General features: G+C 35.7%; 2 protein-coding genes across 2 annotated transcripts; both read right to left on the bottom strand.

The window, feature by feature from the left end:
• Nucleotides 1–30,503: 30,503 nt before the first annotated feature.
• On the bottom strand, nucleotides 30,504–34,815 carry LOC131038011 (bidirectional sugar transporter SWEET3b-like). Its single transcript, XM_057970274.1, has 6 exons — nucleotides 34,764–34,815; nucleotides 31,680–31,716; nucleotides 31,274–31,496; nucleotides 31,023–31,181; nucleotides 30,815–30,934; nucleotides 30,504–30,725 (listed from the first exon to the last, which is right to left on the bottom strand). The coding sequence occupies exons 1-6, from the start codon at nucleotides 34,813–34,815 to the stop codon at nucleotides 30,504–30,506; spliced, it is 813 nt and encodes a 270-aa protein (XP_057826257.1).
• Nucleotides 34,816–42,309: 7,494 nt separating this feature from the next.
• On the bottom strand, nucleotides 42,310–110,448 carry LOC131038013 (bidirectional sugar transporter SWEET3b-like). The gene is made up of 8 exons (XM_059221981.1): nucleotides 110,211–110,448; nucleotides 48,262–48,419; nucleotides 48,081–48,171; nucleotides 44,227–44,314; nucleotides 43,296–43,518; nucleotides 43,047–43,205; nucleotides 42,839–42,958; nucleotides 42,310–42,749 (listed from the first exon to the last, which is right to left on the bottom strand). The coding sequence occupies exons 1-8, from the start codon at nucleotides 110,446–110,448 to the stop codon at nucleotides 42,540–42,542; spliced, it is 1,287 nt and encodes a 428-aa protein (XP_059077964.1). The 3' UTR covers nucleotides 42,310–42,539.
• Nucleotides 110,449–144,179: the final 33,731 nt, after the last annotated feature.

Genomic DNA, 144,179 nt, shown 5'->3' with positions numbered 1-144,179 from the left:
AAGGAGGCCTAGCCCCCTCATATAAAAAAAATATGGATGGATCTCTCAATTACACTATAGAAAATTAAATTCTGGTGAGAAAGAAATCAAGTATTCATCAAGCATTGAAGGAGAGGTCAAATCAAGTTCAAGCATTCAAGATGATATCTATGATCAACCTTCCATGAAGGAATTCTACATGATATCCTAAACCCTTGGCATGAGGATTCAAACAAGCTTCATAAAGGTATCAACTTCAATTACAAGCATTTGAATTCATATATAGCCTTTCCCTCAAGAGGAAAGTATTATGCTATAATTCAATTCCATTTCCATTTCTCTTATCATGTCAAAATCAAGGTTAATTCTGAAAATAGGGTAGTTAATTATGAAAATAGGGTTTGACCAAAGTAAAACCTTTTCCATAACCATTTTATCTCTCTCTCTCTCTCTCTCTCTCTCTCTCTCTCTCTCTCTCTCTCTCTCTCTCTCTCTGTAGTAAATTGATTAAGGTGTTGCGATTGAAGATTATGACAGAACAGATGACAAAAATCAAGTTCAACTTTTATAGGTGTGAAAAGCAAAGGACAAAGGTATTCACATTGCCCTAGTCCTAACAATTTTCTGAAAGTGGATTCTATGTGTCTCTTTGATGTAGAAAACATCTTTCTTTTTTGCTCAAAAGTGGAGGACAAGGTCACCCTACTCTCTTGGTCTTGGCAATTTAGCCTAGATTTTTAGCTATAGGTTCAGATCCACTTTCTCTTCTTAGATATCTGTTTGTGGCTCTATGTGAAGTGTGGAACATTTGGTTATCACTATTTTTCTTTAATTTCTCATTATTTTCCCTAAATACAACTTTACAATTCAAATACAACTTCAATTCCAAAAGAGGAATCAAACGCACAAATTCCAATCAGCATCTCAACCCTTTCTTTAACTGAATTGTCCCTAGATCTATTGGATCCCAATCCTTTTTTAAATGTGAAGGCGATTTTGGGAAATTAGTGGTTTTACCTACATTTTGATGAAGCCCTAACTTTCCACCCTTCACAAATACATCATGTTGTCCTTCATATATAGGTTTTGTTATTTATTGAACTAAACATTTGAATTGACACTTATTTGATTCACTAGTATTTGCTTATAAATCATATAATGTTGACATTATATTTATATTTTCCTATCTAACTTTAGTTGTGTTCATATGTAATCGTACAATGTTTATCAACATCAAAAGTAAAACCATTCTTGTGAACTACCTAACTTAATAATATATAGTGCACTTTGGTTCACCCACAAGTCATTTTGGCCACCAAATCCTTGTACGTGTAGAAATTTTCATCTACAAGTACACTTGGCTTCTCCTTGTTAAATATTATTATTTTGATACAATTTCTATTACCATTTAATGTTTACTTTGTTTCACACATGTGGGAATAGTTGATCCCATGTGGCTAATCTCTTATCATATCTTGGCATATGGTCGACTGTCACTCCCCATATTGCCAACTTTATTCTCAATTACATAGGGATTTTAAAAAAAATCATGATGTGTATTCCGCACAGGTTAAGTGATTTAAACTTAAATATCTCATTTCTTCGTGCTCATTCCTCTACATTTGCCTCTTCTTTGGGGCTTCATGTTTTGGTGATAGTAGGTGATCTCGTTCCTTCAACTACCTCATCTTTTGGTGGTCTCATCTGTAATTGTTTTCTTTAGTACTCAAAACACACATAATAATCTGGGGTTGTCATGGTAAGTTCAAATTTAATAGAGAATTAAAGATGTGTGTAGATTACAACTACAAGGTGAAGTTTCTAGTTCACTGTTGAGAAATTCTAAATTCCACAATATTTTCCTCAGCCCATCTCGCCAAAATCTTCAATTTCAAGAACACTTTAATGGAGGATGTAATCAGAGAATTGATAAGTGATCATATCCTTTCTCCTCAATCTCCTCATGAAATTTTCCCCTCACAACTAATCTACATCTTTGTTTCGAATCATTTTGATCCCTGTCAAGATTATGGAATGTTGTCACATATAGTTCAAGAATTTGTGATTGGTGAATGTACTGTTAAGTATGCTTTTGAGATGGTGGTTAGAGGCCATGAATTTTATGAGGGGGAGAGAAATATTGGATATTTACTTCTTAGGGAAGAACTCCAAAGAAATCCATAAATTTCTTCTTTGTATGATGCTTTCAAAACAACTATAGAAGATGACAATGAGGAAATTATGGGCAAAGCTCTATTTGCATATGTATATAATATTGGAATAGTAAAATGTGAAGCTATTCAGAATAGATTTAGGGTTCTTACTCCTCATCAACCATGAGGGTTCTATTTCTTCATCAAAGAAAAACAAAAAGCATGCTTTTCATCACATAACTCGTATGGGGGTTCATCAGTGCCATTCTAGATTCCATCATTGCCAAGGATAGTTGTAGTTGAATGAATTTGTTTTGAATAATGATTTTATTCAATCACAAGGTTTTGAAGTTTTTGATGGTGGTATGTGAAAAAGAACTAGGCTAGAATAGGAAATATGGTCTAAATTTTCTTAATTAGCTCTATATAGTTAGACTTTGTATGATGGGAAGGTTTCATACAAACCTTTGATATGTGGATAATCATATGTTATGTAAGTTTTTATTTTTAAATTCTTGGGATTTTTTTTCTTTTTTTTTTAGTTGGTTGTGTGATAACTTCTTTTTGTAATTTCTCATACTCTATGTTGTACTTAAATTTCTTAATATATAATATATATACACTCTGTTTTTCCGAAATAACAATAATAATATTTATTTGAATCTAATCATAAAACACATACATTTTAATTTGAATTATATTTACAACCTCAAGACTGACTTTAAGTCTATTACCATTTATTCTATTATATCAATTATTTAAAATTTAAATTAATATAAATATGTTTGATTTTCATTCATTTTGATGAATGTAAAATGAATTGAATAAAGAAAATCTTTTTTTTTTTTTGCATTAAACATACACATACACACATATTTGCTAGGATTAAGGTGTCATCTACCTTTTAAATCCTATGACATGGTTCCAATGTCCTTGGTAAGTGTCCTAATGCACATGGGATGAATTGGGAAAATAATTTGTAATATTTAATTCTCATCATTATTTATAATACATTCATAAGGCATGATAGGTTACACTAACAACGGTAAAAGTGGATTGTGAACACAAATAAAATTTAATATTATTTTATCCACTTATGGATGTATAAAATAAGATATATAATAACTTAATTTTTAGAGTCACTCATGGACTCAATCTCCCAAGATCACTTGCAAAAACAAAATGAACCTTCTACATGAGAGCAATAGAGAGGATGCAATGTTAGAATAATGATATTATCACACTCCAAATGATACAATATGGATCAACACTCCCTTTTACTGACTGAGATGATATGTGTTCATTTGAATTAGTTTTGAATGAGATCATAAGGGAGAGGTTGTCGTGTTGATTATATACAAAAATATGAGCATTTAATTCCAAGAGGGATAATAACTCCCAAATAACCAAACAAGGTGGGAGTTGTGCCTACTTAGAAAATGCCAAACATGTGGCAAACCAACTCAGGTAGGGACAAACAAATGGTTATGGGGAGGTGACAAATGAGTCCAAAAGAGGGTGTGACATTCAACCACCCAAATGTTGTTGTGAATGACACATTGAAATGTAGGACTATGTCATGTGTCCTCATATAAACCATCCTAATATAACCTAAGTATGCTTAATAATGTGTAGGAAAAGTAAATTTAGAAAACCTACATTAACATTAATAATATAGAAAAAATATGCCCTATGGGCTTCTCCAAGTGAGAGCATGGAAGAGGCAACATGTGTCTCTTGGTTTCTGTTCATTTATAATATTTAGTGTAATGTTTATCTTTCAAGAATAGGTGTCCATGTTGGAGGGAAGGTATTGGAGGCTAAATTTATGTATTTTAAAGTTTTATGGAATCATTTCAAGAGTTGTGGTAGTGAGTAACGAAGAGTCTTCTTTGGGAACCTTTATTGGTAGATTGGAGCTCTTACCATTCTATAAATTCAGCCTTTGGGTGTAGATTTTATGCAGACCAAAATGTGGAATAGTTGAATGTAGTTTTATCTCTAGGAATGAAGGACAAATGGGAGGCATTAGGATGTTGTTGACATGTGCATAGGTGCTACTATGGGTGGAGTCAAAGAAGAGAATGGAAGTGATTGTCTTGTAATCACTTTTATTGTTGTTAATACAAGCTTGTTCTCTCTTCTTGGTGGAGTTTTTTACTGCAAGGTTTTTGCCATGTAAGTTCTATGTTATGTGTGGATGTTATGTTTTTGATTTATGCCTTATTTCTCCTATCTTATTCTAATGTTAATCATTATTTATTTTTGTTATAAGCTCACACAATATAGATTTATTAAGCATTATTAAGAGGTTGATTTTTGGCATCATAAAGATGAAGGATCTAATCATGGATTTTTCACAATTAAGGCCACGTAATTTTAAGATTTGCACATGAGACTCAGATTTTAATGTTTCTATTATCATCCTTGACACACACATACGCATACATATACACATAGAGATTGATCTTCACAACCTTTGGTATTGAATTTTTTTATTTCCCATACACATACACATACACATACACATACCCATATGCATACACATACACATACACATACACATACACATATACACATACACATACACATATACACATATGCATACACATACACATACACTTACACTTACACATACACATACACATACACATACACATACACATACACATACAAGCACACATACAAACACACATATAAATATACAATTAATTGTTAAATTGGTGACTATAAAGAATTAGTATTTTACCACTTTAATTTGGTTCGTCAAGGTTGAGCTTAATTGACACTCTAAGAATTTGGCTAATCAAGTGGTGAAATTATGTGGGGTCCACTCAACACATCCCCTCCTATTTTAATAACATTTTATTAACCTAAACCTTTTCAAATCTCCATTGTTGTAGTATTCCAAGGTTGAAGAGATTTAACATTTTTCATTACTATTCAAATATTGATTCACAATTTCCATTTGAATTGTTCAAAGGATTTTGCTATTTGCATAACAATGAACAAACAAAATATGAATTTGGTTGACTTCCTTTTCATTACTAAATATTTTAATTTTAGACCCACATTTGTAAAGAATAAATATTCAGGTGAGTAGCTATTTATATTAATAGACCCATTGGGCAAGTTGAGTAGGTTCACATGATAAAGTAGGAAAAACTAGAGCTGCTATAAAATAATAATTGTTAAAAGATTCATGTCTAAAATTAATATTGTTTTTTAATATTTATAACTTAAATGCTTCCTAATATTATTACTACTATTTAAAATTTTCTAATCATTATAATAATAACATATTTGTTATATTAATTTTTTTCGACTGAGTATTATTCATATTCAATAAAACTTATTTTTGTTGATCAGGTTGAAAGCACCAGAATATTGAGAGGGGGGAGGGGGGCTGAATCAATATTCCCACATATTCAAAAACAATAAACTTTTCACCAATTATAACTATTTTGGATTAAGGCAAAAACAGGTTTTGAAGGGGCCCTGAAACCCTATATAAAGAAGATTCCAAAAGGCTTAGAATCAATAAAACCATACAAATACCAAAACTAGACAGGTTGCAGAGGATAAAGAAATACATTGACCAACCAACGAGCCAACAAAAACCCAAACGAACTATAAAAATCCAACAGAGACCCACAAACCAGCAAAACAGAAAAAATAGAGAACAAGAATTACATGAGGCTCTTAATGGTCTCAGCGACCTCAGCCTCTAGAAGACTCATTTTGTCAGCACCAGACCTAAGTTTTTGTAGTCCAAAGTTTGAGTAGCATATTTCTTCTTCAGGTTCCCTCTAGTTCGCTTGTAAGGACCAAACTCCACCTGAGTGTTATCTTTGTCCTCATCCACACTGACCAACACCTTGTCCTAACCATCAAGATTATTGACCATTATGTTCTTGGAATCCACAATCTGTTTGACAATTCTATGACTATTGGCCATAATGGTCATGAGAGTAGCTTGGATTTTCATGTAGTTCTCCTCAACAATAGATAATTGATCCTCAAATCCTTTTTTCATGTGATCAATACCAACAACAACTCTATTAATATAGTCCACCACAAATTTCTTCTCTTCCTTAGTCCACTGACCATCACCATGTTATTTGTCTTAATAAGTAGGAATAGGCATAGCTTCCAGCTTTCTCCCAAAAGCCCTTTGGTTAAGTGTGACCTCTTTGAGTTCATGGAAGAGACACTTGAAAAGGCTGAAAGAATCAATAGCATGATCTCTAGCCAAGCCTAGGATATTCACATAGTCATCCCTCTTATCACTCAACTTAGCGCTCTTAGGATGAAGGTCCTTCTGAGCAACATCCCCCATAGTATTAGCCTCCAAATTACGAGACGAGGGGAGAATTTCAAAGTTTTGGCTATCTGGACCTGGGATGATTCTCTATTTGGCATTAATATCCTCAAAATTCCCTCCACGACCATCAAAAGAAGAGGCATCATTGTGTGTGTGAAAAGTGGTATGAGAATCTGTATCTGCAAGACACAACACTTCAATTAAGTCATTACATGCATGGTTAATTAGATATAATCAATGAATAAATAAACCATAACAAATTGACCCATTGCCTTCTAAAAGATGCGAGTATAAGATTGCTCTCAGATTATAAGCAATACCAGTGACTAGACAACATCAAGACGAAGGATTTTATCTATATGAACATGATGAATGCTCGATGGATGCAATATTAATCTAACAACATTTTTGCAATATTAAACTAAATGATTTAATTAATATGAAATAATTAATATGCAATATATCAATGAAATCCTAGAGAAAAAATAGTATAATAACAATATATTCTCCAGCCTCTCTTTGAATGAGAGATGAGCCTGAATTTATAGAAAATTCAGAAAGAAACCAACGGCTAAGATCAAATGATGATGAGCGGTCAAGATTTTCCAAGAGGAAGCACAATCCAGGTGAATTGATGTGATTGGATGCTTTTCTTAGTTTTAAAGGAAATTGAACTAAAAATAAGATTAAATCAAGAAAAAACTGATTTAAAGGAAATTGAACTAAAATTAAGATTAAAATCAGGAAAAAACTGATTTAAAGGAAATTGAACTAAAATTAAGATTAAAATCAGGAAAAAACTGATTTATTCTCTATTTCATTCAATTTTAATATTTAATTGTTTTAATTCTTTTCTTTGAGATTATCTATCAATTTTTAATTTGTTTTTTTCAAGATTATCTCCAATTGATTTCTTTTCTCAAATTTTAATTCTTTTTTGTCAATTAATTCCTTTTTTTGATTTATTTCCATTTTTGAAGATTTGTGCTCAATTGATTTATTTAATTGAATTAATTCCTCTTTCTTGATTTGTTTCCTTTTTTGAAGATTTATGGCAATTTGATTTATTTAATTAAATATGCTAAGATATTTAATTAAAATAAATAAGATAATTGTTTAAAATGATTTACTTGGAATGATTTAATTAATTAAATAAATATTTAATTAATATTGAGTGATTGATTTGCCATGTGACATTTGATGATTTTAGGAATTAATTGTGTGCTCAAGATTGATTTAATTGCCTTTGGTTAGAACCTTGGTGACATTTTCGAGATTAGGGGCCTATGGTTTAGATGACCAGTTTTAGGGTATTACATTTGCCTCTCTTTGAATTAATGTGCGAGCAGCGCATTGGTTCAAAGAAAATTTGATGTCTAGGAGATGTCAGTTCTGAACTTGATTGATCACGAACTACATAAAAAAGTGAGGTGTTTAGTTTGATTCGAAGCGACAAAGCTGAATAAAGTTTGATTAACGTGATACCATTCCGAAACTTGATTGAACTTGGGAACAATAGGAAACAAAAGATACCGAACTTAAACTTGATTGATCAAGAAGCAGATCTTACTGATCTAGAACTTGATTGAACTTAGATACAGTGAGTGATGATAAAAATCGATCTTCAACTTGATTGATCAAGATACGATGAAGATAAATTGTTTAGCTTGATCAAGAAACGAATAAAATGTAACACCTGTTTAGATTTAGCATGATAGAAGATACTCTTTAAACCCTTAATTGAGTTTAAACAAAAAATCAGCTTGATGAAAAGCTATGGAACTGATTAACCTAAAGAGTTTGATTCAGATAAAAGACAAATATCAGGTTGATATGAAGCGATGAAACTGATATGCCCCTAGAGATTGATTTGGATGAGATGATTGAGAAATCTCAACTTGATATAAAGTGATGAAGTTGAGATGCCCCTAGTGATGAGGTCTTATTTGATTTTCTTTAGTTGAAAAGATTTTTGCTCGACTTTCGATGAAGATTTAAAAATTTTCTCGACATTGAAGAATGTGAGGTCATAAGGTCATGAGTATGCCCCCTCGAGAGCGAAATCAAAAGATAGCGAGGGTTCATGATGATTATAGGCAATTTTGAGCGATGATAAGTTGTTTTGAGCACAAATGATTCAGAGGAATTTTTGAAATTTTAGCGAGAAATTGAGCGCAAAGCTGATTTGTAGAAATTAAATTGAGATTCAGCATTGATTAACGAGAAATTGAGCGCAATTAGAAGAGAGAATGAACTTTTGATGAAAAGCATTAAGTGGTCCAAATTTTGAAATTGACTAGCAAAATGATCTCAATTTTTGATTTCGATCCTGAAAATGGACTCAGGACAACCGATTTACAAGCTCGTGATTTGATTTCATCGTACTTGTGTTGATGGATTATGAGATGTTGTTCTATATGCTTTATTCTATATGTATGCATTTCTTTTCAGCATGAATGTATGCAATGCAAATGATCATGGATGTCTATTTTTGTTTCTTTTCATATGCAAATAAATGATAATGCAAATGATTAAGGAGAATGAGTAATGCAAATTTTTTCATCTTTCTATGCAATAAGATGAATGCAAATGAATGATAGTGAATGTATGAATCTATATAATATGCTTATGTATGCAGCTAAACATCTCAAAACACAAGTACTCGATCAGAGAAATGATGAAAAGAGACCACTTAGTGAAGAAATGATGATGCTCCAACTCTCATTCAGCAGACAAAGAGGAAGCATTGTTACTATACCGAAATCACTCCAAATTCACAAAATGCAGAATGAAATGCAAGATGAGATGCAAAATGAGATGCAACCTAAACCTAGTCACTGGACTTTGAAAAGCTTAATTGTCATCATTGAGCGTTTTACAATTATAGTAAGTAGAATAGAGTTCATTTCTTTTCATGTGCAATATTAATTATCTTGTCCGCAATGACCCTTTTTTCGTTCATATCCTTGGACAAATTACACATGGACCGGGATTGCACAATGAAGAAATTCCCTCAAAATGAACAAAGGAATGATGGGAACCTCCCTGTAGCATTCAAATAAGCGGAGTCGAGGTATGTGAAGCGATTCCACCTTGATGTGAAGGCTCTTATCACAGACACCCAGCTAATTTAGATGTTTCCAGATCATTGGGATCATTCCTTCAAGCAACAAACAAGAAAAATATTATGCCCCCAATCCTTGCTCCTCTTAGTCAAGATAGACTTCCTCGAGTTACTCAGAGGGATAATAATCAAAAACCAATATAAAAGACAGCACACAAATACAATTTTCATGCATAGCTCAAATAGTTTAGTGATTGTTTTCCGTTATGTTGTTTTGCTTGTTAATTCAGTGATAAAACTCTTTAGTAGTCAGGAGATAGGTAATTGAATCAGAGTGGACGACCAGGTTTCACTAACGTAAGGTTGACTTGGTTGATACTGCTTAGGACATATAATGTGCTTTGTGGATTACCTAAGACTAGGACATTGATCGATTTCAAGCCATGAGGGTTCCAACGAACCAGGATGTCACAAAAGTGACTGAAATATGTACAAGGGAAAGAAAATCTACAGGAAAGCAAGAATGCCAACGTTGCGTTGATAGATGGAGCGCTTGAGTACAAGAGGCGCCTATTTACCAGGTTTTCACCTGCTTGGCAGAGATTTTTTTTTTTTTTTTTTACCAAGGTGCCTGTTTACCAGGTTTTCACCAGGACATTTTCTCTCTTTTTTCCTTTTTTTTTTTCTATTTTTTTTTCTTTTTTTTTTCTGTTTTTCTTTTTCTTTTCTTTTTGAATTTCTTCAGGACTTTTTCTGATTTTTATGATTTCTTCAGGACATTTTCTGATTTTTAGGATTTCTTCAGGACATTTTTTTGATTTTTAGGATTTCTTCAGGACATTTTCTAATTTTTAGGATTTCTTTAGGACATTTTCTGATTTTTAGGATTTCTTCAGGACATTTTCCGCTGTAAAAGCTACTGGAATAGAGAATATCTAGGTGAAGAATTTCTTCAGATGGATGGTGTTAATCGGTTCACGGAACTGTTCTCCTTCTGATGTTGAGAGTTGATAGGCACCAGATGCGAAAGCTGCAGTGATGATATAGGGACCCAACCAGTTGGGTTCAAACTTCCCTTTGTTATCTCAAAACTGTTAATTTTTAGGATTCTCTCTGAGAACTAAGTCACCAACCTGAAATTTTGGATGTCAAAATTTCTTGTTATATCCTCTGGACATTCTCTTTTGATACACTCTGAGATGATCAAATGCCACTTGCCAACGCTCATCCAACAATTCAAGCTCTTGCGATCTAGATATTCTATAGTCTTCATCAGTAACAAGACCTTGCAAGGAAACTCTTAGAGATGGTATTTCTACTTCAATGGGTAATACTGCTTCGGACCCATACACCAAAGAAAAAGGTGTAGCCCCAGTAGGTGTTCTGATACTTGTTCTATAAGCCCATAGTGCAGGATTGAGCTGCAGATGCCAATCTTTCCCAAATTTGTTCACTGTTCTATGCAAGATAGTCAGTAGGTTTTTGTTAGATGCCTCTGCTTGTCCATTACCTTGAGGGTAATATACTGAGGACCAATGTTGTTTGATTTTAAACTTCTCACAAAGTTCATCTAGATCTTTGTTCTTAAACTGTCCTCCATTTTCTGTTATAATTGATGAAGGTATACCATACCTGTAGATGATATAGTTAAGAATAAATAGAGCTACTTGTTTTCCTGTTGCCTTGATGAGTGGAACTGCTTCTACCCACTTAGTGAAGTGCTCAGTGGCAGTGATAATAAATTTATGTCCATTAGATGATGCAGGATATATTTGGCCTATTAGATCGAACGCCCACTGTTGGAAGGGCCAGTGCGTTACAAATGGTATAAGATCCCTTGCAGGAGCGTGGATAAGGTGCCCATGTAACTGACACTTTTCACAGGTTTTAGCAAATTTTATGGCTTCCTTCTCCATGTCTGGCCAGTAGTATCCAGCCCTTAGTAGTTTTCACGCTAAATTTAGACGGTTTGAATGAGATCCACAAACACCTTCATGAACTTCGGATAATGCGCGTTGGGACTCCTCAGTTTCTAGACATCTAAGCAAAGTATTATCTAAACCTTGCTTGAATAAGTCGTTAGCAATGATGACGTACTGGGACGCATTTCGGATTAGGTTTCTTTTTTCACTTCGGGAAAGATTGGTAGGGACAACTTGGTCACGTAGGTAAGAGTAAATGTGACTATAACGAGATGAGTCATGTCCAATAATAGAACAGACTACCTGGGACTCGGGAGAATCATAGGTAGGGTAATGTAACTCTTCCACTAGGAATTCAAAGTGAAAATTAGACTCTTGTAGCTGTGGTATAGATGCCAAAGTGGCCATTGCATCTGTCGCTCTATTTGCTGTTCTGGGTATCTGCTAAAATGATATGGAGGTGAAATATTTCTTGAGGTCATCCACCATCCTCTTGTAAGGCATCAGTTTCTCATCTTTCATCTGATATAGGTCATTAATCTGGTTGATAATGAGTTGAGAATCTCCATAGATGTGTAATTCCATGATCTTCCACTCGATGGCCAACTTGATCCCATTTACCAAAGCTTCATACTCTGCAATATTGTTTGTGCAAGGGAAGAGAAGTTTGTAAGCTTTTGGAATTGAGTATTTCTGGGGAGTAACAAATAGTATCCCAGCATCAGAGCCATGTTGAGTAAAAGACCCATCAAAGAACATCTTCCATGATTGTTCAGTAAGGTGCATGATTGATTCATCTGGGAATTCTATATGCAGGGGTTGATCATCTTCAAGTGGAGCTTCAACAAGTTGGTTTGCGATAACCTGTCCTTTGATAGCTGTACGTTCTACATATTCAATGTCAAATTCTGTAAGGACCATGACCCATTTAACCAGTCTTCGTGTAAGCGTTGCTTTACTGAGAAGGTACTTAAGTGGATCAATCTTGGCTACCAGCTTAATAGAATGTGCCAACATATAGTGCCTTAATTTTTGTGATGCAAAGACTAATGCTAAGCATGCTTTTTCTATTATAGTGTAATTCATTTCATATGACACCAATGTTCGGCTGATGTAATAGATAGCTCGTTCCTTTTTATTGTCATTCTGTTGTGCCAGAAGTGCCCCCAGTGAAGTATCTGTAGCTGATATGTACAGGATCAGTGGCTTACCTTGAATCGGTGGCATTAATATGGGTGGATTAGAAAGATATTCTTTGATTTGTTGTAAATGTAGTTCACAATCTTTATCCCAGTTGTATTGAATCCCTTTCCTTAATACCTTCGTGAAGGGTTGAGCCTTGTCAGCTAGCTGAGATATAAAACACCTTATGGACTGAAGACGACCTTGTAGACTTCTCATCTGACTGATATTCTTGGGTGGAGGCATGTCCATTATAGCTTGGACCTTTTCAGGATCAACCTCAATTCCCTTTTTTGAAATTATGTAACCAAGTAATTTTCCTGATGTGACTCCAAATGCACACTTTTTTGGATTTAAGCGGAGCTTGAATCTTTCCATTCGATCTAATATGAGGCCTAGCTCTTGAATGTGTGTAGATCTCTTCATAGTTTTTACCAGGGTGTCATCTACATAATCTTCCATGTTTTTATGCATCATATCATGGAAAATAGTGGTTACTGCTCTTTGGTAGGTTGCTCCTGCATTCTTTAGACCAAACGGCATAACATTCCAGCAGAAGGTTCCCCATGCACATGTGAAGGTTGTCTTCTCTTGATCTTCAGGTGCTATCTTGATCTGATTGTAACCAGAGAATCCATCCATTAATGAATACATCTCATATCCAGTAGTCATATCTACTATCATGTCAATGTTGGGCAATGGAAAATCATCTTTTGGACATGCCTTGTTGAGATCCCTGAAATCTGTGCAAACTCTAATAGATTTGTCTTCTTTTGATACAGGTACTATGTTGGATATCCATTCCGCGTAGTCTATAGCTCTGATAAATCCAGCTTTTAGCAATTTCTCTAGTTCAGCCTTGACTAGTAGTGCCACATGAGGATTCATTTTTCGGAGTTTTTGTTTGACTGGTTTAACTCCTGGTATAATAGAGAGATGATGCATGATGAGATCAGGATCTAGTCCTGGCATATCTGAGTATGTCCATGCAAAGTTAATCTTCTTTTCTAAAAATAGATTGGTGAAATCTTTTAACTCTTCTGCTGACAGTGATTGGGCTAAATGAATGACATGCGGTATCTCTTGACTCCCAATGTTCACTGGTTGAGTTGGTTCAATCAATATGGAAGATCTCTCCTGGAAGTGGCTCGGCAGTATATCAAGTACCTCACCTTTAGGTGCCTCATAGAGGTTTTCACCTTTGGGTACGTCCTTTATTTTCTCTTTTTTAGAGTCTGACATCGCCACAATGTGGTTTTCGCTATTAGATCTTTTATTCTTATTTTTCTTATTTTTGCGACTAAGATATTTGATATTCGCTTCAGTCATGTTTTCATTTTGTTCGCTGGTGGAAGAGTACATGGGTTCAATTGCATGGAGATAGTAGGCTAGTGTATAGTCATTGGCAAAAATAGGCACGTTCAAGGGTTGGTTATAAAGAGTATTATCAATCAGTTTTGGATGTATTAAGGATAAGGTTGGTACAGGCTCAAGGGAGTTCACGGTACTATCATCATTGTTTCGAACTGACCAGTCGAGTTCCAGAATACTACCTTGCGTATGTGTCTCGAGACCAGGAAGAGTTATGACATGATTATCATCATTCATGTTAGTATTTATTGGACCTAACTCAACCGACCTACTTCTAGCATCGTCGTGTACTTCATACTGGGCTACATACCGTGGTATAACAGTAGACAATATTTCATTATTCATGATAGAGTAGTCATAATGTGTTGTTGAATAGTTGTTGTCATAGATAGAGCTCCTGTCTGAGCCATCAGAGTCATAGTATGGAGTTGCTGACTCATCTTCAAGTGGTTTAGTGAAGGTATATATAGTATCAACACCCACATCCTTGATGTTGCAAGTTCCTTCTTGATTTGGTTCAGTGATTGATTGCATTTGACACACTTGTGGATATGACTTTGACGATTCTGTTAACCCCTGTCGTCTGTTCCATTCAACTTCTTTTGGACTGATGACTGGTTCTCTTGCTCTAGCTTCTAGTTCTTCTTGTGTGATTCCGTACTTTATTTGTCCTGTCTCATTAGGATAATTGGTAAGTGAAGGACTTGCTTGTGTCCTTTCTTTCTTCAGTTGTCGGTCATAGTCTTCTTGTCATTTTAATCTGATTTCTTCTATTTCCTTTTGCATTCTTAGGCATATCATCTCTTGTGCATCATCTACGGTATCCCTGAGTTCTTCAAGTGTTTCTGTAGTAGATGTATCTGAGATGTGATCTAGACCCCATTCATACTCATTTGAATCAGTTTCTGAGTCATATACCTGTTGTCTGCTAGTATATGTGACCGGAATGTTCAGTGGTGCAAACAATTCTCTGATTCTGTATATTTCATCTCTCATATTCTCTGGAGCGTCTACTTCATGTGGTATCATAGTTGATACAACTGGAACTTGATTACCATCTATTTCCTTTCCCTGGGTGGGTAATTATTTTTGTTCACCATCACATTCCTCCTGAGTTTGTTGAGTATTAATTTCTTGTGTTGTTAGAGGTAGTACCTTTTTCTTCCACTTACGTTGATGGCAAGGTGTGTGCTTCTGATCTAATGAATTTCTTGGATCATATCCCAGTCCAGCTTTATCATTGGTTGACTTAGTTTGTAGCTGAATAGGTTCAACAATACCTTTTTGACATTTGCTGAGAGGACAAGTACCTGAATATCCCATGTGTTGAAGCATCTTATAACCTGGACCATATTGTGTTGGAGAAATCTCACAATGTCGTATTTCTTTATCTGCACTGTCTTCTTTGAAGAGTGATTTAAGGACATCATCCCCTTCTATTTCATCTGCAAGAGAAGTAGAGGAGTGTATAAAGCTGCCATCATAAATGACTTTTGGAGTTGAAGTTTGTGGCCTCATGCCCTCTGATGGTTTTCCTAACTGTCTTGGTGATGGAGGAAGAGACATGAGTGAGAGTATAGGCTCTATCTTGTAACCATCCATGCCAGTGTTTGTGATTTTCAGTTTCTTTTCCAAATCTTTTAGCAGAGATTCTAAACTTTCAGCTGCGGAAGCTGCTCTATTATTAGGAACAAAAGCATCAGCACCTTGCGTTAATGCATTGCAGGCATAGCTTGTATCAGCAAGAATACTGACCTCTACTCCATTATAAGGAAACTTCAGACATTGATGGTATGTAGATGGTACTTCTTTCATTTCATGAATCCATGGCCTACCCAGTAAGATGTTGTATGAAAGATGAAGATCCAGGACTTGAAAAATGATATCTCTCTCCACAGGTCCTACTCTTATTGGTAATGATACCAGTCCCTTAGAAGTTCTTTCTTCTTCATCATAAGCCTTGATTGTTATCTTCTTTGTTGGATCAATAACATTTTCAGAGAATCCCAGCTGTGTTAATAGATTGTAAGAACAAATATTCAACCCAGTGCCTCCATCTATCAAAACATGTTTAACGCGGTGTTTATGGATCATGGCTTCAATGTGTAATGGCTAGTTATGTGGATGACTCAGTGAGTTATCATCTTCTTCAGAAAATGTGAGGTAATGAGGGGAGATCAAGTGACCTACCATAGATTGAAACCGATCTACGTCTAAATCTTTTGGAACACTAGTGGTAAGTAGAGCCTTGTCTAGGACTTCTTTATGAGTAGAAGAGATCTTAAGCAGTTCTAGAATGGAGATCTGAGCATTGGTTCTCTTTAATTGTTCAACAATACTATAGCCAGGAGAAGACGATGGAACTAGTTGCTTTGATTTGGCCATGATCGTGTCTGTTTGTTTATTTGGCAGTTTTGATGTTGTTTGATCAAAAGTGGAGGAACTATCTCCTAGGAGAGAAATGTTCCTTTGAGCATGAGTCACGGCATTAGCAGCTTGTGCTTGATTTTGATGATCCTAGACTATGATCACATTGCAATATTCAGGTTGAACAGATTCAATCATGTTGATCACATTATCATTGTTAGTGTAAGTATAATTGACTCTAGCTCCTCCCTTGGATTTTGAGGAATCTCCTTGTTCATAAGTGGGTAAGGGATCTTTAAAGGCCTTATGATCAGCATTAGTTGCGTGATTTCCCACAACGATCTTGCCTGCATCAATGAGATCTTGTATTTCATGTCGGAGTTTCATGCAGTGGTTTATGTTATGTCCCTTGTTCCGATGGTAGTCAGAGTACTCATTTTCTCTCCACCATTTGGGTCTAACTTCTGGGTCATAGGGTCGGGAATTGTCTGGCAGTGTTATCAGATTATTTGCCAATAAAGTTTTAAAAGCCGATTCATATGACTCATCTAGAGGAGTAAACTCACACTTAGGCTTTGAGACCCAAGGTTTGTCTTTAAACCACTCTCTTGTTTTCTTTGGGGGATTCTCTGTTGTAGTTTCAGCTGCCTTGAGTGCTTGTGTGCCACTGGCTAAGTTAAATATTGTGGATTTTGTTTTTGCTTGAATAGTATCTACCACTCCATCGCTAACAACGTTCTTGTTGTTGTCTTTGCTATATTTCCAGTATTTACTCTTTTCTTTAGAGCTAGAACCTTGCAATGTTTCTTTCCAAAGTGATATATCTCCCTTTTTTATAAGTACATCTTCCATTCTGAGGGCGTTATCTACCATTTTGTTGAATGAAGGGTGCACTTGCATCTGGACACTGTATTTCAAGTCAGGGACTAAGTTGTTGACGAAGATGTCCATTTTCTCAAGATCTGGGATAGTCCGTGAATATCTAGAGAACATCTTTCTCCATCGTTGGAGGAAAGTGAGAAAGGGTTCTCCTGTCTTTTTCTGGTATTGCAAAGCTCTATCATAGTGACTGGATGACGAATGTTGTATGAGTATTGTTGTAAAAATAGTTGGATTAGTTCTTCAAACATTTTTATCCCTTTGGATAGACTTGCGAACCATTCCATTGCTTGACCTCCTAAACTCCTTGGGAAAAGGCGCATGAGGTACGTTTGATCATGCATGAACTCCATACAAGCGGCACAAAAATCTCTGACATGGTCTTGAGGATCTGAGGTACCATCATACTTGTCAAATTTTGGTATCTCAACTCGTGAAGGAAATGGAAACATGTAAAGGTTTTTGTCAAATGGGAATGGGCATATTGTGTCCAAAGAATATTGTTTTGGCATTTTATCTTTGTTTTCTATTCTTGTGACTGCAGTTTGTAATGCTTGCATTTGTTTGCTCATTTTTCCCCATGGTGTCTCTTCCTCTTTAGCAACAAGGGCCTCCACATTATAACCAGTAGGGAGTTTGGCACCTTGTTTTGCTAATTCTAGGAAATAGTCTTCTTTTTCCCTAGCCATGATGACCTTCATCATTTTTCGGAATTTTTTATTATTCTGACATCTATGTACTTCATCTTCAGGAGATTCAGAAAGATCAGACTTAGTTGATGAATCACTGTCAGTGGCATGATTGCTGAAGTTGTCGTGAGTGTTTTGTTTATTAGCTTCTCTTTCTTGTCTTTCCCCAAACATGGTGGGAGATAGGGGCTGATCGAAGATTGGTATATCATAAACTGGTATCTGTGATGAGGACGGTATCTGTGACAAGGACAGTTTATTGTAAAAGGGGTTTTCTTTGAAGAATGGATTGTCTTTGGTCGAAAAGGGGGTTTCTTTTTCTTTGTCCTTTTTATTGCGAGAACTTCTAGTTTGAACATGCATTTCCAACCGACAGGACCGAGAGTGAGATGTGTTGCAGAAGTCAAGATCAAATTGTAGCTAGTAGTTCATTTAACGTAGTAATTAAGAGAAGTAACTTAAGATCTGGTCTGGTTTCAGGAACGATCTATCCTGTGTAAGACGTTATCTAAGTTGACTTAGGTTTGATAAAATGTTCGTTTGAGCTAGCTTAAAGATGATCGACAAAATCGTGCAACGCAACGACAGAGGTACACTATCAAGGTTGTTTATACTCAAGAGGATGATAACCAGTTTTAGGCTTGCTGTAGACTGATCTAGGAAACTTTGACTATTTTGACTGACAGGATCAGGAATTCATATGACAGAGGATTGGACAGAGACGAGATTCTGACAGACAGAGTTTCAATGACTGACGACTACTAGTTTTTGATAAGGATTGATGTTTCAATGACTAACAGAGACCAGTTTGGACACAGACAGAGTTTATCACTGACTTTGCTTGTTGTTTTCTCCAGTTTTAGTTTTAGGGATGAAAACATAGAAAACACACAAGATATATAATAATTCAATCACAGCACGCTAACCCTATGGAAGTTGGCTTAGAGAAGAAAACCTTTGCTTGCTGACTTAGGTACACACCCAATAGCTAATTAGAATACGGCCGCTGAGTCTCATGCAATGGATTCTCAATGCCGTATTAGCCGACTCCAAACGCTAATGGGGGCACGATATGGCAAGTGTCTTGGGAGAGTTACTATCTCTCTTGCACAAAGATTATCAACCTTTCGGAGGTGAATTAGGTAGTTTCTATCTTATGGTTCTTAGTTAGGAATTCCGTTTGAAATTACCTCTTGAAGTCAAGCAAGCATGATTGAGGCCTATAGCCCAACAAGGTACCGAAACAAGATGTAGTCACGTAAACGTGATTGAGATCGCGAGGCCCTACAAAATGCTCGATATGAGAGATCTCAAAGAGAAAACTCAAATAATCCCATCCTCTGAGACTTTAATCACCAGAGGCCTATTTATTATAGTGAGTTGGAATGCTCAGGTCCAGCTATACTCACTTGGGTCGTTTTCACAGGGTGATTACTTTTTCCCACTGTGACAAGCCCGCTAAAGGTACACAAATCTCAAAACTTAGAAAAAAACTTCGAGGGTCTAGATTTTTGATTGTCTATAAAAGACAAGAGCATACTCTCCTACCTTTTAGATTTTTCTGAAAACACGAAAGACAGATTTGTTCTTTAACCAGATAGCAATTTAAGTGCCTAAGAAAATACTAAATGAATACACAATGTTTAGTCGATTCTCCTTAGGCAACCTGCAAAACCAATATGTCAGTAGTCATTTTCTTCTTGATTCTTTGGCATGCGTATGTTTGATTGATAGATTCTTTGACAAGCGTCCTGAAAACATTAAAATATCAAAATTAGTTTCCAAGATAACATAAAAAAATCATCAAAAGAAAATTCTATCATGTAAACTTTAAACTAATCTAACAAGAATTTCCATTTTATGACTATCCTAGTTATGACAATTTTTGATAGTACTGCACTCTGTCGCTTATAACTTTTGAACCAGAATTAATTTAGCAAATCTATTCGGTGAAAATATGGAAAACTTGGGTTTACAAAACATATTAAAATTTCGGTTAGATCCAACGGTTAAATAAAAAGTTATTCCCTCAAAACCGAGACCATTTTCGACTGCTACAGAAGAATAGGTAAAATGACAGTCCTGCACTCTGTCAATCATAACTTTTAAACAAAATATTTTGTCAAATCCGTTTGGTGAACATGTAGAAAACTTCATTTTCAACAACATATCAAAAATCTATTGAGATCCAACGGTTCAATAAAAACTTATGCTCTTCCAACCAAGACCATTTTTGACTGTCATAGAAGAATGAGTAAAATGATAGTCCTGCACTCTGTCAATAATAACTTTCAAATCCAAAATATTTAGGAAAATCCCTTTAGTGATCCTGTAGAAAACTTGATTTTACAAAACATATCACAAATTAGTTAAGATCCAATGGTTCAATAAAAATTTATACTCTCCAAACCGAGACCATTGTTTACTGTCATAGAAGAACAATAAAAAAGAAAGATTTTTATTTGCAAATTTAACACATGTTTATTAGTTATAAAAATCAAACATTAAATTTGTTCAAGAAACATTATAAATCTTGTAGTTGTGGGTTTGAGCCCCACGGTGGGTGCCAAAAATGTGTGTGTGAAAAGTGGTATGAGAATCTGTATCTGCAAGACACAACACTTCAATTAAGTCATTACATGCATGGTTAATCAGATATAATCAATGAATAAATAAACCATAACAAATCGACCCATTGCCTTCTACAAGATGCGAGTATAAGATTGCTCTCAGATTATAAGCAATACCAGTGACTAGACAACATCAAGACGAAGGATTTTATCTATATGAACATGATGAATGCTAGATGGATGCAATATTAATCTAACAACATTTTTGCAATATTAAACTAAATGATTTAATTAATATGAAATAATTAATATGCAATATATCAATGAAATCCTAGAGAAAAAATAGTATAATAACAATATATTCTCCAGCCTCTCTTTGAATGAGAGATGAGCCTGAATTTATAGAAAATTCAGAAAGAAACCAACGGCTAAGATCAAATGATGATGAGCGGTCAAGATTTTCCAAGAGGAAGCACAATCCAGGTGAATTGATGTGATTGGATGCTTTTCTCAGTTTTAAAGGAAATTGAAATAAAAATAAGATTAAATCAAGAAAAAACTGATTTAAAGGAAATTGAACTAAAATTAAGATTAAAATCAGGAAAAAACTGATTTAAAGGAAATTGAACTAAAATTAAGATTAAAATCAGGAAAAAACTGATTTATTCTCTATTTCATTCAATTTTAATATTTAATTGTTTTAATTCTTTTTTGTCAATTAATTCCTTTTTTTTATTTATTTCCATTTTTGAAGATTTGTGCTCAATTGATTTATTTAATTGAATTAATTCCTCTTTCTTGATTTGTTTCCTTTTTTGAAGATTTATGGCAATTTGATTTATTTAATTAAATATGCTAAGATATTTAATTAAAATAAATAAGATAATTGTTTAAATTGATTTACTTGGAATGATTTAATTAATTAAATAAATATTTAATTAATATTGAGTGATTGATTTGCCATGTGACATTTGATGATTTTAGGAATTAATTGTGTGCTCAAGATTGATTTAATTGCCTTTGGTTAGGACCTTGGTGACGTTGTCGAGATTAGGGGCCTATGGTTTAGATGACCATTTTTCTAGCATGATCTCTAGCCAAGCCTAGGATATTCGCATAGTCATCCCTCTTATCACTCAACTCAACGCTCTTAGGATGAAGGTCCTTCTGAGCAACATCCCCCATAGTATTAGCCTCCAAATTACGAGACGAGGGGAGAATTTCAAAGTTTTGGCTATCTGGACCTGGGATGACTCTCTGTTTGGCATTAATATCCTCAAAATTCCCTCCACGACCATCAGAAGAAGAGGCATCATTACCGACAAAGATAGAGGAAGAGGAAATAACAACCTGTCTCAAACCCTTCTTGCCCTTTCCCTTAACAAATTTAGCTTTAGGGGAAATCTCAATATTAGCTTTTTTAGGAGGAGATAAAGTCTCATCCTCCGACTCTGAGGAGTCCTCATCCTCAGAATCCCCACCATTGGTATTATCATCAGATGAAGTAGGGATATAGGAAGAAGGGGTAGTAAGGGCTCGATCATACTTATCAATTAACACAAACAACCCTTTATGAAGAATAGGGTATTTAACAGGGTTCTTCCTATGATCTCTAAAGCTAACCCGAAGGGAAGACATCAAATAAAATGGAAAAGAAACCCTAATATTATGGAAAAAGTGATTTAGAAATACAAAAACCCTTGTGAAACACCTATCAAGAGTAAAGTACTCCATAATTACCTTAAGGAGTTGGGCCCAGATGTCCTTGAGAACACTAATATCATAAAAATTGGTCGTCTTCTTCACCAACTTACCCTTTTCCTTGTTCGACTTTGAGAAATTATGCACTGCAATATCAGTATAAGTCATGTCTCTATAATATTTCATGCCCTCAGAGGAAAGGCCAGTGACCTCAGTGATCAAATTCTCATCCACAATGATTTTCTGCCCATGTAAAACAATGATACCATCCTTCCACTACTTATCAAAATAAGCAGTAACATCCTTGTTAACCCCCTGCAGCTTCTCAATGTAAGAGGTGACATTCCCTTTCACCAGAAGCTTCCATATTTTATGGTTCTTCTTCAACTTCTCACAGCTTGGAGGATCAACCTTCTTCCTAGCTCCCCCCATGATGCTTAGTGAAAAAACATAAAACACTACAATAACCCTGAAGGAAAATAAAATGCATAAGGCAAAACCACCCACAAAGCATGCAAAATAATAGCATCGTAATTACATCACCAACACAACTCATAATGATAACAAAGGTGATCTTTCTAGAGTCACTACAAGTAATAAAAGCAATCTTACTCATTGTCCTTACTGCCTCGAGTTCTATCATCAAGAATTAGCATGTAGAGTTCAGTCTCCACCCTCTACTCATTGGTCCACATGACTTGGCGTTCACTACTAACCCCTTTGTTAGCAAGGTAGTCAACAACAACATTAGACTTCCTATAGATATGGGATATAATGCAATTATCAAAAGAGTTAATAATATCCCTCACTTTATTAATCCATAATTCCACATTCCAAGAGGGCTTAGGTATACCTTTAAGATATTGTATTATATTTTTACAATCACCCTCAATCCATACATTCTTGAAATTATGTCGCTTGGCAAGATTAAGGCCTTGAAAATCCCTAATGGCTTCAACTAGGTGGTTAGATTGAGTTCCCAAGGGGAGTGCCACCACTGATATAAGCATGCCATTATGATCTCTCAACACTCCCCCACATCCAGTTGGCCTAGGGTTACCCTTAGCCACCCCATCAAAGTTAATTTAGATCCAGCCTTGCGGGGGCCTTCTCCAATAGTGAATGATATTTTTCTTAGGATTAGTCTTAAGAGTCAAAGAAATATCAAACTGCAAATCCCAAGCCTTAGAAACCCTAAGACCATAATCATTATAGACCAACCTATTAAGAGGATTTGGCTTAGGATTCAAAATAGAGAGGTTATCATGAATAGCCCGATTGATTTTTTTGAAAATAATATTTGGCTGAAGGTAGACCTCCCCGAAAATGCAATTGTTACGCTCCTATATTCCCCAAGAAACATGAGAGAAAATAAAAAACCAAATAGGCTGTAAGACATGGTTCTTAGTTGTCACCTTCCATTGATCAATAAAATCCTTGACCGATTCAAGAAAAATATAGCTTAATTCCCATCTTCGAAGCACATGACTCCAAATCTTAGCAGAGAAGGGGCAGTGCAAAAAGAGATGATCAATAGATTCAGCTTCCTACATACAGAGATAACACCTGTTGGGAATAGAAAAACCTCTCTTACAGAGATTGTCAGTAGTAAGGATCTTGTTCAAGACAAGGAGCCAAAAGAAAATGTTGATTTTCGGAATCAGATGTTTCAACCAGACTTTAGACCACAAAGGGGATGGAGGAGAATTAACAGTTAACCACATAACATAGGCCACATAGTAGTTCCCACAAGAAGAACATCTCTAGACCAAATCATCCTCAAAATTCACATTCCCCAAAGAAAAGGAGTTCAAGGAAGACTGTAGAGGCCCAAGAATATGATTGATCAATGAAAGGTTAACCCATCATCCATCAACCCAATAATCTGCCACTTTCAAACCAAAATAAGCAATACAATATTATTTAAAAGCACCAAACATGGGATAAGAAGCCAATGGAGCTTTACCAATCCAACAATCATCCCATAACATAATGCTTCTTCCATTTCCCAACTTCCAACGGGAACCAACAAGAGTAATATCCCTCACCTTGATAATATTATTCCAAAGATGAGATCCATTAGGGAGGTTTGGGGAGTTGAGAAACATCCAAAAGTTATGGCAATCAAAAAGGTATTTATTGTACCATAGAGTGTTCCATTCTCTTCTATATCTAAAAGTCCTCCAGACTTGCTTAGCAAGAAGAACAACATTGAAAAATTTAATGCTCTAGAGCCCCAAACCTCCAAATCTCCTGGGTTTACACACATTCTCCCAAGCCACCAAAGGAATTATTTTCCATTCCTCCACCGTAGACCACACGAAGCATTTTTGGATTTTCTCAATAATATCAGCATACTTAGCATGGATCTTGAATAAAATCAAAGCATACACTGGCAAATTTTGAAGAGCGGACTTAAGAAGTTGAACTTTCCCATCCTGGTTCAACAAGGCTCCTTTCTAGCTCACCAAATTCCTATTGAACCTGTCAATCAGAGAAAGACAAAAGGAATCAGGAGGCTTATGCCCCAAAGGTATACCCAAGTAGGTTGAAGGGAGCTAACCAACCCGACAACCAAGGATATCAACAATCATTTTTGTCTAGCGTCTAGGGGTATTGATAAAAAATATAGAGATTTCAGTTCTATTAACCATCTGACCTAAAGTAAGTTCATAGAGATTGAAGGTAGGCTTAATACTTCTAGCTTCACTGACTATCGAGCTCCCCATTAAAATAGTGTCATCAACAAATTGCTGATGGGAGCATATCAGACCTCCAGAAGAAGGTTTCAAACCCTTTAAGGATCCATTACCCACCTATTTCTGAATAAATCTTCCCAAGCTCTCTGCCATGATAGTGAATAGGATTGGAGATATGGTCACCTTGTCTTAAACCACGAGAAGTTTTGAAAAAATGGGAGGGTGACCCATTGACAATAATAGCCATGGAGACAGTAGAAATAAACTTCCATGTGAGCCTAATGACCCTGTCAGAGAAGCCAAAAGCCACAAGGAATTTCAAAAGGAATCCCGAGTCAGCCCTATCATAAGCCTTAGCAATATCAAGTTTAAAAAGAAACCCTTGAGACTTAGATACATTCAAAGAGTGAATATTCTTATGGACAGTGATGATGGAGTCCATGATCTGTCTCCTAGGAACAAAACCATTTTGTAGAAGAGATATAAAAAATGATAGAATTCCTAGTAATCTAGTAGTCAACACTTTAGAAATGATTTTGTAGAAAGAATTACACAATTTGATAGGGTGAAAAGCCTCCAGAGAAATGGCTTCCTTCTTTTTAGGAACAAGAACAATAAAGGTATAATTAAATTCCTTAAGCAAGGATCGGGCCCTAAAAAATTCCTTGACAACACTAGAAACATCATTCTCCACAACATCCCAAAAGCTCTAAAAGAAGAACATGAGAAAATCATCCGGTCTAGGAGCCTTGTTTCCATCAAAGGAGAAAACAACCTTCTTAATCTCTTCATTAGATGGAATAGAAGCCAACATTTTATTCTGATCAGCATTCAAAATGTCTGAGATAGAGTCAACAAGACTATTCTGAGCCTCCAAGTCTAGCACATGATCAACCTTTAAAAGGTTAGTAAAATCCTTCATAGTAGCTTTACTAATATCTTTATCATGCTCAAGTTGGGCCCCATCTTTAATAATATGATCAATTTTGTTGGCAGCTCTATGCTTCAAAGTAGTAATATGAAAAAATCTAGTATTTTTATCTCCAACATTTAACCAAAGAGACCTAGAGTGTTGCTTCCAAAATAACTCCTCTCTAGAAATGATATTATGATATCTGGACAAAATGTCAATTTCCATAGAGAAGTGATTCCCTACTTATCCTTCTCTTTTAATTTTCTCCTGGATAAGGCTCAACTCAAATTGGATAGTCGATTTCATCATAAAGATGTCACCAAAGGTCTCCTTATTCCACTTTCTAATCTTCTCCTTAATAATTCTAAGTTTTTTAGTAATGTGAAACAACGTAGTACCATCAATCTCAACATTCCACTAATTATTTATGAAATCATACAAACTTGGGTGAGTAAGCCACATCTTTTTAAATCTGAAAGGGAATCTCCTTCTCCCAACTTTAGGTTCTGCCACAAAACTGATGTGATAGTGATCAGATCCAACTCTATGCATTGCCTTCAAATAAAAAAGATAATGAAGCAGCCGATCTATGGAAATAAGGGACCTATCCAGCCTAACTTGGATAAGCTCACCACCTACCCTTTCGTTGGTCCAAGTATAGTTGGCTCCCGAAAGGTCCAAATCTATAAGGCACTGATTATTAATAAAGTCAGCCAAATCCTGTTTGCTATCCAGTAGGATTTGGGATCCCCCAAAATTTTCTTATTCTTGCACGGGGGTATTAAAGTCTCCCATGATAAGCCAGAGAAGATCAAAATAGTTTCTTCGAAAAGAGGAAAGCATCACCCAAAATCTCCATCTAGAAACCTTATTATTGGGGGCGTAAATATTAGAAAAAATCCAAGAAAACCCATCTCTAATATGCTTGAACAGAGTAGCAACATGATTGCCATCATCACATAAGGATATACCTTGAACAAACTGAGAAATCCATAAGGTGACAACTCCACCAGAAGCACCACCAAAACTACTACCTTGAGATTTGCAAAACTTGAAAAAATTCAATTTTTCCACTCTATCCTTAGGCATCTTAGTTTCTTGAATGAGAAGGATATATGGTCTATGATCCCTAGAAATTTTTTGAAGAACATCCTGTTTATGGGAACTATTAAGCCCCCTTATATTCCAAGATAAAAGTTTCATTTCTTACGAGGGGATTGGAAGAGACTTTCATGGATCATCTTCTATGACCCATCTGCATTGTTCTAGAGACACTCTTGCTCTCTTTTCCATTTTGAATATTTCCTACCCGCACTTCGTTGGGGACCACAATCTGCCCTAGTTTTGTTTTTGGTGGAAACTCCTGCTCTAGAGAGCTGTTGTGTTTTCTTCTTCCTCCTATCAAATTTTGTATAGGACATTTACTCATCGAATTCAATAATTCTAATATATAGGCAACACACATGCCATAGAGTGTTTCCTTGTTTTAGTAGATAGCTAAGTAGTCCACTTAGCCATTGTGCGTATCCAAATGGCATCAAGTCTATAAAATGTATTTGTTTTATTATGCCACAATAATCTTTCTTAAGTAATTTTCCAATGCTATGTGAGCTAATATTTAAATAGATGGTGATTTTATTTCTATAAGTTTTTTATGTTTGTCTATTTTCACTCAAATTCATGAATATTTCCAATTATTTAAATCCTTATACTAATAAAATTGCAATTACTCTTCTAAATGGTATATAAAAAAATTGAGTCTAGGTGATAACCTCTCATTTAGAGTTTTACATGAAAGTTTCCACCACAAGAGAGTTAATCTATTAAGATACACTTATACTATCAAACTCATAAATGCTCATTTTTTATAAGCTTACTTTTGGACATTGAAAAGTTATATAAGTATTTTGGTAGTTTTGTCGGCACTCTAATTCTCATAATATTTCTCATTTAACAATATCATTTAAAGATATTGCAAATGAGTAAATAAGCTAACCTCCATAAGATGTACCATTGTTGTACATACTAGTGAAAATTTTCTCTTAGTGATGGAGAATAAAGATTATCCTTAAATTTAATATTTTCATGATAGTCTTTTAATCTTAAAAACAACATGGCTTGGATATGTTTTTAGTTTGAAGTGTAATTTGTTTCTTTTAAATTGAGGAAGGATAGTATCTAATATTAATTATAACCATAATGTTCTAGAATATAGACTAACTAAATTTGATGTTCAATTTTGACCAAAATTTGACCATTAAATTATGGACTTTTAAATTAAAAATTATAAATATCTAACCTTACCTATTTTGAAGATGTTTCATAGGATATTAAAAAAATTGTGGTCTCTAGAGTAGAATAACAATATATTTTGACTCTGCTCAAAATGAACCCTGAGGTTGTGCTACTCAAAATGAACCCTGATAAGAGGAAATTAGAAACCCCCAAAAACTATGCCCTGTAAAAGTTAGAAAGCCTATGAAAGACTCTGCCAAGAAAAGAATTACCATTGACCTTGACCTGCAAGACTCTGAGAAAGAAGATTAGAGGTCGAATGATAGGTAGAAGAAGGAAAGAAGTTCAGGAGAAAGAAGGTCTACTCAACTCTTGGCTAAGGATAAAATTGTTCAAATTGAACTAAAAGTGACCACTTATGAATTGCCAGTAGAATTTAACCTAGAAGATGGTGATGAATCCTCAAATGAGGATACAAAGGACAATTATTTTCAAGCTAAAGAGGAAGAACAAGAGGAACACTATAAAGAGTAGATGGAAGTGGGGAGTAATTCCTCAAAAGATATGGAGGATTCTAATCCAGTCTCACTGCCTCTTAACTCCCATGATGATGTTGACATGGTGCCCTATTCTCAAAACTTGCCTCTAGATAAGGACAACAACAAGAACCTGCAAAATCAGATTTTTGAGCTGCAAGTGAGGATTATGAATGTGGAGATGAAAATTAAAGAATACAGGCAGCGTTACGACCAAATGGGTGACTCCTTCTGTTCTCTATGTTCCATCACTGATGGCATTATGAGAAAGGTGACCATGGGGTTCATTTCTAGGTAGAGTTGGATGAAAAAGAAGGCTAGGAAGTTACTGAAGGAGGGGAGAATGGGCGAGGAGACCACTCCCATGGAGATTTGGACTAACCAAGTGCATAGGCTAGAGTGTAGTTGGAATTTGATTAAGAATGAATAAGCAGTTCAATTTTTGTTTATGTTTTTTTATTATCTAGATAGTATATCCAATATTAGGTATTTTAAGCATTACTTAAGGAAGCCATAAGCATCAAACTCTTAATTTTGTTTGATACTCTATTAAGTTTCTTAACTCATTATATCATGTTACTACTAGCAATATGTTAGGTAGATGGTCGTTAGTTCAAAATAGCATGTTTAGTTAGAGGGACATGATGATTTTTGACTATTTTTTAGAGTGGATGGTAGTGGTGCTTATGCTGGTTGTATGATGCCAGACCTTTTGTTACTGCTCTCTGATTTTGTTGCTCTGTAGGATTCAGGGCCTTCTTCTTGCTAACTTAATCGAAAACAAAATATTTTGACTTAATTTTGGCCACTAAATAATGAAATATATTTTTCCCTTTTGGATCCAATCTAATTTTTCATAAGCTTTTCAAAAGTACAAAATATTATTTTGTTTTGAAATTTGTCTTGTAGAGTCGAATAATGAAAATACATAAAATTAAACTAAATCATATAAAATTTATTATATTATATAAGTCATTTTTTATTTGAATATGTAATGGTTGTATGCCTCAAAACCCTAAAAAATTCATGTCATATAAGTTATTATGAAATTGAATAATTTGGTCTAAATTATAACTCTATACTATTTATTATCATGTTCCTTGAAAATAAATGTATAAATCAATAGAATAGTATTTCAATAATTGTAAAAATATTATACATTAAATATTAGAAGTTATGATGATTTAAGAGACTTATGATATATGTAATTGGTTAAAACATTGGGTTTTCATTGTGGAGATTCAAGTTCAATTCTCAAAAGGGACATTTGAAGTGGAATAGATCCAGTCAAAAGCTATTCAAGCTTACTTTTTTTTTGGATGCTCAAATACTTTATTTCTTTGTGGTATATCCTAAAATCACAAGAATAAACCAAGATTTACAAGAGACATTATAACTCATTTTTACTGTATTATGGTATATCATTTAATAAACCAATATTTACGTAAGACATTTTAATTCATTTAAAGGTAAAATATAACGTTGAACTGTTTTTACCATTCTAATTATGCTCCTCATGATACTTTCTCCAAAGCCAAATGAAAAGACTCAATCAATGTAGCAAAGAAAACTGCTGGAGATGAATTTGAGCAAGGAGGACACAATCTTCATTCATTTCTATGTTAAAACACGGGTACGCTCTAGCCTTTACATCTTATCAAATATAAGCTACAAACAAGGGAATACCCTTTCTTTCATGAATCACTTTGATCTGATCAGGCAGCTAGTTTGTACAGCTATAAACTAAAATAGGAAAGCAGGGAAAGGCGCTATTTTTTCGCCATGGGATGGTAACACGAACGATAAGAAGATAACGGTATGCAAAACAATACGATGTTAAAGTTTGAAGGTACGAGTAAATCCATTATACCATGAAAATAAACAATATCAATGGCACTGATCTAGAATGGGTAGAGTATTTATTTTGAAGTTAGTTCAATGGTTTCCTTCTGCTCCAGCTGCATTTCTATGTCATTCTGAGGAAGAGGAAGTTTGGTGCACTTTTCTTTAGGTGTTTCTTCTGAAATCGTAGTCAATACTTTCAGTTTTACATCTTCAACTCGTGCTCGGCTCTTTTGGCTATAAACGCAATATATTATCATCTGGGTCGAAGCCAGTGGTATTCCAAGGAAATTAGGAGCCTGCATGAATAATGCATGAAATGAGCTCAGTTCTACAGATTTTGTTTGCTTAGACAATAAATTTACAGATGGTAAACATATATAGTTACCATGATAAGAATATCTCTACTCAAAGCACCATACACCAGCCACAACACGCTGCCCAGGAAAGCAAACATTGAGAAGTAGAAGGACATGCACTCCACACTCTTGCTCTTAACTACAGTTCTCTGTGTCACAAAATATATATCAGCAATAATGTTAAAATACTTACATATATAAGAGATGAGTGTAATGAAAGTGAGTGTGTTTACTTACAATATCTGAGAGTGGAGAACCATAGAGAATGACAGAGGCAACCATTCCAGTAGTTCCTACGAGCACTTTCTTATGGGCTGCCCCTATTCCCCACATGGAAGCTGCTGCAATGCTCACAAACACCACCAAGACTCCTCCTAGTATCATACCCATTATTCTCTGCCATGCCATTCATATCTTAATAACTTGAGAGTCCTCCAAACCCAAGTGGAAATAGAAGTGAAAAATATTGTGAAGTAGAAATAAGGTACCTTGGGTTTAGGTGGAGCAAAGAGGAGATAGATGCCGCAGAAGCAAAACTGAAGAAGGCGGCCTATGGCGTTGATAGCCATGACAAGAGCGTTATCCCATCCATTGCTGATGAGAGGGGAGGCATACCAGGTGTAAACGAGACAGTTTAAGAGACCTATTGCATATGGCAACCCTGACATGTCCCCCGTTGTCTTCTTCCTCATCACTCCTCGGAAGTTACTCCTGCTCATACGTTAAAACATAAAAGTTAGTGGGTAACTTTCTAGAAATTGTAGTGCGTCTAATAAATTTTTTATAATAAACTTTTTAATATGAATAGTGATATTAGCGTGAATATGAATGAATGTCTGATAAACTTTTTAAGGTGAACAATAACATTAACACAATACATATATTTGTACTTACAATGGTGCGCCATACATGAACAAAGCAAATGCGCTTCCTGAATCACACAACCACACCAATATTCAGTCCCTATAATTCATGACACTAAGCTAAATTATTGAATATAAAACTACAGTTAGGTTAAATGCAATGTAATGACCTAAAATGCCAGCCCCGCAACGTAAGAATTTATTCATTGCTGCCTCTCTTATCAAGAAAAGAGTAAAACAATGAATGCCCTTTTAAGAGAGGATAAGTTTTAGACTGGCACAGGACTGATAACAAGTATAGCATATTTATAGGTGGGGTTTGCTTATGGTTCTGGCTTGCATCTGGAAAGTTTCATCGGCATGGCTTGATTCTTGTCTCCAATTGTTTTAAACTAAATAATTGAATACAAATTCTTAGCAATCATATTAAATTAATGCGTTTTGTTGTCTTCCATTATGATTTTGGTACAGATTGCTTTCTCAAAGCATTGGAGGAGAATGCAAACCGTCAAAATTAAAATATAAACTTTCCTTGTTTTTGGACTTGTTAAATGCAAGTGTCGAAGTTTTTTCTTTAAAAGTTAGTGGTGTTCCTTTGATGCCACTGTGTGAATACATTTCCTCCCTACGTTTGGGTACGAAATGTTCAATTTTATTTACCAAACAAGTTGACTGATTTTTGAATCATTGTCTATAAATATCAAAATCAAAGCCTAGTTGTATTTGTTTTATTGAGCCGTGTGAAAATATTTAATTTAGAATCTGAATTACCTGTAAACCTTAAAGTATTATAAGTTTGGGAGAATTTCCTGTAAAATATTGTACGGGATGGTGCACATGCAGTCCAAGCTCTATGGAATGCACTCCAAGCTCTTTACACCAGAAAATTTGGCCACTCATCGGAATTTGTAATTGACACTTAATGGGAAAAGGAAGGAACCCTATATGAATCCATAGCACCTGGCCTCTATAGTACCCCCCCTAGATTTTCAAATATAGATGCACATTGGCTTCCACTAACTTCTAGAGAAGGGGTGTTATCATACATAAAATTGTGAGGGCCTAAATCATGCAATTTATGATTTTTAATATAGATATATGTTTTTGATAAAGATAAAGATAAACGGGTTTTGACTTAATATAGATATATGTTTCATCTGATTAATGAATGGTATTGTATATATAAATTTTTTAAGTTCATAAGATTAATGGTATTAGTTTATGAAGAAATAAATGATCCAACTTATTATTATTAACAATATAGTTGCGCATTACATTTGACTAATTTGTAAAGAATGGGTGTTGTCATGTACATATGATTTTAAAGCTCATGAGATTAAGGGTGCTAATATATGATGTCGCAAATAATGTAACTTAATGTTGGCCCATAAAATCATAAATGATGTAACTTAGGGGATTTGAAAACAAATACTATGTATTATATATTAAGTAACACCATTTAATAGTTATTCTATTATTTTTATATAATTAAAATTCATTTGGTAATTAAAGTGCAATGCTCTCATAAGGAGCTCAACTTTTGTATTCATTTCACAAGCATTTAAATTTGATTACTTAACTAGAACATTGTTATATATTAATCAAGAAAATAGATAACAATATATAGTCTATTCACAAAAGAAGTGAATAGATGAGATCACTTCCCAAAGTTATGCAATCAAGTCCAATCTTAAAAAAATCAATATAATTTGTAGCTAATAATTTGAAAAAAAAATATGTAGCATCATAAAATTGCAACCCTCGCAATTTTGATAAGAAGGATAAGAAAAATTCAAGTGGAAGGTGTTCATTATCATCATCAAGCATCCATCAAGTTCTCTTCTTCATGTGTCTTCTTCATTCATCCATTGGAGAAACATCATAACATTCATTTGCAAGCATGTGTGTGTGTTAGGGTTTTTTCATGTTACATGCCATTTCATACAACATTTATGATTACATTCAAGAAGCAAAGCAACAATCATCAATCAATTGTAGATCTACAAGGTATACATTTCCATTATTTACATTTAAGCATTTGCAATTACTTTCTTTCAAGGTTGATTCCTCAACCAGGGTTTGACTGAGGCAAATCCCCATCCACAACCCTTCTTCCCTTCTTTTATGTGTGTAGGCCATAGGTGCGCAACTGTAAATGCAAGTTTGGACTTCATTTGCAGAGGTGTAAAAGCCCTTTTCGGTGCACAAATTTTTCGGAGGACCAAGTACACTTTCAACTTGGTCTTGACGAATTTTCTCCAAATTTGCAAGGAAGATCCATATCAGTCTAAATATCGCAAATCCAAAGTTAGAGCACGATCCTAAATCAGTAGCTCCCTATTTCATCCATTTTTGTCTCCTTTTCTACATAGTCAACAAGTCAACATATCTATTTACAAAACAGGGTAAATCACATTCCAACCCTTGCAATGAACTTGGTATTCACATCCTTGGATTTGGATCTAGTGGATTCAAGCCCCTCTTTTGAATGTAAAGTATTTTCCAAGTGAAAATTCTCCTAGCGGTTTCCTTTCTCTCTCCTAGGTGGGGAACAACTAGGATCTAATTTTCCACTTTACAATATATTCTTTTAAAAATTATGCAATAGGTAAATTTTAATAAAAAATACGATGTAAATTTTGGTAATCATCTTGGAGCCTCACCCAATGTTGAAAATAATTGACTACTTGAAATTACTTCAAACTAGTTTTTTTTTAATGATAATTAAACTAGTGGATAGGGCTAGTCCCCTTCATTGATATAAAATAAGATATACATAGTTACAAAGTTCCATTTGTAAATGTCATATGCCTACTATACTAATAGTTCTAATTACGTTCTCACACAACAATCATAAAATAACAAAAATGCCCTCATCTACAATTGTTTACAAGTTCAAAGGGATCGTCATAAAATTATAAAAATTCCCTCGACCCAAATAATAATTAGGATAACATTAAAATTTCTATAGTTCTACTTACTACTAAACTATTTCTAGACCTTCGGGCTGACTCCATACTTCATATTATCCTTATTGGCATGCATAAACTTCTAAAACTAGATAAGCAACTATTACAAAAACACAGGTGTAGGGGATCATTCTTTCTTGTCTAACCTTCGGAAACATAATCCATATCTTCATCCTCTGCTGGGCCTTCTCTTTCCATGTTAATTTCTTGAGTCTACTACCCCAGGCCTTCCATTTTGATGAAATTCGAGATCCAATCGAATGTTGGGTTGACAACCACCGTTTTCCAATTTAGAAGGAAATTGAGATTTTTGATTACTTTCTCCTTATGGTCATGGTAGTTTGTTTCATCATCCAAGAGAATAATTGGCAATTTTGGGATTTCTCGCTCTGTTTGTCAAAGTCCTTAGGTAGAGGAATCCAAAATTTCTCACAATTCCTCAATATATCCTCTAAACCACCCAATAATCAATTTTTAAAAATGGCTTTGCATAGGTTACTAGCCATTCCTTTACTTAAACCCTTGTCTAATGCTAAAGCCACAAATATTGACGAAATGTCTGTATTTACTTGATACCTATAGTCTGCGGTTACAAACTCCTCACTCAGAAAGGATTTGATTGCATATACTACTAAGGGTTGCTTGTATTTCAGAATGGTATTTAGCCTCTTGTCTGTAATTTCCCCTAGAAAGGTCATTTTCCTCTTCTTGGCAAGTAGACGAATTGGGGTCTCCATCAACCAAATAATTCTTGTCTGATAAGAGGATCACGATATTTAGGAGTAGTTTTTCATTCTAGAAACTTTGCCAATCCTTTTCTAAAGTTAATTATCATTCAAATCTTCCTTGAGAAGTTGCATTACTTCCTGATTAACAATCTATCATCTCATGGCTTTTTTATCATGATTTTGGTTGATCAAGTTTCGAGGAGATAGCTCACTTGATGATTACTTCAAGTGATATTAGCTGTCTTATCCCTACCTTATTTAACACCATCTCCACCTATTGCCAAAAGAGTTAGTTAGGCACTTTGTTGAGAATGGGTGTCTCAAATTTATTGGTTGAAATCTAAGACATATGGTACTTTGTTTCTGAATCAACATTTTGGGGTAAATAACACTAGTTTTATTGATCACCTAGGCGACTATATAACCTTCATGTTATTGACAAAGTAGTTTGACATCCTTCTTATTATACACCTGCTTAAGGTGTAGAGTGTTGTGGGATAGTAGGGAAAGGGAATTCAACCTTTTATCACTTACCCCATAGCTCAAGTAAAGGTGCAACAAAAGCGTGCAGGATAATAGAAGAAAGGAGACTTAGTCTCCCCCCACCGTCCCGCATGACTCTAATGGTTAAGCAAGAGAGCTTGCAGGGTAGTAAGCGGTGGATGAACTTAGTCTTTCTCCACCGGCGTTGTAGGCCCAACAAGGAAGCCTGTGAGATAGTGAGAGAAAGACATTATGTCTCTTTTCTGTTACCCCGTGAGGGTTGTTTAATGAACAAGGGTGGAGTGCGGGGTAAAGATAAGGGCATAGGGAAGGTTCTCCCCACCACCCTGCATGATAAACAACGGTTGGTAAAGATGTTGCGAGATAAGAGGAAGAAAGGAAGTTTTCTCTTCCCACTACCCCGCAAGTCGTCTAAGGGTACCCAAGGAATATTGTGGGCTCACCTGGGAACAAGGAGATATGCTCATCTCGCTATCCCCCAATGATGTTAGATGATTTTTTGATAACAAGTCAAGCCAAAAGAGACATAAGGGACGAACCATGACCAATGTTGAAATCAACTTGTTGAGCTGTGAAGATGATTGGTGGAAACTAGAACGAATCAGAGGAAGGTGAAGCAATAGAGATAACACAATGTGTTATTGACCATCTAAGGAAGTTCGATAGTTAGTAATTGAACCGAACCTTTTTTTGATAGAGATATAAAATGTTTGGAAAATAGTTGAAGCAGAGTTGGATGATGTCAATGAAGGTTGCAGAGATGATGAAAGGTTAAAGTGTCAATTGGTTATTCTGTGTTGTGAAATTGAAAGCCGATTGTGAATATAACCTACTAGTGTACTGCCTGCATTAAGATTGGATTAGAGAATGAATCTGTAACTTGTATGTAAATTGGTTTTTAACTGTAATACAAGAATTGTTTTGGTGTGTGGGTTTTTCACCCGTAAGGGTTTTCCCATGTGAAATCCAGTGTACTTCTTTGTGGCAGTATTTTTCATGTTTCTCTGTTTATCTTGTGTTGTGTATCATATTTATTGTAATTCAAATTGAAACACACATCTTCTTTACTTCTCTAAGAATTAAGATTAGGAAGGCATTTTCCGCACTCTACTTTCCTTACACACTTTTCCTATCCCAATTAATCGATTGCTACAAGATATGCCTAAACCGCTTAGCAATTGATAGATTGATTTAGTTGGCGTATGCCCATGGTCTTATTAGTACTCTTTTATCATCCATCCCATCATTGGGAGTACCTTTACCCACCTATCACGAGGTCCTGTCTTAAATTAATGATAGGAATCAGATTCAAATTTCCTCAAGACTAAAAAGTAGCCTGTAATTTATTACAAATTTTAAATTCTTATAATAAGTAGAATAGATTTTTTGAATAAGATAAACAGTTTTTACAGGGACCCGAAACCCAAATCCAAATAGAAAATAAAGAAAGATAAAACACTCGCTAACTAGTCCAAAACCAATAGCAAAAAAGCCACCGAAATAGGGTAGAGTGCACATAGAACAACAACCAACAAAAACCTAAACTAAGAACAACACAAAACTAAACCCGAGAGTGCATAATCTCAAAGTTCTTATGGATCATATTCTTGTTGATCCCCTTAAGCTCTTCCATGAAACATCTCATTGAACTCCTCTCTTGATTCCCGCTCCTTGTTATGGTAAAGGGGCCTTAGTAACTTGTGATCCCGCTCCTTGCGAGCTTAGTTCCTGAATTTTCTTCTTCTGTTTAGCATCTGATGGTGGGACACTAGAGATAGGCTAGGTTATATGGATAGTCATCATCTCATTGACCTTCTTGAGGTCTTTAGCATTGCTGCTCATGGCTTCCTTGCTAATCTCGACCAAATTCTTCAGGTTTCCCTTAATCTCCTCCAAGTTCTTTTCCAACTACCCTATCTTGGACTCATGATCCTTTTTCATGACTTCAACATCTTCAGTAAGCTTATGGGTCATTCAAAGAAGCATATAGGTTTTGTTAGGCATGGGATTCTTAGTGAAAGTATCAATAATACCCTTAATGCCTTCCTTCAACATGTTAATTTCATTGCTGACCTAGAGAAAACATTTTTCCTGGCTATTGGTAGAATTTGTCAAGAGCACCTCAAAATCCATGTCTTTTTTGTTATCTTCCGGATCCACCTGGTCAACATTGAGAGGGATGTCAAGTTTAATTCCTTCCTCTTCCCTTTCCTTAACTTCTCCTATTTTTCCTAATTTTGACATTTTCAGATTCAGCGGGCCCAAAATCTATGACTTGGGGGTGAGGGTTTTAAATTTACTAGCAGGCAATCTACAATGTTTGTTTCTTTTTCTACAGCTGGTGCTAGGTGTGATATTCTGTGGGGGGCCCTCTTCCTCAAAGGAACAATAGTCTGGGTCCTCTGGTACCTTGAGGTCCCGCCAATCCATAGCTTTACCACCCAAATCATTCTCAATCTCAGTATCAAACACAACTTGCATGTTAGGGTTGGTCATTGATTTGGGGGTTTTCACTATAGGGGAGGGTTTAACCCTATGGGCTTCAACATATTCCATGATAAGAACTATTAAAACCTCATGTAGAATAGGGTTGTCACTATTCTTAGCATGATTCGCTAAACTATGCTCCAGTGATGAAAGCAAATAAAAGGGCAACATGATTCTTCTATCATGCTTAAAGTGGTTCAAGATCATAAAGTGGTAAGAAAAGATACTAGTAAAGCATCTGTCAAGGGTTATGTACCTCATAACGACTTCAGCCTTGTCCACTCAAAGTGACAACAAATTATTTTTGTTATGGCCTCCATCCAACATTTTTCGCACTCTACCTCTTTCACTTTTCTTGTCAAAAAAGACCGAGAGGAATTCCTCCGCTACTTTTCTCTCCTTGTAGAACTTCTTTCCAACCATCTGCAAACCTGTGATCTCAATAATGAAGGCCTCGTCAATTCTGAATTCATCCCCAAATGTCATAAGGATGCCTTTGTGCTAGCCATTAACAAACTCTTCTGTCATTTTTGGGTCTTGGGTTATTGATAGTGATGTTGAGAAAGAAAAGATAGAAGTAGAGCATGAGTTAGTTTAAAAAAGGAAGGGAGAACATGAGAAACAAGTTTCCGAAGAGATGTCTAATAATGAAGAGCTGACAAAAGAAAAGGTATTGGAGATGATTGAGATGCCTAGTAGTATGAATTTTATTGGTGATTCTTATCATGATCATGTGTTGTATGAGTAGAAAGTAATCAAAAAGGATTTTTTAAAGTATTTAGTGCAAAACAATTTGGTTGCAATTGATATTGTAGATTGTCTTCTAGAGGAACTTATTGAAGTGCTTGTGGAGTGAATAGCTAAGGAAGATGTTGATGAATAATTTACTGAAGAAAACGTGCATAAAATGATGATTGTTAAGTATAGGAAGATAGATCATGTGTTAATCCTTGATTTGCTAAATTTTAAGAAATTGATTGGTGAAGTTAAAAAAATGTATAAATACTGCTTGAAGTGGCTGACTACCACACATAAATTTAAAGGTGAAAATGATTAGATTCAGTCTCAATCAGTTGAAATGAGAAAAGAATATAAAGTGTTCACAAATGTTTGTGGTAAAGAAAGGGACAAAGAACGTGAATTTCATAATTAGTTAGCCTTGAGGAAAAGTCAGAGAGATGAGTGCATTAGAATGTTTACAGAGCTGAGAGCTTATGTTCAATTGAAACTTTCCTCTTTTTTGAGATTGTTGATTGATACTGAAAATGTGGAGAAAGGAGCTAAGAGCATAATTTTTTTTTGATAAGGCTATAAGTAAATGTGTTGATTGTGGCTGCCAGGGTAGAATTCTAGATGCTTCTACTTGTGCTTGGAAGGCATCGATGATTAAATTGAAGACACAGTTCAAGGGTATTTGGTCGAGTGACTTTGAATGATTTCTATGTGTTGATTTGGTGATTTATAGACTTTGTTATTGATAGAAAAGGAGGATAAGGTTACTGAAAAATGTTTATATTTCATCTATTTATGTTTATTTTAAGATATTTTTTTTAGGGGGAGCTATTGGCTATTGTTGCTGTAGGATTATTCAATGAAGACATTTCATTTAGTAAACATTTTTGGTTGTTTGCCATGAATGAAAAAGGGGCAGATTATTGTGGATGTGTGTCCTTATTGGACCATTGATGTCAAATAGATTGGTCGAGTGGTCTAGATATGTTTTTGTCTGGATATCTAGTGGATTGAGTTAAGTGTTGAGAAGCTTTTGAGTTGTTATGGTTCTTAGACTAGAGAGTGTTTGATGGTTCTATGTTTTGATAAGCTGCATTTGAATAGTGTCAACATGTTCTTAATGATGAACTCTGTTAGAAGCATGTTTTGGATGGCCCAAGTATTATTTGTTTTGGTCCAAACTCTTTTCTTTTAGCAGAGTCTATATATTTGGTGCAAGCTTTAGATAGAATTATTGAAATTGGATATATTATATATGTGTTCTAATGATTCTGTAGGAAGTTTTTTTTGGTCCAATATTGCATGTTGGATGTTGTTATTGGTTTGGCTTATATTTTGGGTTTTACTTTTTGGTCCGATTGCATATCTTGGTTGGAAAATTGTATACATTTCAACTCTTCTTTTGACCAACCTGGCAAAGATGTTCTTTTGTTCTGGTTATATATATATATATGGATGATGATGATTTGATGAAGGTGTGTGTGAAAAGTGAGATGCGATGTAAATAAGAAAATAAGATGCGAACTAGCTATATATGGGATATTGGTATAGAAAGATGCGAGTAAGTTTGATACTTGACATTTGGTAAAGCAACGAAGATTAGTAAGGATGTGATGCAAGATAGTCAGTCAGTTATTTTGTTTTAGTGGACATAGATGCAATGATCTGAAAAAGTCTGGAGGTTTGAATATTTTAGTAAGAGTAGAGTTTTGTGCTTTAACAAGTCACTGTAATCTACATTCTGAGATGCCTATATTCAAACATTTCTTTTTCTGATATTGCAATTTTGTATCTTACCCTGAGTGTAGTTAGCTTCAAGTTTGCAAGTCTCTTTTGTATCTTTGCCTATGAGTAGTTAGCCTTGGTGTGCAAGTTTGGAGCAGTTAGCTCTATCCTTTTGTAATTATTTCATATATAGTGGTTTATCTTGTGGGTTGAATCTCACCGTGTTTTTTCCCTATTCGGGTTTTCCACATATAACGATTGGTGTTCCTGTGTCGGTGTTTATGCTAATGTTTTTTAATTCTTTATTGTGTGGTTAAAATGGATTTAAATTGTTAACTGTGTTATTGAGTTCCAGAATTTAGCTTATGCTGATTAACCCCCCCTCTTAATTTCTGGTGTGTTAAACAAAAGGTATTAAAAAATTATGGATTTTTAAATAAAAAATTATAAATATCTCACCTTATCTTTTTCTCAAGATGTTTCTTAGGGTATTAAAAAAATTGTGGCCTATAGAATAGAATAATAAAATATTTGATCTAAATATGATCACTAAATAATGGAATATATTTTTCTCTAACAATAAATTCCAAAACATTTATCCAACCTAATTTTTCATAACCTTTTCAAAATTACAAAATACTAATTTTAAAAAAAAATTTGTCTTATAGAGCCAGCTAATTAAAAAACATAAAATTAAAATAAATCATGTAAAATTTATTATATTATAGGAACCTTAGTTTTATTTGAATATGTAATGGTTGTATACCTTAGAACCCTAAAAATTTCTTCTCATGTAAGTTGTGATAAAATTGAATAATTTGATCTAAATTATAACATAAGTACTATTGATTATGATGTTTCTTGAAAATAAATGTAAAAATCAATAAAATAGTATTTCAATAATTATAAAATATCATATAGAATATTATAAGTTATGATGATTTAGGAGACTTGTGATATAGACATAATTATGTAAAGATACAAACTTTCATTTTAATTAATTTTTTTTTTTTTAAATAACTAAAATTAATATTAAGATATAGACTTAAAAAGAGTTTTTTTTGGGTGTTCAAATACTTTATTTATTTCTGACTTATTCTAGAATAACAAGATTAAACCAAGATTTACCAAAGATATTATAACTCATTGAAATGTCGAATATATAACTATAAAATTGAACTATTTTATTATTCTATTTAGGCTCCTTTCTTTTTCACTGTATTCTCCCGGAATGAGAAGAATAAACCAATATTTACGTAAGACATTAAAACTCTTTTAAAAGTAAAATATAAAGTTGAACTATTTTATTATTACTCTATTTTGGCTCCTCACAACATTTTTCTCCAAAGCCAAATAAAAAAGAGTCAATCAATATAGCAAAGAAAACTTTTGAAGATGAATTTGAGCAAGGAGATCACATTCTTCATTCATTTCTATGTTAAAACAAGGTCACGCGCGAGCATTTACATCTTATCAAATAGAAGCTGTAAAGAAGGGAATACCCTTTCTTTCATGAATCACTTTGACCTGATCAGGCAGCTAGTTTTTACAGCTGTAAACTAAAATAGGAAAGCATGGAAAGAAGCTATTTTTTCACCATGGGATGGTAACACAAACGGTAACAAGATGACGGAATGCAAAACAATATGACGTTAAAGTTTTAAGGTGCAGGTAAATCCATTATATCCTGAAAATAAACAATATCAATGGCACTGATCTTGAATGGGTTGAGTATCTATTTTGAAGTTAGTTCATAGTTTGCTTCTGCTCCATCTGCATTTCTATGTCAGTTTGAAAGAGAGGAAGTTTGGTGCACTTTCCTTTAGGTATTTCTTCTGAGAGAGTAGTCAATGCTTTCGATTTTACATCTTCAACTCGTGCTCGGCTCCTTTGGCTATAAACACAGTATATTATCATCTGGGTCGAAGCCAGTGGTATCCCAAGGAAATTAGGAGCCTGCATGAGTAACACATGAAATGAGCTCAGTTCTACAGATTTTATTTGCTTAGACAATAAATTTACAGACGGTAAACATATATAGTTACCATGATAAGAATATCTCTGCTCAAAGCACCATACACCAACCACAGCACACTGCCCAGGAAAGCAAACATTGAGAAGTAGAAGGACATGCACTCCACACTCTTGCTCTTAACTACAGTTCTCTGTATCACAAACTATATATCAGTAATAATGTTCAAATGATTACATATATAAGAGATGAGTGTAATGAAAGTGAGTGTGTTTACTTACAATATCTGAGAGTGGAGAACCATAGAGAATGACAGAGGCAACCATTCCAGTAGTTCCTACAAGCACTTTCTTATGGGTTGCTCCTATTCCCCACATGGAAGCTGATGCAATGCTCGCAAACAGCACCAAGACTCCTCCCAGTATCATACCCATTATTCTCTGCCATGCCATTCATATCTTATTAACTTGAGTCCAACAAACCCAAGTGGAAATAGTAGTGAAAAACATGGTGAAGTAGAAATAAGGTACCTTGGGTTTAGGTGGAGCAAAGAGGAGATAGATGCCGCAGAAGAAAAACTGAAGAAGAAGGCCTATGGCGTTGGTAGCCATGACAAGAGCGTTATCCCATCCATTGCTGATGAGAGGAGAGCCATACCAGGTGTAAACGAGACAGTTTAAGAGGCCTATTGCATATGGCAACCCTGACATCTCCCCCGTTGTCTTCTTCCTCATCACTCCCCGAAAGTTACTCCTGCTCATACGTTAAAACATAAAAGTTAGTGGGTAGAATAATTTTTTTAACATAAAAGTTAGTGATTAACTTTCTATAAACTGGAGTGCATCTAATAAACTTTTTCTATAAACTGTAATGCATCAAATAAACTTTTTAATATGAATTAGGGGAAAGGACTCAGTAGTTGTACACCCTAACTTTGCACTTCTCAAAATCCTATTTGGAAATTTCAAATCACTCTGATTTTTTTACAGCAGCTTACTTGGCAAGTCCCCTGCTTATAACTAAGGTTTCAGGACCACATCATCAAATATGATGCCACATCAGCATGCTTTTTGCCAAGGTGTCCAAAACAGCCCCCCAAAAAAGTGAGACCAATAGGCATGCAAAAGAGACCCCAATAGTTGTGCAGCTGACATGGCATCACCTAATTGGTTACTTTTTACAATATTAGTACATTTCTTAACAACTATTGGTACATTTCCTAACAACTGTTGGTACATTTCTTAACAAAAATTGATATTTTTTGTTTCAAACAATAGGTTTTATTTGTTCAATTTTTGGAACAAAAGGTATCAACAACCCTCACAACAATTGGTACATGCTCAACTACTGAATCCTTTCCCCTATGACATTAACGTAAAGATAAATGATATTAACCGATGACAAACTTTTTAATGTGAACAATAACACTAATACAACACATATACATATAGTTGCACTTACAGTGGTGCTCCATACATGAGCAAAGCAAATGCACTTCCTGAATAGCACACAACCACACCAATATTCAGTACAACTACAAATATACGACCTACAATTCATGACAGTAATCTAAGATATTGAATATGGAACCACAATTAGGTTAAATAGAGCGTAATGACCTAAAATACCAGCCCCGCAACGTAAGAATTTATTCATTGTTGCCTCTCTTAACAAAAAGAGAGTAAAACAATGAATGCCTTTTTAAGAGTGGATGCGTTTTAGGCTGGCACAGGACTGACGACAAGTGTGGCATATTTATAGGCGGGGTTTGCTTATGGTTGTTGCTTGAACCTGAAAAGATTCATCGACACAAATGAACACATATTCTTGTGTCCAGTTATTTTATACAAATAAATGAACACAAAATTCTTGCAATCATATTAAATTGATTTGTTGGTTGTCTATTATGATGATTTTGTTACAGATTGCTTTCTCATAACATTGGAAAAACAATGTAAGCCGTCAAAATTCAAAATATGCGAGACAACTTTCCTCCTTTTTTGACTTTTTTTCTTTGAGTAAGCGGTGCTCTTTTAATGACACTGTGTGAATACATTTCCTCCATACGTTTGGGTATGAAATTTTCAATGCTATTTGCCAAACACGTTGACTGATTTTCATCATTGTCTCTAAATATCAAATCAAAGCTTAGTTGTATATGTTTTATTGAGCTGTGTGAAAATATTTAATTTGTATTTGAATTAGCTGTAAACTTTAAAATAATAAGTCGGGAGAATTTCATGTCATAAGTATTGTACGGGACGGTAGACAGGCACTCCGAGCTCTGTGGAATGCACTCCAAGCTCTCTATACCAGACAATGTCACGCGTAAAAGGCTATGATGACAACTCATTGGATTTATAATTAATACTTCCCTTTTCCCATTAAAAACTAGTGAAAGAATCCTATGTGAATCCGTAGCATCTTGCCTCTAGACCAATCATAGTTAAGATTTTCAATGGTCAAAGCTATTCTGGTTTCAAAACAGACATTTCATACAGCGTGATAGCGATGTGTTAGTCAATCGCAGTCATTTATTGTAAAATCGACGGTGTAAAACGCGCGTTAGTCAATTTGTACTGTCGTTTTGAAGCCAGAATAGACATGTCCATTTTCAATATAGCTACAAATTGGGTTCCACTAACTTGTAGAAAGGGGTGCTTCATTCACATACATTTTTTAAGTTCATGGAGTTAAAAAGAGTGTTAGTAGGGGAAGAGTATCTGTTATAATTAATATTGTGCACTTTAAGTTTTTAAATGGTACATCAAATTTTGATGATTTTTTGGTTGTCTTTTTTATCAAACTTAGCTACTTAAAGCTATTGTTCTCTAGGTAGTAAAGACAAAAGTTGTGGGATCCGTTATATGCACAAGGGTAAAAAAATGGTCATTTCAAAGTGCCATCTAAAACATATTCACTATTGCTCTATTACCCATCCACTTTGACAACCAATTTTTTTTGCATAATTGATCCAATACTTTGCACAAACGCCCCAATAATTATGCACTTTTGGTCCCAATAAAGTTGCAAAATTGATCTGATTACTAAATGTTTTCACTAAAAACGACTGGCTATTGGTCCACTAGATGATTTTTTAATGGGTGTTTAATTAGCAAAATTAAATGATTAGTAATTTGAACATGAGTGGTAATTGGTGCTCTTCTACACACAATATGCACCCATGCACACACACAACAAGTATTTTCATTATAGCTATAGACTACATGTGACTAACTTCCAGACAATGAGTGTTGCCATGTACATAAAAATAAAAAACTCAATTAAGGGTGCTAGTCAACAAGATCATAAATGATGTAACTTAATTTTTAATATAATTGCATAATGCCTTTGACTAACTCATAGAGAATTGTTGTTATCACATACAATTTTTTTTTAAGCTCATGGGATTAATGGTGGTAGCCTATGATGCTATAAATTATGTATTATTTTCATATCCTTTCAAGTGATTTGAATGCAACATTATATAGCTATTTGAAGTATGTCGTTATACTATGTATCATATAGTTGGTAGTACAATTTAATCTTTATTTTATTATTTTTATGTCCTTATAGTTAGAATTCATTTCTTAATCAAACTATATTGCATTCATTAGGAGCTCCACTTTCATATTGATTTTTTAGGCATTTAGGTTTGATTATTTTAGTTAAATTTTATTATATATTACTCAAAAAAATAAATAATATATAAACTGTTTGCAATGCAAGTGAGTAAATGAGATCACATCCCAATGTCTTGTAATCTAGTCCAAGCTTAGAAAAAGCAATATAATATGCATCTAAGAAAATTGTTTTACATATTATATTCTTCTAAATATTATACAACAAGAACAATAAAATCAAAGTAAAATGTATATTTTGGTAATCTAGCCCGAGGCCTCACTCCACATTGAGCAACTATTGACTATTTTAAATGATTTCTAAACTAGTATTAGCATTATTAGTTTCATTCTTCTCCTTGCATTCCATAGGTTTTTTTTATCATTATGATTCTCCTAGAGCCATGATATGTAGACTTCTACAGGCCTTCTATGGGGACCAGGAGAAAAAAATAGGAAAACAACAGTTCGAGATTTATTATGGAGGAGCTCGAGGAAATTTACAATTGTTGATGTTTAGTTGTTGTTTAAACTCTGGTTCAATACTGTTTATTTTTTTGATGGATTTGGGTTTTGGGTCCCTATAAAACCCATTTATCTTAATCAATAACAAAAAAATATTGACCAAAACTTGACTGCAAAAATAATGGAATATATTTTTCCTCTAACAATAATTTACAAAACATTGATCCAATGGATTTTTTCATAAGCTTTTCAAAATTGTACCAATATTTAAAAAAATTAAATAATTTTCTCTCTTAGACCCAATTAATGCAATAGAATAAAATCAATCATCTAAAATTTATTATAAGGACTTTAATTTTTATTTGAACATGTAATGATTGTATGCGTCAAAACCTTATAAAACTCATGTCATGCAAGTTATGATGAAAATGAATAATTTGATTAAATTATAGTTCTAGACTATTTGCTATAATATTTCTTGAAAATAAATGCAAAAGTTAATAAAATAATATTTTAATAATTACAAAATAATATATATTAAGTACTACAAATTAAGATGAATTAAGAGAATTGTAATATTTATAAACATAATTCTGTAAAGATACACACCTTCTTAATTAAAATAATTGAAATTACTAAAAGATTAAACATATTACACATAAATAGAATATCCCCAAATAACAAGTATAAACCTTAAGGATTTCTGGTTCTCAAATACTTTATTTCTTTCTTTTATACTTTATTATGGAATATCCTGTAATGACAAGAATAAACCAATATTTACGTAATACATTTTAACATTTACGTAAGACAAATTTTTTTAACTCGTTTAAACGTAAAGTATAAAGTTGGAACGATTTTATTATTCTAAGTATGCTCCTCAAGCTATTTTACCCTAATCAATGGTGACCGTTAATGGGTTGAGTATTTATTTTAAAGTTAGTTCAGTGGTTTCCTTCTACTCCAGCTGCATTTCTATGTCAGTTTGAGGGAGAGGAAGTTTGGTGCACTTTTCTTTAGCTATTTCATCTGACAGACTAGTCAATTTTACATCTTCAACTCTTCCTCGGCTCTTTTGGCTATACACGCAGTATAATATCATCTGAGTCGAAGCCAGTGGTATTCCAAGGAAATTAGGAGCCTGCATGAATAACAAATGAAATGAGCTCAGTCACAGAGATTTTACTTGTTTGGACTATAGATCTATATAGATGGTAAACATATAGTTACCATGACAATAATATCTCTGCTCAAAGAGGAAAGCAAACATTGAGAAGTAGAAGGACATGCAGTCCACACTCTTGCTCTTAACTACAGTTCTCTGTGTCACAAACTATATATCAGTAATAATGTTCAAATGTTTACATATATAAGAGAGATGAGTGTAATGAAAGTGAGTGTGTTTACTTACAATATCTGAGAGTGGAGAGACATAGAGAATGACAGAAGCGACCATTCCAGTAGTTCCCACAAGCATTTTCTTATGGGCTGCTCCTATTCCCCACATGGAAGCTGCCGCAATGCTCCAAACACCACTAAGACTCCTCCTAGTATCATACCCATTATTCTCTGCCATGCAATTCTTATCTTATTAACTGAAGGCCTACAAACCCAAGTGAAATCCTAGTAGTGATAATATAGTTGTTAGCGCAACTCAACATGTAGTCTTTTTCGTGATTTATGGTGATTGTGATTTGCATTGTTGCTTATGTTTAAGCTAACCAAAGAGTTCCTTCTTCATCTTCCAGTTCTGTTTCATGCAACTGTTTCATACAAACAGTTGTTGATCTTCATAAATTTCATGCATCTCATGCATAATTTCTGCTCGTGTGATCTATATATAATTTGTAATTCATACAGATTTGTAATAATGTAAATGAAGATGATTGCATTCATTCAGTTTTGATTTTCTTCTCCTCTTTGCTTACAAGTTTTGCTTCTTTCTTTTCTGCTAGATCTATTTTATTTTGCAGGGATAGCTGCAAATAAGGTACCTTGGGTTTAGGTGGAGCAAAGATTAGATAGATGGCACAGAAGCTAAACTGAAGAAGAAAACCAATGGTGTTGATAGCCATGACAAGAGCATTATCCCTGTAAGGAAGTAAAGGTGTGCGGAAACGCTTCCTATGCTAATCTTGAAAGGACAGTTATGCAACTTTCAACTTAAATATTACTAAGATATCAAGAAATGCACAATAAAGCATAAACAAAATAGCAATGAACACATAACACAGTGATTACCATGGGGAAACCTTTCTGGGAGAAAAACCCCACCCTCCAAAACTCGCACAATGTATTATCAAATCAAGCTGATTACAATACACTTGCAATGCAAGTTTTTATAGGAGCACATCACCACAACTCAAACTCAGAGAGACTCCTTCTAACATCCAGTCTTGCAAAAAACTCAATTATCAAACTCCTCCCCAAGCCCTCCTTTTATAGTGATTTTACAACCTGGAAACCACTTGTGGTTTTACAAAACCATGGGCTTAACCACCATGCCACATGGTGCCCATTTTTGACATTTACATTTCCAAAATGGAAAAACAACTAGGTTAAAATAGTAATCCCGTCCATAATTTTGTCCCCTAGCTTAGACCCTCTTAAAAGTTACAAAATGAGTCATTAAGGCTCTAAAAATGGCCCACCTATATTCTACTATGGACAAGACTCATTTTTAACAACTCACTAACCATTTTCCAATGCATAAACATGTGGAAAATTACCTCAAACAAATTCTGGAATTTTCTAGAAAAAGACTGCAAGGTTGAGACACATGTTTCTCAACATTCTCCCACTTGTCGAACACCTTGCAAGAGTCAGGGGATCAAAAATATCATGGACTTAATTGCTAGGGGCCGAGAGGCCCATAGACTCTGAACACCATCTGAATTTCTTTGTGCTCATGGGCTTAGTTAATGCACCAACAACATTCACCAAAGTTTCTACCTTTTCCAGCTTCACCTTGCCATCCTCAATCATATCTCTCACAAAATGATATTGTACATCAATGTGCTTGGTCCTAGCATGAAAAATAGGGTTCTTCACTAGGCAGATTGCACTTTGACTGTCACTGTAAATTGTCACTGCACCCTATTTGAACTCTATATCTGAACACAATCTCTTTAGCCAGGTGGCTTCCTTACAGGCATGAGTAGCTGCCATATATTCTGCCTTAGTAGTGGACAAAGCGACCACAACCTGTCGCTTGCTCATCCAACTAATTACACCACCAAATAATGTAAACACATATGCACTAGTGGATCTTCTTCTATCAACATCACCGGCCCAGTCTGAATCCACATAGCCTTGAATATCTAAGGAATGCTCATTTCCTGTTCCATGAAAACATTTCGAGTACTCTGAAGTACCCCTCAAGTATTTGAAAACTCTTTTTACTGCATCCCAATGTGTTCTTCCTGGATTAGACATATAACGAGAAAGAACTCCCATTGCTTGGGCAATGTCTGGTCTTGTACAGACCATAGCATACATCAAACTTCCAACAGCACTCTGATATGGTACTCAACTCATCTCTTCCATCTCCAATGGGGATGTAGGACACTGTGAACTAGAAAGCTTTGTTCCCATTGTAATAGGAACACTCAATGGTCTTGAATCCTGCATATTGAATCTTTTCAAAATAGTACCAACATACTTGCTCTGGCCTAGCCAAAACTTTCTGTTTTGTCTCTCTTACAATCTCCATTCCCAGAATGTGCCTAGCTGCACCAAGATCTTTCATTTCAAACTTAATCGAGAGCTGAGATTTTAACTCTGCAATCAAACCTTTTCCTTTGCCAATAAACAACATGTCATCGACATATAGGGCAATGACCAAGAAACGATCACCATTAGATTTAAAATATATACAGTGATCAGATTTAGATCGCACAAATCCCAAACTCAACACATATGTATCAAACTTCTGGTACCACATCCTAGGACTCTGTTTTAAACCATACAAGGATTTCTTCAACTTACAGACCAAATGACTTTTACCTTTCATCACATAGTGCTCTGGCTATGTCATGTAAATTTCTTCCTCCAAATATCCATGAAGGAAGGCTGTTTTCACATCCATTTGCTCGATCTTTAGATCATAGGCTACTGCAATAGAAAGTAAAAATCTAATGGATGTCATTTTGGCTACTGGAGAAAAAATCTCACCATAATCTACTCCCTCAACTTGAGAGGAACATTTTGCAACCAAATATGCTTTATACTTCTCAATGCTTCCATCTGAACCCATCTTCTTCTTGAACACCCATTTACAACCAACAGACTTTCGTCCTTCAGGCAATGGTACAAGGTCCCATGTTTCATTCCTCTTAAGAGCTACCATTTCTTCATCCATGGCTATTTTCCAAGACTCTGAATCATTCATACCAAGAGCCTCTTCTACAGATCTTGGTTCATCAATGTTAGCATTCAATGCAAATATGCATCTCCAATCATCAGGAGAATACCCATACCTTTTAGGTGGTTTTCTTTGTCTAGTAGACCTTCGAACAAGTTCAGGTTCAGGTTCTTCTTCTTCCTCTGATGATTCAGAACTCGTAGAGCTCTCATCAACTTCCTGTCTTTCTAAGCGCCTCGATTCAACTTTTTCAGGTGTAGCAGGTAGTTGAATCACATCTTTCTTTTCTTCCTTTTGTTCTGGCTGCACTGTAACAGAAGAAGACTTAGTTTCTCTAAAAATAACACTTCTTGAATAAAATACCTTTTGTTCAATAGGATTCCAAAGCTTGTATCCTTTTACACCATAACTGTATCCCATGAAAATACATTTAACAACTTTGTTGTCCAATTTTGTCCGCTTCTCCTTTGGCACATGAGCATATGCTTCACAACCGAACACTCTCAGATGTCTAAGTGAAGGCTTGTGGCCCGACCACGCTTCCATTGGCATCTTATCAACAAGAGTTGATGTAGGAGACCTATTTATCAGGTAGCAGGCAGTGGCTACAGCTTCAGCCCAGAACTTTTGTTCTAGTCCAGTTCCACTAAGAATACTCCTAGCCTTCTCCATCAAGGTCCTGTTCATTCTTTCTGCAACTCCATTCTGCTGTGGAGAATATAGAGTTGTCTTCTCTCTTTTAATACCACAATCTTTACAAAATGTGTCAAAATCATTGGAGCAAAATTCACCACCATTATCAGTTCTCAAACATTTTATTTTCTTTTCAGTCTGCAACTCAACCATTGCTTTAAATTCTTTGAAACAATTGAAAACTTCAGTTTTACTCCTAAGAAAATAAATCCATGTTCTTCTACTAAAATCATCAATGAAAGAAACATAATAAACTGATCTACCAATAGAAGGAACATCAACTGGACCAAATACATCCGAATGGATTAGATCCAAAATACATGAAGACTTATGAGAACTCGAGTAAAACTGAATGCGGTTTTGTTTACCATAGATGCAATGCTCACAAAAATCAAATTCAAGATTGCAATCATTCAACCCATCAATAAGGTTCTTATTTTTCAAGGTCCGTAGACCCTTCTCACCTATATGGCCAAGTCTTTGGTGCCATAACATGGTCTTCTCTGTAGGCAACTTTGATTCGGTAGACAGAGCACCCTTGGGTACCCAAAAACCACGACCATCTGTTAAAAAAGAAACCCTCTCCTTTTCCAACTGAGTAGTCTTTTTCACAATCTTATCAGAAGTACTATTGCACTCAACTGTGCATGCATCAAGCTGGTACAGTGTACCCAATCTGCTTCCTCTTGCTATCACCATAGCACCTCTTACCATTTTCACACCTGCTTTAGAAAATTGTACATGCACACCCGTATCTATTAGCTTGCTAACAGATAACAAATTCCTTGCTAGTCCCGAGATATGCAAGACACCATCAAATCTTCTAATTCTACCATCAGAAAATTTCACACGAATACTTCCACGACCAACAATATCAAGTACTGAGTTATCACCCAAATACACCTTACCACCATCAAAATTTTCATACTTACTAAACCAGTTTCTATTAGGAGTCATGTGGAAAGATGCACCTGAGTCTATTAACCATGCATTGTCACCTACACGAGTGGCCAAGGCTGCAATGAAAGCATCTCCATCTTCCTTCTCGAACTCAGAATTAGAATCTTGCTTCTTCTTCTTTTTCTTCTTTTCTTCTTTGTAGTTCTTTCAGAAGTGTCCGGGTTTGCCACAGTTCCAGCAAATTGCCTTGGACTTCGTAGGAGATTTTGATCTCCCCTTATTCTTGGACTTAGAACGGCCATACTGCTTTTCGTTCTTGCCTCTTTCTTTTGGTCTTCCTTGAACACTCAGAGCCTCTTTGGCATTCAGAGAAACCTTCCTTCTCATCTCCTCAGAAAGTAGAGAACCAACAACATCCTCCATCTTCAAGATGATTGCAGTGCTCCCTATGGCCATAACAAGGCTGTCCCATGAGTCTGACAATGAACATAGCAAGATTTGGCATCTTTCTTCTTCATCCATTGGCACCCCAACAGAGGTCAACTGAGTTACCAACATATTAAAGCTTTCCAGATGCTCAGAAATTCGTCCACCTTCTTCCATTCTCAAATAATACAATTTCTTCCTTAAGAAGATCTTGTTCACAAGTGATTTCGCTTGGTAGATCTCACTTAGCTTCTTCCAAAGCTTCTTTGTAGTAGATTCTTCATGGACATTTATCAGAATAGAGTCTGCAAGACACAATCTGATGAGACCTTTAGCTTTTCTATCAGTCACATCATATTGTGCGGCTAAAGTCGGATCTGCGAGCCTATGCTTATTCTTATCAATCGCATCCCATAGATCTCGATCAATCAACAGATCTTCCATCTTCAGCTTCCACATCTCAAAGTTTGTGCCAGAAAACTTCTCTACATCAATCCTCCCTGAAATGCTTGCCATCTTTACGACCTTGCAATACAGAAATGAAATACTCTACACAAGCTCCCACTCAAACTTTGATTAGCTCAAAAAACCCTGTACCCAACAAATAGAACCAAAACTAGCTAGGCTCTGATACCACTTGTAAGGAAGCAAAGGTGTGCGGAAATGCTTCCTACGCTAATCTTGAGAGGACGGTTATGCAACTTTCAACTTAAATATTACTAAGATATCAAGAAATGCACAATAAAGCATAAACAAAATAGCAATGAACACATAACACAGTGATTACCGTGGGGAAACCCTTCTGGGAGAAAAACCCCACCCTCCAAAACTCGCACAATGTATTATCAAATCAAGCTGATTACAATACACTTGCAATGCAAGTTCTTACAGGAGCGCATCACCACAAGTCGAACTCAGAGAGACTCCTTCTAGCATCCAGTCTTGCAAAAAACTCAATTATCAAACTCCTCCCCAAGCCCTCCTTTTATAGTGATTTTACAACCTGGAAACCACTTGTGGTTTTACAAAACCATGGGCTTAACCACCATGCCACATGGTGCCCATTTTTGACATTTACATTTCAAAAATGGAAAAACAAACAGGTTAAAATAGTAATCCCGTCCATAAGTTTGTCCCCTAGCTTAGACCCTCTTAAAAGTCACAAAATGAGTCATTAAGGCTCTAAAAATGGCCCACCTATATTCTACTATGGACAAGACTCATTTTTAACAACTCACTAACCATTTTCGAATGCATAAACATGTAGAAAACTACCTCAAACAAATTCTGGAATTTTCCAGAAAAAGACTGCAAGGTTGAGACACATGTTTCTCAACAATCCCATCCATTGTTGATGAGAGGGGAGGCATACCAGGTGTAAACGAGACAGTTTAAGAGGCCTATTGCATATGACAACCCTGACATCTCCCCCGTTGTCTTCTTCCTCATCACTCCCCGAAAGTTACTCCTGCTCATATGGTAAGAGATAAAAGATAGAGGTTCTTTTTTTAGGTTACATGAAAGTGATAACCCTTTATAAGTTACATTGAATAAACTTTCAAATTTTTTTTTTAAGGTGAATGATGTTGCGGACATGACTTTTATAGTTATAATTACAGTGGTGCTCCGTACATGAGCAAAGCAAACGCGCTTCCTGAATGGCACACCACACCAATATTCAGTTCAAGTATACCATCCATGATTCATGACAGTAATCTAAAATATTGAATATAGAACTGCAATTAGGTTAAGTACTGTGTAATGACCTAAAATGCCAGCCCCGCAACGTAAGAATTTATTCATTGTTACCTCTCTTAACAAGAAGAGAGTAAAACAATGAATGCCTTGCAAAGATGATGCGTTTTAGGCTGGCACAGGACTGATGACAAGTATAGCATATTTATAGGCGGGGATTACTTATATTTGTTGCTTGAACCGGAAAAGATTCATCGACATGGATTCTTGTCTCAAGTTATTTTAACCTATTGTTGCAACCATATTAAATTGGTTGTAGGTTGTCTTCCATTATGATTTTGTTACAGATTGCTTTCTCATAACATTAGAAAAAGAATGTAAGCCGTCAATATTCAGAATATGCGAGACAAGTTTCCTCCTTTTCTGACTTTTTACATTCAAGTGTTGAAGTTTTTTCTTTTAAAGTTGCGGTGTTCCTTCACTGCCACAGTGTGAATACATTTCCTCCCTAAGTTGTATGTAATGTTCAATTTTATTTGCTAAACAAGTTGACTGAATTCCATCATTATATCAAATCAAAATTTCGTTGTATTTGTATTTGTTTTTGGGCCTTGTGAAAAAAATGATTTTGCCATCATGGACTGAATATACAATATACATTTCATTTGATTAATTTTTATTAATTTTTTTTTTTATTAAAGATAGTTCACCAAAATTTGATGTTCACTTTTAACCAAAATTTGATAGTTCTACAATATAAACTAATTAAATTTGATGTTCAGTTTTGACCAAAATTTGATCATTAAATTATGGACTTTTAAATAAAAAATTATAAATATCTAACTTTATCTATTTTGAAGATGTTTCTTAGGATATTAAAAAAATAGTAGCATCTAGAGTAGAATAACAAAATATTTTAACTTAATTTTGACCACTAAATAATGAAATATATTTTTCTTTTTTGGATCCAATCTAATTTCTTATAAACTTTTCAAAAGCTATCTATCTATCTATCTATCCAGAGCCAAATAATGAAAATACATAAAATTAAAATAAATCATGCAAAATATAATATATTATAGAAGTCTTAGATTTTATTTGAATATGTAATGGTTGTATGCCTTAAAACCTTAAAAAATTCATGTCATGTAAGTTACATATGATGAAATTGAATAATTTGGTCTAAATTATAACAATACTATTTGTTATGATGTTCCTTGAGAATAAATGTAAAAATCAATAAAATAATTATTTCAATAATTATAAAAATATTATACATTATGTATTATAAATTATGATGATTTAAGAGACTTGTGATATATAGACGTACTCCTTCATTTTAGTTAAGAAAATTTAAAATAATAATTAAAACTAATATTAAAATTAAATGTATTATACATAAATAAAATATTCTAAAATAGAATTTTTTAGGTGCTCAAATACTTTATTTCTTTCTGTATATCCTGAAATCACAACAATAAACCAAGATTTACAAAAGACATCATAACTCATTGAAATATAAAATATATAATTGAACTATGACTCCATTTCTTTTTAACTGTATTATGGTATATCCTGGAATGACAAGAATAAACCAATATTTACGTAACACATTTTAACTCATTTCAAGGTAAAATATAAAGTTGAACTATTTTTATCATTCTAATTATGCTTCTCAAAATATTTTTCTAATGTAAACTTTAAACCATTAGAAGTAGGGAGAATTTTCTGTAGAAATATTGTACGGGATGGTGGACATTCACTTCGAGCTCTATGGAATGTACTCCAAACTCTCTCTACCAGAAACTTTCACGCGTAAAAGGTCATGATGACCGCTCATTGAAATTTTAATACTTAACCTTTTCCCATTAAAAATGCATGAAGAATCCTATGTGAATCCCTAGCTTCTGGTCTTTAAAGTACTACCCCTAGATTTTCAAATATTCCTGCACATTGGCTTCCACTAACTTGTAGGGAAGGGGTGTTGTCGATACTTATGATTTTAGTATAGAATATACATTTGAGACCTTGGGATGTAGATGGCTGGTTGAGTTAAAAAGATATGGATGATCGATATAGGTTCAAATCTTGATATATCCAGCCTCGTCTAGTGTGGGTCTATTGTGGGTTATCACGAGGACCAAAGGTTTAGTTGGTCTTGCGACGATGGACTGAATATACAATATACATTTCATTTGATTAATTTGTTATTTTTTATTTTATTTTATTTTTAATTAAAGATAGTTCACAAAAAAGCTTTACATCGATTGGAGTGGTCTCTCAAGTGTCAGATCAAAAAATGATTCTCAAAGATACTACAAGATAGCCTGGGATCCATTATAGGATCAAATGAACAAGCTCAAAATAAACAGTTCAAATAGTAGTAGTAGTACATCTCAAAGAGATCCAGCTATACAAAAAATACCAATATTACATATAAAAGAGTCATAGACAAAAAACATATAGAGTAACTAATCCCAAGGCCCAATGATATTGTTCCTCCATTCTACATCATTATAGGCAAAGGTGTCAAGTGGAGGCTCAATCTCAAGTAGCATAGTAGTATCCCATTGGTGGAGTTGGGGTCTCTCTTTATTTCCATTTTCTTGATCAATGTCTTGCTTAGTAATCTTCTTCTCTCCCAAGAAGTCCTTTAGTAACTAGAGTTGTTCATTATTCAGCTCGTTCTTCCTAGTAGGGAAAAAGTAGGTTTATTGAATATCTTTCTTGTAAATCAGCATTATGCCTTCCTTCAATAGAGTCATAATGCTATCCTTCAAGATCTCCATTGTAGCATATACCCGCGGCATAAACATGAGATAAGTGAGTTTACACTTAAACTTTGTAAGGTTCCTTCTTTTAGCCTCAAAGGTCTCATCATTCCTCTCATCATTCCTCTTTCTCCATAAAAACCAAAGTACTTTGTTAGTAAAGATAAACCAAAATTTATTAATAAAAGTATAAAAAAAATCCACATAGCTGGCCAAAATTTCAATCCAGGAAAATCCCTCATTAGATTTTCAAGTAATAGGCACTCCAAACAAGAGAGACCATAGAGCAACATCAATATGGCATTGAAAAAATAAATGCTCAAAAGTTTCATGAACTTGACAAGCATCACATAAATGGGTAGGGAAGCCATAAGTATGGAGCAAACTATCAACACCAATCTTTTTTACAGCAAAAGCCAATGAAAACAAATATTTTTAGGCTTAGTAGAACTATGCCACATGTGATTAAGATAGGCAAGCCATTTGGTGTCTAGCCAATTCAAGTTCCAGCATTGGTCCTATCATAGACTTCATTGGAATCAATCAACATGTTATATATATTCTTAACAAAAGCATCAAATAATTTATTACTATCCTTCAAACTAATATTCATAATAATATTAGCATCTGACCACTTCACCCTAGGAAGTTAGGCCTGACAACATTGATGATCATAGTGTATGTTTTTTGGTGGGAAGAAGGCAAACCAAACTTCTATTTCAACTGGTCCCACAACTCAACCTTGCCATCAACCAAATGTCACTCATTGTCTTAATCCTAACAGAGAAGCAAGTCCTGGTAGAGCATCCCTAAGTCAGTGCCAGGGGCTTATCATTGTTATACAAATCCCACCATAAGGATCTGTCTATAGCATAAAAGGAAGGTGAGTTATCCACTACATACCTAGTAGAGATTAAAGACCTCACTTGCAACCATGCCTTCCATAGGGAGGAAAAAGCCTTGTATCAAAAGACTTTAATCTTAAAATGGCTAAATAACATATCAAACATAGATATCGGGTCCCATAATATCCCATTTTTGGGGGGTGAAAGAGTTAAATTGTTTCTGATAAGCAACACTAAATAAAGATCCACTTGCAAGGGCGATACCCTGTATTTTAAGGTCTTTAAGTCCAAGGCCTCCTTGGCTCTTAAGGAGGCAACACCACTTCCAGGACACACAATGTTGGAATCAAGGATCAGAGGGGGGGTGAATCAGTGTTGGTATTTGATTTACTCATATAGAATTGTTGTTATCACACACATATTTTTTTAAAGGTCATGGGATTAATGGTGCCAATCTATGATGCTATAAATTATGTATCATTTTCATAGAAAGTGATTTGAATGCAACATTGTATAGGTCTTCAAAGTATGCCATATTATTGTTATGCTATGTATTATATGGTTGGTAACTTACAATTTTATAGTTATTTTATTATTTTTATGTCCTTATAGTTAGAATTCATTTCTTAATCAAAGTATATTGCACTCATTAGGAGCTCCACTTTCATATTGATTTTATAAGCATTTAGGTTTGATTATTTTAGTTAAATATTATTATATATTACTCAAGAAAATAAATTATATATATATATATATATATACATCAAGAAAAATAAAATCAATTTAAGTAAGATGTACATTTTGGTAATATAGCTTGAGGCCTCACTCCACATTGAGAAACTATTGACTATTTGAAATGATTTTCAAACTAGTATTATATTTATTAGCTTCATTGTTCTCCTTGCATTCCATAGGTTTTTGATCATTATGATTCTCCTAGTGCAAAAAAATAGCCAAGACAAAGAGAGAATGTTTACCCTACCCATGATATATAGGTCACCCATGTTGCTCAATTAATGTAGAAGATGAGAAATAATTATCCTATGAAAGACTATACGAACTAGCATGAATACAACAATTTTAAAAAGAGTTCCTAATTAACCTCCCCTGTTGGCCTTTGTATAGGGAACAATTGTGAAGTGGTATGCAATCAATTATGTAAGTTGTGTTTCCATAATGGTCTAATAGAGTCTAGGAATGTTAAATCTCTAGGAAAATCTAGTTAGCTTGCACTTTAATCTACATTAGCATTGAAAATAATTATACACTTTGTATAAGCAGATAACTATTTATCAACTAAAATATTTATATTAGCATAATTTGTTTCTTTCTAAATAAAAAATGAATATTTATTTAGATTAGGAAATCCCTCTACTAAAAGATTTTGAAGTAAAAACCATAGATTGCAAATTTTTTAAAATTAATTAATCTACAACCAAATAGATTAAGCTTTAGTACAAACTAAAATAATTTTAATGGTCATTAAATAACTACAAAAATGTCAATTTAGAACTCGTAAATGAAATATATCTTATCAATGAAAATGCCTTAATGAATAATATGTCAACAAAATGGTTGTACTTGAGTTCCAAAATGGCATTTTAGAAAGTTTAAAATATCCTACTTGGTTTTTTTCACAACTCACATCCCTATTCACTTGAGTGAGAGGGGAACCCCTTTTTCTTCTCTTCTCCTTTTTTCTCTTGCTTTTTGTGCCTTGTCACCTATTGCTTTGGTTTTGTTCATTCAGGATTTGGGGTTCATGGAAGATTGTGCCCCAAGTTGGTTTGGGAAATCCATAGCTCCCATCACCAATCCTGATATTTTTCTTTTCTTTTTCCTTTTTTTTTGTTGGACTCTGAGGATGTCTCATCCCCAACCCCTAGCCCTTGTTGCCTCTCTTTCAAGGATTAGGCATTAGGGTGTCAGGGATCATATAGCAATATGTGATCCCATGAAACCCCAATCCCATACCCTTGAAAAGGGCTCACTCATCCTACCCGAAACTTTGGTCCTTGTCCTCTAAAAGGGGCTTTCTCATCCTACCCGAAACCCTAAATACATTAAATTCCCCATTGCCTAGTGATGTCACCCCCTTCATTGCCTATAAAAGAAAGTTCAAAGCACTCATTTGCACACTGCATTCAATTTTTTTGAGATCCTTTAGTTCTTTGAAGGATTTCTTGATGAACTAACCATTATTCACTTCTCCAAGTATGATCTACCAGGCTTGCAAGTATCATACCAGGTTGTCTAACATTGGGGTTGTTTCAATTGGGGTTTAGGTAAGTTTTTTATTTTTCCATTCTCTTTCCTTTTGGTTTCTTCATTATGTTTCCTTTTGTGTGTGTGTGTTTTTGTGCTTAGAGACATCTCATGGGCCTTTGCATCCTTCTTTTATTTTTTGGTCTAGTCTTGTAGGGTTCATCTCTCGTTATTAAATCATGTAAAAGTGGTTTTTATTAGGTTTCAACTTCTTTTCAACCCAACACCATTTTAGTAGTTGTACATGCCCTAGTTTTGTAGAGATACAAAGAGTTAGGATTAATGGAAATATTATTTTCAGTTTGGGTTGAGGATCACTTAGAATGAAATAAAATTATGTTCCTTAATTTTGGAAACAAGCCCTCTAACCCAAACTACCCACTGATTTGATTACCAAAGCCCAATTGGATTCCCAAGTAGGTTTTAATATTTTGACCATTCAAAATGGATAATATATTGATCCAATTTATTCATCAAATACACAAAGTGAAAAATTATAAATACTTTTATCCTTCAAAAATTGAGTCAAAAAATATTGTAGAATGTATCATTTTGACAACCTTGACCCCTAACCTTGATAAACTATGAATTATCAAGCATTAGGGAATTGAGGGTGTGACAAGCAACTTTAAGTTCCCTACATTGAGTGTCAGGGCTGCTCAATTCCCTATTATCAAAGTTTGGGTTCAGGGGTGTTTCATCCTTGACCCCCAAAGTCTCACCTCCAATGCCCATCTTCAAGTGAAGTTTGGGGATGTCTCATCATTGATCCTTGAAAGATCCATAGTTAGGGTACTTTTAGTCTTAGGATATTTTCTTCATAGTTTGTAGTATTGGTGTTAGATATAATTTTGAATTTAATTTCAATAAGAGTGCAATTGGTGGTTGTTGAATAAATTGGTGTTTTGGTAGATTGATGTGCCAATGAATTTTTTTTTCATGTAGAAATCATAATGTCTCAAGAAAGGGTCATAGAAATGAAGTAGAAGTTCCTTATCTATCTCCCCACTACCAAGCCAGTGTTAGCAAACAGGAATGTCACCAAAATAGATTTGGAATACAAGAATTTGGATGAATTTCTTAAGAAGATGTCAAACCCAAATGGAAGGAGCTACTGGGCCACATCCTTGGTGAGGTCTGGGTTGGTGAAAGTTGTTGGCTTCCCAATTTCACTATAATCATTAGACTTGATAATGTCCTATGCTATAAACTATAAAGAAAAGAAAGAAGAATGTATGGTCCATTAGGAGAAGTGATATTGGACATCACACCTAATTCCATTGAGAATATATTTCCCCTTCAACTACATGAGCATTATATCAAATTCACAATGACTTATGGAGAACAATTCTACAATAATGATCGAGACCCCATGACTTACATCAATAATGAGACATACTAAAGTGAGTGCTAACAGAGCATGGAATTGGACACCTTAACTAAAGGTTTACAATTTACATTGCTATAGTTTTTATCCGATATTCATTACCTTTGTGTAGAAAATAATGTATTTTGTAGGTCATAACTTGTGTTTTACTAGCTAAAGGTAGATTTTTAGTTTTTGACAATATTTCTAGATTCCTTTAAATACTATCCTTGACACATTGAATCTACTTATGAAACACTTATCAAAGAAATATGATATTTTGAGTTGTGTATGTTGCAATTTAGTCCATTGATCATTATATGTGTCCATTAAAAATAGTATGGTTATTGAAATTAATTTGGTGCATCACCTTATTAGTCTTAGGTTTCATTTTTATATTTTTCCTCTATCCCTTTTCATGCAATGGTAGCATAAGCTAGAATAAGTGAGTAGCAAGAGAAGTAACTCACTTTGGAGATTTACTCTAACCTATAGGAAATCCATAGGCCATAGAGTGTTTCCATGTTTCAGTATATAGCTAAGTAGAGCACTTAGTCATGATGCATATTAGAGTGGCAACAACTTTTATAAATTGTAGGTGTTCTATTATGTGACATGTACCTTTCTTAAGTAATTTTCCCATCTCACGTGAGCTATTAACTTAAATTAGTGGTTAATTTATTTTTGTAAGTTTTTCACTTTTGTCTAACTTTGCTAAAATCCATTAATATTCCTAAAAATTAGAGGACATTATTTCCAACTATTTAAGTTATGAAATTTCCTAAAGCTACAACTATTGTTCAAATTAGGATAGCAAAACATTTTGAGCCTAGATGATAGTCTTACATGATGAGATTTTCTACCACAAGAGAGTTAATCTATTAAGTTACACCTATACCATCAAACATACAAATTCTCATTTTTATAGGTTTAATTTTGGACATTGAAAGGTTGTACACACATTTTGGAAGTTTTATTAGTACTTTTAATTTTGAATGCCTTGCAAAGATGATGCGTTTTAGGTTGGCACAGGACTGATGACGAGTATAGCATATTTATAGGCGGGGTTTACTTATGGTTGTTGCTTGAATCTGAAAAGCATGGATTCTTGTTTCCAGTTATTTTAACCTAAATACATGAACACAAATTCTTGCAACCATATTAAATTGATTTGTAGGCTGCCTTCCATTATGATTTTGCTACAGATTGTTTTCTCATAACACTAGAAAAAAAATGTAAGCCGTCAATATTCAAAATATACGAGACAAGTTTCCTCCTTTTTTTACTTTTAATATGCAAGTGTTTGAAATTTTTTCTTTTTCAAGTTAGCGGTGTTCCTTCAATGCCACTGTTTGAATACATTTCCTCCCTACATTGTATGAAATGTTCAATTTTATTTGCTAAACAAGCTGGCTGAATTCCATCATTGTCTCTATATATCAAATCAAAGTTTAGTTGTATTTGTTTTTTGGGCCGTGTGAAAATATTAAATTTAGAATCTGAATTACCTGTAAAACTTTAAATTATTAGAAGGAGGGAGAATTTTCTGTAGAAATATTGTACGGGATGGTGGACATTCACTTCGAGCTCTATGGAATGTACTCCAAACTCTCTCTACCAGAAACTTTCACGCGCAAAAGGTCATGATGACCGCTCATTGAAATTTTAAAACTTCGCCTTTTCCCATTAAAAATGCATGAAGAATCCTATGTAAATCCCTAGCTTCTGGCCTTTAAAGTACTACTCCTAGATTTTCAAATATTGACGCACATTAGCTTCCACTAGCTTGTAGAGAAGGGGTGTTGTCATACTTATGATTCTTAGTATACAATATACATTTCAGACCTTCCGATGTAGATGGTTGGTTGATTTAAAAAGATATGGATGATCGATATAGGTTCAAGTCTTGATATATCCAACCTCATCTCTAGTGTGGGTCTATTGTGGGTTATCACACCAAAGGTTTAGTTGGGTTTGTCATTTGTCATGATGGACTGAATATACAATATACATTTCATTTGATTAATTTGTATTTATTTTATTTTATTTTATTATTATTAAAGATAGTTCACAAAAAAGCTTTACATTAACCGGAGTATTGTCACAAGTGTCAAATCAGAAAGAGAATCTTAGAGATATGACAAGATAGCCTGGATCCACTATAGGATCAAATGAGCGAGCTCAAAATAAACAGTTCAAATAGTAGTAATAGTACATCTCAAGGAGATCCAACTATACAAAAAATATCGATAATACATATCAAAGAGTCATATGACAAAAAACATAGAGTAACTAATCCCAAGCCCCAATGCTGTTGTTGTTGCTTTCTACCTCATTATAGGCCAAGGCGTCAAGTGGAGGCTCAATCTTAGGTAGCACAGTAATATCCCTTTGGTGGAGTTGGGGTCTCTCTTTATTACTGTTTTCTTGATCAATGTCTTGCTTAGTAATATTTTTCTCTCACAAGAAGTTCTTTAGTAAGCCAAGTTGTTCATTATTCAGTTTGTTCTTCTTAGCAGGGAAAAAGTGGGTTGATTGTATATCTTTCTTGTAAATCAGCATTATGCCTTCCTTCAATAGAGTCATAAACCTATCCTTCAAGATCTCCATTGTAGAAGATACCTACTTCATAATCATGAGATAAGTGAGTTTACATTTAAACTCAGTAAGGTTCCTTCTTTTAGCCTCAAAGGTATCATCATTCATCTTTCTCCATAAAAACCAAAGCACTTTGTTAGTAAAGATAAACCAAAATTTATTAAGAAAAGCATAAAAAAATCCACATAGCTGACCAAAATTTCAATCCAAGAAAAGACCTCATTAGAGTTCCAAGTAATAGGAACTCCAAACAAGAGAGAAGAGCAACATCAAAATGACACTCAAAAAATAAATGCTCAAAAATTTCACAAACTTGACAAGCATCACATAAATGGGTAGGGAGGCCATAAGTATGGAGCACATTATCAACAACAAGCTATTTTAGCAGCAAAAGCCAATGAAAGAAAATATTTTTAGGCTTAGTAGAACTATGCCACATGTGATTAAGACAAGCAAGCCATTTGGTGTCCGACCAATTCAAGTTCCAGCATTGGTTAAGCCTGTCATAGACTTCATTGGAATCAATCAATATGTTATATATATTCTTAACAAAAGCATCAAAGAATTTATTGCTATCCTTCCAACTAATATTCATAATAATATCAGAATCTAACCACTTCGCCCCTAGGAAGTTAGGCCCTACAACATTGATGATCATGTTAGCATTATGTTAAATGTTGTCATTGATGTTAAATCTTGTGGTCCGGATTAGGTCTAGATGTGGTATGTTAAGTAACAACATATGTATGAGATGGTGTTGTGCATTTGGAGGTTTTCCAAAATTCCCAGATGTCTTGGCCTTTTGGAAGATGTGTTGCTAATATTATTCAGTGCTATTCTTGGGTTCGGTTTAACACGAAAGTCAAGATCTTGGTCTAGAAGTCGAGATTATGCTAGGACTATTATATAGCATATGGATGATACTTTGGGTTTGTCCTTGGTGAAGCTTGTAGCATATTGATATGTTTGATGAGGAACCTTGTGATGAGGCCTACTTCTGATTCCTTTCCACCACCAGAATGTTTAGTGATGACCTATTTTGGATCCCTGTCTTGGTCGACATTGAGGATCATGTTTTTTCAGAGAGTATATATAGAGGTTGTTTTGGATGAGTGGAGATGTGGCTTTTTGTGTTGAAGACACGCGAGATTAAAGGAATCCAGTTGATGTGTTAGAGTTCTATTGCAGATTGTTACGAGAAGTAGTACCGAATGTGCAGATTATGTTTTAGTCATCGATTCTCTTGTATCTTTCTTTCTTCTTTGGCAGTGAGCCTTTTTGGGTAGTGATCCCACCTATAGTGAGCATCTCGGCAATGAGCCGTCATTTGTAAAAATCACCTTGACTAGTGTTGTGTGTTTGAAAAGGAGGACCTGTATCTGTATCTAGAATACACAACACTTCAATTAAGTCATTAGATGCATGGTTAGTAAATTAATAATCAATGAATAATAAACCATTACAAAGTGACCCATTGCCTTCTAGTAGATGCGAGTTTAGATTGTTCTCAGATTGCTAAGCTATCCAGTGACTAGACAACACCTAAACGAAGGATTTTTATCTCTATATGAGCATAAATATGAGATAAATGGATGCAAGATTTAAGCTAGATATGCATGATTAATCTAACATGATTTAAGTAATATATGAATATTTAAGCTAAATGATTTAAGCAATATGAAATAACTAATATGCAATATCTCAATGCGAATTCTTAATGAACCTAGAGCAAAAAACAACATAATAACAATATATTCTCCAGGATTTTTGAATGAGAGATGAGAGCCTAAATTTATAGAAAATTCAGAAAGAAACCAATGGCTGAGATCAAATGATGATGAGTGGTCAAGATTTTGCAAGAGGAAGCACAATCCAGGTGAGTTGATGTGATTGGGTGTTTTTCTTAGTTTAAAAAAAATTGAACTAAAATTAAGATAAAATCAGAAAAAACTGATTTATTCTCTATTTTTTATTCAATTATAATATTTAATTGTTTTAATTGCTTTCTTTGAGATTATTTATCAATTTTTAATTTATTTTTCAAGATTATCTCCATTTGATTTCTTTTCTCAAATTTTTAATTCTTTTTTGGTCAATTAATTCATTTTTTGATGATTTAATGGCAAATTGATTTATTTAATTAAATATGCTAGGATATTTAATAAAACAAATAAGATAATTGTTTAAAAAATGATTTACTTGGAATGATTAATTAATTAAATAAATATTTAATTAATATTGGTTGATTAATTTGCCATGTGACATTGATGATTTTAGAAATTAATTGTGTGCTCAATATTAATTTAATTGCCTTTGGTTAGGATCTTGGTGACGTTGTCGAGATTAGGGGCTCATGGTTTAGATGACCATTTTTAGGGTATTACATTTGCCCCTCTTTGAGTTAATGTGCGAGCAGTGTGTTGGTTCAAAGAATAGTTGATGTCTAGGAGATACTAGTTCTAAACTTGATTGATCATGAACCAGATGAAAAGCGAGGTGTTTAGCTTGATTTGAAGCGATGAAGCTTAACAGAGTTGATTAAAGCGATACCGATCCCGAACTTGATTGAACTAGGAACGATAGAGAGCAAAGATACCCAACTTTAACTTGATTGATCAAGAAGCGGATCTTACTGATCTAGAACTTGATTGAACTAGACACAATGAGCGAAGAGAAAACCGATCTTGAACTTGATTGATCAAGACACGATGAGCGAAGATAAATTGTCCAACTTGATTCAATGCGATGACACTGAACACCTGCTTAGATTGAGTCTGTGATCAAAGAAACTCTTTAAACCCTTGATTGAGTTTAAATGAATAATCAACTTGATGAAAAGCGATGAAACTGATTAACGTTAAGAGATTGATTCAGACAAAGACAATATTAGCTTGATTTGAAGCAATGAAACTGATATGCCCCTAGAGATTGATTTGATTTAGATGGTTGAGAAATCTCAACTTGTTATAATGCGACAAGGTCTTGTTCTATGTTTAGAAAAGATTAGTTGCTTGACTTGTAATGAAGATTTTTGAAAGAAATTCTTGACTTTGAGGTCATGAGTATGCCCCCTCGGGAGCGAATCAAAAGATAGTGAGGGTTGCGCACTGATTGTAGGCAATTTTTTTTTGTAGCGATGATAAGTTATTTGAGCACAAAGATTAATGTTGAAGATTAAAATCAGAGTTAATGTGAGAACTAAATTGAGATTCAGCGTTGATTAATGAGAAATTGAGTGCAAATTGAAGAAGAGAATGAGTAGTTGATGAAAGCGCTAAGTGGTCAACATCGTGAAATTTTTATTAGAGAATTGACATCAAATTTTGATTTCAATCCCGAAAATAGACTCAGGACAACCGATTTATGAGCTCTTGATTTGATTTCATCATACTTGTGTTGATTGATTATAAGATGTTGTTCTATATGCTTTATTCTATATGTATGCATATCTTTTCAGTATAGATGAATGAATGCAAATGGAATATGGATGTTTATATTTGCTTCTTTTTTATGCAAATAAATGATGATGCAAATAAATGAGGAGAATGAGTAACTAGTAATGCAAATGTTTATTTTTCTTCATGCCATAATATGAATACAAATAAGTATAAAATGAAATAAATGGATCTATATAAGATGCTCATGTATGCAGATAACATCTCAATACACAAGTACTCGATCGGAGAAACGATGATGAAAAAGAGACCACTTAGCTGAGAAATGATGATGCTTCCAACTTCTCATTCAGAAGATAAAGAATTCAGTGTTACCATATCGAAATCACTCTAAATTCATGAGATGCAGAATGAAATGCAAGAAGAGATGCAACCGAAACCTAGTCACAAGATGTGAAAAGCTTAATTTTCATCATTGAGCATTTTACAAACATAGCAAGAAGATTAGAGTTCATTTCTTTTCATGTGCAATATTAATTATCTTGTCCGCAATGACCCTTTTTTTGTTCATATCCTTGGACAGATTTCTCAGGGATCTGGATTGCATGATAAATAAATTCCCTCAAAATAGACAAAGAAATGATGTGAACCTCCCCGTAGAATTCAAATAAGCGGATTCGAGGTATGTGAGGCGATTTCACCTTGATGTGAAGGCTCTTATCACAGACACCTAGCTGATTAGATGTTTCTAGATCATCCGAATCATTCCTACAAGCAGAAAATAAAGAAAATATTGTGCCCCCAATCCTTGCTTCTCTTAGTCAAGATAGACTTCCTCGAGATACTTAGAGGGAATAATAATCAAAAACCAATATAAAAGACAACACACAAATAAAATTCCATGCATAGCTCAAACTATTTAGTGATTGTTTTCAGAAATGTTGTTTTGCTTGTGTACTCAGTGATAAAACTCTTCAGTAGTCAGGAGACAGGTGACTGACTCAGAGTGGATGGCCAAGTTTCACTGACGTAAAGTTGACTTGGTTGATACTGCTTAGGAATGTAATGTGCTCTGTCGATTACCTTAAGACTAGGACATTGATCAGTTTCAAGCCATGAGGGTTCCAACAAACCAAGATGTCACAAAAGTGACTGGAATATGTATAAGCAAAAGCAAAAATGTATGAAAGCGAGAATGCTAATGTTGCATTGATAGATGGAGTGCTTGAGTACAAGAGGTGGCTGTTTTCCAAGTTTTCACCTGCTTGACAAAGATTCATTTTTTTTTACCAAAGGTGCTTGTTTACCAAGTTTTCACCAAGGCTTTTTCTCTCTTTTTCCTTTTCTTTTTTTTTGGATTTCTTCAGGACTTTTTTGTTTTTTAGGATTTCTTCAAGACTTTTTCTAATTTTTAGGATTTCTTCAGGACTTTTTAGCTGCATAGGCCGCTGGAGCAGAGAATATTCAGGTGAAGAATTTCTTCAGGTGGATGGTGTTGATCGGTTTATGGAGTTCTCCTTTCGATGTTGAGAGTTGATAGGCACCAGAGCCAAACACTGCAGTAACGATGTAGGGACCCAGCCAGTTGGGTTCAAACTTCCCTTTGTTGTCTCGAAACTGTTGATTCTTAGGATTTTCTCTCAGAACAAGGTCACCCACCTAAAGTTCTCATTGTCGAACCTTTTTTTTATAACCTCTATACATTCTCTTTTGATATGTTCTTAGATGATCAAATGCCACTTGCTGACGTTCATCCAGTAATTCGAGTTCTTGCAATCTAGATATTTTGTATTCTTCATCAGTAACAAGACCTTGCAAAGAAACTCTTAGAGATGGTATTTCCACTTCAATAGGTAATACTGCTTTGGACCCATACACCAAAGAAAATGGTGTAGCCCCAGTAGGTGTTTTGATACTTGTTCTATAAGCCCATAGGGCAAGATTGAGCTGCAGATGCCAATCTTTTCCATATTTATTGACTGTTCTATGTGAGATAGTCAATAGATTCTTGTTAGATGCTTCGGCTTGTCCATTACCTTGAGGGTGGTACATAGATGACCAATGTTGTTTTATTTTGAATTTTTCATAGAGTTCATTTAGATCTTTGTTCTTGAACTGTCCTCCATTTTTAGTTATAATGGATGAAGGTATACCATACCTGCAGATGATATAATTAAGGATGAACAGAGCTACTTGTTTATCGGTTGCTTTGATGAGTGGAACCGCTTCTACCCACTTAGTGAAGTACTCAGTGGTAGTTATAATAAACTTGGGTCTATTAGATGATGTAGGATATATTTGGCCAATTAGATCAAATGCCCACTGTTGAAAGGGCTAATGTGTAACAAAGGGTATGAGATCCCTTGCTAGAGCATGTATAAGGTTCCCATGTAGCTAACACTTTTCACAAGATTTAGCAAATTTTATAGCTTCTTTCTCCATGTTTGGCCAGTAGTAGCCAACCCTTAGTAGTTTCCATGCTAAAGTTAGATCGTTCGAATGGGATCCACAAACACCTTCATGGAATACGAATAATGCGCATCGAGACTCCTCAGTTTCTAGACATCTAAGCAAAGTACTATCTAAACCTCGCCTAAATAGGTCGTTAGCAATGATGACGTATCGTGATGCATTTTAGATTAGGTTCCTTTTTCATTTCGAGAAAGATTAGCAGGGACAACTTGGTCATGCAGGTAAGAGTAAATGTGGCTGTAGGGAGATGAGTCATGTCTAATAATAAAACATACCATTTGGGACTCAAGAGAATCATAGGCAGGATAATGTAACTCTTCCACTAGGAATTCAAAGCGAAAATTGGATTCCTATAGCTGTGGTATAGATGCCAAGGTGGCCATTGCATCTGCTGCTCTATTTGCTGACCTACAGATCTGCTGAAATGATACAACGGTAAAGTATTTCTTGAGATCATCCACCATTCTTTTGTAAGGCATCAGTTTCTCATCTCTTGTTCGATATAGATCATTTATTTGGTTGATAATGAGTTGAGAATCTCCATAGATGTGTAATTCAACAATCTTCCACTCGATGTCCAACTTGATCCCGTTTACCAAAGCTTCATATTCTATAATGTTGTTTGTGCAAGGGAAGAGAATTTTGTAAGCTTTTGGAATTGAATATTTTTGAGTAATAAAAATTATTCTGGCACTAGAACCATGTTGAGTGAAAGATCCATCAAAGAACATCTTCCATGATTGTTGAGTAAGGTGCATGATTAATTCATCCAAAAATTCTATATGTAGAGGTTGATTGTCTTGAAGTGGAGCATCAATAAGTTGGTCTACAATAACCTGTCCTTTGATGGCTTTACATTCCACATATTCAATATCAAGTTCTGTAAGAACCATGACCCATTTAGCTAGTCTTCATGTAAGTGTTGCTTTACTACGAAGATATTTGAGAAGATCAATCTTAGCTACTAACTTAATAGAGTGTGCCAACATGTAGTGTCTCAATTTTTGTGATGCAAAGACCAATGCCAAGCATGCTTTCTCTATTATAGTGTAGTTCATTTCATAAGACACCAATGTTCTGCTGATATAATATATAGCTCTCTTTATTTATTTTCATCCTATTGTGCCAAAAGTGCCCCCAGTGAAGTATCTATAGCTGATATGTATAGAATTAACGACTTACCTTGAATTGGTGGCATCAATATGGGTGGTGTAGTCACATAAATCTGTCCACTTAATTAAATGAATACTTAGTATTTATTTGATTATTTAACCATCAATTAATAATTAATTAAATTAATATTTAATTAATTCATCTTAACCCTCTTCTCCTATTAATTAAATAAATTATTCAATTTATTTGATTTAATTCACTTAACCAAATTCATACCATTAATTAAATAAATAAATCATATTTGTTTAATTAAATCTTCTCTCACATTTAAATAAATTAATATTTATTTAAATCCCCCAAAATCCCACCTCTCACATTTAAATAAATTAATATTTATTTAAATCCCCCAAAATCCCACCTCTCACATTTAAATAAACAAATCATTTATTTAAATCACCTTTATCCTCTACCCACTTGTATTTTCCTACAAAAGCAAGTTGCACAATTATTTTAAATAAATAATTTATTTAAAATCACCTTTATCCTCCACCCACTTGTATTTTCCTACAAAAGCAAGTTGCACAACTATTTTAAATAAATTATTTATTTAAAATCCTATTTATCCTCACCCACTTGAAACCTTTAATGGTTTTCCTTAAAGTATTCAAACTTGATGGCTTTAAAGTCTTCAAACTTGATGGCTTCCTTCTATAGTCTTCTTAAAGACTTTAATGGTTTTCCTTAAAGTCTTCAAGCCTTTAATGGTTTCCCTCAAAGTCTTCAAGCATTTTAATGCTTTATCTTCATTTTTCTCATTTAAATAAATTAATATTTATTTGAATATTTATCCAAATACAACTTGCACACATTTATTGAAATAAATGAATTTTTATTTTAATAAAATCCTATTTTCCCTCACCCACCAAATCCACTTGCAAAATCTAATCCCCTTCTAGATTCTTCTAAACCCTTCCTAATTAGCCTAATCCATCCCCTAAATATTGTCACATTCCTAAGCAAATTGGAGTCACTTCTCAAAGACTCCAAAGTCTTTGAAAAGCAATTAATGCTTTGTGTGTTCAACAAATTAACCCTCAAAGTCTTGGATAACCTTTGAAAGCTTTCAACCTTCAACCACTTAATCCCCAAAGTCTCCAATAACCATTAATGGTTAATTCAACCCTCCCACATGGTTAAAACATTTGTTTTGACTCAACCTCTACCCAACCCAAAGGTCTCATCAGGCCATTAATGCTTTGACCATGATTATCTCTTAATCATTTGCACAAAGGTTTATCCTTGCATTAACTCCTAATCCAGTGGGTAATCTTAATTTAGACTTGACCCTTACCTTCTAGATAACCATGAGGTCTTCTCAGGCCTTTAATGCCTCCAACCTCTTCTCTCAACCCAATCCTATGTTGACACTTGTCACCATTTTATTGGTGCCAATTGTGCACATGGATCCCCAACTTTCAAACTTGGCCCTTGATTAAACCATTCAATCTTAACCCTTCATTTCCCCATTTCTTCTATAAATAGAACCCTTCTCCTCAAGAAAAAGGAAGCATTTTAGAGTATTGTTGTTATACTGGCATTAGCATAGAGCTTTTTCATAGCATCACTATCTACTCTTGCATAGTATTTGCTTATCATATTCAACCATCTTGAATCTCCATATGGCATCCATGGCTGGTGCTAAAAGCTGAGAGCTACACTCATTTGGGACTTGGAGAGGAGAGAAACAAGGGAGAAGCATCAAAAGGCATCATGGAAGCATCTTAGGGAGGCTCTTCTCCTTTCTTTTATTTTGTTAAACTTCTTTCATGCTTTTTGAAATCTCTCTTGATATGTTTGGAATGGTTTTTAGTTCTTTGTTTTGTTTTTATGGTTGAAACTAACTTATTAACATTGAACTTTGTTGTTGCCTTGTCCCCATTTCCATGACATCATTTGGTGAACCCAACGTGAATCGAACACCCAAAAGATCAACTTTTTTTTTTAACCAATAACATGTTTGAATGTTGAAAATGTCACACAGGTTGCACTTTTGACACTGTTTTGGTGCGTTTGACATTATTTTGGCACTATTCACTCTATTTCAGTGCTTTTCCCTTCTCTGTCTTTCCCTTTCTTTTAGTGCGTTTGTGTTAAATAGTGCCTCTGTTCAAACGCAGACTAGCGCTATTGTAACAAAACGTTGTACAAATCACCTTGTAACCAAAAAAAAAAAAATTAGGCTTGTAGAAGCCCACCAAATAGGCAGATTTTACTAACTATTTTTCTCTTTTGTGCAGATTTAAATTAGATTAAAAAGTAGATTTATATTTTTTCCTAACTTGTTTTTGAAGTTGGTTTTAAAAATGAATTCACTTTTTATTTTGGTTTAAAATTAACTTCACATTTCAAATTTGGGCTTTTAAAAAAGAATCACACATTTGTTTGGGGCTCTTAAAAAGAATTTCATTGTTCAAAGGTAAAAAGAACCACAAGCTTATACAAAAACAACTTTTTTTTTTTTTTTTTTGCAAGTTAGGAAACAAACTTCGTTTTGGTGCTTAAAATCAACAAGGAAAATTTTATTTCTTGCATCAAGATAAAACTTACAATCCACACTTCCATTTTTGGTGCAAATAAAATTCACAATCAACTTGTCTCATTTTTAAAGCAATTTTACTTCATGCAAACGTGTTTTTCATTAAGTTGACCAGGATTTTCAAATTCTAGTTTACTCCAACAATTGCCTTTGAAAATTAAAAAGAACACCATGATTGTTGGAGCAACATCTCCAAATAGATAGAAAATCATTGCGATGACAAATTAAAAGGAACAAGTGAATTATGTGTTTGGCACACTTGTGCAAAAGAGTTGGTCGAGTGGTCCTACCTCTAACACACACTATCCTCTCCCTTGGCTCTCGTGGTCCTAGGTGCAAGAGAAAAGTGTTAGTAACGCTCAAATTTTATCTTTTTAAGAGAGGCCTGCCAAGAGATCGATACTCTTGGGAATGACCTCGAGCGGTAAATCCTTCGAGCCGCTATAGAAATCAGGTGAGAGCGAAAGCTGTAGCCTTGGGTATAGCTGTTCCTACAGTGTAACTGGCCGAAAGGACAAATGGGCCCCACCACCAGTTACAAGGCTCTTAAGTGAGTCACTGCAGAATGAACTTATGTCCAAAGCCATCGAACATGACTAAACACCTTTAAGTAGTAGCCCACCTGTTCTATTGATTGAGGATATTTGAGGTATAATTTAGTGCAAGAGCATAGAAGGTTTTGCTCCCAAGATACTCACCATACATATTTCCTTGAGTAGAAACATAGCTTTTTGAAAAGTCACTTGTGGCTTGATAAAAGTGGTGACTCCCCCATCATAGGGATCATCTATTTGTTATGCTCGTGCAAGACTTAGTATATCACATCCTTACCTGCCATGGTGGGATTCATAAGGTATGTAGTACCAAAGTCGAAGAAATATCAAGATGTGGGCTAAATTTATCACAACTGGCCATTTGACCTTAGGGATAAAAAATGTTTGAAGTGTGTTCGTTTTACAAACCTAGAGCGAATTGAGCCGACTTCAGGCTTTGGAAATACACCTTAAAATACATCTAAAGGAAGGGTCAAAAACAAGTCCAAGAATTGGGTTGATCTAGACCCATACTCATTTGTGCCTTTGAGGCTACAATCTTGTGTTTGTGTGCTTGCTTTGTTTTCTTGTCAAAGAAAAATCAGAAAATCAATCCCAAAAACAAAGTATTCATCCAACATCTGTCAACACAACCAAAAATACCAAAAACAAAGTGCAAACAAACAAAGAGTCAAAAATTTATGACCATTCTTCACATCTTGTGAAAGAAGAAGTGTCATCAGAGTATCACCTTGAAAAGGAGACCACTAAGCTCAAAGGCTTTAATCAAAAGGAGGAAATTCTTCTATATCAATAGACAAATCTTTGTCTCACATAGAGTCTTTCTACATCGCATGCGTCTATACCTTCAAGGTAAAACAAACGAGTTTGATTCAGAATCATTGAACCGCAGAGCTTTTATGCAATATAGAGCTCTGAGTTATCACAAAAATCAAGGAGGAAAGATAAATCCCAACTTCTTCCCAAACATCTGTATCACCTACAACATAGCTCGAGAAGTGCCACCAACACCTGAAAGGGAAGAAGAAGAGTTTGTCCCATTTGTGACACAAAGTTTTTATTGAAGTTGAAAACATTTTCATCCATCATTTCATTCATACATCATCACTTCATCATCAATCCATCCCAAAACTCTCAAAACATTAAGAGGTTCTTGTCCCAAGATTCCTTTTTAGATATTGCTTGAAATCAAACACATCACATCACTTTTTAGATTGTTTCTACATCTAGGATAAGCTCATCCTAAGAGACACATCTACGCAGGTTAAAACTAGTTCATGAGTGAATCCTCTCATTACTAGGTAGTTAAATCTGTAACACATCTCAGATTTCTCTGCACCTTATCACATCCAATCTTATCCAAAATAAGCAAGCAATTCAAAGAAGGAATTTTAGTTACATCTACCTTAAAGTGCTAGAGATCCCCATACAATACAAATCACCAATCATCAATCTTTCATTTCATCACCAACTCATCATCATCTTCAATCAACTTCAAAACAAACTTGCAAACAAAATGGCTCAAACCCGATCACGATCAAGGCAACGAGAAATAGAAATTGAGGAAGAAGAGGACAACCTCAACGAATTTCAAGAAGCACTTGGAGGAACTGTAACTGATGAAAACCCAAGTACTCCCACTCCTTCAACAATCGAAAGGGCTCAGCATAACCCTCACTTCAACAGATTATTTGATGAAATATTAAGGAGCAATGCGGATGCTCACTTCTTAAAACTCGCTCAAGAAGGAGCCAAACTCCCCTCGGACTTTGATCTTGCCCAATTAAGACAAGCATCAGAAAGACAAAGTCGCCATGAGGAGGAAAGGGGTAGAAATCACATCAGATATAACATTCCTCGAGGTAATCCACCACCTCCTCCTCCAAATGAAATGGAAATGTTGCGGCAACAAGTCGAGAATCTCGCCCAACAACTTCATAGTGGTGTTAAGACCAATCAATTTTCACTTAACGACATCTGTCCCTATCCTTTTGATAGGAATCTTTATATGCCACCCTTTCCATGCGGGTTCGAAACACCAAAATTCAAAAAATATAGAGGAAAGGGAGATCCCCGTGATCATGTCAGAGAATTTCATTCTGCTTGCCTCGAAGTGGCATATGAAGACACATACCTAATGCGCCTTTTTCCCCAAAGCTTGAGAGGAACCACCACATCATGGTAGTCGTTTGAAAAACTCATCCAGAAGTTCCTATCTCATTACTCTTATAATATTGAACGCGACATCACCATGGCTGATCTGTGCAACACCAAACAAAAACCAGGTGAATTATTCTCAGTATTCCTGCAACGATGGCGCCAAATGTCTAGCAGACGTTCTCTTCAGTTACCTGAACGAGAACTAGTGGAAATTTTCATTTCCAACTTAAACGAAGAAATGGAATTTCACCTAGATGTCAAAGACACAGACTCTTTTAACGATATGATCACCAAGGGTATAAAATGTGAAAGGGGGCACTCATCAAAAAAGGACTCATCAAAATCTTTAATGAACCAAAAGATGGTCCTCGCCCGCGCTTCAATAGCGATAAACCGAACTTCTGGAACAAGAACAAAAATATCGTCAACGATGGAGTTGTGGATGCTCGAACTATCCAAAATGCACAACCTGTGGTTCGATTTGCAGGACAAAATCCTCCACCTCAGAATAACACAAATGTTCCTTCCAATCAAGGTCGCATCACATCTCATGATGAACTAAGACCCCGTCCACAAAAACAAAAACGCACATACACTCCCTTAGGGGAACCCATTGAAACGGTGATGCGACAACTTATTTCTCAGAATTTGATCAGTCTACCTAAGTTATCAAATTATGAGCCCCAAGTCAAACCAACATGGTGGAAGGATACTGAACATTGTGAGTTCCATCAAGGAAGAGGACACAAGACAAGTAATTGTCACCGATTGAAAGATCTCATTCAGGATCTTATTGACTGAGGAGAAATTGAAATTGAAGGACATGACCCAAAAATGACCAATAATGATCATCTCATGTTCAAGGATCCACTTCCATCACAAGATCAAAGGGCTCCTTCCACTTCCCGGCGAGGCACTGATACCACTGATTATACGCAAGCTGCATATAATTACACTGTCAATCACCTGTATGATGCCAGTGAACAAAGTGCAACCATAACCTTCAAAAATCCCACCTCAAATTGCAATGTTGTTACGCGTCGCGGCAAAGTTACCATCAAGGCAGCTCCACAAGGCACCACCTCCATCCCAAAGCAGTACAATCTTGTGGAACAATTAGATAAAACGCCTGCGCTCATTTCCATTTTAGAGCTATTACGCCTATCACCATCTCATAAAACAATCTTGGATCAAGCACTCCAAGAAGCGTCAGTCCCTGCAAACCTGAACACGGACCAATTTCAAGCCATGGTTGGAAATCTAAAGTCATCACCTTGTCTCACTTTTTCTGAAAGTGACAACTCTTCTTTCCAACAACCTCATAACGCCTCACTCCACATTGAAGGCTTTGTCAACCAACACAGGATCAAGCGAGTCTTGATCGATAATGGAGCAGGCCTAAACATTTGCACACTACAGTTGGTCACAGCATTGGGATATGCAATAGAATCAGTGGATCCCCGCAAGAAGATCACCATCAAGGCCTATGATGATGCAGAGCATTCATCCAAAGGAGCGGTGGTGCTACCAATCCGAGTGGGCCCTGTGGTAAAACACATAATTTGTCAGGTTCTGGACCTTCCTCTGCCATATAATCTATTATTAGGGAGACCTTGGATACATGCCATGCAAGCCGTTCCATCTACCTACCATCAATGTATCAAGTTCCCACATAACAGTGCAGAGATCACAATCCTGGGCGATGCAAATCCCTTCGCATTTTGCCATAATATCAGCCATCAACCAGAAATTACTGTTCCTAATAATAGGAAAGCCATTTCCTCTACATCATATGTAAGTCCCACCTCTCTTGCCAGTTTGAACACCCCTATACCCAAGCAAGAAAAGCTTAAAATGAAAGTCGCAGAGGAAGGTCCCGGGGAATATAACTTAAGTCAACTCTTTTGTGTGGGACAAATGCCCACTTCTCTTAAAACACATGGTAAACCACAACAGTTACTCCAGCAACGACTAATCACGCCAACATGTGCTTGGACGCCTTTCGTCCTTGGAAGGAGTCAAGAGGAAGAAACACAAGATGAGGACCTAGCGGACTGGATCTATAAAGATCCCATCACCACTGACATACCGCGAGTTACACTTCCTACAGAACAGTATGGCAAAGGCCTCCTCATTATGCAAAGAATGGGATATGATGGTCAGAGTGCTTTGGGATACTGCAAACAAGGACAACATGAACCGCTGCTGCCAGAGTTCAAGCCCAAAGGTAATACAGGCCTAGGCTTTGAAAAAGAGATCCTTCCTAAACTCAGATTTAAAGGAAAACCTAGCAAACCATTTTGCCCACCTACTGTAAAGAGGACACCTTTCATAATCAAAGCACCATCAAGCAATATTGTCACTGCCCCATCGAGGCTCACAAACCCACCGCAACCGTCATCAGTGTCAATCATCCCACCAAACGAACCAGTAATCCCATCAATAAAACCATTCATAGCAACAACTGTATCAGAACCCGCAGCAGCATCTATGGCACCAGCCATTCCAACAGAAGTCACTAAATCAACACTGCCGATACTTCCAGTGACAAATCCATTAAACCCCATCACGATTCCTGCAGCACCGATCACTACAAAGATACATAAACCAATCACACCTGTCGTGTTCAACTCCAGCGACATCCCAGTATGGTATAGCAATCGAATGCTGGAAAGTGATTCAGAGACCGACTCACATGAGTGGGAATTTGATTCTGTACAACTTAACACTTCAGATGAGGAAGACACGTCACCACCTCCGCCACGCAAAGACATTCCTGTTTACGGAGAAGCACAGATAAAGACCACTTGGGTACCTGAGCTGGAAACATCTTCCACAGACCCTACGTCTCATCCTACGCCGGATTCTGATAGGGAGAGTACCATCAACAACCTTCACCACACTGTCTTAACCCTCACTGATACATCTCCCGCACTTAACTTAATCGATGAAGTAATGCCCATTATCCACCCTGAACTCATCGAATGGAACCAACCAAATCCCCCATGTCTTGACCTCTTCCAAAACGATGAGGCTATCATTGACTTTTTGGAATTAAGGGATAATCTACCAAGCGGGGATCACAAAGCTGGATTCGCCATTGAACTTAATAGCGCAGCATACTTCAGGGCGGATGCCAAACCCTTCAGCTGCAAAAATATAACATTAAAATATGGATCTTCCAGTGAAAACCACACTGTGGCACTGTTTGATCCAACAAAAGTAAAAAGAAAGAGCGTATCCAATGGTGAAAACCTCTCTGAGGCACTTGAGGATGAAGGGTTTGACATTCTCCCTGCTAGTACACAATAGGAACGATCGACGATTCTCATTGAGGAGACTAAAGAATACAATGTGGGGACTCCTGAAAACCCTCATATCATACATCTGGCATCTCTTCTCACTCCAGAGGAATAGCCTCAATTTATAGAGTTCTTCCAACAGCGTCAGATCAACTTTGCATGGTCATATGCAGACATGCCTGGGCTTGATCCTGATTTAGTCATGCATCATCTCACAGTAGCAAAAGGAGCCAAACCTGTCAAACAGAAGCTTCGTAAGATGCATCCTCAGATTGCCGTGCTAGTCAAAACAGAACTCAAGAAACTCCTGGATGTTGGTTTCATTAGACCAATTGATTATGCAGAATGGATCTCCAACATTGTACCAGTTGGCAAACCAAAAGGGGGCATCCGCATTTGTACAGACTTTAGAGATCTGAATAAGGCATGTCCTAAGGATGACTTCCCTCTACCAAATATCGACATCATAGTAGATTTGACAGCAGGACATGCCATGCTTTCACTCATGGATGGCTTTTCAGGATACAATCAAATAAAGATCGCACCAGAGGACCAACATAAGACAGCCTTCACATGTCCATGGGGCACATACTGCTGGAATGTAATGCCTTTTGGTCTAAAGAATGCAGGAGCGACCTATCAAAGAGCAATGACCACCATCTTCCATGACATGATGCATACTATAATGGAAGATTATGTGGATGATTTACTAGCAAAATCACTTACTAGAGAAGGACATCTTCACATCTTAGATAAAATCTTTGATAGACTGGAACAATACCATGTTCGACTCAACCCAAAGAAATGTGTCTTCGGAGTGACCTCCGGGAAGCTTCTAGGATACATTGTCTCAAGCAAAGGTATTGAGGTCGATCCAGCAAAGGTTAAAGCAATCATGGACATGCCACCTCCAAAGAATATCAGTCAGCTAAGAACACTACAAGGACGGCTTCAATCCATCTGCAGATTCATTGCACAATTGGCTGATAAGTGTCACCCATTCACACACCTGCTACATAAGAACATCCGCTTTCAATGGGATGACAGATGCCAGCAAGCATTTTAGGCACTTAAAGACTATCTCATGAATCCACCCTTGTTGATGCCACCAGATCCAAGTAGACCGTTGTTACTTTATATCTCAGCAACAAGTACAGCACTGGGTGTGCTACTGGCACAACATAATGAAGAAGGTAAAGAGTGTGCTGTTTACTACATCTCTCGCACACTGGTGGGCTATGAACTCAATTACACACCTATTGAGCGAGCTTGCCTAGCAGTAATCTTGGCAGCCACTAAACTGAGGCACTATCTGTTAACACACAAGGTGCAACTCATTGCAAAGATTGATCCACTCAAGTACTTACTTAGCAAAGCAGCATTGACAGGTCGCTTAGCCAAATGGGTGATGATTCTAAGTGAATTTGATATTGAGTATGTGGACCGTAAAGCTATCAAAGGTCAGGTTATTGCAGATCAGTTGGCCGATGCACCTCTCATAGGTGATCATCCTCTCATTTCCAATTTTCCAGATGAAGAGATATTCATGATTACAGAAGCACAGTCATGGAAATTATACTTTGATGGTTCATACACTAGGCACGGCTCGGGGGCAGGCATTCTGTTTATCACACCTAAAGGTGATAGCATCCCGAAGTCTTACAGGCTCACATTTCCATGCACAAAAAACATAGCAGAGTATGAGGCCTTGATCACAGGACTCAGATTAGCCATACAATGGAAATTAAAAGAATTGCAAGTATATGGCGATTCCCAACTAGTCATTCGACAAGCAACAGATGAGTATCAGACCAAAGATGATAAACTCATGCCATACAAGCAAATGGTGGACAATCTAAAGACATCATTTACTACTATCACTTTTGAGCAGATACCAAGAGATCAGAATCGAGCTGCTGACGCTATGGCTACCATCGCATCTCTACTAGATCTTCCACAGAATTCAACACGCTACGAGTTCTTGGTAGAACAACTTTGGATCCCCGCTTATGATATCCCCGAATCTGAAATGATATGTTGCCTTGTTGGTTCTGAATCCCCATGGTACGGTGAGTTCTACACCTATCTCCGCGATCACACCCTTCCTCCCAACCAATCAAATAACCAACGTAAAACCTTCATTCGCCAAACTGCTCGATATACCATTATTGCCGAAACCCTATACCGACGCGGTCTTGATGGTACTCTCCTTCGATGTCTAGAACAAGGTGAGATAACAAAGGCTTTGGAAGAGGTACATGAAGGAATTTGCGGGACTCACTCAAGTGGTCCATCACTAGCCAAGAAGATCATGCGAGCTGGATACTATTGGCCATCTATGGAAAAGGATTCCTACTACTTTGTCAGGAAGTGCAAAAAATGTCAAGTTCATGGCGACCTAATACATGCACCAGCTCAAGAACTGCAACCAATCACAACACCATGGCCTTTTTGTCAATGGGGCCTTGACCTTGTGGGTAAGATTCATCCATCTTCATCCAATGGCCATAAATTCATTATTACCGCCACCGAATATTTCACCAAGTGGATCGAAGCTGTTCCACTTACCCAAGTCACCGGCAAGCAGATCGCCTCATTCATCCTCAACTACATCATCTGCCGGTATGGTGTACCCATGTCCATCGTCATAGATAATGGTCTTCCTTTCAAAAATCAGGATGTCCGTGAGCTTTGTGAGAAATTTCATATCCAACACTGCTTTTCCACTCCCTATTACCCACAAGGCAATGGTCAGGCCGAAGCATCCAATAAAAACATATTGAGGATCCTAAAGAAGACAGTCAATGATGCCGGCCGTGATTGGCATGTTCAATTGAATCCAGCGCTATGGGCATATCGAACTAGCATTCGGACCCCTACAGGTGCAACTCCTTATTCATTGGTCTATGGTGCTGAAGCTATCTTACCTATTGAGGTCGAGATACCATCCTTACGAGTTTCATTGCACAATCTCATCGATGATGAAGCATACAGAGTATCTCGTCTTCAGGACTTAGAGTTACTAGATGAGAAGCGACAAGCTGCATACAATCACCTCAAAGCCTATCAGCAGCGCATGAGTAGAAGCTACAATCACCGAGTTAGATCTCGTACATTTGAGGTAGGTGATCTTGTTCTTCGAGAAAATCCTCGCAACCAACCAAACAGAGAACATCAAGGCAAGTTTGAATCAAACTGGTTGGGCCCATATGTTGTCACTGTTGTATTCGGGTCCGGGGCATATCAGTTGGCTACATCAGACAGAGAACCGCTCGCAGATCCAATCAATAGCATGCACCTCAAACAGTTTTATACCTAAGGTGTACAAGGCATCAGGCTCCCCTGCATATCAGAAAATACCAAAAACATTCAGAAAAATGTCCTAAAGAAAATACAAAAACATTCAAAAAAGTAAAGAAAAATCATGCATCCAAATGGTGAACAACCACTCCAGTGGCACCTTGGGTAAGTACGATGGCGAAAACTTGGCAAACAGGTGCCACTCGTAAAGGCAATGGCTCCAGTATCTTTCAGGCTCATTGCGATCACATTCATACATACACATATCCATCCATCTAACCATGGCTTGTTATTTGATCTGTCATCCAAGAAAGTACTTCATGCGTCTAGCATCCCACTTTTTCATAAATCATGTCCAACTTGGGGGCAATGCCCTTACAATCTAGATGATGGAAGTGGATTCTACATTACTGGTGATTCATTGGCAAAAACATTCAAAAATGACTCACAAAATCCACAAACATTCAAAAACTATTACACAAAATCCAAAAACATCGGAAAACCATCGAAAATCACACAAAAACATGGCAACACATTGTACATACCCATCTGAGCAGATCCCAAACAAACATTGCGACATACTTAACAAAATGACCATTTATCAATCAAACCAATCAACATCAAACAATCAAAAACTGTCTTTAAACAAGGATGCATCCTTCCTTACAAAAACAAAGACAAGATGACATTTTCTTTGACAAGAAAATTCTGTTTACACTATCAAATACTTGGTTGATTTCTGGTCTAGTAATTTATATTAGGATCTTTCAGCATTGTTTTGTATCATTTGCGCATTATTTTCGATGAAGTACTGGGGCATGTACTAATGGTGTCTACGTGGGAAGTTCACTAAGCTATGTGATCATAGGCAAAAACACAATCATAGATCACTACGGCTTGCTGACTACAGCGTATACCTCGACCATATGAGCATGAACCATTACCAAGGATCCATATTCTTTTATTATTTATGTACATACTATTTGTTTACAGGTACAATGCTCATTCTTTGGTTCCTCCTCATCCAATTTGGATAAAGGTTTTTATTTCTTAGTACGGTATGCACTTGTCTCAGGATATGATCAACCTAAGATCAAGGAGGACGTTCGAAGTCATGCATGAAAGGAGATAATCCTTATCTGTTCCGCAAGCAATACTCAGGTCAACTTGATCCATTATATCAAGTTGCTTGTATTAACTTGCTATATAAAAATCCATGTAAGAAATACTCTGGTCATCTTGAATCTTTATGTCAAGTTGCTTGTATTTTCTTACAACATTTTAAAGCTCAATGATGAAAAATAAAGCACCATGGATCGTCATTCAATCTCATTTGTATATATTGCATTTTGTTGCATTCCACCCTTCCATACATTCATAATAGCTGCATATCATGCATACGTAGTCATAATAATGCATACTCTATTTTACTCATCTTCTTCCATAGGACTCGATCCTAGTCCTCCATATCTTCTATTTAACATCAAATCCCCCCTCACCCTCCCTATCTTGATCATCAACATCATCCTAATCCCTTCATCGCTTCCCATCCTCACTCATCCACAAAATTAAGCCAGTTACTCTATCTACACAGATACATCGACTCCCACACACCTAGACTATCAACAGATACTCTGATCAAGTATCTTCGGGTCTCAACAGGTAATCGATTATGGTAATCCTAGACTACATCAGGCATTTATCATAATGACCTAGTCTCAACGGGGCTGCCATGATTCCCCACAACCATCCATCACACGCACACACTATCCATTGATCAACCAATCAAACACAATCACATCGGACAATTACATCAATTGTCTACGTCTCAACGAGTATTTTGCTTCATATACCTTGACTTCATCGGGCAATTACATCAATTGTCTAAGTCACCATCAGGTCACTTTGATTCACTTACTCAGACTTTATCATGTCCAAGCGACCAACTGACATCAACTGTCACGCTTTGACTTGACCGGGGCAATTAAACCGATTGCACCAGATTGTCCAAACAATTTTGATCAATTGTATAGCATCAATCGAAACCCCACACTACATCTGCTATGTATCTCTTGCATGACCTCAGGGTACTCGCTGGCTTGTTGTTTCTTCATATTCACTCCATTTTCTCCCATTCTTTCATCATTAGTTCTAATTTCTTCTATTCTACCTCCCCTCCACTTTTCATTCTTTTTCGAGAGATCGCCCGATTTAAAAAAAAAAAAAAAAACATTCGGCCCATCTCTTGAGGGGGCATACCACCCATTAAATTTACATTTTATGGGGCATTTCTTCACACCTATTTTTCTTTCTTTGAAACGACGCGATAAACCGCACCGTCTCAAAGAGGGGCAAATGTAGTCACATAAATCTGTCCACTTAATTAAATGAATACTTAGTATTTATTTGATTATTTAACCATCAATTAATAATTAATTAAATTAATATTTAATTAATTCATCTTAACCCTCTTCTCCTATTAATTAAATAAATTATTCAATTTATTTGATTTAATTCACTTAACCAAATTCATACCATTAATTAAATAAATAAATCATATTTGTTTAATTAAATCTTCTCTCACATTTAAATAAATTAATATTTATTTAAATCCCCCAAAATCCCACCTCTCACATTTAAATAAATTAATATTTATTTAAATCCCCCAAAATCCCACCTCTCACATTTAAATAAATAAATCATTTATTTAAAATCACCTTTATCCTCCACCCACTTGTATTTTCCTACAAAAGCAAGTTGCACAACTATTTTAAATAAATCATTTATTTAAATCACCTTTATCCTCCACCCACTTGCATTTTCCTACAAATGCAAGTTGCACAACTATTTTAAATAAATTATTTATTTAAAATCCTATTTATCCTCACCCACTTGAAACCTTTAATGGTTTCCCTTAAAGTATTCAAACTTGATGGCTTTAAAGTCTTCAAACTTGATGGCTTCCTTCTATAGTCTTCTTAAGACTTGAATGGTTTTCCTTAAAGTCTTCAAGCCTTTAATGGTTTCCCTCAAAGTCTTCAAGCATTTTAAATGCTTTATCTTCTTTTTCTCATTTAAATAAATTAATATTTATTTAAATATTTATCCAAATCCAACTTACACCATTTAATTGAAATAAATGATTTTATTTTAATTGAAAATACCAAAATTTCTCCCACTTGCATTTTCCTACAAAATCCACTTGTATGCCTAAACTCCTTCTAGATTCTTCTAAACCCTTCCTAATTAGCCTAATCCATCCCCTAAATATTGTCACATTCCTAAGCAAATTGGAGTCACTTCTCAAAGACTCCAAAGTCTTTGAAAAGCAATTAATGCTTTGTGTGTTCAACAAATTAACCCTCAAAGTCTTGGATAACCTTTGAAAGCTTTCAACCTTCAACCACTTAATCCCCAAAGTCTCCAATAACCATTAATGGTTAATTCAACCCTCCCACATGGTTAAAACATTTGTTTTGACTCAACCTCTACCCAACCCAAGGGTCTCATCAAGCCTTTAATGCTTTGACCATGATTATCTCTTAATCATTTGCACAAAGGTTTATCCTTGCATTAACTCCTAATCCAGTGGGTAATCCTAATTTAGGCTTGACCCTTACCTTCTAGATAACCATGAGGTCTCCTCAGGCATTTAATGCCTCCAACCTCTTCTCTCAACCCAATCTTATGTTGACACTTGTCACCATTTTATTGGTGCCAATTGTGCACATGGATCCCCAACTTTCAAACTTGGCCCTTGATTAAACCATTCAATCTTAACCCTTCATTTCCCCATTTCTTCTATAAATAGAACCCTTCTCCTCAAGCAAAAGGAAGCATTTTAGAGTATTGTTGTTATACTGGCATTAACATAGAGCTTTTTTCATAGCATCACTATCTACTCTTGCATAGTATTTGCTTATCATATTCAACCATCTTGAATCTCCATATGGCATCCATGGCTAGTGCTAAAAGCTGAGAGCTACACTCATTTGGGACCTGGAGAGGAGAGAAACAAGGGAGAAGCATCAAAAGGCATCATGGAAGCATCTTAGGGAGGCTCTTCTCCTTTCTTTTATTTTGTTAAACTTCTTTCATGCTTTTTGAAATCTCTCTTGATATGTTTGGAATGGTTTTTAGTTCTTTGTTTTGTTTTTATGGTTGAAACTAACTTATTAACATTAAACTTTGTTGTTGCCTTGTCCCCATTTCCATGACATCATTTAACATCAAATCCCCCCTCGATCCTAGTCCTCCATATCTTCTATCTAACATCAAATCCCCCCTCACCCTCCCTATCTTGATCATCAACATCATCCTAATCCCTTCATCGCTTCCCATCCTCACTCATCCACAAAATTAAGCCAGTTACTCTATCTACATAGATACATCGACTCCCACACACCTAGACTATCAACAGATACTCTGATCAAGTATCTTCGGGTCTCAACAGGTAATCGATCATGGTAATCCTAGACTACATCAGGCATTTATCATAATGACCTAGTCTCAACGGGGCTGCTATGATTCACCACAATCATCCATCCCACGCACACACTATCAATTGATCAACCAATCAAACACAATCCAATGGACAATTACATCAATTGTCTACGTCTCAACGAGTATTTTGCTTCATATACCTTGACTTCATTGGGCAATTACATCAATTGTCTAAGTCACATCAGGTCACTTTGATTCACTTACTTAGACTTTATCATGTCCAAGTGACCAACTGACATCAACTGTCATGCTTTGACTTGACCGGGGCAATTAAACCGATTGCACCAGATTGTCCAAACAATTTTGATCAATTGTATAGCATCAATCCAAACCCCACACTACATCTGCTATGTATCTCCTGCATGACCTCAGGGTACTCGTTGGCTTGTTGTTTCTTCATATTCACTCCATTTTCTCCCATTCTTTCATCATTAGTTCTAATTTCTTCTATTCTACCTCCCCTCCGCTTTTCATTCTTTTTCGAGAGATCGCCCGATTTTTCAAAAAAATTCGGCCCATCCCTCGAGGGGGCATACCACCCATTAAATTTACATTTTATGGGGCATTTCTTCACACCTATTTTTCTTTCTTTGAAACGACGCGATAAACTGCACCGTCTCAAAGAGGGGCAAATGTAGTCACATAAATCTGTCCACTTAATTAAATGAATACTTAGTATTTATTTGATTATTTAACCATCAATTAATAATTAATTAAATTAATATTTAATTAATTCATCTTAACCCTCTTCTCCTATTAATTAAATAAATTATTCAATTTATTTGATTTAATTCACTTAACCAAATTCATACCATTAATTAAATAAATAAATCATATTTGTTTAATTAAATCTTCTCTCACATTTAAATAAATTAATATTTATTTAAATCCCCCAAAATCCCACCTCTCACATTTTAATAAATTAATATTTATTTAAATCCCCCAAAATCCCACCTCTCACATTTAAATAAATAAATCATTTATTTAAATCACCTTTATCCTCTACCCACTTGTATTTTCCTACAAAAGCAAGTTGCACAATTATTTTAAATAAATAATTTATTTAAAATCACCTTTATCCTCCACCCACTTGTATTTTCCTACAAAAGCAAGTTGCACAACTATTTTAAATAAATTATTTATTTAAAATCCTATTTATCCTCACCCACTTGAAACCTTTAATGGTTTTCCTTAAAGTATTCAAACTTGATGGCTTCCTTCTATAGTCTTCTTAAAGACTTTAATGGTTTTCCTTAAAGTCTTCAAGCCTTTAATGGTTTCCCTCAAAGTCTTCAAGCATTTTAATGCTTTATCTTCATTTTTCTCATTTAAATAAATTAATATTTATTTGAATATTTATCCAAATACAACTTGCACACATTTATTGAAATAAATGAATTTTTATTTTAATAAAATCCTATTTTCCCTCACCCACCAAATCCACTTGCAAAATCTAATCCCCTTCTAGATTCTTCTAAACCCTTCCTAATTAGCCTAATCCATCCCCTAAATATTGTCACATTCCTAAGCAAATTGGAGTCACTTCTCAAAGACTCCAAAGTCTTTGAAAAGCAATTAATGCTTTGTGTGTTCAACAAATTAACCCTCAAAGTCTTGGATAACCTTTGAAAGCTTTCAACCTTCAACCACTTAATCCCCAAAGTCTCCAATAACCATTAATGGTTAATTCAACCCTCCCACATGGTTAAAACATTTGTTTTGACTCAACCTCTACCCAACCCAAAGGTCTCATCAGGCCATTAATGCTTTGACCATGATTATCTCTTAATCATTTGCACAAAGGTTTATCCTTGCATTAACTCCTAATCCAGTGGGTAATCTTAATTTAGACTTGACCCTTACCTTCTCGATAACCATGAGGTCTTCTCAGGCCTTTAATGCCTCCAACCTCTTCTCTCAACCCAATCCTATGTTGACACTTGTCACCATTTTATTGGTGCCAATTGTGCACATGGATCCCCAACTTTCAAACTTGGCCCTTGATTAAACCATTCAATCTTAACCCTTCATTTCCCCATTTCTTCTATAAATAGAACCCTTCTCCTCAAGCAAAAGGAAGCATTTTAGAGTATTGTTGTTATACTGGCATTAGCATAGAGCTTTTTCATAGCATCACTATCTACTCTTGCATAGTATTTGCTTATCATATTCAACCATCTTGAATCTCCATATGGCATCCATGGCTAGTGCTAAAAGCTGAGAGCTACACTCATTTGGGACTTGGAGAGGAGAGAAACAAGGGAGAAGCATCAAAAGGCATCATGGAAGCATCTTAGGGAGGCTCTTCTCCTTTCTTTTATTTTGTTAAACTTCTTTCATGCTTTTTGAAATCTCTCTTGATATGTTTGGAATGGTTTTTAGTTCTTTGTTTTGTTTTTATGGTTGAAACTAACTTATTAACATTGATCTTTGTTGTTGCCTTGTCCCCATTTCCATGACATCAGGTGGATTAGAAAGATAAGCTTTGATTTGTTTTAAATTTTGTTCACAATCTTTATCCCAGTTGTATTGAACTCCTTTCCTTAATACCTTTGTGAAGGGTTGAGCTTTGTCTACTAGCTGAGATATAAAGTGCCTTATTGACTGAAGACAGCCCTGTAAAGTTCTCATTTGGCTGATATTCTTGGGTAGAGGCATTTCCATTATAGCTTGGACCTTTTCAGGGTCAACCTCAATTCCTTTCTTTGAAATTATTTAACCAAGCAATATTCCTGATGTCACTCCAAATGCACACTTTTTAGGATTTAATCAGAGCTTGAATCTTTCCATTCTATCCAGTATGAGGCCTAGTTCTTGAATATGCATAGATCTCTTCGTGATTTTTACTAGGGTGTCATCAACATAATCTTCCATGTTTTTATGCATCATATCATGGAAGATAGTGGTTACCGCTCTTTGGTAAGTTGCTCCTACATTCTTCAGTCCAAATGGCATAACATTCCAACAAAAGGTTCCCCATGCACATGTGAAGGCTGTCTTTTCTTGATCCTCGGGAGCTATCTTGATCTGCTTGTAACCACAAAATCCATCCATTAATGAGTACATCTCATATCCAGCAGTCATATCCACTATCATATAAATGTTGGGTAATGGAAAATCATCTTTTAGGTATGCTTTGTTGAGATCATTGAAGTTTGTATGCCTTTGATACAGGTACTATGCTTGATATCCATTCTGCGTAGTCTATAGCTCTGATAAATCCAACTTTTAGCAATTTTTCTAGTTCAACCTTGACTAGTAGTGCCACATGAGGATGCATCTTATGGAGTTTTTTCTTGACTGGTTTAACTCTTAGTGTGATAGAAAGATGGTGCATGATAAGATATAGATCAAGGCCTGGCATATTAGAGTACGTCCATGCAAAATTGATCTTCTTTTCTGAAAAAAGATGAGAAATCTTTCAATTCTTTGGCTGATAATGATTGAGCTACATCAATGATGTGTGGTGTCTCTTGACTCCCAATGTTCACTGGATGAGTTGGCTTGATCAATATAGAAGACCTCTCCTGAAAAATGACTTGGCAGTATATCAAGCATCTCACCTTCAGGCACCTCAGAGAGGTTTTCACCTTTAGGTACGTCCTTTATTTTCTCTTTTTTAGATTCTGATACTGCCACAATGTGGATTTTGCCATCAGATCTTTTATTTTTATTTTTTTTATTTTTGCGACTAAGATACTTGATATCTGTTTCAGTCATATTTTCACTCTGTTCATTGGTGGAAGAGTCCATAGGTTCAATTGCATCGAGGTAATAGGCTAACGTATAGTCACTGGCAAAATTAGGTATATTAATGGGCTTGTCTTGTAAAGTACAGTCAATTAGTTCTAGATGTACTAAGGATAAAGTTTGAACCAGTTCAAGGGGATTCACGGTACTGTCATCATGACTTCAGACCGACCAGTCGAGTTCTAGAAGACTACCTTGCGTATGTGTCTTGAGACCAGGAAGAGTTATAACAAGCTTATCTAAATTCATGTTAGTATTTATTGGACCTAACCCAACCAGCCTACTTCTAGCGTCATCACCTACTTCAAACTGGACTACATACCGTGGTGTGACAATAACAGGGTCAGTAGACAACATCTCAACGTTCATGATAGAATAGTCATAATGTGTTGTTGAACAATTGTTGTTATAAATAGAGCTCCTGTCTGAGTTATCAAAGTCATAAGATGAAGTTTCTGACCCGTCTTCAAGTGGCTCAGTAAAAGTATATATAGTATGAATACCTACATATTTGATGCTGCAAGTTCCTTCGTGACTTGGTTCATTGATCACTTGTATTTGACACATTTGTGGACATAACCTTGATGGTTCTGTTAATCCCCGTCGTCTGTTCCATCAAACTTTCTCTGGACTGATGACTGGTTCTACTTCTGTAGCTTCTAATTCTTCTTTTGTAGTTCCATACCTGATTTGTCCTATCTCATTAAGGGAAGAGTTAGTAGGTGAAGAAATTGCTTGTGTCCTTTCTTCCTCCAGATGTTGTTCATAGTCTTATTGTCTTTTTAGTCTGATTTCTTCTATTTCCTTTTGCATCTTTAAGCGTACCAGCTCTTGTGCATCATTTGTGATATCACTGGATTCTTCAGGAATTTTTGTAGTAGATGTATCTGAGAGGTGGTCTGGACCCCATTCATACTCATTTGAATCAGTTTCTGAATCATCTACTTGTTTTCTGCCAGTATATGTGACTGGAATGTTTAGTGGTGCAAACAATTCTCTGATTCTGTATACTTCTTCTCTCATATCCTCTGGGACTTCTACTTCCTGTGGTATTATAGTTGATACAATCAGAACTTGGTTACCATTTGTTTCCTCTCTCTGGGTTGTCAATTCTTCTTGTTCATCGTCGCACTCTTCCTGAGATTGTTGAGTATTAATTTCCTATGATGTTAAAGATAGTACCTTTTTCTTCCACTTAAGTTGATGGTGAGATGTGTGTTTCTGATCTGATGACTTTCATGGATCGTATCCCAGTCCAGCTCTATCATTTGCAGACTTAGTTTGTAACTGAATAGGTTCAACAATACCTTCTTGACTCTTGCCTAGAGGATCAGTACCTGAATATCCCATGCATTGAAGCATCTTATAGCCTGGACCATATTGTGTCGGGGAAATCTCACAATGCCGTATTTCTTCATTTGCACTATCTTCTTTGAAAATCCATTTGAGAGCAACATCCTCTTCTATTTCATTTGCAAGGGAAGTAGAGGACTGTATAAAGAGACCATCATAAATGACTTTTGGAGTTGAAATTTGTGGCTTCATATCCTCTGATGGTTTTCCCGACTGTCTTGGTGATGGAGGAAGAGATTTTAGCTAGAGCACGGGCTCTATCTTGTAGCCATCCATGTCGGTGTTTGTGATTTTCAATTTCTTCTCTAAATCTTTCAGCAGAGATTCTAAACTTTCAGCTATAGAGGTTGCTTTATTATGAGGAACAAAAGCATTAGTACTTTGTGTTAATGCATTGCAGGTATAGCTTGTATCAGTAGGAATATTGACTTCAACTCCATTATAAGGAAATTTTAAGCACTGATGATACGCATATGGTACTGCTTTCATTTCATGAATCCATGGCCTACCTAGTAAGATGTTGTATGAAAGAGGAAGATCAAGGACCTAAAAGATGACATCTCTTTCTACAGGTCCTACCCTGATTGGTAATAGCACCAAACCCTTAGAGGTTCTTTCTTCTTCATCGTAAGCTTTGATTGTTATTTTCTTTGTTGGATCAATAACGTTTTCAGAAAATCCTAGCTGTGTTAGTAGATTGTATGTACATATATTCAACCCAATGCCTCCATCTATCAAAACACATTTAACTCAGTGTTTATGGATCATAGCTTCAATGTGCAATGGCTGGTTATACAAGTGACTCAGTGAGTTATCATCTTCTTCAGAGAAAGTGAGGTAATAAGGTGAAGTCAGGTGACCCTCCATAGATTGAAACCAATCTACGTCTAAATCCTTAGGGACGCTAGTGGTGAGCAAAGCCTTGTCCAGGATCTCTCTATGAGCAGAAGAGATCTTAAGCAGTTCCAAAATGGAGATTTGAGCATTGGTTCTTTTCAATTGTTTGACAATACTATAAACAGGAGAGGATGATAAAGCTACCTGTTTTGATTTGGCCCTGATTGTGTCTATTTGTCTATTTGGAGGAGTTGGTAGGTTTGATCTTGTTTGATCGAAAGTTGAGGAAGTAGCTCCTTGGAGAGTAACTTTCTTTTGAGAACGGGTTACAGCATTAGTAGTTTGTGCTTGATTTTGTTTAATTTTGATTATGATCACATTGCAATATTCAAGTTGGGAAGATTCAATCATGTTGATCACGTTATCATTGTTAGTGTAAGTATAATTGACTCTAGCACCTCCCTTGGATTTTGAGGAATCTCCTTGTTCATAAGTCGCTAAGGGATCTTTAAAGGCCTTATGATCAACATTAGTCACGTGATTTCCAACAATGATTTTGCCAGCATCAATGAGATCTTGGATTTCATATCGGAGTTTCATGCAATTGTTTATATCATGTCCCTTGTTCCAATGGTAGTCATAGTATTCGTTTTCTCTCCACCATTTGGGTTTAATTTCTGGGTCGTATGGTCTAGAATTGTCTGACAATGTTATTATATCATTCGCTAATAAAATTTTAAAATTTTATTCATACGATTCATCTAGAGGAGTAAAATAACACTTAGGCTTTGAAAGCCAATGTTTCTCTTTAAACCATTCTCTTTCTTTCTTCGGAGGATTTTCTGATGTAGTTTCAACTGCCTTGAGTGCTTACGTGCCACTAGCCAAGTTAAATATTGTGGATTTTGTCTTTGCTTTAACATTGTCTACCACTCCATCATTACCAATGTTTCTATTGATATCTTTGTCATATTTCTAGTATTTGCTCTTTTCTTTGGAACTAGAACCTTGTGATGTTTCTTTCCAAAGTGATATATCTCCCTTTTTTATAAGTACATCTTCCATTCTAAGGGCATTATCTACCATTTTGTTGAATGAAGGATGTACTTGCATCTAGACACTATTTCAATTCAGGGATTAAGTTGTTGACAAAGATGTCCATCTTCTCAAGATTTGGAATAGTCCGTGAATATCTAGAGAACATCTTTCTCCATCATTGGCGAAAAGTGAGAAAGGGTTCTCCTGTCTTTTGTTTGGTATTGCAAAGCTCTATCATAGTGACTAGGTGACGAATGTTATAGGAGTATTTTTGTAGGAATAGTTGGATTAATTCTTTAAAAGTTTTTATTCCCATAGGTAGACTTGAGAACCATTCCATAGCTTGCCCCCCTAAACTTCTCAGGAAAAGGTGCATGATATACGTTTGGTCATGCATGAACTCCATACATAAAGCACCAAATTCTTTGATATGATCTTGAGGATCTATATTCCCATCATATTTGTCAAACTTAGGCATTTCTAGTTTTGAGGGAAATGGAGGCATGTAAAGGTTTTTGTCAAATGGTAATGGGCATATTGTGTCCAGAGAATATTGTTTTGGTGATTTATCTTTGTTTTTAAGTTTCATGACCTCAGTTTGTAATGCTTGTATTTGTTTGTTTAGAATTCTCAATGGTGTCTCTTCCTCTTTAGTGACAAGGGCCTCCACATCATAACCAGTAGGAAGCTTGGCCCTTGCTTTGCTAGTTCTAGGAAATAGTCTTCTTTTTCTCTAGCCATGATGACCTTCATCATTTTTCCAAAATATTTATCATTTTGACATTTATGTATTTCAACCTCTGGAGGTTCAGAGGCTTCATATTCAGTTGATGAGGACTCATTGTCAGTGGCATGATTGCTAAGGTTGTCATAAGTGTCTCATTTACTAGCTTGTCTTTCTTGCCTTTCTCTAGACATGGTGGGAATAGGGGCTAACCAAAGATTGGTAGATCGTACACTGGTATTTGTGATGATGAGGATTTATTTGAGACAAGATCTTCTACAAAGAATGGGTTGTCATTTGATGAAAAGGGTGTTTATTTTCCTTTGTCTGTTTTGTTGCAAGAACTTCTAGTTTGAACAGGCATTTACAACCGACGGGACCAAGAGCTAGATGTGTTGCAGAAGTCAAGATCAAATTGTAGCTAGTTATTCATTTAACATAGTGATTGACTGAAGTAACTAAGATTTGATCTAGTCTCAAGACTGATCTATCTTGTGTAAGACGTTATCTAGATTAACTTAGGTTTGATAAGATGTTGTTTGAACTAGCTGAGAGATGATCGACAAAATCATGCAATGTAACAACAGGGGTACACTATCAAGGTTGTTTATGTTTAGGAGGATGAAAACTAGTTTTAGGCTTGTTGTAGACCATTTTAGGCAAGTTTGACTGTTCTAGACTAGCAAAATCAGAGATTTGTACGACAAGATTTCTAGGATCGGACGACAGTATAATAGCTTCAGGAAAATGATAGTACTATTTCGTACAAGTTGCTACCTAATACCATATGATAGATGGGTATGTTTGAAATGACAAACTGATAAATGCAAGGGTTTATCGTATGATACAGGATTCAGGTTAGAATGACAGTTCTTAGACTCGGATGACAGGCAATCAAGTTTTGTACGACACAAAATGTAGGCTCAAATGACAGACTGTTAGGATTGATGGAATCTCGTACGACAAAAGATATGTAGAAGAATGATAAAACAAAAGGATCGTACGACTGCGTCTAGATAGAGATTAAATGCTGAGTTTTTCATGACTAAGTATGACCAATTTTTGATATAGGACTGATTTTCAATGACCAACGAAGACTAGTTTTTGACACTGATAGAGTTTATCACTGAGTTATTTGGTATTGTTTTCTCCATTTTTGGTATTCCAGTTTTAGTTTCAGGGATGAAAATACAAAAAACACACAATATGAATAATAACTTCAATCACAACATGCAAACCCTATAGAAGTTGGCTTAGAGAAGAAAACCTTTGCTTGCTGACTTAGGTACACACCCAATAGCTAATCAGAATACAACCGTCGAGTCTCACGCAATGGATTCTTAACACCGTATTAGCCGACTCCAAACGCTAATGGGGGAACGATATGACAAGTGTCTTGGGAGAGTTACTATCTCTCTTGCACAAAGATTATCAACCTTTCGAAGGTGAATCAAGTAGCTTCTAATTTGAATTGGAACTAGTAAGGGGTCCGTTCGGTTTGTCAAGGTATAAACTCAATTAAGAGGTCTCCCAGCCTTGAAAACCAAGGTTTAATATACCCAAAGGTACAAAGGAGAGTTATTCCCGAGCACTACCATTGACCTGATTTTCATCAAATCACATTTATTTTATAGTGGGTTATAGTACTTGGCGTTTAGCTATTCCCACTTGTGTCGTTCTCCTCTCACCAATCGTAATGGCTTTAAGAGTTATTAGCTCCTCGGGAGGGCAAGCCTGCTAAAGATATGCAAATATCAAACTTAAATAAAATGCCTCAAGGGTCTGGATTTTTTATTGTCTATACAAATAAGAGCATACTCTCCTACCTCTCAAAAATTTCTTAAAACACGAAATACAAATTTTTTCTTTAACCAGATAGGAAGTTAGGCACCTAAATATGAATTTAAAGAATACATGATGTTTAGTTGATTCTCTTTAGGCAACTTGCAAAATCAATGTATCAGTAGTCATGTTGTTTTTATTCTTTGACAAGCGTCCTATAAGAAACTGGTTAGGATGTGAAAATATCAGGCAGACAAAAGACAATTCAGGGTTAGTGTTGGCGTAATCAAAATTGGAGAAAAAACTTGAAAAGTGAAATTTATTTTAGCCCGACAGAATACAACATCGTACGACAATTATCACAGAGTAAAATGAAAAAAGGCTTTTATCGTATGAGTTAGAACTGAGCATGAAACGATAGAAGACAAAATCAGATATTTAGAATAGAATTTCGTACGACACCCTTTTTTGATTCGTACGACAAATTAGAGGCTTTGACAAAATGTCGTATGATATTTCGCAGAGATTGTACGGACAAAACCTGCAGGATAAAAAAAATGATTTTGAGGCTGAAAAGTAGTCTTCTACCCCACAGTGGGCGCCAAAAATGTGTGTGTGAAAAGTGGACCTTTATCTATATCTGGAATACACAACACTTCAATTAAGTCATTAGATGCATGGTTAGTAAATCAATAATCAATGAATAATAAATCATTATAAAGCGACCCATTGCCTTATAGTAGATGCGAGTTTAGATTGCTCTTGGATTGCTAAGCTATCCAGTGACTAGAGAACACCTAAACGAAGAATTTTTATCTCTATATGAGCATGAATATAAGCTAAATGGATGCAAGATTTAAGCTAGATATGCATGATTAATCTAACATGATTTAAGCAATATATGAATATTTAAGCTAAATGATTTAAGCAATATGAAATAGCTAATATGGGATATCTCAATGCAAATTCTCAATGAACCTAGAGCAAAAAACAACATAATAAAAATATATTCTCCAGAATTTTTGAATGGGAGATGAGAGCCTGAATTTATAGAAAATTTAAAAAGAAACCAATGGCTGAGATCAAAATATGATGAGCGGTCAAGATTTTCCAAGAGGAAGCACAATCCAGGTGAATTGATGTGATTGGATGCTTTTCTCTGTTTTAAAGAAAATTTAACTAAAATTAAGATAAAATCAGAAAAAAGTGATTTATTCTCTATTTCATTCAATTTTAATATTTAATTCTTTTAATTGCTTTCTTTGAGATTATTTATCAATTTTTAATTTGTTTTTCAAGATTATCTCCATTTGATTTCTTTTCTCAAATTTTTAATTCCTTTTTGGTCAATTAATTCCTTTTTTGATGATTTAATGGCAAATTGATTTATTTAATTAAATATGCTAGGATATTTAATAAAACAAATAAGATAATTGTTTAAAAAATGATTTACTTGGAATGATTAATTAATTAAATAAATATATAATTAATATTGGCTAATTAATTTGGCATGTGACATTGATGATTTTAGAAATTTATTGTGTGCTCAAGATTAATTTAATTGCCTTTGGTTAGGATCTTGGTGACGTTGTCGAGATTAGGGGCTCATGGTTTAGATGACCATTTTCAAGGTATTACAAGTGTCACCTTAATCAGTGTTTATATATTGAGAATTAGCATTCTGTTATTCTTCCCTTCTTGGGTTTTCCACATAAATTCTAGTGTCTCTTGTGTCTGATCTAATATGTCCATGTGCTTTGGTGTTCATTTGTTTTATTAATTCTGCTAATCATTCCAATTTTGAGAATTAAGCTAAAAAGTAATTATTGTTGTCAACTGATTCACCCCCCCTGTCAATTGCCCAGATATTCAACAATTGGTATTAGAGCTTTGCTTCCTTAATATAGAGCTTAACTGCTTGAGGTAGATCCTGATCCAATGGCACACAAATTATCTATTCTTATCTTTGAAGGATTCGTTTACAGTTTCTGGAAAGTTAAGATGAGAGGTTATTTAATTTATTTGGGTTACAACACTTGGAAGGTTGTGGAGATTAAGTACGTTCTACTATTGAATGGTCTTAACACTCTGGATGAGATTCAAGCCTATGAAGAAAATGAAAAGACAAGGTAAACTATCTTTAGTGCATTATCAAAAATTGAATTGACAAAGGTTATTTCTTTGAATACTGCTTATGAGGTTTGGAACAAGTTGAAATACATTTATGAAGGAAATGAGAGAGTTAAGTTGACAAAGAGGCTAATAGCTAAGAAAAGCTATGAAAACCCGAAGATGGAAGAAGGAGAAGACATTGTAAGCTATTTTGAGAAGGTTGACAATGCTTTGAATGAAATCAGAGAACTCAAAGGCATTTTGTGTGAAGCAGATGTTGTTGACAAAATCTTGATGACTTTACCTATGAGTTATAGTGATAAGATCTTAACTATTGAAGAAACCTATGATCCAAACACTTTCACTAGAGAACAACTATTCAGTACCTTGACTGCATTTGAACTAAGAAAGTTTGGAAAAGACAAGGACAAGTTAGAAACAACATTCAAAGCATCTGAAGATGGTCCAAATGATGATGAGAGCTCGGATGAGATGGAAGAAAACTTCGTGAGGAAATTGAAGAAAGGCACCTACAAGTATAAAGATATCTTACCCTTTAAATGTTTTAGATGTGGAAAAATTGGTCATATTGCTACTATATGTCTGAAAAAAGGAACTAAACAAAAGTTTAGAGAAAATGAGAGAAATTTCAATAAGAAATCCTTCTATGTTAAGGATGATGTTGGTATCTCAGATGATGAGTTAGACTATGAGGAAGGTGATTGTTTTTTTCTGGTTGAAAATGATGTTCCTAAGTTTGATATTTCTAAGACTATTGCTAATTCCTTTCATGCTAGAAGAGGTAAGAATGAGTGGTTGATTGATAGTGGATGTTCAAATCATATGACTGGTGATAAGAGTAAGTTTATAAAGCTTGAAAAATATGATGGAGGTTATGTTAGGTTCAGAGATGATCAGAAAACTCAAATTGTTGGAATTGGTTTAACTACTTTTGATGGGAAAAATAACATTGACAATGTCTACTATGTGAAAGGTTTGAATCATAATCTTTTGAGTGTTGGACAGATGTGCGAAAATAGATATAATTTTGTTTTTCAAAACAATGGATGTGAGATCTGGAAGGAGTCCAAAACGGTTATTGTAGCTGGAAGAAGGACAAATGGAAACATGTATTAGTTGGAAGGAGCTACAAAACACTTCTTAATATCCCAACTAGATGATAGCTAGCTATGGCATGAGAGGATGTGTCACATCAAGTTTGACAACCTAGTACAGATTAGTTCAAGGAGTGAAGTGAGAGATTTATCGAGATCGACTAAACTGAAGAATAATATCTATTGGGAATGTCAAGTAGGAAAACAAACAAAGAGCACCTTCAGAACAAAGGAGCATTCATCCACCAAATTAATAGATTTGGTTTACACAGATCTTTGTGGTTTGAAAAGAACAAGGAGCTTGCAAGGTGAGAGGTATTTCATGTTATTGATTGATGATTATTCTAGGATGACTTGGGTTGCATTTCTAAGAGAGATTTTTGAGGCATTAGAGAAGTTTAAGATATTCAAAGATAAGGTTGAGAATGAGGTTGATAGAAAAAATCAAGTGTTTAAGGTCTAACAAAGGAGGAGAATTCATTTCGAATGAGTTCAATGACTTCTATGAGAAACATGACATCAAAAGACAGTTATCAACGCTCTGAACAATGCAGTAGAATGGTGTATTGGAAAGAATGAACCAAACTATACAAGAGGTAGCTAGAACTATGATGAAAGGAGAAAAGTTATCATAAGTTTACCATAGAGAAGAAATTCATACAGTAGTATATAGTTTTAAGAGAAGTTTATATCGGAGGAAATATGGGAAGACATCTTATGAACTTTGGTATGGTAGAACTTCGACGGTAAAATATTTTAGAGTATTTGGAAGAAAATTCTATATCTACAAAGATGAGAATAATATTGTAAAGTTTGATAGCAGAGCAGATGAAGGCATATTCTTGGGTTGCTCAACAAAGAGAAAAGCATACCGGTGTTACAACAAAAGGTTAAATAAGATTGTTGAAAGTGCAAATGTGAGAGTTGATGAAAGTACCTCTAAATACATAGAAGTAGAAGCATGATATGAATCTAATGAGTCTAAGGAAAAGAAAAAGGAAGAAGAAAACAAAAGTGAAGAAAGGAATGATCAAGATGCTCTGGCATATACATCCAAAACCCCAATATATGTTCATAGGAATCATTCAAAAGATCAAATTATTGGAGATAAGAGAAAAGGTATCATCAGAAGAAGCAAAACAACTCAAGAAAAAGACTTTTTATGTTTACTATCTGAAACAGAGCCTAAGATAGTAGAATAAGCTTGTAATGACCAGAACTAGATGAAGTCCCTGAGAGAGGAATTGGATTAGATTGAGAAAAAATAGACATGGGAATTAGTTAATAGATCAGAAAATAAAAATGTGATTGGAACTAAATGGGTATTCCAGAACAAGTTGGATGAAGATGGAAAGGTTATAAAAAATAAGGCAAGATTGGTTTACAAAGGATACACTCAGATTGAAGGCATTGACTTTGATGAGACTTATGCTTCGATTGCTCAGATGGAGGCAATCCAGATGTTCCTAGTGTTTGCAGCATTTAAGGACTTCAAGGTGTATTAGATGGATGTGAAATCAACGTTCTTGAATGGAGAATTAAATATAGAAGTTTTCATTGAACAAATAGAAGGTTTTAGGTTAAGAGATGATCCAAATATTGTTTGCAAATTAAAAAAGGTCTTATATGGACTGAAACAAGCCCCTAGAGCCTGGTATGGAAAACTAGACAAGAATTTGATTGAACAAGGATTTTAGAAATGTTCAACTGACAACAATTTATACTTCAAGACTAATCCAGGAAAAATGCTTATTTTTTTTGGTATATGTTGATTATATTATCTTGTAGGAAATGAAGGCATGTGCAAAAAATTTGCTAATGAGATGCAGAAAGAATTTGAAATGTCCACGATTGGTGTGTTAAATTTCTTCCTTGGCTTGCAAGTTAATCAAAATGAAAAAGGAATTTTCATTTCTCAATCTAAGTACACCAAATAATTATTAAAGAATTTTGGGTTGGAGAGTTCCAAACTGATGTGTACACCTATGACCAGCGGATGCAAGTTAAAACCAAAGATGATAAATCTCCTAAGGAAGATGGAAGTCTATACAGATCAATGATTGGAGGAAGTGCTAAACTTGATTGCTACTGGACAGATGTCATGTATGCAGTAAAAATAATTTTTAGATATCTTAAAGCCATAGAAGAATTTGGTTTATGGTATCCCTGGAGCTTAGATTTTACCATGATAGCTTATACAGATGTAGACTGGGCCAGAAGTGTTGATGACTAGAAAAGTACAAGTGGAGGAGAATTCTTTCTTGGCTCCTGATTGGTTGCTTGGTCAAGTAATAAGAAAGACTTTGTATCTCTATCTATAGTAGAAGCATAATACATTGCAACATCTTCTTGTTGCACTCAAATTCTATGGATGAAACAGACCTTGTAGGACATTGGTGTAAATTTTAATGACCCTATCTCAATCATGTGTTATAATACTAGTGCAATAGATATTTCAAAGAATCTGGTACAACATTCCAGAACAAAGCATATATCTATCAAGTACCACTTCTTGAGGGAAAAAGTGTTGGATAATAAAGTTAGACTTGACTCTGTACCCACAAAAGAGCACATTGCAGATATATTTACTAAGGTGTTGTGAAAAGATACTTTCGAGTATCTCCAACAAAAGCTAGGGGCATTACCCCTTTCCATTTTGAACTAATGTGCATTTTGATGTGCATTGGTCTAGTGAGCAGCCTGTATATTCTTTTCTCGACTAATGCTTGGGTGCTTCCTCTCATGGAGAGCAAGAGTGAGCTTCTTAGAGGGATTTTTGCTTGCCTTTGTCATTGTTGTCAAAGGGGGAGATAGAATATAATTCTTGTATAATTTTGGTTTTGTCTTGATGTTGTTAATGGATGTTACCATCAATGATAAAGGGGGAGATTGTTAGCATTATGTTATATGTTGTCATTGATGTCAAATCCTGTGATCTAGAGTAGGTCTAGATATGGTATGTTAAGTATCAACGTATGTATGAGATGGTGTTGTGAGTTTGGAGGTTTCTCAGAATTCTCGGATGTCTTGGCCTTTTGGAAGATGTGTTGCTAATATTATTTAGTGCTATTCTTGGGTCTGGTATAACCCATAAGTCAAGATCTTGGTTCAAAATTCGAGACTGTGATAGGACTATTGTATAGCATATGGATGATACTTTGGGTTTTTCTTTAGTGAAGCTTGTAACATTTTGATATGTTTGATGAGGAATATTATGATGAGGTCTACTTCTCATTCCTTTCCACGACCGCAATGTTTAGTGATGACCTATTTTGGATCCCTATCTTGGCTGGCATTGAGGATCATGTTTTTCTAGAGATAGTATATATAGAGGTTGTTTTGGATGAGTGGAGATATTACTTTTTATGTTGAAGACATGCAAGATTAAAGGAATCTAGTTGATGTGTTAGAGTTGTGTTGTGGATTGTTACCAGAAGTGGTTCTAGATGTGCATATTGTGTTTCAGTGGTGGATTCTCTTGTATCTTTCTTTCTTCTTTAGCAGTGAGCCTTCTTTTGGGTAGTGAGCCCTCCAATAGTGATATTTTATAAGTAGTGAGCCCACCTAAAGTGAGCATCCCAATAGTGAGTCACCATTTATAAAAATCACCTTAACTGGTGTCACCTTAACTAGTGTTTATATATTGAGATTTAGCATTCTTCGTGGTTTTTCTATTCTTGGGTTTTCCATGTAAATTCTGCTGTCTCTTGTGTTTCATATGATATGTGCATGTGATTTGGTGTCATCTATTTTATTAATTCTACTAATCATTTTGGTTTTGAGAATTAAGCTAAAAAGTAATTATTGGTGTCAATAGATTCACCCCCCCACCTCTCAGTTTCCTAGATATTTGATAGATCATAGTGCATGTTTTCTAGTGGGAAGAAGGAAAACCAAACTTGCATTTCAATTACTCCCACAACCCAACCTTGCCATCAGCCAGAATTCCACTCATTGTCTTAATCCATGCTCCCAGTAGAGAAGCAAGTCCTAGTAGAGCATCCTTGAGTTAGTGCCAGGGGCTTATCATTGTTATACAAACCCCACCATAAGGATTTGCCTGTAACATAAAAGGAAGGTGAGTTACCCACTGCACTCCTAGGGGAGATCAAAGACCTCACCCACAACCATTCCTTCCATAGGGAGGAAAAAACCTTGGATCAAAAGACTTTAGTCTCAAATTGGCCAAATAGCATATGAAACATAGATATTGGGTCCCATAATCTCCCCTTTTTGGGGTGTGAAAGAGATTGTTTATGATAAGAAGCACTTTAAAGATCCACTTGCGAGGGCAATACCCTATATTTTAAGGTCTTTAATTAAAAGGCCTCCCTGGCTCTTAGGGAGGCAACACCACTTCCAAGACACATAGTATCTTTTTCTATTCATCTTCCCATCAAATCATAAAAAAGTTCCTTGGGATCTTTTTCAATTTATTGAAATGCACATTAGTGAAAAGCCAGGCCGATGAGTGGTATATGGCATGAGATGAAAGAACTTTTTGTATCACTTGAACCCTACCAGCTAATGTCAACATATGTGTCAACCATTTTTCATGTTTCCTTTATATTTTCTTGAATAACCATTCCCACATATCCTTGAGGGAGGGAGAAACTGCAAAAGGAATACCAAGATATCTAACAATCTTGTTAGGGCTAGACCGACCCCAACCTTTCACTACAAACTAATGGGGAGGTATCGTAGACCAATTGATTGCTGAAGACTTATGAGGAGCCACTTCAGACCCAAAAGGCCTAATAGAAAACCTATAATCTATTGACCATATTGTCAACATTGTGTTGGCTACAATGCAACAAACTGAGAGGGGGGGTGTGAATCAGTTTGCTCACAAACTTTACACAAATCAAACTTAAATTTATATCTGATAATTAGCAATGAAAGAACAAATCAACACCACATCAATAACACACATAAAATGAAGTTTTTTGATGTGGAACACTCGGTTAAGGGAAAAACCATGGTGGGATCCTACCCACCATGAGATAATACCCCGTTAGGAGTAAGTGAAAATATTAATATGGGGAATGCATATGCATTTAGGCACACTACCTAGAGCAACAACCTAGAGCTCACTGCTCAAAACAAATAACAGAAAGGGCTACAACCCTTGGGAAGGCTCACTGCCTTACAAAAACATTCAGATTATATCTCGAGAATAATGAACTGATGAAATATCATCTCCTCATGCCAGGTTACAATTTTGGTTAAGAACATATACTCAAACTCTTCTCTTTCACACTTCCTCACACTCTTTCGCACTTCTTCTCTACTACCGAAAGATCAAATCAATGTTCGTATGTGAAGATTACTCCCAGACACATCCACAACATGACTATTACATATATTTATACAAATCATCAACCTTTATTTCAAGGTTGGCTAAACCCTCAACACAAATTATAAAATAATATCCATACATGGTACAATAATACATGCAGGACAAAACAATATCAGTTAATACATAGTCTGGACCAAAATTAAATCCTCGAACATGCAACACCAACACGAATAACACAAAAAGCACCACCGGATCAAGAAAATTATCAATATCAGGCACAATGATCAATGCGAACCATCAACACAGATAGAACATGATCTAGAAACATCCACAAGCAACGTGAATCACCATAGCAACAACCACAATATCACCACTTACTAGAATCTTCATATTATATCGAGCCTCAAGAACATCAACTCAACTGACTGCCAAACTGAAAGATTCACTTGTAGACTTCCAAATCATGAACCATCTAAATTGAGAATACACCTGAACATCCCAAATATTCTACCAAATCTGCAAACCAAGATATTGCAATTCTAGAGCAATGTAGAGCACAATCGAGAATACCGAATAACACGAACAACTGAATACTAACCACAATACTAGATCACACAATTTGATCAAAACATTAATGTGAACCTTTGAAACTTCTTCTAAATCAACAAGAGATAAGTATCTCAAAACCCATTACACTGCAACAAATCATCTGCAACACACCAGCGAAACCAACTCATTGAAGAACACAAATGGACACTGAAAGGGGGGTGAATTGGTGTATTTTATAATGTTTAACTATGTGTGCAAGGACTGAAACTACAAATTAATCAAGAACATACACACACACACACAAATCAAACCATAACATAAAATATACGAGGGAAACCCAATGTGGGAAAAACCTCAGTGAGAATAGTTGCTAGAGTCTACTGCTACAATACAACCTCACAGTAAATAATAGTTTACAATGTTTAGGGCACCAAACCAAGGAGAACCAACCCTTGATTTTATGAGAACCTACTCAAAGGAGCACCTACACCCGCTCTGAGCACCCACTTAGAGATATATAGTAATTGTTCAAGTTTACAATGCAATGACAAAGCCTTGTTACAAATGAGTTTTGTAACACTTACAAATTTCTCATATCTTGAGAATGACTTTCTTTGCTTGCTGAAGTTTTTCCTCTCTTTCTCCTCCTTCCTCTATCTAGTTATATTCTTCTCTTTGCTACAACATTAGTTTCCAGAATATTTTGTTCTTGCTCTGTGCTAACATGTTCTACTTTTATACATTTTGCTATGTTTTCTCTTAGTAGCAACACACACACTCTCTCTCTCTCTCAACACACACCTTTAGTCAACTCGTTGAGATATCTATATTTTCCACCTTAATCTCTATCTTGACAACCACACCAACCCATGTCAAATCTCATCACACCTACTCCTTAGATTCAACTCTGTACGCATCAAAGATTACTGCTATTGCAAACTTGAATATTTTATTCAAGTCGATTGTCTTGGAGATCTGTAACTCCAGAGATTTCATTCTTTGTCCTGAGTATTATCTTATATTTTCTGCTTGTGGTAAATGCATACAATCTTTCTTCTAATCATTCTCTGTAATTAGATTACTGAGTTTAGTAATCTTTCTTTGCCCAAAATGATCCAGAAACCTTCCTCGAGCCACACAACCTGTCTGCAACTCGATCGCCATTAATGCATCTTTCATACTCTTTCGACCTACCCTGAAAAGATCGATAACTTCCATACTTGAATCCATTATCACTGACTTCTGTATATTTGATTTATTCTTTGTTCACCAGAGACCCACATGTCTTTATATTCTTCATTAGATTACTCGGTCATGGTTGCTCAACCTCAATGTAAAAAGTTTGTGCCTATCGACATGCGCAGGTGTCATAAAAAATGTTCATAATCATCATCCAAGTCACCTGGTCAACCATAGTCAACTGCCACATGGTCTATCATCCTTATTAGGCTGCCAAAGTGTTGGAATCCAAGAACATTGAGAGGGGGGGGGTGAATCAATGTTCTACTTGAATGTTCAATTTTAACCTTATTATAACATGCATTCACCAACTGGCATACCAGTACACATATAATTGAAAGAAGTAAAGCAATCAATGAACCAATCACACAAATGAATACCATAACACAGATAATTTATACATGGAAAAACTCAAAGAGGAAAAACCACGGTGGGATTTGTGACCCACAATATCAATCCATTGGCCATATGAAAAGATATTACATAATATGGGGGCCTGCACATGCAGGAAGGCTTACCGCCTAAAGCACACTTCTCAACATAAAGGAGTCTCACTAACTACAGTCACTTTGAATAAGAAAACATAAGACTAAACTCATTTAATGCATCTTCTATGCCTGATTGAGTTTTGGTTCAACTCTAATTGTTCTGGTTCTGAAAACCCTAAACTCTTACCAGAACAACCTCTTACATAAATGTCCTCATATACATGATCTTTGCATTACTCACAACATCAACATTCCTCATTACAATCATTTCCATCATATCCTAACATATCACAAAATGATCTAATCAATTGACTTATATACCCTTACAATCCTTCATGACTCATGTCAGCTTACATAGATACTTATAAAATGATTATACATGTCGGCTCACATAGATAATTATAAAATGATTATACATGTCAGCGCATTAAATATTTATATAAATAAAAAAATGAATTGTCGATTTCTGGATCTCCCAATGATGTCATCCTCCTATGCTGGTACCCATAGAATCCTTCCTATTAGTAAAGATACCTACCAATGTTGGTGAAGTGTCTGTCGGTGAAGAACCAAACCAAGGAATGAAGCCGGAACATGTTGCCATCAATGAAAACATATGAAACCAATCAAATGAGTGTCAATTGCCAACAATCTCCCCCTTTGGCATTGATGGCAACACTCATGTGAAAAATGATAATATTTTCCATCTATCAGTTTCACCCTGAGACTGCTCCCTCTGAGCTGAATTTTCATCTGTGATCATGATCTGTACAAATACTCCATATCTCCTGATGTGAAGAATATATTTTTCACATATACCTCCCCCTTTGACATCAATGCCAAAAAAAATACCAAAAACCGAGACGAAAAATGAAATTTTGTACAAAGAATGTGTCCCGAAACACCTTACTAGAGTTGAACATACTTGAAAATTTCCGGATAGGCATTCTCAAAAAGCTCTAGATAAGTGTCCCAACCAGATTTGAATGTGCTAGATACTGATACAAGTCCATTAAGCATATGAGCATAGGACTCTTTCTCTTTAAGCTTTTCCAGTGTGGGCTTACCAACCATATCAATGCATTCCTTCTTATGTACACTCAAGGAGTCCAACTGGGGACTCACCAATCCTCTGAGCCCTTTATCTCTCCTTATGATTTTATCTCTATCCCTTTCAAGAGCTGAAATTTGAGCTTCTAATACCAAAAGTTGCCCATCAATAGATATAGTCAAAGAATCGAAGCCATCAAAAGAATTGACTATACCTACAATTTTATCTTGAGAATCTCTAATCCCTTTATCTATATTTGTAGTAAGTAATCTCGTGTTACAACATACTCTATCTATATTAGTACATTTCCTTAAAGCATTATCAATTAACTTTAGTTTGTCAGTAATCTCTTTCTTCTCTGATTCAATCATTTGATAAAAAGTAGCTCTCTTAGCTTGTGTGAATCTCTCCAATGCCTTCCAGTTAGATATCTATTGCAGTGATTGAAAATCCTTAGAAATGTGCTCAGTAATTATTTTGAGCTTTCCGGATGGGATTGCTCCTTTGTAAAAATGGCACTCCAAGACAAGTCTGTGCAAAATTGGAATTGATTGATCAATTATTCCTTTGTCCACTGATCCTTCCTTCATCATCTTCTAAGCAGCCATCATCATGAGCTCAGTAGAACTCATCTCAGTTATTCTCTTCTGCTCTACCTAGGAGCTGTCAATTGACAACAAACATGTGCTTGCTACCGGTTCCCTACCAGATTCCTCTCCCTTATCCTCTGATGATTGATTAACTTTAATAACTTGCTCTTTTGCACTAGTGGCTTCGTCACTTGGTGCAGTATCTGTTACTGTCGGTTCCACATGAACTATATTCAAAACCTGTACATTCTGATAATCTGTCGGTATCTCCTGTGTTTCTTGTACATTAGATTCTATCAGGGGCTCTTCATCCAATGCCTTATTATCTTTCAAAATTGTGGGTGGGGTACCCATTACACCTTTGCCTTTCCCTTCAACTGGGATGTCAGTAGTGTTTTTTTTAGCTTTCAGTGAAGTGTAGAAACCAGGTTTGTCAATAAAGAATTGAACTCATGCCTTGTGGGTCTCACTGATTATTTCATTAACCCTACCTGACATAAGACTAACTATCTCATGCGTGCTTCAAAAAATTGTTCTGTCTGCAACTTCAAGTGTCATATCCAACTCATTTGGAGTAATTGATCCACAAGTAGTTAATAACTGTTGAATTATTATGCGCTTGTACTCCTCCATAGAAGATAATCTCCTGGCATCTAGATTGTCATATAGTTGTGCTGATATTTTCTTCTCAATTTTTAACAAAGCATTTTTAAATATATCTAGGTATAACAAAATTGTTTCCTCAATTTCTCTCTGCTCATCATCATCTAAGTGCTCATAATAGAATTGTACATTTTTAAAAATTCCATCCTTAGCGATTTCATCTATCAATTCTGCACAAGTCTTGGGAAGGATAATAGTTACATTACTGGATACAATAGCAAGGTCTGTGTCATCCATCTTCTTTCTTCTTCTAGTACTGGATGGTGCAGAAGGTGTATGAGATGTTTCCTTTGGAGCTCTTTTCTTTTCAGGTTGGCTAGCCAGTACCTTGATTGTGACCTTCCTTACTAGTTGCTTCCTCAGTACTCTCTTGAATGCTAGAGGTGTGTCATATTTAGTTTTAGAGTCTGATGGAATAGGCTCAATGAATATTTCAGGCTCTTTTCTCTTCCTTCCTTTTGTCCGAACAACATCCTTTAAGGCCTTGATGTCCTAGGATACTTGTTCAACAAATTTGTTGGCCTTGCCTTGCTATTTCTCCCTCTTCTTCTGATTGAATTCAGTTTGAACCTCTTGCTTCTTTTTCTTTGCAGTACCAAAAGACTTTTCAGCCTCATCAATATAATTAACATTTTGGCGTAAACATCCAGAATCTTAGCATCAACCTCATATCCCATCTCCTCTATCCATATCTTCATGGGTTTAACTGCTTCCATTAAGGTTTCATCCTTTTTTACCATAAAGTAGATCTTGGTTGAGTATTTCTCTACAATGTGTTTAGGAACCCTCTCTTTAGATTTCATTGCTTTCTGAAATGCCTTGAAATAACCCCAAACCTTATCATCTTGTTGACTACTCAAACTAGCAATAGATTGCTTTAGTTGTTTTCCTACCAAGATATCAAATGCCCACTATCTCTTTCCAAAACTAGGAGTTTCATTAAGGAAAAATAGCATCAAGAAGACAATGAGATTCCCATACCAAAATATCCCCTTTTTCTCTCCTTTAATTTTTCCAAGGTTAATTAACAACTCATCTAACATCCATCCACAAATATCTATCTTCTCATTTTCCCTCATAATCTTATGTGCAACATACATGCAAGAGCTAGAAATAGAATTGACGCGATTGGATTGAGTTACCTTATGCCCAATGATCATGCTCCAAAATCTGATGTCTCAATCAGTAATGGTGTTGACCCTCATTGATCACCAGTCCGAAGTTGTGTTGGTGAGTTTGTCAACTTGATCTTTTGAAATATTTTTCTCTGGATGCTAACCAACCTGCAACAAACGAGTGATGGCCCTAATGGCCTCCTTCATGATCTTATAAGGTCTGTCCAACCAAATTAATTCTCCATGAACTCTTCTCTGTACATATCTAATGATCTCATCTTTGAATTCAGGGATATCAAGAATGCTAGTAAACCCTAGATCCTCAATGTGCTTATACTCGGGCTTGATCTTTCTCGAGTCACCCATCAACTTTCTCATATACATGCTCTTGATGTCACTGGTACCTAGATCCTCAATGTGGCAGTGAATGTATGCTTTGATGTCTTCCACATAAACAACTCCTTCCAGAACACGCTAAAAATGCACCAACCGAATCATCCAAGGTGGCAATATGTGGGAATTTCTTGAAAATTGGCCTGGGACGACCCTTAACCTTGACAACAATTGGATTTTCAATGAAAGTAGGTGTAGAGGATGAGCCAGCTTCCATGATGAAAGATGATTTTGATAAGTACCTGAGAAATGGTTGCCCGTGAAACCCTAGAGAACTCTTTCAATCACTGGTGGAATCACTAAAGAAGATATCTAATCACACTGAATCACCTTAGACTCACTTTGAATCTCTCTTAATCACTTTGAGTGCAAGGTGATCAAAAAATAAAGTGGATTCAACCTTTTAACCTTCAAGAAACCCTAATCTGTCATTGATATGAATGACTTCCAATGGAACATACCAGAAATCAGTCAAACATCTCCATACTGGATAAACCTTTTCCAATATGTGGAACATATTCCAAAACTCCTTCTCAGGGTTTAAGCAATATTGTCATGAATTTTTCCTACCCCTAAGGCATCTTCCTCAGTTACCAAATGAGCTTCTTGTTAGTGCAGGAGCAATTTCCTCTGCTGATTGAGTAAGCAGAGCAATTCCTTTTGCTGATTGATCATCTGACTTCCTGACCCATTTCTTGATATGATCTTGGCAGATTTCATTGACCTTTTCTTTCCCTTTATCATTTGATCCATCATTGCTAACCGGTAGATTTTTGCTTCTACAAAACTTAGCTATGTGTCCAATCTTGTTGCATGCATAACATGCAACATTATTCTTATGAATTACTTTGCTATAACCGATATAACTGCTTGACCTGCACTGATTAGCCATATGTCCAAATTTTTCACATGCATTACATTTTACATTCATTTTGCAATCTTATGTCTTATGACCATACTTATTGCATTTAGAATATTGACCAGGAGTAGAGTTATAGTTCTGAATTTCTCTATTTCTACATTTCCTAGACATGTGACCAAATTCATTACAAAAAAAGCATCTACCATTGAATTTGTAAGAATTAAGTTGGCTTACCGGGTCTTTTGGTTCTGATCTTCATTTGCACTACCAAAGCTTTGACCTTGTTCAAATCCAAGTCCACTAGAATCTCCATTCTATCTTTGGCTTTTCATTAATTCATCAAGCTATGTTGAACTAACCCTAAACTTATCCTTGTACTCACTTGAAATAGCCAGATCATCTCTTAGAATTATCATTTGTCTTTCAAGTTCTTGTTCATTGCTTTGGGATTGCACTAATTTTGTTCTCAACATATCATTTTCATGAGCCAACTAGATGCATTCTTCAGATCTGTCTTTCAGAGATCTCCCAAGGTTTTCTTCATTCATCTTTCAATCTTCAATCTCCTTTGATATCCTCATAGTTAGGGCTTGCATTTCATTCCTCATGACCATATTCTCTTGACTCAGCTTCTGACATTTTTCATTAAGGGCATCTTTCTCTTCATTATCCCGATTTTGCAGAAGTTCCTTCTTCCTAGCTTGAATAGATGACAGTTTCTCCTATAGGATAAGAATGAATTCCTTGGCATAATTCAATTCCTCTTGTAACTTCAAGTTCTTCATCCTTTCATCATAATAATCTTCAAGTGCTACCTCAAGTTGCTTCTCCATACTCATATTCATGGATTCCGGATTCAAGGTCTCCCTCAAGCTGTTAGACTTCTTTTGAGGCAAAAGGATTTGATACCAATTGTTTGAATCCAAGAACACTAAGAGGGGGGGGGGGTGAATTAGTGTTCTACCAGAATGTTCAATTTTAACCTTATTATAACATGCATTCACCAACTGGTATACTGATACACATATAATTGAAAGAAGTAAAGCAATCAATGAACCAATCACACAAATTAATACCATAACACAGAGAATTTATACGTGGAAAACCTCAAAGAGGAAAAACGATGGTGGAATTTGTGACCCACAATATCAATCCACTAGCCATATGAAAATATATTACATAATATGGGGGCCTGCACATGCAAGAAGGCTTATCGCCTAGAGCACACTGCTCAACACAAAGGAGTCTCACTGACTACAGTCACTTTGAATAAGAAAAGATAAAACTGGACTCATTTAATGCATCTGCTATGCCTGATTGAGTTCTAGTTCAAGCTCTGACTATTTTGGTTCTAAAAAATCCTAAAGCCTTACCAGAATTACCTCTTACATAAATCTCCTCATATACATGATCTTTGGATTAATCACAACATAAACATTCCTCATTACAATCATTTCCATCATATCCTAACATATCAAAAAATGATTTAATCAACTAACTTATATACCCATACAATCCTTCATGACTCATGTCAGCTTATATAGATATTTACAAAATGATTATACGTGTTGGCTTACATAGATAATTATAAAATGATTATACATGTCGGCTCATTACATATTTATATAAACAACAAAATGAATTGCCGATTGTCGGATTTCCCAATGATGTTGGCCTCCTATGCCGGTACCCATAGAATCCTTACTACCGATGAAGATACCTGCCAGTGCCAGTGAACTAGTGTCTACCAGTAAAGAACCAAACCAAGGAATGAAGCCGAAACATGTTGCCATCAATGACAACATATGAAACCAATCAAATGAGTGTCAATTTCCAACACAATGTTCGACTAAAACACCTCAAATGGTCATGATGACCTTAAAATCTGTCAGTGTGGGATGCTCACCATAATGCATTTTAACTTATCCCACAAGTTCCTCTTTACATCCATCTGTAGGTGCGGGATAGCGGGATTTCTCTTTTGCTTCACTATCTTATCCTGTACGACCATCGAACACCCATCTTGAGTGATGTGAGATAGCAGGATTCATCTACCGCTATCATCATGTTATCCTGCAAGACCTTTAGTCTTAATGCAAATGAGCCATGGGATAACAGGAACCATTCACCACTGTCTTTATGTTATCTCACGAGATATTTTGTTTGCCTCTTAACCTGTGCGGGATAAGGGGATCTATAGTCTTCCCTTGAGTTTCTTATCCTGCATGACTTTTATTGGTCACTTTTGACACCGTAGGATAAAAGGGACTGCCTTGTTCGTCAAATTTGAGTTATCTCATGCGACTAGCACATGACCTTTTCGATAATGTGGGATAGCAATTAGTGCCACTTTTGTGTTATCCTGCAAGGTATTCAATAGTCAACCAACATTTTGTGGGATAGTGGGGGGTCTTTAACCTCTATGAAACATTTATCCCACACAAATCATGCATCATTTTTTCAACGTTGCAGGGAGCTGCGGATAGTCTTTTCTTCATTCAAGTGTTATCCTGCATGATCTCTTCCTTGCATTTGAACACACCATGAAACCCATAGATAAATGTGAACTGAACAACTGCTACCACATGGAAGTCACGACTCTCAACCCCAACTCGAGACTTGTTCACTGTTGCTGACATGTAGAGACAATGAATCTGGTCAAAACCCCTGTAGCATAACTTGCATGTTATGTGTGATTTCTATTTGCTTCTCTGCAACCTCTGGACACCCCTTGACATCTATATGCTTCTCTGCAGCCATTTGACATCCCTTGACATCTAACTGCTTCTCTGCAACCATTTGACATCCCTTAACATCAATGAAAATAATGCCAACAATCTCCCCCTTTAGCATTGATGTCAACACACTTGCAGACCACTCTCTGACTATTTTCTCCCCCTTTGACAAAAATGGCAAAGGGTGAAACAACCAACTATCAACTATGCATGAACGATCCCTTTGATTTTCTATAGCTATGAATGAAACTTCCAATTTCAATCATGACACATTTGCAGTACATTAGAAATTTCCTTTACAACTTCTTGACCTCTTCTTCCTGTAGCTAGATTAACCATTATTACAATATAAAGAGTAGTGTCACTACTGCTTCAAAAATTTGAAACTCCCCCTGAGACTGTACATGAGGTTCAAGGTGAAAAGTGTAGAAACAATATGCTCCCATAAACCATATATCTCAAATCAATGATTTGAGTGTAGAAGGAGGGTGAGACAACACCCAATTTTTGTCTCAAGTAATGAAAACTATCCTTGGGCAATGGCTTAGTAAAGATATCAGTAATTTGCTCACCAGTACAAACATATTCAACTTTCACTTCTTTCTTTGCAACCTTTTCCCTAAGAAAATGATATTTGATTGCAATGTCCTTTGTCCTAGAATGCATGATAGGGTTCTTTGATATATTGATTGCACTTGAATTATCATACATGATGGGAATAGGATCTGAAAACTCCACCTAAATGTCATTGAGAGTTTGCTTCATCCACAAAACTTGTGAGCAACATGTAGAAACAACAATATACTCTGCTTCAATAGTTGATAGTGAAATGGACTCTTGCTTCTTTCTATGCCATGAGACTAACATATCTCTAAGGAAGAAATCTCCACCACTGGTTCTCTTCCTATCATCTACACACCTTACCTAGTCTACATCAGTATAGGCTTGCAAAGTGAAATATCCTTTCTTTGGATACCACAAGCCATAAGTAAGTGTTGTTGGCATATGTGCAAGAGTATGATGACATGATGATATTGTATGTTGTCATTGATGTCAATATGCTGAGAAGTGAACCAGTATATTGAAGTTAAGTAACTGGCAAAGAGAACCAGTGTGGTGGTGTAAACCGGTATAGGTGTAATAAGTGAAGAGGTATGGTTGTCCAAGTGAACTAGTATGATGTTGTGAACCAGAAACAGCATGTCGGAATGAGAACCGGTACATGGAATGTGGTAGGACTACCGATTGGTAGTCTTCGCTTCAGGGTTTCTGGTTGAAGTGTTCCAAACCTGTGTGATTCAACTGATGACATTGTGTGATGAGTTAGAACTGTAATGGAGATCAAATTGTGTTGCCACATCAGCCTTGTGCACGTGAAGGATCTTGCATGAAGGACATTGATCCTATCTACCTCGAGAATGTGCAAAGTCTTTGCAAATGGTGGAGAACGTGTGATGGGTTATCGTCTCCATGAAGCAGAGAAGAACGAACGATGGAGAATGTCTTGAGATCTGTTCAAGACTATTGTATTCAAATGCAAAGTGCTTAATGGTCAGGATTGAACCAATCAAATGCTCAACCTTAAGTGTTTAGGGTTTAGGGTTTATGCTACCGAGCTATTTGTGTTCTATAAGGTCGATGTTGTGTTTTATGTTGAGGTTGTTGGCAAATGTTGTGTGTGTATCTAAGTGTAGAGATACATGATTCTTGCTAGACCAGATAAGAGGATTGATACCTTCATAGTATGTGTGCTGAAGGAAGGAACTAAAGCGGATCTGCATTGACATTGAGTGCTATTACCAGATCATTGTAATACTTGTTGATCTTTAACTACTTCAACAGTTGGAAAATCCCTTAACCGAGTAGCTTTAACCAGCTTGTTGTAAATCCTTTAACAAGGTGACTCAAAGCCATTGAGTTCATAAAATCCTCTAACAACGTAACCTCTAATAGGGTTTAACCCTTAACCGGGTATTCTAGCCATCCCTTAACTGGGTGATCTCTAACAGGATTGGTTCCTAACAGAACCTATTGTAACAGTCTTTAACTGGACTAGGCTCCTAATAGAGTGGACTTCTAAAGAGTTCAAAAAAAGCTTGTGGGTATTCATCCCCACCATAGTTTTTCCCAGTTGGGTTTCCATGTGAAAAATATGTGTGTCATGTGTGATGCCTCTTTCATGTGATGCTTTGTTATTTTCTGTCAAGCGGTGAATCATGTTATGCTGGTAAATTATTGTATCTCTGATGATAGATTATCTATTTATGCATAAGGATAAAGTAGAAATGAGGGAGTAGGTTGTATGGAAAGCTAAGTGTTGCCAGTTTATGTCTTTCCCAGTATCATTGTGTTTAACTAGTAGTAATCTAGTTCTGACCGATGTTAGTGATTGCAAGTCAAGTTCATTATTTGTAGTCAAACTGGTTAGGAAAAAGTTTATGTGCCTATACCAATTCACCCCCCCTCTCAGTACCAGTTTGGTACTCACCGTTCATCATTGAGTTATCAATTGGTATCAGAGCTTCCTCTAGGTCCTCTATGTTGTAAGCTTAACCGCTTGAGGGAAAGATCCTATTGTAATGATGAAGAGGGAAGGTCCAAAGTTCAATAGAGATAATTTTAAAATATGGAAGGATAGAATGAAGATATACATCATAAGCATGGGTTCTCAACATTGGAGCTATGTTGAGAATGTTTATGTTATCCCTACTGGTACTCTTACCGATGAGCAAAAGAGAGAGATTCAGGAGAATGGGCAAGTCATGGAAGCCCTAATCAGTAGCTTATCTAACATTGAGTTTATTGATGTCCAGGATAAAGACAATCCCAAAGAAGTATGGGATACTCTTGAGAATATCTATGGCGGTGATGAGCATGTAAAACAAGCTAAGGAAGAAATCCTTAGAGGAAAGTTTGAAGACATGTGGATGGTTGAAGGTGAGACCATTCAACAATATGGAATACGAATCAAAACCGTTTTTGGAGATATCAAGAGTGCAAGTGGTAAAATGGAAGATTCCACTGTTGTCAGCAAAGTTTTGAGATCCTTATTACCGGTCTATGCAATAAGGGTTGTTGCTATTCCAGAATTGAGATCTATAGATAAGACTAAGGTATCCCTAGACTCCATCATTGCAAAGTTGACAGCTTATGAGCTAAATAATTTTGATGGCAGTATTTAGAAGACTGAACCAACTTTTAGAGCATATCTTGCACCATCTAGAAAAGGAAAAGAAGCAAGCAGCAATGGTGAACCAAGATAGAGAAAAGAAATGGATGATGAGGAGATTCTAATGGAGTTTGAAGCTCTTCTTGCCAAGATACTTCCTAAGGGAACCGACAAATATAGAGGTAAGCTTCCTTTGAAATGTTTGTCTTGTAACCAGATAGGACACATTGCTATAAACTATCCTAATGGTGACAACAAGGACAAACCGAAAAGGTTCAAGAAGTTCAAAGGAGGAAATTGAAGAAATAGTTTTGTAGCAGTTGATGAAGGTGTCACTAATGAGGAATCAGAAGATGAAGAAAATGAAGATATTGTGTTTGTTGCAGTCAAGGAAGATGTGTAAGACAAAAAGGCTCTTGTCTCCTGCTTTGATAATTCAAATGAGTGGATTATTGATATTGGTTGTTCTCACCATATGACTAGTGACCGGAGCAAGTTTATATCTCTAGAAGAGTATGATGGTGGTGTGGTTCACTTTGGTAATGATGCACCATGTATGGTCAAAGGCAGAGGGTCCATCTCTCTAAATGGAAAGAGTAGTGCTAACAATGTGTATTGGGTGGAAGGTCTCAGACACAATCTATTGAATGTTTCCCAGCTGAATGATAGTGGACTCACTCTAGAATTAAAAATTGGAGTGTGCAAAATCAAAGGAAAGAATGGTGAATTGATGGCCACTGGTATGTAGACCAAAGGTAACTTATCTCAGCTGAATGCAAATATAAGTACATGTCTTATGGCTAAGTTTGATGATAGCTGGATATGGCATAGGAGACTCTACCATGTAAACTTTGATAACATAGTAAAGACCAGTAAGATCAAGGTTGTTAAAGGACTGCCGATGCTAAGAAAATTGGAAAATCTTTTGTGCAGAGAATGTCAACTGGGGAAAATGTCTTCCTCAACCTTCAAAGGTAAATCTTTCACTGCTGACAATTTACTTGATCTTGTGCATACTGATTTGTGTGGCCGTATGAAAACTAGGAGTGTGCAAGGAGATAGGTATTTTATGATTCTAATAGATGATTGCTCAAGAATGATGTGGGTCACATTCTTGAAGGACAAATCTGAAGCTTTTGGAAAGTTCAAAGCTTTCAGAGCATTGGTAGAAAAGGAATGTGGTAGAAGAATCAAATGCCTTAGAACTGACCAAGGAGGGGAATTCACTTCCGATGAATTCAACAAATATTGTGAAGAGAATGGCATCAAGAGGCAACTGTTTGCCCCCTAGACTCCACATCAGAATGGCCTAGTAGAGAGAAACAACCAGACTATGGTTGAAGCGGCTAGAACTATGTTGATCCAAGGAAAGGACACTCACACCTTTTGGAGAGAAGCGATGAGCACTGCAGTCTACACAATGAACCGGGTACTCATCAAAAAGGGAAAGGATAGGACTCCTTATGAGTACTGGACTAGTAAGACACTAGTGGTAAGCTACTTTAGAGTGTTTGGTAGTAAATGTTACATCAAGAGGAGTGAACATCAGAGAAAGTTTGATGCTAAATGTGATGAGGGAATATTCCTAGGATATTCCACGAAGAGTAAAGCTCTCAAATGCTTCAACAATAGGGTTCAGAGAATTGTTGAAAGAATCAATGTTAGGGTTAATGAAAAATCTGGGAAACTTGAGGAAACTGGTAGTGAGAAAGTAGGAGATGAACTGGTAGTAACCTTCTGGGAACCGGTTGCAAATCAACCCAGTACCAGTAATTGTGCTCCTACATCGGTGGATGCTGATGCTGATGAAGATGAGGATGAAGAAGAAAAGCAAGAGGATTCTTTTAAGAACATACCTAGGTATGTCAAAATCAATCATGATCCAAAGAAAATCATAGGAGACAAGGATGCAGGAATCCTTACAAGAAGAAAGGTCAGAGAAAACTCATGTATGATCTCTGAATTTGAGCCTAAATCATTCAAAGAGGCACACAAAGATGAAGATTGGATCAAGGCAATGGAAGAAGAACTTGATCAGATAGAAAAGAATGGTACATCGTCCTTGGTGCATAGTCTGGAGCATAAAAATGTCATTGGTATCAAATGGGTCTTCAGAAATAAGCTGAATGAAGATGGGACAATGATAAGAAACAAAGCTAGATTGGTGTGTAAGGGGTATGCTCAAGAAGAAGGAGAAGACTATGGAGAAACCTTTTCTCCAGTAGCCAGATTGGAAGGAGTTCGTATGCTTCTTGCATATGCAGCTTTTAAAGGATTCAAGGTATACCAAATGGATGTAAAATTTGCATTCCTAAATGGAATACTTGAAGAGGAGGTGTATATAGAGCAACCGGATGGGTTTACTCTATCAGAAGATAGTGACATGGTGTGTAGGCTACATAAAACCTTGTATGGACTAAAGCAGGCACCAAAGCATGGTATGAATGCTCGCACTCCCATCTTGTGAAGATTGGATTTGAAAGAACAATTGAAGATAGCAATATCTACTTGAAATCAGAAGAAGATAAGATTCTGATTTGTGAAGTATTTGTTGATGACATCATCTTTGGAGGAGATGATAAGATGAGTCATGATTTTGGAGATGAGATGAAGAAGGAATTCAAGATGTCATTCATAGGGGAGATTAAGCTCTTCATTGGACTGCAGATTCAACAAATGAAAGATGGAATCTTTATTACTCAGTCCAAGTGTTGAAGAACTTTGGCACGGAAGATAGTAAACCAGTTGGTACACCAATGGTGACCGGTTGTAAACTATCAAAATAAGATGACTCAACACTGGTAAATAAGAAGGAATATCGATCAATGATTGGTAAGTTGCATTATGTAGTGCATAGCAGACTGGATATTGCACATGCAGTGGGTATTACCGCTCAGTTTCAACAAAGCCCAAGAGAATCCCACTTGGTAGCAGTCAAGCGGATTCTTAGATATTTGAAGGGAACTATTGACTATGGGTTATGGTATCCATACAATAATGAGTTCAACTTGAAAGTATTCACAGATGCTGATAGGGCTGGTAATGTAGATGACCATAAGAGCACAACTGGTGGTGCATTCTTTCTCAGTGGTAGATTGGTCTCATGGATGAGTAAAAAGCAAAGTTGTATCTCTCAATCTACAACAGAAGTAGAGTATGTTGCAGCTTTTATGAACTATACCTAGACTATCTGGATGAAGCATGTATTGAATGGCTTCAAAGTTCCTGTATGTGAACCGATAAGTATATTTTGTGATAATACAAGTGCAATTAACATATCCAAGAATCTGGTTTTACATACTAGAACCAAGAACTTTTAACTCAAGTATCATTTCTTAAGGGAAAAGGTTTAGAAAAAAGAGGTTGTATTGGAACATGTTTCCAGTAAGGAGTAGTTAGCATATATATTCACCAAGCCTCTACCAAAGGCTTCATTTACCTATTTGAGAGGTGAATTAGGGGTGTTTCCCCTTCAAGAGGTGAAATAAAAGTATGTGCTCCACATCAGTTAGGTATTGTAGTGTCCAATCTTTCTCAGGATTGATGTGTTGAAGGATGCTACTCCTCAGGGGGAGCAACATAGTGGAACAAGGAAGCTTGTGCCTCCACTTTGGCATTGTTGTTAAAGGGGGAGAAGATGTGAAGTGAGGAAGATATCTGCAACAATAGGGAGAACATGTGATGCTGAGTGATATCTTTGTATATTGCCATCAGTGCCAAAGAGGGAAATTGTTGGCATATGTGGAAGAGTATGATAACATGATGATATTGTATTTTGTCATTGATGTCAATATGCTGAGAAGTGAACCGGTATATTGAAGTTAAGCAACTGGCAAAGAGAAACACTATGGTGGTGTAAACCGATATATGTGCAATAAGTGAAGCGGTATGATGTTGTGAAATGGAACTGGTATGTCAGAACAAGAACCGGTACATGGAATATGGTAGGACTACCGGTTGGTAGTCTTAGCTTCAGGGTTTCCGGTTGAATTGTTCCAAGCCTGTGTGATTCAACCGATGACATTGTGTGATGAGTTAGAATTGTAATGGAGATCAGATCATGTTGCCACGTCAGCCTCATGCACGTGAAGGATCTTGCATGAAGGAGATTGATCCTCTCTACCTTGGGAATGTGCAAAGTCTTTGCAAACGGTGGAGAATGCGTGATGGGTTATCACCTCCATCAAGCGGAGAAGAAAAAATGATGGAGAATGTCTTGAGATCTATTCAAGACCATTGTATTCAAATGCAAAGTACTCAATGGTCAGGATTGAACCAATCAATTTCTCAACCTAAGTGTTTAGGGTTTAGGGTTTATGCTGCCAACCTATCTGTGTTCTATAAGGTCGATGTTGTGTTTCAAGTTGAGGTTACTGGCAAATGTTGTGTGTGTATCTAAGTGCAGAGATACATGATTCTTGCCAGACTAGATAAGAGGATTGATACTTGCATAGTGTGTGTGCAGAAGGAAGGAACTAAAGCGGATCTGCATTGGCATTAAGTGATATTACCAGATCATTGTAATACCTGTTGATCTTTAACTACTTCAACAGTTGGAAAATCCCTTAATCGGGTAGCTTTAACCAGCTTGTTGTAAATCCTTTAACAGGGTGACTCAAATCCATTGAGTTCATAAAATCCTCTAACAAGGTAACCTCTAACAGGGTATTCTAGCCATCCCTTAACTGGGTGATCCCTAACAGGATCGGTTCCTAAGATAACCTTTTGTAACAGTCTTTAATTGGACTAGGCTCCTAACAGAGTGGACTTCTAAAGAGTTCAAAAACAGCTTGTGGGTATTCATCCCCACCATGGTTTTTCCTAGTTGGGTTTCCACATGAAAAATATGTGTGTCATGTGTGATGCCTCTTTCATGTGATGCTTTTTTATTTTTTGTCAAGCGGTGAATCATGTCATGCTGGTAAATTATCGTATCTCTGATGATAGATTATCTGTTTATGCATAAGGATAAAGTGGAAATGAGGGAGTAGGTTGTATGGAAAGCTAAGTGTTGCCAGTTTATGTCTTTCCCAATATCATTGTGTTTAACTGGTAGTAATCTGGTTCTGACCGGTGTTAGTGATTGCCAGGTAAGTTCACTGTTTGCAGTCAAACCGGTTAGGAAAAAGTTTTGTGCCTGTACTAATTCCCCCCCTCTCAGTACCGGTTTGGTACTCACCATTCATCATTGAGTTATCAAGTGTTCCTTGCGGATACTTAAATATCCTCCTAACAACATTGACATGTGATTTCTTAGGAGATTCTTGAAATCTTGTGACCATGCACACAACTTGAACTATATCAGGCCTTGATGTTGTAAGATACAATAGGCTTCCAATCATGGATCTATACAAGGTCTAATCAACAATAGGCGACTCATCATCTTTTCTTTACTTGCATCTTGTTATCATAGGGGTACTAACTGGTTTGTTGTCTTCCATCTGAAATTTCTTCAACATGTCTTTAGCATACTTGGTTTGAGAGATGAATATGCCCTTGTTCTATTGTGATATTTGCAAACCAAGAAAATATAACAACTCTCCAAGCATGGACATTTCAAATTCTGATTGCATCTGATCAGAAAATTCTTTGCATAGAACATATTTGTTACCTCCAAAGATGATATCATCTACATATACCACTACTATGATCACATGGTCTCCATCTACCTTGATATATAAATTACCATCAACATTTCATTTTCTAAAACCTTGGTGATTTAAGTACTTATCTAACCTAGAATACCATTCTCTAGGTTTTTGCTTTAGACCATATAATTCTTTCTTCAATTTGCAAACAAATTTCTCATCTTCATGTAGCTGAAAACCTCTAGGCTGCTCTATGTACACCTCTTCTTCTAGATTGCCATTCAAAAATGTATATTTGACATCCATTTGATAAACTTTGTATCCTTTATAGGCTGAGAATTCCAAGAACATCCTTATAGCTTCAAGCCTTGCAACTAGTGCAAATTTTTCTTCAAAATCTATGCCCTCTACTTGAGCATATCCCTTGTACACTAGTCTTTCCTTGTTCCTTATTACCTTGCCTTCTTCATTCATCTTATTCTTGTAGACCCATTTTATCCCAATGACATTTTTGTCTGCAGGTCTAGGAAACAATTCCTATGTTTTGTTCTTCTCTATTTGTTGTAGCTCTTCTTCCATGGCCTTCATCCACTTCTCACTCTTGCTGGCCTCATCATATGTCTTGGGTTCCATCTCAGTCATGAGGCAGAAATTTACTTTGTCAGTGTTCCTATCTCTCCTTCTAGTTTGCACACCATCATTTTTGTTTCCAATAATTTGATCCTCAGGAAAATTCTTTTGCACATAACTGTTTGGGGCTTTCCTAGGTACTTCTTCTTCATGTTCACTGTTAGATTGATCTTCATCTTCAACATATGGTTCTTAAGTCTGAGTATTTGAGTTTTTCCTTCCTTTGAGTATATCCTCATCAATTATCACATGTACACTTTCAACCACTTTCTTCAACCTTTTGTTAAAACATTTGTAGGCTTTGCTATGAGTAGAGTTTCCCAAAAAGCTACCTTCATCACTTCTTGATTCAAAGCTACCTAGTCCATCTTCATCTCTTTTGATGAAGCATTTTCTCCCAAATACTTTGAAATACTTGATTGAAGGTCTCCTATCATACTATAGTTCATAAGTTGTCATATTGTTGTTCACCCTTAGTTGTACTCTATTTAAGGTGTACACTGTAGTGTGGACTTCCTCTTTCCAATAAACATCAAGAAGATTTTCTTCATTTAACATTTTTCTTTCCATTTCCTTGACTATCTTGTTCTTCCTTTCCACAATGCCATTTTGTTGTGGTGTCCTAGGTGTTGAATATTGTCTTCTAATTCCATGTCTCTCATAGTAATATTCAAACTCATTTGATGTTAACTCACCTCAATGGTTTGATTTTAGACATTTCAACTTGTATACACTCTCCTTTTCCACCATCTTCTTGATGTCCTTGAATCTCTCAAATGCTTGTGACTTGTCTTGCAGGAAGGTGACCCATGTCATCCTAGAAAAATCATTTATAAGCAACATGAAGTATCTTTCTCCATTTAGGGCTCTTGTCCTTGTAGGCCCACATAAGTCAGTATGAACAAGTTCTAGCGGCCTTGTAGTTGAGTATATTATGTAGTCTTGAAGCTTACTTTAGTTTTCTTCCCTCTTTGACACTCATCACATAATGTGCTTGCAAGTTTGATAATCTATGGTATGTGCCTTGCGTATCCTTTCTTGCTTACTTTGACCAAATTGTCAAAGTTAATGTGTCCTAACCTTCTATGCCATAGCCAAATCTCATCAACTTGTCCCATCATACATTAAGACTCAAAGCATACCCATTACATTGATAGAAAATAACAGTCATATCCCTAAGAGAAGCAAATTGATTTCTACTTTCAAAACTAGGAGGAGACCTATGGATAAGTTTACAATCAGCAATTCTATGACCATAAGTATTACATTTATAATAGTATCCATGGAATTGAGGTACATACCAATCATTGTTGAAGTTTTTTCTTATTTGTCTTCTTGGAGAAACATCACTTGATCTTCTTGAGCTTTTCCTTCTTGAATCCTTGACCTTCATGAAGACTTCATCACCCATCTTGTCTTTTCTTTTAGGATCAATATGATGGTTCATTGACTGATTCTTTGTACCGGTAGCATATGCCTTCTTCTCATTGGAATTGCTGACTATCAAGGTTTTTTTGACTTCACTTTCACTTGAAGAGGTGAAGAGTATCTCCTTGTCTGGTGAATCTTGACTGTTAGAACATTGTCTATTTACAAATCCAATACCATTGATGTCCTTGTTGTGCTTCTACTTACTTAACATTTTGTCAAGTGCTTCAGTGCTGCCACCATACTTAATCCTTATGTTGAGTTCATTTTTGCACTTTTCAAGTTCCTTTCTTAAGTTTACAAGATCTTCTTCCAACTTTTGACACTCCTTATCCTTTCTTTCTAAATCTGATTTTATTACTTCATACATCCTCTTTTCTTCTTCCAACTAGATGTTCAAATCAGAAGTTGTTGTCATTGATTCTTCAAGTGATTTGTTTAGCAGATCTTGTTCTTCACCAACAACATTCCTGTACTTTTTATATTTCTTTCTAACTTTTCTAAGTTCTTCTAGTGCACTTACAAGTTCACCTTCAAGGTCTACTTCAACTTCATTTTCCTCATTATCATTATCAACAAAATGTTCATTAGATAACTCTCCTTGCACCATGAAGAGATTGACTTCTCTTTAACCTTCACTGCAACAATCTTCAGAGACACTTTCTTCATCAAAGGCATCATCCTCAAATGTGTAAATACTACTTTTTCTTCTAAAATTTATTCTTCTTGGATTATAAGTATTTGTCATCATTTCCTTGCCAGAGGCCTTCATATTTTTATTTTCATCTTCATCTTTCTCTCCATAAGGACACTTACACGCAAAGTGTCCAATCTTTCCATAGTTGAAACATTTGAAAGGCAACTTACCTTTGTACTTTCCTGAACCTCTTTTGAGCTTCCTTACAATTTTTTCTACAAGAGCATCGAAATCATTTTCATCCTCATTTGTAGCTTATTATTTACCTTTCTATGAGGTATTGAAGGCAATTTCTCTCCTTGAAGGTTCAACACTTATTGTTCTCATCTTATAGACTGACAAAGAGCCAAACAGTTCATCCTTAAAGAAGGTGGTTAGATCCTTAGCTTCTTTAATTGCAAGGACTTTGGTGTTATACTTTGGATTGGGAGATATGAGTGCCTTTTTGACTATAACTTCATCTTTAACTTCTTCTTTGAGTCCTCTTACAACACTCATATATTCATCCACTCTTTGCAGATAGTCAGCTATTTTCTCCTCATCCTTCATTTTCAGGTTTTTAAATTGAGCTCTCATATTTTGTACTTTGGCTTCTTTCACTTTAGTATCTCCTTCATATATACTTTGTAGTTTGTCCCATGTTGCTTTTGTTGATGTCCAGTGCATGAATTTGACAAACTCTATATCGTACATACCACTTAAGATTGCATTCTTAGCTTTTGTATTGTTTTCATACTCCCTTTTAGCATCAAGGTCAGAAGGAAGAACTTGAGGAATAATATATCCATTTTTTACAGACATCTAGACATCAAACCCAAGGGAAGACAAATATGTCTCCATTCTTCTACTCCAGAATGCATAGTTGGTGGCATCAAACATAGGTTCTTTGGAGGAGGACTCATTTCTAGCCATTGTGTTCACAAGACAAGATCTACCCGAGCTAGAGGAAGCTTTAAGGTAAGGGAACCTAGGGCTTTGATACCAATTGAAGAACACAAATGGACACTGAGAGGGGGGAGTGGATCAGTGTATTTTAATACTTTTAACTATGTGTGCAAGGATTGAAATTGCAAATTAATAAAGAACATACACACACACACAAATCAAACCACAACACATAATATATGAGAAAAACCCAATGTGGGAAAAACCTCGGTGAAAATAGTTGCTGGAGTCTATTGCTCTAATCCAGCCTGATAGTAAATAATAGTTTACAATGTTTAGGGCATCAACCCAAGGAGCACCAACCCCTAATTTATGAGAACCTACTCAAAGGAGCACCTACCCCTGCTCTGAGCACCCACTTAGAGATATATAATGATTGTTCAAGTTTACAATGCAATGACAAATCCCTATTACAAATGAGTTTTGTAACAGTTACAAATGAGTTTTGTAACACTTGCAAATTTCTCATATCTTGAGAATGATTTTCTCTACATGCTGATGTTTTTCCTCTCTTTCTCCTCGTTCCTCTCTCTAGTTATCTTCTTCTCTTTGCTACAACATTACTTTCTAGAATACTTTGTTCTTGCTCTATATTAACACTATCCACTTCTGTAAAATTTGCTCTATTTTCTCTTGGCAAAAACACACTATCTCTCTCTCCCTCTCTCAACAAACACCTTAAGTCAACTCACTGAGATATCTATATTTTCCACTTTAATCTTTATTTTGACAGCCACACCAACCCATGTCAAATATCTATTCGTAATTGACACTCAATTGGTTGGTTTCACTATGTTGTCATAGATGGCAACATGGTATTATGTTCCGACTTCATGTTTTGGTTCAGTTGTGTATCAGCAGGAACTTCACAAATACTTCACCAACACCACAAAAGGATTTCTTTGGTTACTAGCAATGCAGGCTGACATGGTTTAGTAAAGGTTATCGGTATTGGAGGCTGACATATCTTGGATCCGGCATCGACAATTGGTTCTAATATCTATGCATTTATGTTATTTGGCTGACATGTAATTTGATATTGTATATATATCTTTGTAAGCCAACATAAGGCATGAAAATTTGTATAGGGTATATAAGTCAGTTTGATAGATCATTTTGATATAGACATGAGATAGGAGATTATGGATATGCGAATGTAATATGATGCAAAATATATTAGAGAGATCATGTATGTGAGGAAATTCATGTAAGGGTTATTCCAATAAAGGGTTTAGGGTTTTAGACCAGAACAAACAGAGCTTAAACCGGAACTGTATTCTGGCATAGAAGATGCTATCTTTGCAGTTCAACACTTCTTCGGATTCTAGTCTAGATTTTTATGTAGTCAGTGAGGCTCCTTTTGTGATTGAGTAGTGTGCTCTAGGATGTAAGTATTCCTGCAAGTGCAGACCCCTCATATTTTGTAATATCTCTTCATATGCCCATTGGATTGATATTGTGAGTCACAAATCCCACCATGGTTTTTCCTCTTTGAGGTCTTCCATGTATAAATCTATGTGTTATGGTTCTTATTTATGTAATTGGCTTATTGGTTGCTTTACTTCTTTCAATTATGTATGTATCGGTATACCGGTTGGTGTATGCATGTTTTAATAAGGTTAAAATTAATCAATCTGGTATAACACTGATTCTTCCCCCCCCCTCTCAGTGTTATTGGATTCCAATGATTGGCATCAAAGCCTTGTGCCTTAGAGGAAGTTTAACAACTTGAGGAAGATCCTGAAATCGGAACCCATAGATATGGCTTTGGAGAAGCAACTTGAGATGGCACTTGAAGATTATGATGTTGAAAGATTAAAGAACTTAAAACAAGATGGATTGAAGTATCCTAAGGAATTCATTCTTGTCCTACAAGAGAGGTTATCATTTGTTCAAGCTAGGAGGAAGGAACTTTTTCAAAGTTAGGATGATCAAGAGAAAGATGCACTTAAGGAACAATGTTAGAAATTAAGTCAAGAAAATATGGTTATGAAGAATGAAATGCAAGTTATAACTATGAGGATGTCCAAGGAGATTGAGGACATTTAGAAAAAGGAAGAAAATCTTGATGTATTCCTGAAGAGAAAATTTGAAGAATATGGTAGGTTGGATCATGAGAATGATATGTTGAGAGCTGATTTAGTACAATCCTAGAGTAATGAATGAGAGCTTGAGAGACAAGTGATAATTCTAAGAGAATAATTAACTACTGCAAGTGATTATAAAGAAAAAATCAAGATTAGCTCAGCACAACTAGATGAGTTATTGAAGAGACAAAGGTAGATTGGAGATTCTAGTTGACTTGGATTTGAGCAAGGACAGAGTTTCGGTACTGCTAATGAAGATAAAAACCATAAGACACCGGTAAGGCAATTTAATGCTTATAAATTTAATGGTAGATGTTTTGTTTGCAATAGATTTGGTCACATGGCTAGGCAATGTAGAAATAGAGCAAATTAGAACCCCGATTATGCTCCCGATAAATGTTCCAAATGTAATAAGTATGGTCATAAAATAGAAGATTGCAGAATGAATGTTAAATGCTATGCATGTGCAAAATTTGGACATATGGCTAATCAATGTAGGTCAAGCAATTTCACTGGTTTTAGCAAAACAATTCAAAGGAACCATGTTACATGTTATGCATGTAATGAGGTTGGACATATTTCTAAATTTTGTATAAGTAGAAATCCACCGATTGGTAATGTTGGATCAAATGAGAAAGGAAAAGAGAAGGTTAGTGAAATTCGACAAGAGCATACTCAGAAATGGGTTAGAAAGACTGAATAACAATCATCAAATGGGAATGTATCAGTTACTTATCCGGTACAACAGGTTTCTCCTGCACTGACAGGTAGCTCATCCGGTAACTAAGGCAAATGCCTTAGGGGTAGGAAAAAATCATGAAGATGCTACATATGCCCCAGGAAGAGGTTATGAAAGATGTTCTAGATATTAGAGATGATTATCTGGCATGGATATGTTCTGAGCGGGATCCAGTATCTTTCACCGACAGTCATTTATGTCAATGGAAGATTAGGGTATTTATCAAAGGTGAAAAGGTTGAATTGACTTCATTATTGATCACCTTGCATTCAAAGCGACTAAGAGGGATCAAAGGAAATTCAGAACAATCAGATTTCTTTTTGTATGATTTCACTGGCGTTTAGAAGAATTTGTTGGAGGTTTTCACCGAGAGCGATGAAAAGGTATTCATCTTTAAACATGGAAGCAGGATCATCATCTATTCTTGTTTTTGTTGCAAACTCAACTATAGTATAGGTCAAGGACCGCCCTAGGCCAATTTTCAAGCGGTATCCACATGTGGCTACCCTAGAAGATTTGGTTGGAGCATTTTCTCGCATTTTGGAGGGAGTTGTCTATGTAGAGGATGTTAGGGCATATACTCACTGTTACATTGAGGACTTGGGAACTTTTGAAATTAAGGGCATGTATATGAGTGAGCTGATGGGAGAAACTAGAAAGATCAAACCGACATTCAAGCATATTGAAGACCTAGGGTTTACTAATATTTTGGATGTTCTAGAATTTGAGGATGAGATAATCAGATATGTTTTGAGAAGAGTACATGGAGAATTTATATGGTTAAATAGACCTTAAAAAATCACCAAGGAAGCCATCCAAGCAATCACTGGTTTACCATCAGTTGGGAAACATCCAAACAAGAAGGTTTCGAATGATTTTGTGAAAAGATCACCGATGTGACATCTGACAGGAGATCTATGAGAGTGAGCACTATCACCAACACGGACATCAAATTTGGTAGCATGATCATCAGGTATAAGGTAACTCAGTCAAACCAAATGAATTATGTTTCTAGTTCATGCATTTTGGCTGCATACAAAATGATGAGAGAGAATGTAAAATTAGATCTATGCAGTTGGATGCTAGATGAGTTGTTAATAAACCGTAGGAAAAATTAAGGGTGAAAAGAAGGGTACATTCCGGTATGGCAACTTGATAGTTTACTTGATGTTATATTTCATGAATGATACACCCGATTTTGGTAAGAGGCAATGGGAATTTGACATCCCAGTAGGGAGACAATTGAAACAGTCAATTGCTTCTTTAGGAAGTCAGAGAGATGATAAGGTATGGGGATATTTCAAAGCATTCCATAAATCTATGAGGTCTAGGATAAGGGTACCTGAGTATATTGTAGAAAAATATTCAACCGACATATGCTTCATGGTAAAGAAGGATGAAACACTTATGGAAGCAGTTAAGCCCCAAAAGATTCTGATTAAAGAAATGGGCTATGAGATGGATGCACAAATTCTTGATGCCTATGCAAAAATGTTGATTGATGAGGCAAAGAAGCCCTATGGTACTGCACAATAGAAAACACAAGAGGTTGAAATATATTTCAATCGGAAGAAGAGAGAGAAGCAAGAAGGAAAAGCAATAAAAATTGTGGAGAAGGTTTCAAAGGACATTAAAGCTTTAATTGATGTTGTCCCAGAGAAAGGTAGGAAGAGGAAGAATCCTAAAGTACATATTGAGCCTGTTACTATAGAATCAGAATCTGAGGATGACACACTGTTGGCATTTAAGAGGGTTGTTAGGAAGAAAATAGAGGAAACAAAGGTAAAAGCTAAGAACCAACCGATTGGGAAGGTTACAATAAAAATACCGGCACAAAAGAAAGCACCAAAGGCAATGCCTTCAGCTGCATCCAGTACTACAAAGAGGAAGAAGAAGAGTGACATTAACTTAGCAACTGAATCTGGTAATGTGACTATCATACCACATAAAACTTGTGTTGAATTAGTAGATGAAATCACTAAAGATGTCATGTTGAATAATGTTCAATTTTATTATGAACACTTAAAGGATGATGAACAAAGAGAGGTAGAGGAAGCAGTTTTATTATATCTGAATATTTATAAGAAAGCCTTAATAGAAATAGAAAATCAAATACCGGCTAAATTGTATAATATGTTAGATGCTAGAAGACTACCAGCCATGCAAGAAGATAAACATATTAAAATTCAAGAGCTATTATCTATTTGTGTTACTATTGCTCCAGATGAAATGGAAAAGACACTTGAGGTGGCAGATAGAAAAGTTTTTAATAGCAAAACTAATATGATGTTAGGAAGAGTAAATGAAATAATAAAGGATACTCAAAAAGCATGGGTTAACTTCCTTGGAGAGAACAGATGATTCTTTACTTCACTAGAAACCAAAATAGACACTGTAGAGACCTCAATTGAAGGAAAAGGAAAAGGGATTATGAGTTCTTCACCCTCAGTTTTGAAAAATATTAAGATAGTTGAAATTGAGCCCCTATTAAATATAAATGTACAGACAAATATTGAGATACCGATTAATACAGAAAGTGAACAAGGTAATGTTGTACAAGATACTAATACTTAGGATAATTGTCCTCCAAATACAAATGTACAAGTTGAGGTTATAGTGTTGGCCATTTGGAGAAATTGATTATGTGTTGCATTGATTTTTTGTCATTGATGTCAACACTAGTTGTTTGGATGCTTTACTGGCACTCTTATGGTCCCAGTAGGTTGAGTAGTTTTTGGTTAACTTGGATCCGACATGATCTAGTTGACTCCGGTATAATTTGGTGATGGAATCGGCTTGTTCATGATGATTATACTCATATTTGGTCAGCTAGTTTTGGTCTGGTGATTGGATGCTATCCTATTTACTTAGAAGACTAGTTTCTAGTTTCGGCGAGGGTTTCACCGGCAGAGCTTTTGGTGGAGATCTTTGATGAATTAACTAATTGGTGTTGGTGCAACTTCTGATGGAGTTTCAGGATGTTGTTGGTGATCATGTTCGAGACTTGGCATTTGGAGATAATTACTAAAGCATGTGGACCTATACATGGTCTCTGTTGATCTAGGTTATGGACCAATATTGATGTAACATATGGATAGGACCTATTATTGTATTTCTGTGATGCCTTATGTGTTAGGCCAACATGGTTTGTGATTATGTAATCGGTTTATTGTTTGGTGGCCAACCTGATTGTTAATGGTTGAGGGTTTGTATAAATAAGATGTAAGATCTCATGGTAGATCATCATGGTTAGTGTAATGTGCAAATAATGTAATATCATTCAGGAAGAGGAGTTTTTCAATCATTGGAGATCAAATTGGGTTTATAAGAGGATTTAGTCCTCTAGTATTGAGCCTAACAGGAATTGTACTCAGGCATAGGAATGTTATCTTTTGTAGTTCAACACTTCTCCAGATTGTAGTCTGGATTTGTATGTCATTAGTGAGACTCCTTTTGTGATGAGTAGTGTGCTATAGGTTGTTGGCCTTCCTGCAAGTGTAGGCCCCTTCATTGTAAATTCACATACTTACTACATAAGTATTAATTGACTGTGGGTAGGCTTCCCACCGTGGTTTTTCCCTTTACCGAGTTTTTCACGTACAAATCTTGGTGTTGTGTGGATGGCTTTTATTCTGTGATTATTGTTTATACTTAATTGGATTAACTGCTATTCTAGTACTGTTGTTTTAAATTGATAAAGCTTCTGGTAATCAGTGACAACTGATTCACCCCCCGCATCTCAATTTTCTTTTAGTTATCTGAACTATCTAACAATTGGTATCAGAGCATTGGTCCTCTCTGTAGAAAGCTTAACCACTTGAGGAAGATCCTATGGCGACTAATAGTTCAATTTGATCTAGTTCTTCTGGAGCTATCTTTTGAAGAGATATGCCGAGGCTTGAAGGAATAAATTATACAATATGGAAGATTCAGATGGAGACTCATCCAAGATATCTTAGCAAGGAGATTTGGGAGATCATACGGAATGCTGTCACATCCTATAATTCGGGATCTGGAAATCCTCCTCTGACAAACCTGGACAAGGAGCTTGAGAATGATTGTAGAGAAAGAGAAGCCCTCTTGTGTGCACTTTTTGATCACCAAATAATGAGATTAACCGACAAATCATCTGGAAAGGCTATATGGGATAAATTATAGACTCTTAATGAAAGTGACCCTACAATGAAGAATGCTAAACTTGATGGTTACCAAGTGAGATATGAAAACCTAAATATGGAAGAAGATGAAAGGATTACTACATTCATGGAAAGGGTAAATGAGATTGTTATGGGAATTCAATGTTGTGGTGGTACTCTAAACGAAGATGCGATTGTTTCTAAAGTCCTGAGAGCCCTACCACCAACTTACAAAATGAAGGCTACTACTATTAACTAATTGAGAACAATGGCTAATACATCTTTCAACATAGATACTTTGGTTGGGAAACTATTTGCTTTTGAGCTTGAGGAATTTGGACCTTCTGGAGCTGTGAAGACTGAACCTACTTTTCATGCATCTACATCTACAACCGGTAAGCAAGATTAGAGAACTTTATATGCAAAAGAATTAGAAGATATGAAGAGAGAAGATGATGAGTTTAAGAAACTTGAAGCACTATTTTCTAAAAGAGTACCGAAAGGACCGGTAGGAGGTAAGTATGAAGGAAAAGCACCTTTTAAATGTTTTGCATGTAATAAGAATGGTCATTTTGCATCTAGATGTCCTGAAAGGAATTCCATATTTGAAGAAAGAGTTAAGAGAAAATTTAAACCTAACCCTGGATATCAGAACAAGTATAGATTCAAGAAAAATAGACACAAATCATGCTACATAGTGGATGAGGAAGGCATTACTGATTTAGATGATGAACCAATAGATGACTCTGCTAGTGGATCTAGCAATGGGAAAGAATGGGTATTCTTGGCTATCAAGGAAGATGATCCAGTACTAGAAGAGAATGTACCTGAGGAGAAGGCACTTGCTGCTAAAATTGAGGATAAGGATGAATGGGTAATTGATAGTGGTTGTTCACATCATATGAATGGAGATAAAGGGAAGTTTATATCTTTGCAAGAAATTGATGGTGGACTAGTTAGATTTGGAGATGATAAGGCATGTATGATTAAAGGAAAAGGAACTATATCATTAGATGGTAATAACAATACAGACAATTTTTACTATGTTGAAGGCTTGAGGTATAATATTTTGAGTGTAGGACAATTGGTAGATAAGGGATTTCAATTACAATTCAAGGATGGAAAATGCAAAATCATTAACAGATCTAGCTTGGACATAGCAACCGGTACACAAACAAAAGGTAACATATTTCATTTGAAGTCTGGTGAGAAGACATGTTTAACTACATAGATTGATGAGAGTTGGTTATGGCATAAATGGTTGTGTCATGTGAATTTTGATTGCATTGTGAAGATCAATTCAACTAAGGCTGTTAGAGATATACCTAAGATTATGAAGCCCTATAATCTCATATGCAAGGAATGTCAAATGGGTAAATAGGTCAGAACCTCTTTTAGAAGTATACAAGATAAATCAAATGATGTTCTTGATGTTAGGATTCCCAAAGATACTAAGAGAGGGGGGGTGAATCAGTATCTAACTGGTTAGTAGATTTTTTGATCTTATTAAACAAATTGCATTCCAAAATAGTGTACCAGTAAACAAGATTTAATGCAGTAAATAAGAACAATAAGCACAACATAGAAAGAACACCATAACACAATATTTTTAATGAGGAAACCCAATGTGGGAAAAACCTTAGTGGGATTTGTGACCCACAATATTCACTCACTGGCCAATAAATGAATATTACTTACAATAGGGGCCTGCACATGTAGAAAGGCCAACTACCTAAAGCTCACTGACTTACAAAATGGATTATGCAAATCCAATATAATGTAGTGCTTCGGTTCAACATCTGCTATGTCAGGTTTAGTACCAGTTTAAGCTCACATAATAACCATAAACCTTACTCCAAAATCTATCTTAATATTCACATGTTTGCATCTTCCTTATATATAAATGATCTACAAGATCTCATACTTATATATGAGTCCTATTACAATTCACCTTGTCGGCTTACAAAAAGGTATTACAATTAAATACACAATGCAATAAACAAAATCCTGTCAGCTGGGGTTTTGGTATTCATCTTTGCCACTATTGGTAAACTATCTGCCAGTGTAGAGTCTGTCGATGCCATAGGATTGCAAGGTTGCCATCAATGAAAATACCTTCAATCACCTATAATTCCTCATTGGAGTGTGCATTTTCCAACAATCTCCCCCTTTGGCATTGATGGCAACACTCATGAGAAAAAGTAAAAAATGTATCCAAAATATGTTGTCCAAAATTTTTGCCAAAACTATGTGCTCCACCTGAGCAGATGATCTCTTTTCACCATTTTTTTTCTCATTCCTACTACTCCCCCTTCGACATCAATGACAAAGGTTGTCAAAAATGTCAACTAAGTGTAGTTCTCAGCTGGATCCCTATAACCGGTTGGTTACAATCTGAAATAGATCTACCAGTACAAAATTTAAGCTGTTAGTGAACCTTTCACTGTCTTTTAATGCTGCTTTTGTCCTTTGTATTATACTGGTGAGTATGTGCATTTTCTCTTCCAGTGTCTTAAGTCCTAGAACAAGTGCCTCTGAAATCTCTTTTCTCAAAGAGATGAGGATGTCGAGTTTCGGACCAAGTCTGCATTTTAGTTCCTTAGCCTTGAACTTTATTCTTTCCTTTTCCTTCTCCAATTTCTCAAGTTTTTCCTCAAATTCTCCTATTTCCTGCTATATTACTGATAATGGTTCAGGTGACCCAATTAGATTATCAACAATATTATTTATTTCTTTCTATGCTTCACTAATTTTTTTGTCTATATCCTTTGTCAGAACATCAGTTTTGCATGTATCCCTATACAACTCCTTGAATTCCATTATTGTTTTTCCTAGTGTTGGTAATAAGGTATCAATGTGTTCCTTGCATCTCTTTGTTGTTTCATCAAAGAATCTTTCTATCTCTCTATTCATTTTCTCACTGAATGTCTCCTCATTAATCTGATCAACTGTCAATAGGTTGTCGGTGATATACTTAGACAATGCGTCTAGTTGACTCAAAGAATTTTTATTGTCCACATTGCACTTGGGTGCAATCAATTTCAAAATAGGGATGGTATCATCAATTGCCTTGTATGCAAGTGCATTGTAATCTGTTATTTTCTTGATGGAGTCCAATAATACCTCTGTTACATTGGTCGGTCTGAATTCTGTTAAGGAGGAACCGGATGATTGTCCAGCTGCCTTAACAATCTGCATTTCACCGGTGTGAGTAACCTCTTTGCTTATGGTGACCTTTGGTAGGTCAGCTAGAGTCTACATCTCAACTAGCAAAGGTTTGGGTTTCTCAGCTGTTTCTGGTGGCACTGTCTCTATCTCAACCTTTTTCTCTTCATGTTTCTTAGAATGTACCTCAGTATGTTTCTTTGTGCTTTCTTCTATCGGTTTCTCTAATGAAGTCTCAGTATTTTCTACCGGTTTCTTTGTGTGTACCTCTGAACTGTCCATTTCCAGTATCTCAACAGATTTCACTGTGTTATCAGTAGCCCGTTTCTCTAACTCAGTAGGTTTCTTAGTGTGTGCACCAGTGGTATCTGTCACCATTTCAGTTCCAGGGGGGTCAACTGATTGTTTAGCATGTGTTTCAGCCCTAATCTCAACATTTCCAATTGTATCCTCAACATGTGTTTCTACATCAATATTCTCAGCCGGTGGCTCAGTTGCCACATCTTTCTTCTCAGTGGTTTCCTTATCAACCACAATGTTAACCTCTTGTGTATCAATATTCATAGTATATAACACATCTAAATCAAGATTGGTGTCTTCATGTGAAGTCTCCATACTCTCAATATTATCAGTTATCGGTGGTGTATCAACAAATTGTGTTGGTGGAGTATCAGAAGGAGGTGGGGGTAAATTATCAGTTACTTTTATGCTTGGAGGACCACCTGTCTTGCCTTTACCTTTATCCTTATCCTTTTGATAGACTCTAAAAGCTTTGGGTTGTTTAATTTCTTCTTGCATTTCTTTCTCCATAAAGAAGATATCCCATTTGTCCGTTGTTTCTTCAGATATTTCATTCATTCTGCCAGCCATTAAAGCTACATGCTAGTGACTAGTGGAAAATACAGTCCTGTTAGCCTCACTTATCAGTTCATCAATTTCTTCTACTGATTTCACTGGGTGAACTGCAAGTAATTTTTCTACCTTTATCTTCTTATCTAATTCCACAATTGCTAATCTTTTTGCATCTAGTCTCCTATACAAATCACTTGGTAAATCATCTACAACTTCTATCAAAAATTTCTTGTAAATATCTAAGTGTAGAATGACACTGTTTTCTATGTTTTCCTTTTCTTCATTTGTAAAAGTATTATACAAATTGCTGACATTGGACAAGTTTCCTTCTTCATTAATTTCATTTAGAAGATTATCAAGTGGAGGGATAACTTGTTTTTCCTTCTTCTTCCTTGGGGTCATTTTCTTTGTCGGAGGCCTTATTGCCTGTTGTTTTTGTCTTGTTCTCTTGGGTGCAGGAGAGGGTATTGGTGAAGGTTTCCTTTTTCTTTCTACTCTTTGAAACTTTGCTGGTATTTCACTGTCAGAGGAGGTACCAACAGTGAAAAATGTGCTTCCGGTTGTAACCCTTCCGGGTCACTTTCCTTGATACTAGTCTTATTCAACAAGTCTTCCTTGATTTCTTTTACCTGTTTAGTTACTTTTCTGATTGTTTGCTCTCTTTTCTTCCTTCTTTCCAGGGTTTGTACTTTGCTTTCAATGGTTTTTGCATTTCCAAATACTTCTTCTTCAAGTTCTCTAGGGGCTTCGAGGAAGGTTTTAGCATTTTTTTCTATTATGTTTTCATCTGCCTCATAACCCATTTCAATTACCCAAATTGTTCTTGGAACCACTGCCTCCATCCAGATTTCATCCTTCTTTATAACAAAGCATATCTCCTTTTGGTATTTGTCAACTATGGTTTGAGATAATCTTTCCCTACTCTTAATTCTAGCCTTAAATGCCTGAAAGTATTTAATTATGTTCTTTTCCCTATCATCTCCCATGTTGTTAAGGATATCCAAAAGTTGTTTGCCTACTGCTATGTCAAAACCAAATTCTTTTCTACCTATACTGGGAACTTCCTTAGTGATGTATAGCAATAGACATACAAGTAAGTTACCAAATCTGAATGTGCCTTTCTTGTCACCCTTAATTTTCTCTAGGTTGTCAATTAGCTCATCCTTTAGCCATTCACATATGTCAATCTTAGTGTTACTATTCACCATGTCATAAGCACTCTTGATACATAAATTAGAAACATAGTTTAATTTGTTGGCATGTGTAGCTTTGTATCCTAGAATCATGCTAATGAATCTTACATTATCATCCTTTACATCATTTACTCTCAAGGATCTGCTATCATGGGTTGCACCGATTAGGGTCATCACAGTGTTGTTTGGAATCTTTTTAGTTTTATCAGGCCTGCTACCAATGGAAGGTAAGCCAGTCACTACCTTAACTGCTTCTCTTGTAATCTTATGGATGGAATCAAGCCAAAATAATTCCCCATGAACTTTGCTAAGTACAATTCTTACAACTTCCTTGGGAAAATCAGGAATGCTAAGTATTTCCACAAAACCTAGGGTTTCAATTATCTTGTGTTCCGGTTTCACATTACCATTTTCATCACAAATTACAGTCCTATACATGTTCATTATCTCATCAACACCAAGTTCCTCAATATGACAATGTATGTATATCCTAGGGTCTTCAGCATAAGCAACTCCTTTGGGTATTTTAGAAAATGCTCCTAGGGTATCACCCTGCTTCGCTATTTTGGGTATGGTTTTAAATACGGGCCTAGGGCGTTTAATCACTTCAATTACAATAGGGTTTGCAATGAATTTAGGTGCAGAGGAGGAAGCCATTTGATAAATACCTTAATCTACCTTTAGGTTTGAATGCTTGATAGATTTTTCTTTACTTCTCACTATGGGTGCGTTCGCTCGGGTTTTTCATGCTCTTAGGAAATTTGAATGCTCGGTGAGTGAAAAAGAGTGAAAAACACTTTCTTTATAATGTCATTTCCTTCAACTACCATAATAAACGTCTGTCGGTTAAGTGAAAAATTAACTCATCTGCCAGTAAAGAAGCATTTCATCTTCTTACCATCAACCGAGGGTAAACTAGCATGTTTTCAATTTGTTACCATACCCGCAAGGGATTTTTTTCAGTTAGATGAAGAATCTCCTACCGGTGGAGTGATACTCTGTTCTACTGGTGAAGGAATAACCTCATCAACATTCTGATTTGTCTTTCTAATCCATTTTTTTGAAACTTCTTGCTTTACCTCATCAACCTTCTCTTTACCTTTCAAACTAGATCCTTTTTTATTTTTCGGTGATGCCTTACTTCTACAAAATTTTGCAATATGTCCAATCTTGTTACAAGCATAACAAGTCACATTATTTTTCTGAATAGCTTTTCCATATCCTATGCCGGTATGTATCCTGCATTGATTAGATAAGTGTCCAAATCTTCCACAAACATAGCATCTTACATTCATTCTGCAATTTTCTAAATTATGACCAATTTTGTTGCATTTAGAACATTGACCGGTGGGTGCATTAGTGTTCTGATAGTTTCTAGATCTACACTAATTTTCTCTATGACCATACATGTTATAGCTAAAGCATTTCCCATTAAATTTGTAGGCATTAGGTTGTCTTACCAGTTTACTGTGATCATGATTGTTTGCAGTACCAGAGCTTTCACCAACTTCAAAGCCAAGTCCATTTGTATCTCCATTAGGTTTCTGATTTTTTCAGCATATCAAGAAATTCTTCTAAACTTTTCTTGAATTGATCCTTATGTTGATTTGCAATAGCCAACTCATTTTCCAAGAAATCTTTCTGTCTCATGAGTTCAGTTTTATCATGTTCCAAGTGAATCAGATATGTCTTCAACATATCATTTGCATGACTGAGTCTTAGATTTTCATTCATAAAGATCATTGATTCTCCTAGCCAAGTCATCTTCATTCTTCTTTCTATCTTCAATGTCTTTACAAAATCTCATAGTCATATCTTGCATCTCATTCCTCAAGGTCATATTTTCTTGCTTCATCTTTCTTACAAGATCATTAAGAGTTTCCTTTTCATCATCATCATTTTGTATCTTCTCATGAAGCTCTCTTCTTTTGTTTCTAGCAATATTAAGATTCTCCTGAAGTCCTTGAATGATTTCCTGTGCAACATTCAGATAATCTTCAAGTTTGATATTCTTCAACTTTTCAGCATCATAATCTACAAGAGTTGTTTCTAATTGGTTTCTCAAATTATCCATCTATACCGGTGTCAGAATCTTCCTCAAGCTGTTAGGATTTTGAAAAAAGAGGACCAAGCTTTGATACCAATTGTTAGGATTCCCAAAGACACTGAGAGGCAGGGGGGTGAATCAATATCTAACTAGTTAGCAGATTTTCTGATCTTATTAAATAAATTGCATTCCAAAACAGTGTACCGGTAAACAAGAATTAATGCAGTAAATAAGAAAAATAAGCACAACATAGAAAGCACACCATAACACAAGATTTTTAATGAGGAAACCCGGTGTGGGAAAAACCTCGGTGGTATTTGTAACCCACAATATTCACTCACTAGCCAATAAATGAATATTACTTACAATAGGGGCCTGCACATGCAGAAAGGCCAACCGCCTAAAGCTCACTGCTTAATTACAAAAAGGAAGTCTCATTGACTTACAAAATGGATTATGCAAATCAAATATAATGTATTGCTTCGGTTTAGCATCTGTGCCAGGTTCAGTACCGGTTTAAGCTCACACAATAACCATAAACCTTACTCAAAAATCTACCTTAATATTCACATGTTCACATCCTCCTTATATATAAATGATCTACAAGATCTCATACTTATATATGAATCCTATTACAATTTGCCTTGTCGGCTTACAAAAAGATATTACAATTAAATACAAAATGCAATAAACAAAATCTTGTCGGTTGGGGTGTCGGTAATCATCTTTACCGCTATCGGTAAACTATCTGTCGTTGCCATAGAATTGGAAGGTTTCCATCAATGACAATACCTTCAATCACCTACAATTCCTCATTGGAGTGTGCATTTGCCAGCACTTGATCTTATTCATACTGATTTGTGTGGCTCTACTAGAGTTAAAAGTTTTCATGGTGATAGATATTTCATGCTAATCATTGATGATTATTCTAGAATGATGTGGGTTACTTTTTTGAGAGAAAAATCTAAAGCATTTGAAAAGTTTAAAATATTTAAGGCTAAAGTGGAAACTGAGACAGGATTGAAGATTAAATGTTTGAGATCAGATCATGGTGGAAAATTCACATCCAATGAGTTTAATAACTTTTGTGACAAGCATGGTATTAGAAGACAATTTTCTGCTCCCCGGACACCTCAACAGAATGGAGTTGTGGAAAGGAAAAATAGAACTATCTTGGATGTTGCTATAACAATGATGATGGAAGCCAATCTACCACATATCTATTGGAGAGAAACAATTAGTACAGTGGTTTATGCATTCAATAGAGTACATATCAAAGGAATATGAATTATGGTTTGGCAATACACCTACAGTTAAGTATTTCAAATTTTTTGGTAGTAAATGTTATATTCGAAGAGTTGATACTATGGGGAAATTTGATCCTAGAAGTGATGAAGGCATATTTATTGGTTAATCTAATGAAAGAAAAGCATATAGATGTTATAACAAGAGATTGCAGAGAAGAGTAGAGAGTGCTAATGTCAAAGTGGATGAGCTAAGAAAAAGTCAAATCAATACTTATGAGAAGGAACCGACAGTGGAAATGATTATATCTGAACCGGTAGCACCTTTATCAGAACAGAGAGTCGAAATACTCCTAGGTATGTGAGATTGAATCATTCTAAAAATCAAATCATTAGG

The sequence above is a fragment of the Cryptomeria japonica genome, chromosome 6 (assembly GCF_030272615.1).
Source record: "Cryptomeria japonica chromosome 6, Sugi_1.0, whole genome shotgun sequence".
In the NCBI taxonomy this organism is placed as follows: Eukaryota; Viridiplantae; Streptophyta; class Pinopsida; order Cupressales; family Cupressaceae; genus Cryptomeria; species Cryptomeria japonica.
This window is presented reverse-complemented; position numbering and strand designations above follow the sequence as displayed.

Coding starts and splice junctions, on each gene's coding strand:
- LOC131038011 (XM_057970274.1), bottom strand. CDS start 34,815: ATGGAAAGAGAAGGCCCAGCAGAGGATGAAGATATGGATTATGTTTCC. Junction 31,717..34,763: donor TATGGATTATGTTTCCGAAG/GTTAGACAAGAA, acceptor TGTGTGATTCAG/GAAGCGCATTTGCTTTGTTC. Junction 31,182..31,273: donor TTGCTCCACCTAAACCCAAG/GTACCTTATTTC, acceptor ATGGCATGGCAG/AGAATAATGGGTATGATACT.
- LOC131038013 (XM_059221981.1), bottom strand. CDS start 110,448: ATGGGTACCCCACCCACAATTTTGAAAGATAATAAGGCATTGGATGAA. Junction 48,420..110,210: donor GGATAAGGGAGAGGAATCTG/GTAGGGAACCGG, acceptor ATTGCATGGCAG/AGAATAATGGGTATGATACT. Junction 44,315..48,080: donor GCAGAGATATTATTGTCATG/GTAACTATATGT, acceptor CATGAATTGTAG/GTCGTATATTTGTAGTTGTA.